Source organism: Ochotona princeps, chromosome 4, assembly GCF_030435755.1.
Source record: "Ochotona princeps isolate mOchPri1 chromosome 4, mOchPri1.hap1, whole genome shotgun sequence".
Taxonomy (NCBI): Eukaryota; Metazoa; Chordata; class Mammalia; order Lagomorpha; family Ochotonidae; genus Ochotona; species Ochotona princeps.
Genome location: NC_080835.1, coordinates 29,728,167 through 29,872,345, shown reverse-complemented (window position 1 = coordinate 29,872,345; position 144,179 = coordinate 29,728,167). Strand labels below are relative to the sequence as shown.

General features: G+C 38.6%; 1 protein-coding gene and 1 pseudogene across 5 annotated transcripts; one reads left to right on the top strand and one right to left on the bottom strand.

Moving 5' to 3' along the window:
• Positions 1-34,873: 34,873 nt before the first annotated feature.
• On the bottom strand, positions 34,874-96,590 carry KCNA4 (potassium voltage-gated channel subfamily A member 4). Of its 5 annotated transcripts, none has more exons than XR_009245303.1 (3): positions 96,471-96,590; positions 49,479-49,589; positions 34,874-35,283 (listed from the first exon to the last, which is right to left on the bottom strand). XR_009245303.1 is itself a non-coding variant. In XM_058663235.1 (2 exons), the coding sequence occupies exon 2, from the start codon at positions 55,988-55,990 to the stop codon at positions 54,020-54,022; it is 1,971 nt and encodes a 656-aa protein (XP_058519218.1). In that variant the 5' UTR covers positions 55,991-56,768; positions 96,471-96,590; the 3' UTR covers positions 52,293-54,019. The 5 variants fall into 5 exon arrangements, 2 of the variants coding, with proteins under 2 accessions (XP_058519218.1, XP_004585495.2); XR_009245302.1 differs by lacking the exon at positions 96,471-96,590 and adding an exon at positions 59,715-59,852; XR_009245301.1 differs by lacking the exons at positions 34,874-35,283; positions 96,471-96,590 and adding an exon at positions 59,715-59,852 and having other exon boundaries at positions 48,950-49,589.
• Positions 71,768-73,008, top strand: LOC101527464 (COX assembly mitochondrial protein homolog; annotated as a pseudogene).
• Positions 96,591-144,179: the final 47,589 nt, after the last annotated feature.

The window sequence follows — 144,179 nt, the reverse complement described above, 5'->3', positions numbered from 1 at the left end:
CATTCGGCTCCTGTGCACACACATAGGTGCTGCTGCTTGCTCAGCCAGACCTGCTCCCAGAGCCAATCTCCATGTATGCTGAAGGATGCTGTCAATTGACCAGCCTAGCCCTCCCTCACACCTGGCTCTCATTATCACTAGCAGGAGCTACAGCTTAGCATGGCAGTGTCCAAAAGTTTTCCTACCAGGCCCACTTCCAGCTCTAGATCATGCTCCCACTAGGGGGTACTATAATCCAGACTGAAATGACTTGCACCCAGGCCCACCACTTGTGCTGGTTGTGCTACAACTGGTGCTACAGCCTTTTCTAGTTGGCCTGCACCCAGTCTGGCTCTCTTTTGTGCCAGCAGGTGTAGCAATCAACCCAGTCTGCCTGCCCCCAAACCCAGCCCAAACACCAGCTGTTAGGTGTTGCATCCCTGCCCAGACCTGCCCAATCCCAGTCTTGGCATTTGCCAGCAGGTTCTACAGCCTGGCTTAGCCCGGCACACCCACAGTCCCTGTGTCTTACAACTACCAGTGTGAACTGCAGCCCAGCAGGGGAGTCTCCAGAATTCCCATGTCAGGTCCATTCACAGTCTCAGATCTTGCACTTGCTGGTGGGTGCCTCAACCCAGCCCAGCCTGTCTCCAGACCCAGCCCACACAAATGCTGAGTGTTGCAGCTTTGTCTGGCCTGGACCACCTTCAGCCTCCGATCTTGTGCTCCCTAATGGGAGCTATGGCCTAGTAGGAAAGTTCCCCTACGTTCTCCTACCATGTTTACTCCCAGTCTTTGCATATGCCAGCAGGTGTTGCAACATGACCCAGCCAGATCTCTTTCCAGCCCCAACCCCTGTAAATGTCAGTTGAGTTGAGTGATACAGCCTGGCTCTGCCTGTCACCACTCCCAGCTCTTGCACAAACTAGCAGGTACTGCAGTCCCCTACAGGAGGATGCACAAGTCCCCTACATAATCTGCCTCCAGATTCAGTTTTCTCACATTCTGGTTGGTGGATTACCCCTTGCTTCCACATTGGTAGGAGGTTACTGCAGCCTAGTCCAGCCAGACATTCATCCAGCCCCAACTTCTGTGCATACCAGAGGATGGCAGGGGATGTTACTTGGTACAGCTGGTCTCCTGTGTGGGTGGGTACCTTGATCTGACCCAAACATGCCCCGTGCTTTCCTCCGCGACAAGCCACGCCATCTCAGCTCCCTCATCTACCCGCAAGTGTAGTGTCTCAGTCTGCGGAAGCTCACAGAAGTCATTCCTCCTCTGTCAAACATGCCCTATGATACTCCCACTCCAACACACTCCCATACTTACTTCCCCAGGCAATCTGTGGCCCTCCCGCTTAAGGGCCAGGGTGGTGTGTCCAGGCCCAGTGTTTCCCACCTTCTGCACATACTTTAAAAGGAATAGCTAGCTGGCTAGATATAGATGTAGATGTAGATATAGATTTAGATATAGGTATAGATATATATATATACATACAGAGGCAACCATGCTAGCACATTCATATAGTTAACAAAAATTTGGCATTAACCAGGCCCAGAACTACAGGTTACTACCTGCTTTTCTCCCAGCAATATAACACCTGTCTAGGTGCAATGCAATCTAAGCAGTTACCTTAGCTATCAATCTTCTCGGGCATAGTTTAACATTAGCTAAGTTTGATTCATCTATACAAGATCGAAACACATTGTTACTGCTATACAGAAGTAGTTTTAAAATATCCCGAAGATTATTTCAATGTTTCTTTAGATTTGATCGCGCATCTATACAGATATAACACAGGCCTATATTCAAAGGAAGTCATGCTTACATTAGTACACAATTTTCAATGATTCTGCAGTCTACTTTTTGAGCAGAAATTCCAATTTGTGTTGCACAGTTTCTGCCCCCAAATCTCTAAGTGTCAGCAAGAGCGGTCGTGTGTCCGAAACACAATTGCTTGCTTGCTAGTTCCAACCTTTAAGACTGAACTCTACATAATCTTGCTGAAATCAACATTTACTCCATTAGCCCTTAGTAGTCCTGCTTGCTAACTTTGGTTAGCGTCATTGTCACTGAATAACCTCTAATGAGGTTGGGCTTCTAACCTCTACTCTGACACTACAAATATTCTCATATTGCCTTTGGTAGAGTTCCATAGATTATCAAGGCAAGGGTAAATACATGATACGTAGTGATGGTTCTAAAACGTGTCATAGCAAGATGTCATAGCAAGAATGTTAGTCACTCAGTCATACCAGAGCAAAACTGGCAGGTAGTTTAAAAATTCCATGTTTAGGCAGTGCAGTTTCTTCCATTCAAACATACATTATTTCTCAAGCCATATCTAAGGTGTAAGATTACGTGTACCAAAACAGCTGTAGTGTCAGTAATCCAGGAAATGGAGGCAGAGACAAAAGCTCTTGCTTCAGATTTTCAATGCCTCCAAACATTTTGTTGCCTTTCTAACATGTCATAATATTTACTAAAGCTTAACCTTTATCAGTGGCTTAGAGCCCATCAGATATACTCCAACATCTTTTGACTTTGAAGAAAGAGGTGAAAGGCCCTAAATCATTTTTCTCTAAAAGCTCTTGTTTCTTAAATAAAATCATGGATGACAAAAAAAAAAAACTCAAGCAAAACCAATATTGCCCAACCTCATTGTGAATTATCCACATCACAGGAGTGAACAGATATTTGAGGCAAATTGCTAAGATAATTCTAGGTAGCAACATAGTTTAAACCCCAGTGCTAACAAACATTTAGTAGCACATATAAAAAGCTATCATTAATGGAGATGTTCACAAAACTACAATGCTGAAGAAAATGTACCAAATGGAAATCTAGAATGAAAAAGTCAATGGAAATATACTGAGGCATCCAACAAAGCAAGTTGTTTGATGGAGTCTGGTAATCTAATGAGCAACTTCATAAATATTTTAGTAAGGGATCAAGAAGGAACCAAAAGATCATTTAATCCAAGCCTTTCATTTTGCAGCCAAGAAAATGGAGATCCAGATTAATAAAGTGACTTCCATAAATTCACATCATTCCTCTGAGATAAATTTTGGCTTGGAGTTTTTCTATTATACCCTACCGCCCCATGAGTCCCTCAAATGTAATACTCACTTAAAAGTTTCTCCTTCCTCAAACCAAAATCATTGTCATCAAAATATTAGAGTCAGCACCCTTTTAGAATACATAGGAAAAATGAAGTAGATGACACATTCTAACCTACAGCCTAAAACTGCCATGTGCAGGCTTCACAAACAATAACAGTAATAGTACCTATATTTATTATTATCACATTTTGAATATATTCCATTCATTGGGCACTGTGCAAGACACTTTACAATACCAATGCTTTTCTCATCAATTCTCATAGTAAATAAAATTAGGAAAATTAAGAAATTTCAATAACTTGCCAATGTGATCTAGTTGCTAAGAGCAGATCAGAATTCAATTCAGCATACCAGCAATATTTTGGAAGGGGAAACATTTTAAACCAAATTTTAAAGTCCTTAACTAGCAAGTAGCATACATTCTGCTACCCCTTTTATTGTATTAGCACAGACACGGATCTTTGGACTTCTTCAGACTCTTCCCCCCACCAGTTCATGCTGCATACTAGTGCTGCTTCTGCCTTCCTGAAGGCTGACTGCTTTCTGTCTCCTCTCACTTCAAAACCTCTGGGAACTCTCCACTCTCTATTTAATGATTGGGTATATAAGGAGTTTCAAAAAAAAATTCTGGAAAAAAGAACTAAAAGAAAAATATAAGTCCAAAAACTCTGAAAATTTTAGTTTTTTTGGTAGTATAATTTCCAGGAATTTTTTGAAGATCCCTCATACACATATATTTTTAAATTTTTCTCCCAAACTTATCTTTGAATTGAATTCATGGACATTTTGAAGTTTCCTCAGATAAAACCTTCATAAACTCATCGGACAGATCTCAGGCTTTTCATCACATGCTTGAGGTTGTCAAAGTAGACTATTTCTTGTCTTTATTATATATACCTTGTGACTTATTCTTCATTCTTCAATATTTGTTAAATTACCTACTTTGTCAGGCCTTGAGTTAAGCACTGAAAATACAGGCATAAAAGATATTGCTTCCAAAATAGTTTTATCTTTTACAATAAAGTCAACATTTAATTTTTCTTAAGCTTTTTGAAGATTTATTTATTTTTATTGGAAAGGCAGACATAAAGAGAGGAGGAGAGACAGAGAGAAAGATCTTGCATCTGATGCTTCGCTCCCCAGTCAGCCTCAACAACTGGAGCTTAGCCAATCCGAGGCCAGGAGCCAGGAGCATTTTCCGGGTCTCCCACGAGGGTGCAGGGTCCCAAGAATCCAGGCCAACCTTGATTGCTTTCCCAGCCCACAAGCAGGGAGCTGGATGAGAAGTGGAGCTGCCGGGATTAGAACCGGCACCCACATGGGATCCCAGTGCATTCAAGGTGAGGATTTTAACCTCTATGCTATTGCACCGGGCCCTCTTACGTATTTTAATGAGAGAGAAAAAGCTCCCATCTTAGCTTTACTCCCCAAGTACTCTCAATGAGATGAGGACTCCATCCATGTATCCCATGTGGATGAGTATCAGATGCAGACACTTCAACATGGAACATACATCTTAACTTCTGGATCAAGAATCTGTGCCCACGCCTGCATTTTCTTAAAAAACATAGTCTTACCAACAAAAATACCATGGAAACAAGTGATTATGGTCAACCAAAATGATTGTGATAATTCAAGCTAGTCAAAATGCAAAGGGAACCAGGGTGAACTCCATGTTTTTAGCATGTAAGATCCTTTTGTTTTGCATAATATGCCTTTTATAACATATCTTCTTCTAACTATATCTCAACACATCAGGTTCTAACAGCAGTTCCTTCAGGAAATTTTGTCATGACATAACCATACATGCGTATCTCTTCACTAGAAATGTGGTGCAAATCTGTGCTGGTAAATTAACAAAAATGTATTTACTTATAGTTCTAAAATTCTGAGAGAAACTCTAAATTCTAATAGTGACTGAAAGTACTTCAATGGTTGAAAGCAATAGTTCTTTCCATCTACTCCTACCAAAATTCCTGACTGCTTCCCCATGACCTGGCCTGCAGGATATTTCACAGGTTCACAATGGAAATGACAACAGAATACACTAGAAAAGTTTTCTGGATTTTGATTTTGAAACAAGAGAAAAGAATGCTAAAAAAAGTATGCATCTGTATTATGACAGCAAATCTGGCAGAAGTGAAATAAACTAGATCATAGCAATGAAAATTGCAAGAAAATGAAGGCACAATGAAACTGTAGTGGAGGAAGCGAGGCAGACTGCTTCGTTCATAGAGCCAGGAATGTAAGTGAAGAAAATGCAAAATAAAGTATCTTCCCACACCCTGCACTAGACACCCAAGCCCACTGAAACCAGGATGACTGGTATGAGACAGATTAGGAAGTTGCTTCCAACCAGCTGATTACAATGTAATTATCTGAATGCATCCCTGATTTCAGTTGTGTGAGTATAAGGGCCTGATCAAATTCACGTTCAAGTTCCATAATCTAACGCTGTTCGGTACACAGTAGGTATTCCCAACTACTTGCTGAATACGTATTAAGCAAAAGAACAGACACTTAAGATGTTTGTAAAATACAATCTTAACCCAGTGTAACTGGCAATTTTTCAAACTCTCCCTTTGGCATACCTCATTGGTAGTGCTTTTAAGTATTTCCTTAAACCAATTAGCACTACAATAAATCTTTGGGTAGTTCTAGCTTCCAGGTACACCCAAAATACCTGCACATAACTTTTCTCTATTTCTTTGGATAGAAAAGTAAGTGAAGAATAATGATTTACTACTAGAGTTGAAACAACCAAAAGGTGGAGTATTACAAAAGTAGAACTGGTCCTGGAAAAATCAGTCTTATGGCCTACTCTGGATCAGGTTTTCAGGGCTCAGCGCACTGAAAAGCAATTACTGTCCAAGGACTCTGAAAATTGAAGCCACACTGAAACCACTGCAAGCAGCTTTCTGATCACCTACTCATGCTGTATTTACTGGCCTCCATGGCCTTCGAGCTCACACCAAGAAAACATTTCATAAAAGAGAACATGATCTCAGAGAATTAACTAGAATCTTCCCTGTGCCCTGTTAGTAAATAATGAGACTGGATAGACTAAGGTTAATTAAGCCTAACAAATTTCCAGACCCAGTCAGAGGCTATGACACAAACAGTACTTAATTCTATACATAAAAAAGAAGTAGACAAAATAACAGATTTTACAAGGCAAGAAGGAGCCCTATAATCACCCCAGTCCAGTGTTTTTCCAACTGTTTTGTCATGGAATCCTTGCTCCAAATAAAAGTTGTTCAGATGTTTTGTGTGATTGGCTAAACAAAAATTCACTCTTTGAGAAATACTATGGAAGGCAAATAAAACTTAAACAGACCTTCAGAAAACAAAGTTTGAAGATGATCATTCCAAATGTCTCCCTTATTTTACATATACAAATGTCTATGAGAACAGATTTAATTTAACTCTACTTCATCAACAAGGACACTGAAACACAATTTTTTAAAATTCCAAGATTGTAAGGCTAGCATATTCTGCATGGACCCTTTAGAAAACAGTATATTCAAATATAAAAAATTAAAAAGTAGTTAATAAAAAACTTATGTATAAAAGTATGTGCAGGTTACCTAAACAACTTAAGGATTGCACAAGTCCATGGATTTGTTTCTCTGGGCTTGAAAAGAGAGAGGACAGGGAATAGTTTAATGAACTTGTAAGGTGAAAATATGCAGAGTTACCTTGAGTGAAGAGGCAATCTATAGATGAATGACACAACCAACTCTGGGCAACTCTACCAGGAGGGAGCCAGAGGGAGTGATGCACTTAGCCCACCCTCTCTCTAATCACCTGCCATGGTTTTCAATGACTGAAACAACTATAAATCAGATTAGTAGACCTGCCAATATAATCCATATGAATCACCCCTCTGGAATGCAGAATAGGACACATTAATCTGTGTATTTGGATCTGCCAAAGCAGCGACTTGCAAGTTAGCTAGTATGAGAACCGAGACTATCCAGATAACAGGTTGCCAAATGAATGTCCTTAACCACTGTGGTGTTTGTATATCAAGAACTTTTATAATCATATAAATTTTTGGTGAAAAAAACAATACTGAACACCATTTCTTCTCCATTACTACATCTACATTATCTCTCCCTTTTTTTAAGATTTATTTATTTATATTACAAAGATATACAGAGAGGAGGAGAGAGAGAGAGAGGAAGATCTTCCATCCTATGATTCACTCCCCAAGTGACCGCAACGGCCGGTGCTGTGCCAATCCGGAGCCAGAGCCTGGAACTTCCTCCAGGTCTCCCACAGGGGTGCAGTCCTTGACTGCTTTCCCAGGCCACAAGCAGGGAGCTGGATGGGAAGTGGCGCTGCCGGGATTAGAACCGGCGCCCATATGGGATCCCGGGGAGCATTCAAAGCGAGGACTTTAGCCGCTAGGCCACACCACCGGGCCCTACATTATCTCTTATAAATATACAAAGAATGGTGCCTCCATGCACTTATCGATATTTCCATTACAACTCAATTTTAGTCATATTTTCCTTAATATAATTATAGGTTACAACCATAATTCTGTCAAGCACAGAGAGCACCACTAACTTATGTTTGCATTGTATTTATGATTACTTCATTATATTTCTTTCTGGCTGAAAACAGATATCAATTTTGAATCCTGCTTGGTGTAGTCAACAATTTCCAATCAGTTAAGACACAAGAAGCAACCCATATTTATCCAATTAGTAAAGGAAGAATAGGAAAATAGAAAACTCTTGTGAAAATATTAATACATTCTGAATGCTCCCAGTATATTAATTGCCTTCGGAAGTGAGCCCTTTTTAGAATAGGAAGCGGAAATAAATCCATGTTGAAATGAATCATCTAATTTCTCTCTAGAAAATAAATACACCCTTATTTAATGACATGTATCATGTGTAAGTTTAAATAGTTACAAAATTAATGTAACTCCACCCTGGGAAAATTTATAGAAATGTGTTAAATAGGTAATTTAATATTCTTTTATGGTCATATGGAACTTTTTTCCCCATTAAATCGGGCGAAGTTTTTTGAGCCATAAAGCTATTCTCATTCCAGCATGGAGAAGATGTAACAGGAGATGACAGAAGAAAGAGTATGGGAGTGAAAGAGAATAAAAATGATTGTGAAGATTCTATTGAGTAATAGTAATACATTTCTTCCTTTTGTCTCACTTTATTGAATCATGTTCTTTGTTTAGAAAGCATCCAAAGCCTTCCCAAGAAGCTTACAGAAGAAAGAAAAGGAAAAGGAAAAACTCCTTTGTTGTGTTGTAGCACATAAAGCTGCCACCTGCATGCAAGCATCCCTTAAGAGCACCAGTTAGACTGCTCTGATTCCAATCTATCTCCTGCTAAATGGCCTGAGAAAGTAGGAGAAGATGCCCAGTTGCTTGGACTCCTACCTTTCACATGGGAGACCAGGAAGAACTCTTGTCACCTGCCATTGGCCTGGTTTAGCTCCAACCATTGCATCCACACTGGGGGATGCACCAATTGATGCAAGACCTCTCTTTGGGCATCCCTCCCTCTCTTGTCTAACTCTCAAATAAATAAATAAACCTATAAGGTCTCACATGATCCTCCCATTAGCCATTCAACCCTTTCCATTTTCTCTCTTGTTCACCACAATCTAACTCCCTAGCATTTGTTTTTTTCCCCGAAAGTTATTTATTTATTTATTTAGAAAGATCAAATTGCAGAAAGTAGGGAAAACAGAGAGAGATCTTCCATTCACTTCAGGATCAGAAGTAGAACAGCTGGGAATCACATCGGTGCCCATATGGGATGCTGATGTCATAGATGGAAGATTAACTGCTACCCCACGGTACTGACTGGCCCTGCATTTGCTTTACCATTCTAGGCTTATTGCTACATTCTGACTCTTGACTTACCCCTGTAATTACAGGATTAAGTCCATAGTAAATGTTTAATAAGGATTTACTAAATACAGAAATCAGAGTCATAAAACCCTAATGAAGTCTACAAGATCGCTTATTTTGATCTCTTTATTTTGTGGGTGACAAACCTTTGCCTAATACCCATTCCTTGCTGTTCAATATGAAAACAGGACAGGTTTATCTATTTTTAGCATTTGAACTATTGTTAATAATGTATTGTTGCATTTTTTGCTTCTATCTAGGTGCTGTGAGACAGAAAACAAATACATCTGTCTTGTGCATTTCAGTTATTTTCACACAATTCTGTTCTCCGTGAGAGGCAGAAAATAGAGAAATACAACATGAATCTTCTATTTTACTTTTTCAGTACACAAAAGAAGAATGTCTGGGCCTAGCCAAGCTAGGAGCTGGAACTCAATCAGGGTCTCCCAGCTGAGTGGCAAGAATCGCCCTACTTGAGCTGTTGCTGCTTCCTGCCAGGGTAAGCTTCAACAAGGTGCTGGGGTCAACAGCCAGATCCTGATACCTAAGCCAGGTACTCTGATGTAAACCTGGGCACCTTAACTGCTAGGCTCAGCACCCAAACTTTATCTTAATTCCATTTGTCCTTGTGGTTTATGAAGTAACCTCACAGATAAGACTAATGAAAACAAAATATGTTTAAGTCCAGTTCAAATTTATCAGTTTTAACATTTAAATCAGAATATTACAAGTCTCATTTTTTAAACAATGGGAATTTCTACAATATTCAGAACATTTTAAGTACGATGGCATTGTAAAAACGTTTATTATGTTGACCAGTATATAAAGATACTGCATTTTTTAGTGGTGAATTTAGGGTATAATTGGAAGATTAAATTCACAAAAAATCAAAATGCTTTCTGATGGGCAAAATGAAAAAAGATGAAAAACACTGAACAAACGGTTCTGGTATGACAAACGAGTAAAAAGGAGTATTCATTAATGGGCATAAAATTTCAAATATTTCCAAAGCCACAATAATCATTATAGTGAGGATTAAATATAAGGAAAATCTAAAAGATGTCCCTAGTAAAATGGACAGCAATTTCTAGGAGATATGTTATCCTAAATATTTTCTTTTTTTAAAACTGATATCCATAAAATATAAAAGCCCGCATAAACTTTTAACTTCAAAAATAATTTCACTCGTGGGCTGCCAGCATAATTGAGATATTGAAAAATGCTTAAATTAATGAAGACAAAGGCAAATATTGAGATTTAAAATGCTACATTTTCTTCATGTAAATATCATGTGTATTTTAAATTAAACTAAGCTCCTAAAATATCAAATAGATGTAGTAGGTTAATTAGGATCTAACTTTCAAATGACAAGGAAAAACACCTAATCTATCATCATCATATGATATGAATTTTTACATTAAAAATAATAAAAAAGTAAAAGTAAAAAAGTAATAATGATTCTTCTCAGTAAAATTTTCACGTACCAATTTTTATAGAACATAGTTTTCCCACACAAAATAAGACTTTAACAATGTAGCGGCAATGCAAAAATAAGATGGTAAAAAAGGAAAGAAAATAAAAGCATAGAAACTCATGCATTCATTAACTCAACAAATACTTCTTCAGCATTCTCAGGTTTCAGATGTCAAAAATAATCTAAGCACTTTCCAATAAGAGGCAGAAGTCAAACAAATGTAAAGTCTAAAGAAAGGAATTAAAACTGAACCTTATAGCAATCATATAACAAGGTAGAACTTATAAGAGGTATAAGTGAGGGGCTATTTCAGGTCATTGGAGATGCCTATCAAAGTAGAATGGATGACTTCTCAAGGGTTTTGCAGAGATATAAATAATAAACTAACAGAAGATATTTAAAAAGTATGCATGATCCAGGATCTAGAAAGCTTTGACTACTACAATAAATAGTTTGGCCTTAATTTTGTGGACAATGATGAGTCACCATATCTTTTATTTAACTAAACACATGACATAAAATAATAAAATGGTAAATGAAAAATTGGGGGCAAAAGATAGGGAAGGACAATTGACAGGAATTGCAAATGATGCTATCCCTTTGTCAGTGGTAATACCCTAAGGAACCAGTACATTCTTTTCCATTAGTTCTGCACACAACTCCAGAAGCCATCTTAAAAATTGAGAAGCCACAACAAGTCTTAACCAATTGAATCAATGGAGAAGTTAAGTTTTCACCCAGTAAATTTTTTTTATTTTTATTTCTGCTTACTTTCCCACATTTCATAGTGAACTGATGACCAGGACAAGTTGTCAACTTGGAATATATGCTAACTAAAAAGAAACATAATTAATACCAGGCTTCAAAAATGTTAAAAGCAAAGACAGTATTTCATAATCTCTGACAGATGTTCACTTTTGGGAAATAACCCCTGTTTGCTTTTATGTGCTTATGTCTTTGGGAGTAAATAGTGTCCAAACTGAGATGGGGCCAATGTGCCCAGAAAGCAGAACAGAGAGGCAATATAAGGCAGGGCTTCATCCAACTCGCCTACTACATTTCTGGTATTCATTGTCATCAGCCTTACGATTCACACATCTGAAAATTTCCCATGAACATGTGAAGTTTCTTTACACTTCCAAATCACTGATCCTTTTCATTGATGTCTCCTTTGGCCTCTTTATGGAAAACCGCCTACCTTCCAGCTTAAGTCATCTGTCACCTCCAAGAAGCTATGGACAATTGTTATTCCTTCCTGCTACTATGATACTGTATGCTTTCATCTTAGCACTTATCATTTATGTTTGCTCTCTTCTTGCTCCTTCAAACTGAACTGGTTTTCCTCATCTGAATACTATCATTGCAGTATTCTTAAAAGCACCAATTGAATAAATACACTTAAATTAAATTTCAAAGTTATAACATAGCTTTTATCAGGTTTATTTTATTGTGTTTTACAGTGACTACATTATGAGCGAATGTATCAGAGACATTGTATGGACTCTTTTTTTTTTTAAAGATTTATTTTTATTACAAAGTCAGACATACAGAGAGGAGAGACAGAGAGGAAGATCTTCCGTCCGATGATTCACTCCCCAAGAGAGCCGCAACGGCCGGTGCTGCGCCGATCCGAAGCCGGGAACCAGGAACCTCTTCCAGGTCTCCCACGTGGGTGCAGGGTCCAAATGCATTGGGCCGTCCTCGACTGCTTTCCCAGGCCACAAGCAGGGAGCTGGATGGGAAGTGGAGCTGCCGGGATTAGAACCGGCGCCCATATGGGATCCCGGGGTGCGTTCAAGGTGAGGACTTTAGCCGCTAGGCCACGCCTCCGGGCCCCATTTTATGGACTCTTCTGAAACATCATATATGCTATGACGAAGTCAGGTCAAAAAGACATACCTCCTGGGCCCAGCGCAATGGCCTAGTCATTAAATCTTCACCTAGTCACCAGCAGGATCTCGTATGGGTGCCAGTTCTTATCCCAGCTGCTTCACTTTCCATCCAGCTCCCTCATTGTGCCCTAGAAAAGCAAAGGAAGGATAGCCCAAGGCCTTGGGACCTTGCATCGGGGCAAGAGACCCAAAAGAAGCACTTGGATCTGGCTTTGGATCAGCTCAGCTCCAGCCATTGCAGCCACTTGGGGAGTAAACCAGCAGACAGAAGATCTTTCTCTCTATATATGTCTCCTTCTCTGGGTATTTCTGGCTTTCCAATTAAAAAATAAATCTTTAAAAAAAAGATACTTACTGCAACTATCACACAAAACAATATCCAAAGAAAAAAATATTTAGTCTGGCAGGTCAATTACCCCTTAAAAAACAAAAGTTTAAAGCCATATATATTTTTAAAAAATTTTCTTCTAGGTTATTTATTATTTTAGGGAATATTTCTTTTCCTGGTTCTTTCTGATCTTACTTTTTCACCTGCAGAATGGTCAGAATAATATTTCTCTCCCCAAAGAAACAGAAATTAACAGTTAAGTTATGTGAAATACAAGGCACACCCTAAGCACAGGCACAAGCAAAATCTGGGAGTAAGGAGAGTGAGGCAGAGGCAGCAAAGCACTTTCATTTTATTTTTCTAGGCAACATGAAAGGTGTGTCTTCCTTCCAACATTCACTACCTGTGTCCCACTGCCCATCCAGCAGCAGGCCCCTTCCCACCACCAGAGAGTTTGCAGGGCCAGTCAGCAGTCACCACCAATCATACCCCTCTCTTTGGCAGATACACTGATTGCTGATACACAGGCTGCCAAGTAGCTTACTATGAAGCAGAAGACAAAAGCACAAACACACAACCACTACTTTGGTTTAAACCTAAATCCATGTGTCACCTGGGAGGCTTCTTTAAGCATTCTACTTCTGCGTCATCCCCCTAGAGGGTGAGAGTAAGATGAGGATTCATCGACCAGAACTTTTGGATAATCCAAATGAAAGTAACAGCAAGAGTCACAATGAATGAAATTTGCCCACTCTCTAAATGCTCTTTTCATCACACAAACAGGGCACAATAACAGGGCACAAAAGGAAGTCTTGAAAACAAACAAATGAATAAATAAAAAAGAAGAATATCACCCCATAGTCATCTTTATCCTGGCTCTAGACATGGTTCTAGAATATGACCCCTGTATGCATCAGACATTATGACACTCAGCCTATCTTCATGGAAGCTGGGAAAGTCTGAATAAAAACCACAACTGAAACTCCTCTTAAGGCTTCAAGTTCTTCAGGCAATTTCAGCAAAAGCTGGCTTTGGCTGAGTGAGAACCTATTTGGCTCTGATATATTGCAGAATTTTATTCCTCAAGAAACCCAAGAAGAAAGTTTTTAGCATCGAGTTGATATTCAGTGTGCTTAGCCTTCTTGCTTTAATTTAACATGAGAAACTGCCAAACAAGGTTGGGGGTTTGCTCATTTATTAAGACACCACTTGATATACCTATATTCCAAATCTAAGTGCCTGGGATTGAAGCATTCAGATCTATGGGTTTGTTTGTGATTCTAACTTTCTGTTAATGAATACCCTAAGAGTTAGCACCTCGATGACTCCAACACTTGGATTTCTGCCATGCTTGGGGGAGTCCTGGATTGAATTCTGGGATCCTAATTTTGGCCTGTTCCAATCCTGGCTGTTGGCATTTGGGGACTGAAAAGGCAAATGGGAAGTCTCTGAGATCCCTCACTTTCTCTCTCTTTCTCTCTTTCTTTCTCTCAGCCTTCCAAATAAAATTAAAATGGATTTTAAATGAATTTAAAGCCAGTTTTAAAAAAGAAATTACAAGCCAGTGGCATGACTATTATCTAAGAAATTATTTATGATTGGATCACTAACGCTGCTGTAATTATTCCCCAGTGTCAGGTTTCTTTGTAGACTGCAATATACCAATTCAACAAACAATTATTATCACTATGAATCACTCTAATTGAAAATGAGGATAAAGTCTTTTTCTTGGTGGCTAATAGAAAAAATAGAATATTATAAAATAAATATGGAGTCAAGCTAAGAAAACAATAAGAAAATGAGGTTGTCTTGGTGTCCAAATAAGCCAAATCACTTATGAAGAGATATACTCTTACACATATTTGTGTGAATAAGAATTTTTTTCAACATGTTTGAAGGATGATTTGACTGTATTCCTCAAACTTTAAATGCATACTACTTGATTAATCCATTGCAGCTTCAGCAACCTTCCTCACAGGAATATTTACATGCATATACAAGGGCTTATCATTAAGGATGTTTGCTCAAGCACTACTTACAATAACAACAAAAAGGAAGACAAGCAAAACATGCATCAGTAGAAGACTTATAAACTATGTCATAGTGCATTCACATTATAAAATATTTTGGAACTGTTAAAGCTCAATATGTAATTCTTGCAAAGAAGAGTAAAAAGAAAATTAGTGAGTTTTAAAAAAATCAAGTTGTGGAACATAAGCTAACATACATGCTCATAGTTATGCGTGTAATAACAAACTAAAAGTAGATACATCAGGGAAACTGAATTGGAATTAAATTTTAATAGATGAGGAAAATTTAACTTTTTGATTTGTGTTTTTAGATTTGAATTTTTAACCATTAACAAATATGAGATGTACAAAAACCATAATTCCAATTAAAAGTTTTAGAAAGCACTTGAGCAATCTCTCTTAACTTTTGCTTACATTTTATATGACATTCTCATTCATCATCTGTCTGCAACACTCTAATTACACTGTAGGGGATATAGAGCAGATGTTAGTATTCCTCCAGTACTGGTAGATATAAACACAAAGACAGTGATGATTTGCCCAACATCACACATGTCAAGAAGCAATCTCCAATATCCTGGTTGAAATTGTGGTTCTAAGCTACTTCTATAAACCTAAAGGCAACCCAACACTTTACAGGTGGCCTATAAGACAAAATGTCAGGTTCTTAATTGGCAACAGCTCCTGCAGGTTTCTGATTAGCAAGAGACCCTGAAGAAACCAGTCCACAAAAGCCAACTGAGTGAGAAATATGTATTTCAAATGCATTTCTTGTCAACATCAAGTGCACTATCAGTTATACCAATGCTCAGTTCTGGGACAATAAGACATCCCATCATTCCACAAGAGTGCTCCATATCCAAAAGAAATAACAACCTTCTAAAAAGGAATAACTTCCCCCCAAATATTAAATTTAAATAAAACTGTCATGAGACTTACATTCTGCACCCAATTTCTATCTCTCATTTTGTTTATCATACATTGTACCTACTCAGCTGGTCACATATTTCATAGGTACTAAATGAAGCACTGGTGACTAATTCATTTTTAAAATGTGGTAAGATTTTTTTAATGAAGTAAATCAGCAAAGCTGATTCATGAATAAATAAAATATTTTTTCTTTTTAATAAGTAGCTTTAAAACGCCACCACAGCTCTGCTGATAATTGGTTTTAGGGGTGGATATGAACCTACCCCTCTTTCCTATGCTCACTGTGCAACTCTCTGAATAAATTCATGCCTGGAAAAAATCAAATTCTAGTTCATACCTTCTTAGCTATTGTAGCTTGGGTGAGGGTCTAATCCCCTGTCCTTCCAGTTTTCTTGTCAGTTAAGTGAGGAAAACAATACTCCTCATTATGGGTGTTGTGTGGATTAGATAAGCCATGACACTCACTGTGCAGTATCATCTCACATCATAAATCTACTAATATTGTCAGTAGCTCACAAAATAATTAATTACAGGATCAGTAGTTCCAGTCATATTAATAAAGATTAGATACAATGGTTGTCAATATCTTCTAATGATCCAAAATTCTTTGGAATTTTGTAAAATTTAGCGATAACTTCACTTGTTTATTAAAATTTTCTTTCCTCATACTCACTGTAAGATGGATCTCTAATTCAACAGATGTTTCCCTGATATTTAAAAACTTCAGGTCTTAGGTTACAGCAAAGAATTTCTTAGCTAAGGAAATAAAGCATTCTACTTTTCTATTTGTGTAGTATTTATAAAACCTTATCCACATATATTACCGAACTCCAAACATTGCCCTTGGAACTGCTAACTACATACATATTGCACTTCAAGCTTGGCATGTCCAAAACAAAAAAAAAAGATTTATCATTTTCCTTCTTTTTCTTCTAACTAGTGGCACACATGCTCTTAATAATCCAGATGTGAAGGTATAATTGTAGATCACTCTCCATCCATTTTTTCCACTAAATCACATGCAAGATTTTATCAATTCTAGTACCAAAATACTCTGATCTATCCTGTATCAAGTCTTTATTCCAGAACTTTAATGCTTCTTTGCCCAAAATATTGTAATAGCTTTCTCCCAGGCATCCAACTTGAAGTCCCCCTCCCACCTTTGATTGTTATTTCCTTGCCCAGTTCTCCTATTGAAGCACAAAAGTTACAATGACTTTCTCTTAAACAGGAACATACTCCATTTGCTGACAACCAAATGTTTTCCAAAAGAAAATTACTAAGCAGCCATCTAAGACCCGCCAAGTTCAGACACTAAACCAGCATTCCAGTCTAAACCTTTCCTTTTAAATAATCTCTAGCCAGAAACAGAGAAGATGATGTACTCCAACTTAGGCATGCTTCTATACCTCTGGGCCTTGGCTTACAATTCTTTGAACCAGAAATTGTTCTCTTTTTATCTAATATCTCTTTATCCATGGTATGGTCTAGATGTCACCTTGATCTTCATAATGAGAGGTAAATTACTCTGATTCTAACCTCCCAGAAAATGTGTTTGAACTTCTTTGAGCAAATATTTGACATCTGACTTCAATTATCTGAATGTGCTAATCCACTAGGAGACAGGATCCTTGAAGGCAGGTCCACAGAAGTTTTTTTCTGCATCATCAATACTATTTAATCTGATGTCTTAGACACAAAAGCTATGAAACAAATAGGAAACTTCAGCTTTTCAATGATTTAAGTTAGATACACTAGTTATTCCAAGGACAGTGAATAGTATTGTCTTTTACTTATAGACCCAAGGATATTATCATTTTGGAACAGTAACTCCCATGTTTCTCATGGGAGGAAAAAAAGACTCACTCCCCAAATGGCCACAGTGGTCAAGCTGGGTCAAGCCAAAGCCTCGAGCCAGAAGCTTCTTCTGGGTCTTGCACAAGGTTACAGGGGCCCATCTACTTGGGCCAACCTTTGTTGCTTTTCTAGGCATATTTGTCAAACAACCAGGACTTGAACTAGTACCCATATGGGATGCCAATGTTGCAGGCAGCAGCTTAAACCATTGTGCCATAGCATAGGCCCCTCTCAATCATTCTTAACTGAAGTCTTAACACGGTAAATCTGATACATAACTTCAACCTGATTCTATCCCTTCAAAGCTTACATGTTTTATTCAATGTTCAATCCTAGTACTTTAACACCTATTATTGCTGAAAGACAGAACTTATAGTCAAGGTTTAACTTCTGTGACTTGTTCTATGAGACAATAGGCTAACTTTTCTAGCTATCAAATAAATTGAATACTTTTAAAATATTTCTTTTGGTGAAAAAACACTATTGCACCCAAAATCTACATATAAACATTGAACATTAATGATGACTTTTGCCTTTATTTAAGATAGTGCATAGGCTTACATTGTCTCCTTTGAATATTTATCGAAATATGCTCTCACTCTATTCAGATTGGTGGATACTGTTGACTTATTTATCTCCTACAACAGTGCAACAACAGAATTTAACAATTTAAAAATCTACTATTTGGATTTTATGAATTAGTGATAAAGTGAAAAAAATCTATAAAATAAAAGAAAATAACTCATCAAATTTACCCATTTGTATTAGGAAGAGCAATTTCATTTTAATTATTTATGATAGCATCCCAGTTGGACTTTCACATATTTACTCAATTTAAGCCCCTATGTTGACAACAACATTGTACTTACTGAAAAAAAGATAAGAGAGGAAAAGACATGTATTTCATTGAGCCAATCATGGGTTTCTGGATTCTTTGAGGAGATTATACAAACATTTTGCAAAAAGCATTATCCACTTTCCGTTGAATATGTATGCAATTAGTTTGAAGAAAAAATTAAGTATTTGTTTTAAAGGCTAAATTATTATATGGATTTACAGCTACATTTTTTTTCTATTTGAAATATGTCCTAAGAGAAAAAGTGTTTCCAATAGGTTGTTTAATTAATTCATATACTTTCAAAATTTAGAGAAAATATAATCAAGTCTTTCATAGATGAAATATTTGTACATTGCATGCAAAAAATTTCATTAAAAAATTCAGTCTTGGAGCCAGCATGGTTGCATATCACATTAATCCTTTCATGCAGTGCGGGCATCCCATTTGGGCACCAGTTGGAGTCTGGGCTGCTTCACTTTCAATTCAATTTCCTGTGCATGCACTAGGAAAGCAGTGGAGAATGGCTCAAGTCTTTGAGTCCCTGAATCCACATGGGAGACCTGGAAGAAGCTACTGGCTCCCAGCTTCGGATCGATCTAGTCAGCTCTGACATTGCAGTGCCATTTGGGGAGTGAGCCAGTAGATGAAATACCTCTCTCTCTCTTTACTTTTCTCTGATTCTGCCTTTCAAACAAAAAAAAAAAATCAGTCTCACAACAGATGAAATGAGCACCTTAACTTTTTGAAAACATTTATGCTTTCATCAGAGCAAATGTACTATATTGGCTAGGGCAAAGCCCATAGAGAATATACAATTGGTATCATCTCCAAATTCCATCCTTTCTCTTCCATCTGACTTTGAAAAGGTTGTTCATATTCTTGGCATCTCAGTTTATCATCTTTAAAAAATCAAACATACATTGATAACTGTTTTGTGCTAAATTAAAAGGATATAATAGTGAAAAACAGACCCTGGCATATAACAAGCACTATTAAATATTACATATTTTTAGTATCTTGATAACCACACTGTTGTCTTGATCCAAGTATATGACTCAGAATCATATTTCTAGCACTTGATGGCTTGGAGAAAACCGATGAAGTTACCCAATACACTGATTTTCTACCAAACAAAGAAGTTTGGGTTTCTAATGAAGAGGAATAGTTGATACTAAGTGGATTTACATCAGATCCAAGAATTTGTCTTACCTCACATAATTACTATATCTATTACCTTTATTTTTTACAGAGTTAGACCCATAATCCTCACTTATTAAAAGAACAGTGTCATATCTTTAAAAATACTAAAATAGAATATTTTAACTTTTTAAAACATTTCCCTAACTTCAAAAAAATATTAAATGCCTGAGTTTCATGTTTCACTTAATGAGATGGTCTTGGTTCAATTCAATTGCAAAAAAACAATTTTTAAGTAGCACTGTAGCAAATTCAATTAGGATTCATGGCTAAAGTTCCACATTCTAATCTTTTTCCCGCAACATATTCTTGTAGCAAACAGAAGACAACCATGTTAAGGGTTGGCAATGGATAACGATCATTATCTGCATCAAGCTGCATTGTGAATAGCGTTTTTTGTTTATATGAAGTCTTGCGAAATGATACTTATACTCCAAAACTCTTTTCAAGTCTAAAAACTCTCATAACCTCTGGATAATAGAAAGCCAACCCTACTTAGACAACAGCAAGATAATCCAGTTGCCTTAACACTTAAAACTCAGTTCTACCAAAGAAACAACACATTTGAGCACAAGGATGTGACTCACAATATATGTAACATAACTAAAGGAAGTTAGATATTACCACCTGAAAACTTAAAAAAAAAACAAATTGTGTATTTTTTTAACAAAGATTTATTTATTTTTATTGGAAAGGCGGATATACAGAGAGGAAGAGAGACAGAGAGGAAGTTTTTCCGTCTGATGGTTCACTCCCCAAGTGGCCTCAACGACTGGAGCTGAGACAGGAGCCAGGCGCTCTTCTGGGTCTCCGACACAGGTGCAGGTTCCCAAGGCTTTGGGCCTTCCTCAACTGCTTTCCCAGGCCACAAGCAGGGAGCTGGATGGGAAGCGGGGCCACCGGGATTAGAATTGGAGCGCATATGGGATCTGAGCGCATGCAAGGCAAGGACTTTAAGCACTACACTATTGTGCCGGGCCTTAAATTGTGTATGTTTTTAAAAATCTTAACAAAGTCAGGTAACTAACAACTAATATTTCATTATAATAATTGATTTGGCACCTGTGTTGCTTGAATTAGTGCTTTTTACTTGTCTCCTTCCTCTACCATAAATGACTTTTGGTTGATGTGCAGAACAGTTTCACGTTAGAAACTCTACTTATCTATTCATGATGTTACACCTAATTATAATATAAAATGTTATAAAACTGATTGTGGATTTCCACAGTCAAAATACTTGCTATGCACACAGTATAGTACAGGCTGTACACAGAGAGAAATATGAAAGAAATAGTCCCTACTCTCAAAGATGATTACCTATCATAGTATAATCTTCTCTCCCCATGCATTAGACAATATGATTTATATAAAGCTATTTGAAAGCAAATACACAAACTTTAACAATGTAAGCATTTGCTTACAAGTAACTCTGCAGCAAATTTTTGTGTTTTCATCATTCCTAATCCAATAATGAGAAAATAATATTCTGCACACATATTTCAATTAGTTTTTTATTATATTCAAATGCAGGAGTATCTTAAATATACAGCAACAGGCTCTGAATTTACAGTAGTACAACTATAATAAATTTTGCATTCTTACATTGTACAGCTATGATACACACCTTGTTATAACAGTCTGAGCCAGCCATCTAAATTTAAGAAGAGGCGAACATATCAGAAGCTCAACAAAAGGTTCATAACTCTTATATAGGATCTATCACATCCCAGATCTTTATCCTGAATTTCTACTATCAAGTCACAAAAGCTCTAATTTGAATTTATTTAAACACCAAGAAAATGAAACAAAACAAAATAATATATACTACAAACAGGACAAGATCATGTGCACAGGGATATGCCTAAATTCCCAATGGAATTTAGGTCTACATCACTCTACAAAAATTATAATTTGCTGGTGATTTGATTTTGCTATTTTTTTTTACACTGGGCAGCTATGTTGTGTTGAATCTCTTCTACTCCAATGAACATGTAAGAGATGCATCTCCACTCTTACCATTGTTGTTGTGTGGTTCTTAGAATCTAACGGTCATAATTCAGACTCAATTGATTTGGAATTTTTTATATGAGCACGTATTTGGCTAACACTTAACTTCTTAACAATGATGAAGACTAATCAAAACTACAGAAAATATATTTAATCTACTGAAGAAAAAAACTTAATGACTCCATTAATTGTGTGCAAATATAAGTCTCTGATAACAAATAAATCTTAACTAATTCTCTATAGCTGAATCTCTCTGTTAGGAACAATTTGCTAGCAAGAAATTTGATGAGTAATCTATTTAAGCACTCAGAAGGAGCTTGAAAGGAATAACATTGCATTTATTTTTACCATAGTTCAGATAATTCACTAAAATCTTGGTTCAGCTACTCTCAGTACACAGCCTAAAAAGCAATTTTCACATTAAAGAAAATAAAACATTTAATAATAGTTTGATTGTGTTTGGCAATGGATGCTTACCAAATCAGTGAGTAAAAGATCATCTGCTGACCCCCATAACATCATTATCACCTGATTCATCTCTTGAAAAGATATTTCCCTCCCATGCTGAGACTACACACATTGCTAACTGAATGTGTTACTCTTTCACAAAAAGTTTAACAGATATCCTTGGAATCTATCTGCAGACATCCTTTTGGATGTTAAAGAATAAGTGGATGGAGCTCACAGAAAGACAAACCTTATTTGTTATCCTAGCCTTAGATTAGGCAAAATCTCTTCTCAATTAGTGATAAATTTTCACACAGAAAATCATCTAAATCGTTACCCTAGACTAAGCATATGAAGTTTAAGACAGGTAATGGTTAAATGATTATCTATATGTATTTTTCCTTCAAAGTAACTGCTTATAGAAAGAGACCACAACCCTCTAAGCAGAGACTATTTCAAATGCATGGCATCTTCAGACACATACAGCAACTGTAAAAGCACATTTTACTTTATTCTGAATCTGTGATTCAGTCTCTCTCTCTCTTCTCTCTCCTTGTCCTCCTCCTCTCCCTCCCCTCTATGTGTGATTGTGTGTGCAAGCACACTCATATCTCATAACCAAAGAAAAATGAGGGGATATAGACAGACAATATAATTAATATATAAGTGAACTATTGTGTTTGCATAACAGCTACATACTCAGTGCCAAATTCCAGTACCTTATAGAAATGCTCTCTGACCAGGCTGCTTCCTTGCTCCAGCTGGCAGAGATCATCATCAACATTTTTCACCTGGAGGTGCCCTTAAACACATCTACTCCTCTATCAGTCAAACTATGGCCCAAACTCCAGTAATGTCAATATCACCTGAGAACTTATTATAAATGCAAAATTGCTGTCCCACTGAAACTGAAGGGAAGCAAAGTAGGCATATGAACAAGATATCCAGCAAATTAACAGGTACATTAAGAAATTTTAAAAGCATTTATCCTGACTCCTAGAACACAGATCCATTAGATATAACATAAAAGTCTATCATTTTTCAAAAATCTCCACTCATGGGTACTGTGAACAGCAATGAACAAATGTTCCATGGAAGAAAAACCCAATAAGATGTTTTTGTGGAAAAGGGGAATGAATAACGAGTGAATTATTAAAAAGGTGAGAAAATTCACACATCACTTTATCCCCTTGGAAATTCATTATACTCATTAGCATAACGTAGACTCTGAGATGTACCATCGCAAAGAATCCAGATTTGCTCTATTAACTAAGTCTTTCAACAACACTCACTTTTTGTCGACAACCAGAATGAACTACTTATGGAAATTCTATGGAAAAATGTCTATAATTTTCACTGACAAAAACATGCATCACACATACACAGAAGCCCCCTATTTTCTTACCTTGGGGTCTGTCTTATGCGGAGACTGAGGTACATTTATGTCCTTTTGGTATGTCATTTTTAAGACCACAAAAGCAAAATAAAGTGCAGACTTACAGCTTGGCTGTGAAGATGCCACTTGCGTCACCTGCATGCCGTATGGAGCACTAGGGCCTGAGGTCCATCTGCACTGCTGCATCCTGCTAATTTACACCTTGCAAGGCTAAAGATACAGACTGCTTTCTGGGCACCTGGTTTCTGCCTGGCCCAGCCCTGGTTTTGCGGGTTTTTTAGGAAGTGAACCAGCATATGGGAGATTTTCATCACCCCTTATTACCACCACCACATACACACACACACACACACACACACACACACACACCATTTTTCAAATACACACTACTTCAAAATTTAACGAAGAAAAGTAGATATCTTAGCTAAGGCCTCAGAGTAACTTCTATCAAATTGAGTTTCCTGGGTTAAGCTAAACTCACAATACTTCTATATATTTGCCTGTGGTCAATGAAAAAATGGAGTTCTATAACTGAAAATTGAACCTTTTCCAGACAGCAGCACATTCTTAAGATATGACAAGATTTTAATGCCCTCAGCTCATACTTTAGAGTGAGAAATTCTTAGATTATGTAGATGACTCACAAAGACTAAGAACCCAGTTCTGTCCTCACTTATGAACAACTGTATTGATTCACCATAAGACCATTATTTTTCCCTGAAAACAGTAATCAATAAATTAGTCAAATATAGGATATAATCCAACACTCAGATGGGTTAACCATTCAATTTTGTTCAAATATATCTGCTTAAAGGCTATTTGTAGAGCATCATACATGACGAAGGCAGATATGAATGAGAAACCAGGTTGCAATTATGATGAAATAAACCAATTCAAATGTTCACATGCTTAAACCCAATCTTCCTATCCACACACATCAAAACTTGGTGATACAGATTTGCATTTTTTGTAAAATTCCCCATCTCTCCGTCTTTCAAAAGACAAATTGACTGGGTTCTAAATTTTCACAAAGCCTCAATATTTCATTGACTTGTTAACTTTTATCTTCTGGACAGCCAGCCTAAAGCAAAACTTCAACCCACTGTTGAGAGCAACCAGGGCTCCTAGGGAATCCTGTATCTCTAATTCACGCACCGCACATGCACATTTGATAACAGGATCATGGGTAATTATTTCTCTTCACAAGTTTCCACTTACTGTTGGAACCCAAATGCAGAAACAGGAAAAAATAAATAAATAAATAAATAATAAATAATAATGCAATTCTACCAGGAGAGGTAGACTGTTGCCTCTCAAAATCTTCATCACCATAAATGCCATCACAGGGATTTGATGCAAGGATGTCTTTAACAATAAGTGGCCGACAACTCATGCCAGCAAATAACTATTTGATCCCAAGCCAATTAGAACCCTGGGTATGTTTTACTGTGAAACAAAAAATGCACAACCATGAAACCACTTAACTGAATAGTCCTCCAATTTAAACACAAGTTTCTGCATTGTTAAAAGCTATGAATAACGACAAAGAGTTCCAAACACCTTATATCCTAATCAAATTTGCTCATTTGGGGATATAAATTTTACCACAGGAGCCAACACTGTGGTGTCTAAGGAACAGCTACTACCTATGATTCCAGCATCCTATACAGGAACGAGTTCCTGTCCTGGCTGTACCACTTGTGATCCATTTCCATGCTAGTGGCCTAGGAAAAGCAGTAGAAGATAGCATAAGTGTTTGGGTAGCTGTTACTCATGTCATATCCATACGAAGCTCTTGACTCCTGACTCTTTGGCTCAGTCCTGACAGAGCCATGTTAAGAGTGTGAACAAGTGGATAGAATTTTCTCTAATTCTAACTTTCAAGTTAATTAATAAATCTTTTAAAAAGTTTTCACTGTCATGGTTTTAAAGGATACCAGGGTTTTTTATTTCAATTTTAAGTATGAGAAAATAATTCCTTTTATACTGATACGAGGAAAGTAACCAGATTAACCAGATTTGTACACGCATGAGCAGTCTTCAAAATGTTCATGGAAAATGTGTTTTATAAAAGACTGATTTCAAAAAAATCTGAACCAGAATAAGTTTCTCTTTTAGAAGGCATTTTTTCCTACAAACACTTCAAGTATTGTGTCATACATATAAACACATTTGCACACACACACACTCGCTAGATGCGCTGGGCCCCCAAATTGCATCCAAACTCAAGAAACCTATTCCAAACCTTGACACAAAAAAGATAATAATTCTTACAACAGCAAGGATTGTAATATGAGCAGTATTTTAAATAGAATTTTAAAATCCTATGACTTCAGAGGTAAATAAGGAAGTAATGCCACATTTGGGCGATTCTCAATCTAGTTCAAGCTGTAAGTCACTATAACCAGTGCCTCCGAATGCCTGTTCAACATTCTGTGCACACTATAGTGGCTCGAAATAAGGCTTCCAGAGGCCAATGAGATGGACCAATGTGCTTAATCACACAGGTGGAGGCACCTGTGTGGGTAACTGTTGGAAACAAAACATTTACAGCACCATATGGTCCAAAAGAAAAACATCTGACAATTCATCTTCTTCTTTGAGGGAAAATCATAATGCCTTGGCTCATGAATAATTCCCATTAGGAGCTTGCCCCTAAACTATCCTAGAAAGATGCAAACTACATGAAATTAATCAGACCCATCTCATCAATAGAACATGTATTTCAGAAGAAAAATTACTTGCTGTTACAGTATAAATACAACTCTTCCATTTACATCGCACACATCTTTGAGAAGTGTAAAAGCAATAACCCAGAATGTCCTTGCAAGAAAGGAGACTGCTCTTTAACAATACATAAGTGTAGCTAGAAGTCAACTTGTAATCGGAAAACAACAAAACAAAGACAGAAAACCCAAGGAGAGGACAATGCATCACAAAATGATATAGAAAACAACCTGGTTGGAAGTTCAACCAGGAAACAGGTGTGTAAATCACTGTATCCCTACCTCCATAAGTTCTCGTCTTTCAGTGTCCAACTAAAAAGGCATAAAAATATTCCAGGCATCCCTCTCTGACCCCTACTACAGCTCACTTTTGAACTCCAACAGTTTCTTATCTGGACCTCTCTAATTCCATTTAGCACTTTTGTCTTGTACTACAGTTATTTATAGACATCCTTCCTACTAGAGTGAGAGCACTTAGAAGAAGAAACTAACATTCATGAAGCACCTGCTCTGCACCAGGCACTGTATTCACTGTTTTCACATACACCACCTAATTAAATCCTGGTAATACCCCCTTGGGGGTCTCATCCTCCACTATGGGAGGTAAGGGAATAGGCTCAAAGGTGGGGGGCGGGGGTCGTGAGAAGGAAGAGGGAGAGGCTAAGCATATTTCATAGTCTTGCTTTCACTAAGGGCTTAAAAAATAAAAAATCTGAATCCAAAGTTGATGACTTCCCCACTATAAAAGTTTGAATGCATGGAGGATTTGTAAACCTTTCCTTACTCATTTAAGGGATTCAGAAATGTCTTTTGACTATGAATGATGAGCTCAGTTGTCTGTGTTTCAGGTCACCTTTTAAAAAGCAGCTCATAAAATAAAGCAGTGTCAAAATGACCAAAAGTATCCTCTAGGGACTAAAACTTAAACTGCAAGAAAGAACAGAAAAAAAAAAAAAAACAGAAATGGAGCCAAGGGAGATGGTTTCTAATTCATCTTTGGGTGAATGTCACAAAAGTCACTTATATTGCACATAAGAACACACTGTTATAATTGATATTAGCATCTTGTGACATTATTTAGATGAAAAGTAGGAAATCAAATATTCCCATGAATTTTCTCAACAGCATAATAAATAAATAGCTTATTAACAAGCCCTACTTATGTCATCTGTTCATAAAAATCAATGATTTACTTTTTTATAGATGTTTCCTGTTTTTTATATATGTAGCCTGAATTAAAAGGATTCACTGCAATGTATTTTCTTCTCCAGGTGGAAAAAAAAAGAAAACCACACAATTTCAATTCGAGCAACACTTTTTACATGCTTTTTGGGAGCACCCTGAGGTGCTTCTTTCTTTTCAAAAATGTCACTGAACTAATTTAGAAGTATTAAGCTCTTTTGTTAAGTGTGTCAAAAATGAAGTCCAAGAGGGGAGACTTACTACAGATTTCAAAGTGGCCTCAAATTCAGTTTAAACGTAAAATATATAATATACTCTTAATAAAAATTAACTAACTTAGCAGCCATATTTCAGAAAGTGCTGCATATAATGAAAAAGTCATCTGATTTGGGTTCCAGGACGTGGGTTTTAGTCCCAGGTAGTGTAATGTTTTTCCATTTTCAGTTTCCTCATCTAGAAAAAAGAACTTTAAGATCTAAGTTCTACGATTCCTTCTAACAAGTATCTGTTGTGATTTTCAATAGATCTGTGTCAAGCACAAAAATGGACCCCAGAGATAGCTATGCTCCTATCCTTGTAGTATGTGAGAGACTTTGCAGGTGTGCTACAAAAGGGTATTGAGATAAGAGATTACCCTGGACCATCTGGATAGTCACAGTGTATTCATAAGAATCCTTATAAGAGAAATCACAAGGATCAGAGTCAGAAAATGAGATGCAAAGGGGCAGTTACAGCATTGTGAATGCATTGTGATTTAAGGACAAAAGCCAAGAGCCTAAGGTGTGGCCAGCCCCTAAGACTGCAAAAGGCAAGGAGTCAGATTTTTCCCTAGAACCTGCAGAAAAAACTTAGAACTCTCAATACCTTAGTGATCGGACTTGGACCTTCAATACTATAAGACAACAAATATGCTTTTTCAAGCTAATGAATGCATAGTTTTTTAAAGTAACAATAGGAAACCAATACAGGATTGAATGTGCTTCAATATCATCTATATAAAAAAAATTTACTATCTTTCTTATATTTGTCAGTTTGTAGTATTCAACGATAAAAATTTTTAATGCTAATGACTATGGTGAAAGGTGATAAATACTCAAGTTACTCAATCTGACATAATCATGAGACATTAATGTACAAAGTGTAATAATGAAAACAATCATGATAATGAACACTAGATAACATAGCCAGAACTTTCATGAATTCTCTCATTAGTGACAGGCTCTGACTTCACTGATAGTCTATCTGCCCCTATATTTTAATCTACCATAGAAAAGTAATATTCTGTACCAGCACATGGGAAACTACAGAACGGGGAGGCGAAGTAAGATTTATTAGGAAAAAATAATGCTATTCTTAAGACTGAAGTACTTTTTTTTTCCATTTTTAATTTTAAGAGAATACTTAAGTCATAACCATGAAATATGAGATCAGTCTCTCACTGGAAACACATTAGGTGAGACACTAAAGTGCAATGTTCCAAACAACTGCTCTTCCATTTGAGATTCAAAAACACGCACAACTTCTTCAAAAGCCATTCCTTATTATCCCAGATGAGAAATGAATAAAATAAGTGCCTTATCAATGTGCTTACCTAGAAATTCCTGTGAGAAGAATCTTACTTAGCCAGGATGTATTATATATTGTACAAAATAGGTTAGGCACTCTCATTTAATTAAATGACCTACAAGAGCAAAACACTGTAAGTAGAATCCTACTGCTGTTAAAATCATCAACTGTAAACTTTTTACAAAGCGATTTTGTGTAAGATGTAGAAAATAATCAAAAATATCTCTACAACCGACTTAATTGTCATCTCATGAAACACCACACTGGTGAAAAGAAGAAACCATGAAGCCCAGCACAGATTTCCCACTCCATGATATAAACACCAGTCTCTGACTTTGTAATTACCTGCAAAGAAAGGTTCTTATCATTTGTCAGAATGTCCTTGCTTCTACTATATTCTAACCAACTGTTCTTAGTGTCTTTCTAAAAATGTGCTATAAAATGCATCTTATCAATCAGAAACTTTTTTCAAAGACAAATTATAAATCGCAAATTTACTCTAAACAATATCGAGACAATAGTTTTTAAAATATTTGTAACAATTTAAAACAAAACAATCCTAAGACCAAAAGTTGTGTGTTTTCCCCCAATGAAAGGCTCTCTAAAGCAATGAAATGGGTTTAGCCAACTAAACTGATTTTCTCCTAACCATGAAGCTTGTAAAGGGTCCGGTATAAAGGAAGTGCCCATGTCTGGGAAGAGTGGTGGAAGATGGTCGGAGTGCTTGGCCTCCTGCCACCAAAGCAAGACACCCAGCTGAAACTCCTGGCTCCTGGCTTCTACCTGGCTCAGCCCTGACGTTTGGGATCACTTGGGGAATGAATTAGGGGATGGAAGGTCTCTGGTTCTTCTTCTTATGTAACTCTTTCAAATAAATAAATCACTCTTTTAAAAAGAAAGAAAGAAAGAAATGCCAAGTCATCATAAATTTAAGTTGCCCATGAAACCATTTATATGCTGTCATTAACCAGCTTCTCAATTAGGCTGTCATTATGTTTGTCCCCATATATGTCTCCCTCACATGACAGTAAGCATAAGCATGCAAATGAATATCTTATTCATTTGTGTGCATCTTCACATTTAATATTTGCTGCCTTATAAACAAGTGGCTACACATAGTAAGAATTTTCTCAAATAGTATGCCAACATTTCTCAAATTAATGCCAAAAATTCCACCCTGAAAGCACTAGGATTAATAATATGCTTACTTTGATACAAGTGAGCAGTGTCTGTCTATAGTACAGGCTATCTAAATATTGGATAGAGAATGAATTAATGAACAATTGCACTTCATACTATTAGTGTTATTTTTTAATTTTATGATTTAAGGGCACACTTAACAAATTAGAACCATTTTATAATTTCCCTTTTATCCATCCGATATTATATTCTCCCCAATGAAAACATTATTGCTAGTATAATTGTAAGCCAAATAATAAATGATAATCTTCTGTTACTAATGCTCAAAGACAACCCACCACACATAAACAATACCTGCTCTCTGTAACTCAGTCTCCCACTGCTCATTCACCCACCCACTTAGCCAACTGGTTCACTGGGGACCAAGTTGTATTTGGAAGCACAAGTAGAACTGCCTAATTGTTATATCATCATGACTAAGCGAAAGCATACTGTGATTAGTTTAGTGTGAGATGGAATGAGATAGAATCCCAGGAGACTCACACAGTGCAGCCAAAGCAGCTATGAGTAGGACAGAAACAGCTATGGAGACAGAAGAGAAAGGTGTTTGCAGGGACTTCATTAGTTGTTCAGAGAGGTACGTGTGTGTATTACGCATATATAAATACACAAGTGTAGGAATGCAACATATGCTTCTATTTTATATACATGATTTTTACATTGATGATGTAGTCATTTACTTTGTCAAAACATTTAAAGAAGATGCTGGAGTTCCTTCAGGAAAGCAAACTAAATGATGCTACAATGATCTTAAGGCAGCTTCTAAAACAGAAGTCCCACTGGGACCAGTTCTAGGATCTTGGCCAAGTACAGGATATAGAACTTGCTCCAGCAATATCACTAAGATTTCTGTGTTAAGAAGCAGCCAAAAAAAAAAAAAAAGATTTATGCTTTTGGTGCGCCAACCTTCCATGGACGATATCTGACATGAAACATAAAAATAAAATTTTCTTTAAAAAATGTACTTGTAGACGGGAATTAAAATGAGAACACTAGAGAAAAAGAAGGGAAGATAGAAAGATGACCCGAAAGAAATTAAAAATGCCAATAGACCTAGACATAAAATAGATTTAAGAGACCAAATCTGGGGGTGAGCCTGATGACTCAAAAGGCTAATCCTCCTCCTAAAAGTGCTGCCACCCCTTAGGGGCACCCGATCATGTCCTGGCTACTCCACTTCTGCTTGTGGCCTGGGAAAGCAGTAGAGGATGGCCTAAAGCCTTGGGATTCTGAACCCGCAAGGGAGATCCAGAGGAGGCTCATGGTACTTGGCTTTGGATCGGTTCAGCTCTGGCCATTGCAGCCACTTGAGACATGAACCAGTGGATGAAAGATCTTTTTCTCTGTGTCTCCTTCTCTGTAAATCTGACTTTCCAATAACAATAAGTAATTTTTTAAACAGAGATTAAATCTAAAATATGTAGATTAAAATTTAAAACAGCTCCAACACAGATGTTGTAGTGCAATAGGTTAAACCCCTAATTTGGACACTCTCAACTCGTATCGGAGTATTGATTCCTGGCTGCTCTGCTCCCGATGCACATCCTTCCTAAAATGCTTAAAGCACATGATGGCCCAAGTGCCTCCCCCATGTAAAACCTGAATGGAATTCCTGCCTCCTTGCTCCTGAATGGCACATATTTGGAATATTTCTGATGCATGTACACCTTGTGTAATGTTCAATCATACAAAACATACTCATTTCCACAATCATTTAACATTTCTTTGCTATGAAAAAACTCCAAATCTTTAATTGTAATTTTAGAGATATAAATAGTATATTATTATTCTCTGTAGTAATTTGTGCAAGAAAACTAGAACTTCTTAATTCTATTTAATTGTAACTTGGCATACATGAATCAACCTTTATAGCAATACGAAGAGACCTGTCTAAAGGTCTCATCAACACAGTGAAAAATTCACAAGTCTAAGTGCAGCAATTGATTTTGATTAAAATCACATAGAGCAAAACATTCCCGATCCCCGTGCTCATTCTCATCACCTCTCTTTCCTGGGCATTTCTGTCTGTGACTTTAATATTAGCTGTCCCAACACTGGCAAAAACTACACAGAAATGCTTCTATATATATACCATGTGTTTCTTTAAGAAAAGGTTTTTCAAGAAGAAAACAGAAAGTGAATTTGTGAAGTAATTCATATCTACTACCACCTTGTTTCATTAAGGTCAAACATACTTGCCATGCTCATCCCCTAAGAAACCCTGAATATTAAAAAATACTCAGTCATGCCAAACAGTGGATAGGCCTATTTCCTAGCAAGGAAGTGTCTAGAAAAACCTTGAATATTCCAATTAAGTCTTCCTCTGGTATATACAGGAGATTGGCTTCTATATTCCCCATCTGACACCAAATTCACAGATGTTAAAATCCTCTGTATAAAATCGATTTCCATTTGCATATAACTGAGATGCATCCTCTATATTTTTTAAATAATCTCTGATCACTTATAATACTACTGCAATATAAATATTCTATAAAAAGTTTTCACTGGATTGTTTACAAATAACGACAGGGACTGGCTTTGTGGCAGAGTGGGTAAGGCCTATTATGCAGCATCCCATATGGGTGTGCCAGCTCAAGTGCTTGCTGTTCTACGTGCTGACACCCTTGGGAAACCAGAGATGGCTCAAGTGCCTGGGCCCCAGTTCCATCATCTGGTCTTCAGCCTGGTCCATTCCTGACCATTGTGGTAATTTAGGGAATGAACTCAAGGAAACAAAATCACTCTCTTCCCTCCTCTCTCTGTAACACTGCGTTTCAAATAAATAAATCTCTAAAAAAGAATGAATAACAAAAGAAGTCTCTACATGTTCTATGGAAACACTTCTATTATAGACCTAACTACATTTCCCGTCTGCATTCTTTGAGTCCTCAAAGGCAGAACTCATGTGTATCGAGGGCCAACTGCATTATTCGAACTTCATGTTTATGCAGAGACTGCCCGGAGAACTCTTATCTTGTATACACAGAGAAGTGTTTATATAAGAAATCTAATCAACAAAGGGAATACATAGAACGTGTTGGTCTTTAGTTACTAAAGAAACTGATGTTACCCCCCAAGCACTAAATTTGCCATATAGTGCCTCTATGGAAATAAAAAACATAAGTCTTAGGTATGACATTTAAACATAACAAAGGAAACATTAAAGTTTTTTTTGCAGGTAGAAAGAATTCAGAATTTTGAGCCACAGGGGGAAAAAAAATGTAACTACATGTCATGTAACCACAGTTAAGGGAAACAACTATCATTTAATGACAGTAGGTGATGTTGAAAACTTCATTAAATAAATTCAGTTATTTTGTCCACTATTTATACTTTCTGAAATTTCTGAAAATCGGTTTGAAATTTGCTAATAGCTAAGACCATCAAGTGTATTTGGGGATCCAGTATCTTGGCACAGTAAGCTAAGCTGCCACCTAATGGCACCAGTACCCCACATGGGCTTCTGTTTGTGTCCTGGCTGTCCACTTCAACCCAGCTTCCTGCTTATGGCCTGAGGAAGTAGAAGAGGTTGGTCCAAGCACCCAGGTCCCTAAACCCAAGTGGGAAGAGCTCCTGACTCCTGGCTTCAGATTAACGTAGTTATTATCTGCTGTGGCCATTTAGGTAGTGAACTATTAGAGAAACTCTCTGTCCCTTATCTCTGCAATTTTGCCTTTCATGCAGAATAAAATAAATCACCAAAAACTGTATTGGGAGAGACCAGCATAATAGCTCAACTGGATAATCCTCTATCTTGCAAAGCAAGCATCCTCAATGGGCATGTCCCAGCTGCTCCACCTCCAACCCAACTCCCTGCACATGGCCTGTGAAAGCATCAGAGGATGGCTCAAGTCCTTGGGCACCTACACCCACATGGGAGACCTAGAAGAAACTTCCAGCTTCAGATCACCTCAGTACTGGCCATTGCAGCCATTTGGCAAGTGAACCAGCGGATGGAAAATATTTCTCTTTCTGTCTCTCCTGTCTCTAAGTCTATCTTTCAAATAAAAATAAATTTTTTTAAGTATTCGTAAAAAAACCATTATGTAATGGAGAGAAGCCAAAGTATAGTAATTATTATGTCATTTCTCCACAGGTTAATGCAGAAAACAAAGCTTTCTTATTTTAGGAGAACAACACGTTTGAAATGAACATGGCAAGACAAGTACCAGATTTAACACAACTCTTATTGATATCAGAAGTTGGCTGATATGAATGCTCCAAAATCACTTAAAAATTGTTACGAAACTGATTCTGCACTTAAACACCAAATTTAGTACACTTTAATTATATTATGGGATAACAGCACTGTTTTCACATGCTCCATTGGCAATATACTAGCATGGATCTGCTGGCAGGTGAAATCCACAAGCCTCACATATAAGAAGGGAGACCCCCAAGTTGGATATGTGTGCTCTAAGTAACCCCCCGGAGAGAAGCCTTGAGGCTCTCAAGAGAGAGGGGCTTTCTGGGCTCAAAGTTAAAGGCACAAAGTGGCAGATTTTTGTCAATAATTTTTGTGAAATTTTAGTTTTTCAAATAACTATTTGAAAGCATAAAGTCACAGACAAACATAAAATGATGCTATCGTGCATATTGCGAGGTTCTTGTTAATGTCTAGTTAGTGGAGCCCATTTTTTATCTAATAACACTATGTGCAGACCCCTATGCTGGCTTAGAATACTAAAGGACACTGGGAATACTGTATCTAATGCAGTTTATAATCTTCTTCAGAAAGAAACTTTAAAAAAACCACTAAGGAAGATTAAACATTTTAGAACATCCTATGCAGTATAGCCTTTAAAAAGATTTATAATCCAGAGTCCATACATACTATAACACTCATCCAGGCAGAAACAATTTGGGGAAGTAGAACAAATTGAAAATTTTCTCTTCTTCCACCCATTCTTTCCATTTACAGGAGTGGATATTTCTATAACATTCATTTTGGGGTAGATTCTTCATGACGACAAATCCAATCACAAGTTATCATAAACTGAAAAAGAAATGACCATGGGCAAGTGCTGCGGCAGCAGACAAAGGCATTTCCTGGAGAATTGGCACCCCCTATGGAGACTGGTTCAAGTCCCAACTGCTCCATTTCCAAACCAGTTCCCTGCCAGTGTTCCTGTGAGTGAAGTGGAAGATGCCTCAAGCATTTGGGCCTGTGTCCCACGTGGCAGAGCCTGATCTCTGGCACCATTCTAGCACAGCTCCAGCTGTTGAGGCTATTTGAGAAGTTAACAAGCAGCTGCACACAGCTATCTACCTCTGCCTCTCTGTAACTCTGCCTTTCATATAAACAAAGAAATGTATAAAGAAAAAGCATGGCCACAAATATTTCACAGCTCCTGTCATCAGAAAGTGAACTCTGTTTCTTTACTTTCCCAACCTGGAATAGACTATTTTACTGTGTTAATGAATCATTACCAAAACACGATACAGGGTGAGAAGAACTTGCACCTGAGTTTATCCTGTCTTAGTGCTTCTGAAACTCAGATTTTATGTAAAACTGCCTATTCTATCTTGTTACATGTTAGAACAGTGACGCTGTCGGTCCAACAGTTTTAGCCATTCAGATCATATTGAAATGATCTGAAATTAGCCAAAAATAGACATTCTAGATGACTACGGTCACAAACAAAAAGTTCTGGTGATATCAGAAGAAAAACTACCCAGCTGAAACAGCCTAAATTTCAAATCCATAAAATCATGCCTGATAACTACGTTTCAAGCCATGAAGTTTTGAGAAAACTTAATACATAAACAATGCTAACTGATACAGCGGTAAACCACTTTGTAGTTTACACATTGTAGTGGGGATCTGATTATTACTACTGTATGTTGGTTTCATAAGTTTCAGGATATAGATGAACAGACTGAGGCATAGTAACAGTAAATATTTCCATAACATCCAAAGCCAAAGATGGTGTTTTTCAGAAAGAGGGTAAAAAGGGAAGGTGAGAGGGGGAAAGGAAGAGAGAAAGGGAGGAAGGGAGGCAGGAAGGAAAGAAAAACAAAACCAACCTCAGAAGGGCTGAAAGTTAGAATTGTACAACAACTGAATCACTTGAATTATTTCATGTCAGAAATAATTTCTAAGCAATTAGGATAGAACAGGGCTTGCACTCGAGGTGAGTTTTGGAAGCACTCCGGGGGTACAAATAGTTGACCCTTTAATTCCTGTATTTGGAAGAGGTGCAATGGGAAAGGCCAAGACCTTGGGGCATTTGGTGGGCTCTGTAGTGTTAACTGGCAACCAATCATTACAAACTCATTTCAACATTTAGCAGCTAGAACATCTATGCCAATCCATGCACAAAAAGCAGCCCTAAATACAACCAATGAGGTTTCAAAAACAGAAGTGGTTTTATTAAAATTTTATTTTCTCATTTAGTAAAACATTTTAATTTTTTTATTTGCTTTAGAAACCTATAGTGAGTTTCCTAGCTTTACCACTTCTTCATAGAATTGACTGAACTCTAAAATACTTTATTTATGGTTAAAATATTAAAACCATCCGACAAGAAAGAACAGAACTGGTGAGCTGTCTGTAAGATACTATAAACTGTGGTCAGCACAGTGGCATAAAAACCTAAGCCTCCACCCACAGTACCAGCATCCCACATGGGTGCCAATTAGTTTCCCCAACTCTCCACTTCTGATCCAGCTCCCTGTTTCTGGCCAGGGAAGCATGGAGGATGGTTCTGATCCCTGGGCTCCAGCACCCACATGAGAGTCCCAAAAGATCCTCTTGGCTCCTGGTTTCAGATGAGCTCAGCTCCAGCCATTTGGGGAATGAACCAGCATTTGGAACATTTCTCTCCATCTTTTCTTCTGTATGTAAATCTGTCTTTCAAACCAAATTAAATAAATTAATTATTAGTATAATTTCATGAGGCCCAGGGGTGGGGGTACCAGCATGGCCCAAATTGCCTGGCTCAGGTCCATGAGCCCACCCATGAGAACTAGTCCTTCTCAGTGTAGAGGATGGAGTGCTGGACAGCAGACCATGGTGCACATGGAGAACATGGTAGCTCATCGGGGCCTGCAGAGGACATCTGGTACCATAGCAAAGAATGGAGAATAGAACACATGGAAAACTATCCCAGCTAAATAATGACAGCAAATATCTGGACGAATGAAGTCTCTAAGTTCAATGGTGTCAGCCAATGGACATTGGAAGGGATTCCTTATCCACAGATTGGCGAAATGGACAGCATTTTGAAACTGTCGCATCCACCTGGACAGAACCTTTGGAACATGTGTCATTGTGAACCTGGGTTGATATTGGTGGCCTTTCTCCATCTTCAGGTACTGGGATAGTTGGGAGGCTAGGTATGGCCTATCCCCCTAACTCACCCCCCCAGAAATGGGAAGAAGAAATAGAAAGCATGGGAACAGTGATCACACCTACTTCTCTCTAATCTTAGATCCTTCCCACACTGATTGACTATGTAAACATCATCTAAAATAAAATAATATACATATGATAATTTGATTCAAATCTTCAAAGAGAAAACCTAAAACACATATTTCTACAATGTTCTCCAACGTAAGAGGTGGCTCTAGGAATAAGTGGAAAAAGTTCTAGTTGATTGGACTGATTACCCAACATAAGTGATCAAAAAGATAAGCAGATAATGTAAGAAATATTACATAGATATGGGATCAAAGCTTAAAATAAGAAGTGCTTAAATATATTCCAAAATTTCTTTCTCAGGAAACAGAACTAAAAATATGTTTTTAACTACCATCAGAAAGGCAGGGGCCAAGGAATGATTACCTGTACCTTCCCTAGGAGGCTGTCTTCATTAAAATATTGAACCGACAACTTAGACAGAGATGATTCAAGATCGGGGATTAGTATTCCCAGGAAGAACCTGTATTACTTTTAGAGAATACTGCAAGAAGAACATCACATTTATTCTCTGTAGCTCAGTAGTCTATGCAGCTAGGTTCTTTCACCAGAACGGTTAGCTTGGGTCTGAACAGTTTTAAGATCTTCTAAGAAATTTCCCAGTTTCCCACAATGAAAAGGAAGAGGTGAGCAGAGCTGTTCTCATTTGTTACTTGATCCCTCAGCATTGAAATGTGAAGTCAATGAAGCATTAGATTGCTTTTTTAAAATGTGAAGAAAAGGAATTGAACAAAGAGAAAGAAGGAGGAGAACTAAACCGGAAAAGAAATAGAGATAAAGCCTGTGTCCAGTTATCCAATCTCTCATCATGAAATCACAAACGATACAAGAAATGATAATTCAAGATATAACATGCTCTTAAGAATAAAGCAAAGCCTTGAGTGATTAGAGAACTGTAGGTAGAACTGCAATGAGAATGGGAAGTGCGGGAGGACCGGAATTAACCTGACAACCAAGCACCAAATTAAAACATACAGCAGTCTGCTTGTAACAGGAGAGAAAAACACTCAACGCAAAACACTTCAACATCAGCTGCTGAAGCAATATTTATCATCTAAAGCAACTAGCCATTAGAGTAGGAAAAGCTGAGGTCAATATACAGGAATTACATGACTAATAATATTTAAATGATTGACGTATCATAAACAGCAGAGAACAGCAAATACAAAATTTTCAAAAGTTATTTCTCATTCTACTGCATACAAAATTAACAAATGACATTATATTGTAAAACCATGCACTATCTTTTAAAATTGAAATTCCTTTACTTAAAAACAAACATCTTCCTCTGGGAAGCTAGCCTAAAAATTAGTGAGAAGATATTTTGAAACACCATATTCATAAAGATATTCTGTTTTATTTTTAATAAAATGAGATAATCCAGAAAATCTACATCATATTAGAATGGCCAGGAAAACTATGCACATTCATTATAGGAAATGGTGTCAACGAAATTAATGCTAAATTGATAAAATAAAAAATATATAAACTACATATCTGTGTTCAGCAAAAATAGTGATATTATGTCTAAGGATAAAGGCAGTTCAAATTATACTTATGTTGCAATTAGAATGAGCTAGGCTGTGTGTGGGGGGGGAAGGAACAGGAGAGAGTTTAGATAACAGCATGCCTGTTTTTCTCTTTGATCTACTTCAGCAGTTACAGACATGATGCAATACTATCCCCATGACCTGGTTGACAATAATTGTCACTGTTTTTCACTCATGCCATCATGGTTACATGTGATCATTATTCATTTTAAATTATACTTCTGGATCATTATCATAAGATAAATATTCTCCAATAGCACTTTCTTAAAATATATGAAAACAAAAGATACAGCATCCACAAAAGCAATAAGAAAATAATTTGGTCAGCTGTGTCAGTATAGAAACAACTCAAATGCTCTGAGAGCATCTTACAAACTGCTGGGAAGCATCATACATATGCACATGGCAACAAGAAGCATAAGCCATGCTAAGGAACCTCCACTAGCATGAACATAAAGGAAGACACTCCTGCAGTTGGAGATGAGCATCTATTAGCCACTTACACCCAATCAAGAAAAAAATACGTATATTTCAATATGCACAAAGAAATCAGATGGCCAAAAGAAGAGGAATAATAATTAAACACACACACATGATTACTTCTTCCTAACACTTTATTACTCTGTTATCATCTATCTCCTTCAAAAACAAAATAGAGAAAAACTCTTCTCCCCTGAGAATCTAGCAATAAAAATACTAAATAGGATAAGCACAAATGTGTCCACAGTACTAGCAATACTGGAAGTGGCAAATTCCATGACAACATTTGTGCATGAACCAACTTGTTGCTGTATCTACTTCAGAGGCTTCCCTGAAAGTGCACCAATTATTAAAGCATGATGATATTAGCAGATTAGTGATAGAAATGAAAGGATATTAGGTTTGTGTTATACCACTAGCCCAAAACACAAAGGTAAATTTTACTTATTTGTAATTAATCTAGCTTTCAGCTTCTTGTTCTTGCTATGTGTTATGTAATCATGAATACTCTATAATTAGGACTTGCCTAGAGGGATAACATCAAAATAAAAATAAAAACATTGTTTACCAATAAAACCCTCTCATATCTCATTTCCAATTTTTCATTAAACTATTCACTGATAATTAACAACCACCAGCTAGTGTGATTTAAAATACTGGAGCTAGAGCAACATTCAAATTGCCAAGAACCCAAACATATTTATGAAATTGAACCTCTTAAATTGTACTTTTATTAACTACCCTGGAGCTGCCTCCAATACTATCCTTAAATTCCTGCCATGTAACTATTTGTTTTTAGTGAGAGTTTTATTATAAAATGCTTTTAATTCTTTTCTATTGAGATTAAATGGTTTATTTATTTATTTTTTTGAGAGAAAAGGTCACAATGATCAGGCTGTAATAAGTACTAACCAAAATGATGTGTTTAAAACATTTAAAAAGCAGGGGCCAGCATGGTGAGTCAAGAGGGTAACCCTAACTTGCAAGTGCTGGCCTCCTACATGGGTACCTGTTGCTGTCCTGGCTGCTCCACTTCCCATCCAGCTCTCTGTTGTGGCCTGGGAAGGCAGTGGAGGATGGGCCAAATTCTTGGGCTCATGTATCTACATGGGGGACCCTGAAGAAGCTCCTTGCTTCTGGCAACCAGCTTTGCATCAGCTCAACTCAGGCAGGCAGGTGAAAAATCTTTCTCTCTGTTCCTAATTCTGTAGGTAAATCTGCCTTTCCAATAAAAATAAATAAATCTTTTTTTAATTAAAAACAAAATAAGATGCCTAATAGTCAATACAACATGATAACTGAGAAAATACTTATATCACCAATGAGAAAATAAGTATCTGCCTTATGTTATTTTCCTTAGGAATTCAACCAGCATAAATTGTATGCTCCTCTTATTTTTAATGTAAGGTTTAACACTATAAGAGAAATTAATCATCACTTAGTGCCATACAAATCATCCATTTTATTTCAAAGAAAAGGAAATCATGAGCAAAACTTTAACACCAAGGTCTAAAGTCCACACTTAAGGCAGTTAGGAGCAGCAGCACTGCTGTGCAGGGGCATGTGCCATCCCCTGTGACTCAGCTTCTCACAATTCAAGTCCCGGTTGCTTCATTTCTGATCCAGCTGCCTGTTAACACGCCTGGCTGTGCAGCAGAAATAGGTCCACTGTGCGTGACCTGGAGCTAGCTTGTGGCTCATCATTAGTTCAACCTGGTCTAACCCCAGCAGTTACAACTTTTGGGGGAGTGAACCAGTAAATGAAGTCTCTATTTCTTTATCTTTCTCTCTCTGTCTGTAAAACTGCTAATTTAATAAATGAATGAAATTTAGTAGGAAATTATATTCATATCCAAATGTACACATAAGCCAATTTTTTGTGTGTGAAACTATAACCTCCCTTCCAGGGAAACCAATTTCTACATTGTCACATCATCCTGAGGGCACTTACATACAACCTATTTATTACACTGACAGAGAAAATGCAGGTCCTAAATAGTGACAATACTATATGACAGTAAGTCTATTTAATATCTTAGAAACGCAATCTAGTTAATGTAGTGTACCATTTTTAAAGCACACTTTCTGGTAATATTCTAATACAGTTCAAATGCATCTGTCTTTCATTAAAGAACTTGTGAATGAACCACAGAGTACATTTCGGGATTCATTACTTTCAGTCTGCAATCTCCACTGCATAAAAGAATTGCAAATCTTTGCACTCTTCATACAAAGGAGCTATTTGTCTAAAAATCTTGTAGTATTAACTATGTGTGAGCTAATTTAGGCTAACAGACATTTTCAAATTTGGAAATACTTGCATTGACAATTGTAAAGGAAAAGTATCTTAAAGATGTCAGATAATTCATGGTTTCATTATATTTTCAGTGCAGAATTCACATTTATAAGGCACAAAGAATATTTACAGTTCATTAAAGTCAAAATAAAAATCTTACAAGATAATGGTTTTACCATTAAAGATACTTCCCTTATGAAATAGATTGCGATTTAAAATTTCCCAAATTAAAAGAAAATTCAGGATACACTTGATTCTGATGATTTTAATGAAGGAGAATTGAATCAATAGGTTCACTATGCCAGACAATCAACTTGTCTGTTTTGGGTTTTTTTGTTTTTTTTTTTTTTTCACTTTTCAGCTTCAAGTAGAAGCAGCTTCAATTAAAGATAATGGCTGTTTGGCTTGAATGAGGACTAAAAGCCAGAGAACAGAATGTAAGTTCTGAAAGTCAGAAAATAAGCAATGTAAGTTCTTAAGATATACTTGTACTTCATAGAAGTCCAAGTTTTCCTTAAGAAAAAGAAACTAGTTGGAAAGAACTAAAGATTCCATTACCATTGCATTTCAAATGTGAAAGCCTTAACTATTTAACTACAAGAGAGAGCAATCAGACATTATCTTGAAACAAATGAAACCTGAACAAATGTCTGTCAAATATGATGAAGGTAGACTGAATGTATCTCAGAAAAATCCCTAATATTTGCTTCATTTACCCTGTCATGCAATTGCATTTGGTTTCTCTTACATAGAAATACCCACAAAAGAATTTTTTAACGTTTAACCAAGAAATATATCCAGGTCTTTATTAAAGCCAGAATTTTTTACATGCATCATCATCAACGGCACTTACATCTTTCCCAAAGAGGAAGATACAGACAGCTATTAATATTCATGTGTGTACACGTGTCTATGTGTACATGTGTGTACAGGGACAGAAAAAATGGTCTTACAAAACCTACTTGAGTTTAAAAACACAATTATTGTTTACTGTTTTGCAGATATCTACTATTTTAGTTAAATCTGCTTTCCTCTCCTTCTCTGAGTTATAACTGAATCACTTGCTATAATTAGAAGAAATACAAATTCTGTGGATTACAAAAGGCAAATACTGTTCATACAATCACCTGTGCTTTTTGAAAACACTGAGTACTGTTCTTGCTCAGGCAAGAATCATAAAAAAATAGTAAGTTGGATTAGGGATCACTTACTACAATTTATACTGAAGCCATTACAAAAAAGGAAGCACATCATGGGAAACAGGATAGGATTTGTAAAAGGTAAGTATAATGAAAGCATCCCTTCTCCAAAGTGAAACTAGACCTAGTCACAGCACAGACTATGAAGAAGAAAAAAAATGAATCTAACAAAAATGAATCTTTCTATTTAGAAATATATTTTTCTATTTAGAAAAAAAATCTTTCCACAACTGTGAAATCTGCCTATACAGACTGATTCTCTGAAGTTTTAGTATGTTTGGAGACTGGGTACACAGTATAGCCCACCCACCTAGCAGAAGCTTAGCAAACATCTGTTGAAAGAATATATAATGAAAAAAAAGAAGCCCATGTATCAGTTTATAATCTAATTTTAGCCCTGTGTAAAGAATCACCAAACAACACCTGACTTGAATTTGCCCCTTTGACAATACCATGCAGTCTAACAGACTTACAAATGATCATAAAAAAATCAGTGCACGGTCTTCGAATTTCAACCCTTCCATCAGGGCTGATGTCAGTCTCAAAGGGACGAACACAAAAATAGACTCCGGTGAGTGAGAGGCCTGTCGCTCGCCGGCTGTCAGCTCCTCTTGCCAGCAGTGAGTGGAAAACTCAGGTGATGTCTCAGCATGCGCAGACATTTCCCCTGAAGCAAATCAATGTAGCAGCCAAAGCACAGCTTCAGCAGCTTAAAGAATAAGGCAACATGCATTTGAAAAGTCATGACGCCAACTGCTTTGCCAAGGAACGGAAATGAAGGTACTGGATGGGGCAACATGTTTGTAAAGAAAACTAGTCAAAATTGACCTTCATCCTCTTCATTCAATTCCAAATGACAAGAGTTGCATTGGAGCAGATTTTATTCCCTGGCCATTCCACACTGGGGTTATTTGTGCACAATAATAAAGCATCTGGGTAGAAAAATGGGAAAGGAGAAACACAACTAATCATCCAGCTGTTTCTGAAACACCGGCTGTGCAGTAACAGGCAAAAAATAGCTAGGATAGTTGCAGAACATACCAAACCCACATGGCAGGTGATCACAGAGGTTTTCTAGCTGTGCACTGACGAACTGATTGACAAAATGGGAAGATCTCTGCCAAAGTCACACTAAAAAGCTTTCCCTGAGAAATCGGTGACCTGGGAACAGGAACATTCCTATTCTGGGTTTTAGTCAAAGCGAAGGCAAATGGAAAGACGCAGGTTGGGGGGTGGGGATATGGAGGAGTAAAACAGTTTACATGTGTCAATCCATGACATTTGGTTTTAAAGCTAAATTATAAGGGTAAAAGAATACAACAGAAACTACAGGAGATCCCTGGCGGCCAGTTCTGTGGCATAGCAGCTAAAGCCATTGTCTACGTTGGCACCCTGAATGGGTACTAGTTTGTGTCCTGGATGCCTCACTTCCAGTCCAGCTCCCTGATAAAGCTTTGTGCAAAAGCAGCAGGAGATGGCTCTAGAATCTGAGCCTTACCACCTGCTTTGGAGAGTGGGAAGAAACTCCTAGCTCCTGGCTTTAGCAGGACCATCTGAGAAATAAACCAACAGATGGAATATTCTCCTGTCTGTCTGTTTTCTCCTCCGCTCTCGGGAATTGGTTCAAATAAATATTACAAGAAAAAAATAGATATCTCTGAATATCTCACTTTGAACAAGCCTGAATGAAGACACTTCTAAATTTCTGAAGTTTATGGAAAAATGGAATCAATAGCTAAGTTTACTTTGGTGCAAAAAAAATTATGAAATCCATGCATAGTTTTGCATGACATTTATCTCCATAAACTTCTTAAAAACCTCTTGCATGTGGTCTGAATTTGTATTCGAATCTTCTACTTCAAATTTCCTTCTCAAATCCTTTTAAGAGTTGCAAAAAGATTTATTGAAAACTTTCAAAACGACTTTTCTAATCCCATTTGCAAAGCTTGTAGCTAAATTTTTCATATCTGAAACGGGGGGGGTGATATTTCTTGTATGTAAAATAACTTGTTTCAGCCACAAGAGCAAGATTTACTCCCTGATTCACTAGATTGACACCACCAGCATTCAAGAAGGGGATGCCCAGCACAGTAGCCTAGTGGCTAACGTCCTCACCTTGCATGTGCTGGCATCCCATATAGACACTGGTTTGTTTTCTGGCTGCTCCACTTTCCTGCCAGTTTCCTGCTTGTGGCATGCAAAAGCAGTAGAGGATGGCCCAAAAGCTTGGGACCATGCACCCACATGGAACACCCGAAAGTGGCTCCTGGCTCTTGGCTTCAAATAAGCTCAGCTCTGGCCACTGCAGTCACCTGGGGAGTAAACCAGTGGATGTAAGATCTCCCTCTCTGCCTCTCTTCTCTGGAAAGCTGCCTTTCCAATAAAAACAAATAAATGCTAATGAAAGAAAGAAAGAAAGAAAGAAAGAAAGAAAGAAAGAAAGAAAGAAAGAAAGAAAGAAAGAAAGAAAGAAAAAGAGAGGGAGGGAGGGAAGGAGGAATGAAGGAAGGAAGGAAGGAAGGAAGGAAGGAAGGAAGGAAGGAAGGAAGGAAGGAAGGAAGGAAGGAAAAAAGGAAAAGAAAGAGATGGTAATTCCTGAACAGAGCTTCTCCCCGACAGAGATTCTACTCAGGCCCTGAGAGAGTAAAAATAGTCTGGTGTCATAAGATGATTCACACCTTAAAATACTGTATGTTGCTTCATCTTTGTCCAATCTAACCCTTCCTTTCTCCACTGCTTCTCTCACTGCCTTGAAGCCTGTGAAGTATGTGGATTCTACCAGTGAAATGACACCTCTGGATGAGAGGCAGCCATCTCAGCAGTTAAATTAGCATGGAGCATATGATGGCAGAGTTCTAATTAGCTTGTGCAAATTCCATGACTTCCCATTCCTCTAAGAATTGCACACCAGCAACCACTAACATAAACACAACATGACTGTTAGTGACGTTCACTCTCGGGGCTTCCACTGCTGCTTACCTCCATCCTAGAATGCACTGCCATGCTGACATTCTACATTATAAAAAGTGGGAGAAAATTCCTGTATTCGAAAATATATGCACAGGTGGTGATATCTAAAAGATGTGAAAAGATTGGTTAATTCTGAAAGAAAAAGGTGAGTGTCACACTCCTGAAACACTGAGCTTCAATTCTGAGCAACAGTGCTATGGTTTTGTATGTGAGAGCCCCTAGAAACTAAGAACAAAATGAACTGGGACGTTGGGACCTGTAAATATGTCCTACTACTCTAAACAATCAATTCACTTCTCCAGAATTCTTAAGTTAACAAAAATTACTATGCAGTATTACCCAATAAAGTTATTTTCATACTGATCAAACCTTTTTCGCCATTAAATTAATGGCTTCATTTAGGCATAACTGCTTGTCTCTTGTCTACCTCCCATCTCCTGCTCTCCCTATTTTCCAATTGGATTTGAACATGCTTATATCCTGGAAAAATATCTGTTTGCTAATATCTCACTGGTTGCATGAGATCTGGGAGAAACAGGTCAAAAACTTTAAGAATAGTTGTAGGAATTCAGAACAAAAGCCTATTTCTGATAGTCTTGCTTTTTGTGCAGATTCTAATGTTGTACATAGACATTTCCATGTTTTATATTTCACATTTACTAAAAATCTGCTTCTAAACTTGTCAGCAGCAATTTTGGAAGATTAATGAACACTCTTAACATCTTCTAATCAATTCATAGACAAGTCTTTCAGTCAGTTTGTAAGAAGATAAATATTTGTGTAAAATTCACCAGTTTAAATATAATGTGAACATATCAGGGGAAGAGAGAAGAAAAACAGATCCCATTATTCTCTCAAGAAACCTGAATAAGTGAGTCATTATGGTTTAAATCTTCATCCAAATAGCTCTGAATATAGATTAATATCTCTGAATTGCATATTAATTTCTTAAAATGTTTAACTACAGATAATCCTAAAGCTCGTAGGGTATTGTGAGCCTTTAATTCTCAACTGTTTTCTCAAACTCATTTTAACTTTACCTAAAACTTAGAATTAAAATGTCCCTTCCCTAGCAATGCAAGTAATAACACAAACTAGGAGAAACAGAAAAAGCAAACAATAAATCCTAATGCATTCTCTAGAGAATCTTATAGATTTCAGTCCAGTGGAAGCTTCATTAATTATTTCCTACTCTGGCACCAAATAAAGCCTCATTTGGTTCATGATCTCTACCAATTCAGTGGAGAAAAAAAGACTTATTCAGGTGCTATCAATACAGTTAGAGTTCTTCAGGGAAATCAGCAATCCATTCAGGTACAAGTATATTAAGTTTGCGAATAGAATAATAAATATCTCCCATGTTAACTAATACAGCCCATATCACAGAAGGAGCTTAAGTATCATCAGCCCGGTCTCCAGGAAATGTGGTATTTTACAACCTTTTTATATGAGAACAAGTCAGAGGCTACAGAGGAGAATGGAGCATGCATCAAAACAATAGCCTGAAATTCTTTAATGCTGTAACTGAAGCTGAGAGAATTAAAGAAATCACATCAAGCTACAGCAACAACAAAACTGGGAAAGATGAAGCCTTTTGGGCTTCATCTATTTCTAGAGAGAGCACTAAGCAGACCTGCAGATCACAACAGTCTCCTTCCATGCCACATACAACCTTTACTGAATAGGAACAATGTGGATGAAACATAAAATAAAGTCAACATTCTGCAATAGCCTATGAAACAAAAAATTAACCCTTCATCTTGGGCATGAAAACCCTAAATACCTTTATCCAATAAACAGCTCAGGCCTAACGCCTCTGTGACCATACAGCAAAAAAAGCCAACTTAAAGTCTGAGGAAATATTTTTCAGGACAGAAGTCTCATGGTTTCCCAAAAACACAAATATTTACCTACTAATTATGCAGTTGCATTTCACTTCAAGGAGCCTCTTCCAGTATTTCAAACCTGTTTCTCATTTAGCTTTTCTTATGTATCTTTTCTTGCCAGACTTGAGCATATATGAAACACATAATAAACCACTGTGTGAACATATGATTTTATCAGATTGAATATGATTACTTTCAAACTAACATCATTCTTCAGTTCAGTATTGTCACAGCTTTATATCCACAGGGACAATTTACTCGACTGCTTTGAACAAGAGGTGACTGGTTCCTCCGCCAGTAACTTAAGTTATATACATGAAAACACCTTCATGCTCCTTGACTTTGAAAATTACACCCTTGTAATTTTCCAGCATGTCATAAAAATAAACTTAAAGTTTATTTCCATAATAACTGAAGGTAAGAAGCCAATATATTACCATATTTGTTACCCTTAATAATTACCACTAATAGCATTGCTAGGAAGGGTTGACATTTCTATCACTGTCACAGAAAATGTTAATGTATAAATGTTATCTGTAATTTATTTCTACCTTAGGCAATACATCACAACGGTCACCTCTTAGTTTTCCTTGCTAATGTTAAGAGGTCATGAAAAAAGGTTACCCTTAAATCTCCATATTTTGCACTGACATTTATGATATGCTAATTTGAACAACAATCTTCTCAAGCAGGTTTTTGCTTAGCTTTCTAGTTCTGTTATTTTTGCTTTTTCCTTATACTTGTATCATTTTATCTTCTCGAGAATTTACATTTTCTGGACTGGCTGTTTAACAGGAGACAATAGAGTTCTGAGCCTCAATAAGCAGACTCCTAAAAGAAACCAGCTATGGATAATCTACCAAATCATTCATGTGCACATCAAGAAGCAAGAGTTGGCAGTGGGTTAGCTGCCAAATCATTTAATTAGCACTCTGTACTCCAAAAACAAATACCCCTTGCATGAAACTAAAAAAAAAAAAAAAGAGAGAGAGAGAGAGAGAGAGAAAGAAAAACAGCCTAAGGTGAGCAACGCTATGACTACTGAATTGGGGAATAGCTTTCTAAGAGGACAGCAAGACTAAATTTAGCACATTGTTTGCTCTGTATGTCCATTCCAGTCCCACGAGCCTGAAAAAGAGATGCTCACATAGAGATTCTCACATAAGATACAACTCAGTAAATACATATCATGCCTCCCAAAGCAACCAACTCATACCCTGAGATTAATTTATTTACCCATAAATAAAGTGACCATATTTTTGAGCCTCAAAATGGGCCATATGGCCTGATATGTATTAGCATACTTTTGTGAAGAAGAAACTGTGAAAAAATGTGAACTGCTATGGAAACAGAAAACCAAGCCAGGAACAAAATCCCTATCACAGTCCTAATCTTCATTTGCTTTTCAGATGTGCATATGCCCATTTACTGCAATAATATCTGTACTTTCTTCACCCTTGAGGAAAAATCACTCCATCAGCCTTCTTTCAGACAGAAATATTAATTTCCACACTGGAAAATAGAATTGTCTTCTAACTGCAGTGGCTACACTGGTCTGGAAGACCCTATTCTTAGAAACAAGTTTCTCTTCAGGCAGGAAAACCAAGAGGTACCTTTTGTCCACATCAAGTGTCCCTTGCAGAATTCAGAATGACTTTTGGGTCAAGAAGATTTCCGGGAACAGGCCCTTTGGTCACTGAATGACACCCCGTAATCATTCTAAACTGTATCAATAAAAAAAAAAAAAACACAAAAGGGTTGTTACACTCTGGATTAAGCACATGAGCACAGCATCACAGCCTCTCTTAAAAACATTAGGCAAGAATAGATGAATTTCCTGCTTTACCTGTTAATAACTACAATGTTAACATTAATCACATACCAAAGCCCTGAAAAATAACAATGGACAACATCTCTGACCCTATTTGAAAGTGGGAGTGCCACTGTTTTACAACAACAAGGTGACTTAAAAAGAAGTTGTGATGGGTTAATATTGATTTTCTTTCAAAATTAGGAAAATTAGTATCCAATTCAGATTTATTTCCTTAGGTATTTCTTATATTTATATTGAATTATGTAAAAGACCAAATGCTTCTAAGCATAAAATGAGTTCCCCAGAACAGGTCTAAACTCTGCTGATTGACAGGACTGCATCATCACAAAGCAGTAAGTCAAAATCTTTACTTACCAACTCTCACCATGTGTATTCAACTGGAGACAGAAGAGCTATTTTTCCTTAAAGGAATCCCTTCCCTTTAGAAGTCATTAGAATGAACAGTTTCAGAATGTTTTCCATTAATTCTGTTTACACTGTTTGAAAAAATAAAAACTCAAATTCCTGGTTCTGCAGGGAGCTTAACCACAAGACTCTTAAGAGTTATTTTGTTCTGATTATTTAACTACAGAATCAAGGCTGGTGTAACTTAAGAAACACCAGGCTATTCTAACACTCCCACTCCACAGCAGAATTTTGGAACTGAAAGAGACCAACTGACAATCTGACCCAATCTTGATTTTACATTTAGAAAGAAAGAAAACCTGAGAATCAAGAAAATTAAATGATTTGTCCACAGTTACCAAGCCAGCTAGTTCTCCATTCCCTAGGCAAGCTGTCATTCCTGACACCCAAACGCTCCCATTTCACAAAAATGAAAAGGAATATTTTACTCCTCCCTTATTCCCCATAACTGTTATGCACAGCTATTTCCTTTTCAGGCATTTGCAAGAGAGAACAATATATTCACCCTTGAAAAAACTCTGATTAGAATGACCCTCAAACAGTGTGCTCTAGGTAACATTAATTATCATCTGAAAAGCAACAAAAGAATCCTAGATCCCAGAATCCAGCTCTCTAAATGGGGTCATTTCTCTTTTATCACACCACCAAACCAGTGTGGAGGCCTCTAGGAAGATACAATTTCTTGAATCAGTTATAAATAGCATATTTCTCAGGATTAAAAAAAATTCATAAATAGATCTAAACCACTTTGCCTTGCTTCAACTTGAAAAGATGCTGCAAATTTCACAGCTGCACGGGATGCCCTGCCTTTCACACATTCTCTGTAAGAGAAGTGTTCCACACCGAAGTGCCCCAATATCATTCTGGAGGGCTTGTATGCTTGCTTCTCAGTACAGAACCCAATCCAGATTCTGCAAATGACTCTAAAGGGAGGGCAGAGTTGTTGGTGAGAACATGCATTTAGTGATAATCAAGTAATGAACTGACCCAAAAGTCATGACTGGCAATTTTTGACCTTCTTACCCTTAACAAATACATATAGAAAGAAATTCCCAGGATTTCCCAAGTACCATATTTGCTGAAGTCTCAGAATCATCAATACATTTTACAATATTAAATAATGTTAAAATCACTCTCAGATTTTAACAGCAGCAAGTGGTCTCCTGTTAAGACATGAGCTAAGATGCCTTGATCCCATGTTTCAGAATGCCTTTTTTGCTCTGGGTTTCAGCACCCCAGTAATGGGTACCTTGGGAAGCAGTAGATGATGGCAAGAGTATTTCAGTCCCTGACAGCCACGTGGAGGACCTGGATTGAGTTTCGGGTTCCCAGCTTCAGCCCTTATTCATTTCTAGTTTTAGACATTTAGGGAGTGATCTCTGTGGATGGAAGATCTCTTCCTTTCTCTATCCTTGTCTTTCTTTCTCCCCAATTAAAGGGAAAAAAAGTTATAGCAACAATGAGACATGGTATATTGTCCCACACAAATATAGTCAAATAATTGATACTGATTTTATAGAATGTTCAATTAATGATCTATGCAAGAGACCCCTCAAATAATTTTAAGACACACTCTAACCTAATTGGATATAGGTTAGGTTAAGATATATGGTCCTTGTCTCCATAGTTAATATTTTATTCCTTGACATCCCTGATACTGTCCCTTTAGTAATTATTCAACAATAGAATACAATGTATCTGCAAATCAGTTTATACAAATCAGAAAATTATTCATGCTTTTATAATATCCTAATAAAGTAGTTGTACCTCAAGGTTCTAAATCCATATTTCTTTCTGAGTAAAACTAAGCAATTTTACCAGGCGTTGGTAAGAAACTCAGCATTTCAGAGTTTTCATTTGTTTCCCACAAGGCTTGATGAAATGTGTTTTATTTACTTTCTCCTTTTTCCCCCACAAACCATGACATTTGGCTTACAGGCAATAAGTGACTTTTCCAAACGAAGAGTGACCAACCCTAACAAGCCTTGCCCTTGGTTTAAAGTCCATCATTTTTGCTCCCTATACAAACTGTGTAAAAATGTCATCTCTAAAGTGTTATTACAAGATGGCATTTGTTTTGTCACTCTATATTAATCTATGATTCAATCAACTATACTGCTGCCTGCTTTTTGTTGTCCAAATGTTGTTTTAGAAAGTGTTTGGCAAAGGGTGAAGAGATGGGGTAGTTTTACTCTTAGCCCTTATACTGGACTTATTTTTAATTCAAACACCATCGAATGAGACAGGGTTTATGTAATTATCAAATGATGGCCTGGGTCTAAAAAAAAAACAAGAATAGCTATTACGGGGCTACATACTTTTTTTTTGAAGTTCACAGCTGTCAAAATTCATTATGTATCAAGTTAGTCAATGTAGTATTTTCTTTCCTAAACCTTGAGACCATTTCACAAAGAGTGCAAGTTAAGAAACATTGAAGGGCAAGGTCTCATGTATTCTGTTTCTCAATGAATACCTCATTATGACTTAGCACAAGGTCAAGCACTAATTACTGAATGCCCTTTTTTTGAGTTAAATACAGTGACATATGTCATAAAATTCTTAAATAAAGGTAATAGTGATAGAATGTTGAGACCAAATATTTTGACATAATTCTTCCTTTTACTCATTTTAGCCAATGGAATGCTAAGATGTGAGCTGAATCCCCAAATCTACTATTATGTGACTGCACAAAAGAAGAAATCAACTTAATAAATCTAGCATTTATGTTGCACATTTAATAGGAAGATCTTAAGCCATAATCACTGCTAAGCATCTTCTTGAAGAATTCTTTTAATGCATGCATTAGCTTTGGTTAAATTATTCTGGATTTCAAAGGCAGAAGAATATTTAAAATAGTATGGTTTCAGAAGTGTCATTGTCACAGACCAACTCCAAAAAGAATCCATTGCTAAATTTTACTTCATAGTTCCTTTGTAGACCACTTAGTTAGATTTTAAAAGAGGAAGAAACCATGTGTTGTAATCTGAATGGTCATTAGTTTCACACAAAGAAAAGAACAATAAAATAGAACTAAGAAATCATTCTTCTGATGATTGTCATTGACCTGTTACATCAGTAAACATTCACAGTATGAAGTCTCCCTCCATCTCCAGCATATAAAGTAGTGCAAAGGAAAAGAAAAAAAAAAGGTTTTTGACTGTGAGCAAAACTTGGTATATCTTCTCCAATTTCATTTCCCCTTCATGTTCAGCATTTCTGTCATAAATTTTCAAAATTAATAACAAAATATAGTCAATTTCTAAAGGCCCCTGTAGCCTTTTTAAAAGTTAATTTCCAGTTAAAAATAAACTTTAATTAAATCCATGATAAAAGTGTGACCTATATTCTATTAAATAATTTACTTTCTTTTCTTCTACACAGTAATAATTACAATTTTTTTTAAAAAAAACACAACTACAGAATCCAAAGACATATGAGATGTTATTAAAGCACTGATAAAGCACTGCTCAAATTCATTAGTTCTTAAATAGTAAATACTTCAAATGCCAACTTTTCCCATCATTGCACAATTACTAATAACACTGTCAATTTACTTACACACACAGCTTCCCAGGCACACATAGGCATACATCAACACACTCATAAACGCACATTCTCCATAAAACTCTTTAAACATTTTCCAGTTTATGTGCAAAATTCTTGCATTCTAATAAAAAATATAAAGATAGGTTTGCTCCTATGTAAGCCTTCCTCTTCTCCAAGATGTATCATTTATTTGATATGTAATACAAGTTTAGCAACAAATATGCCATATATAACCGTTAAATGGCGTACTACTGTATGCACTGGACTCAATTGCATATTTCATTTTTGTAACTGTACTCTCTACACACAAATATATTTGGAGATGCTGCAGGGTGGGGTTGGGGGACAATGGCAGGTGGAGAAAGCCATTCACACATCAGTCTCCACAGCTTTTACATTGGAACAGTTGTTTTTCTCTGTCTCACTGTCATCCCCCTTCCCCTGACACTTCTCCTTTGCACACAGAGATTCCTTAACTCCTTCTTCCATTTCTAGATACTCTGACTTGTCCCCCAGGGAAGAAGAAGTAGAGCTCCGAAATTTCTTGAGCAAATTGGAAGGGAGGTATGGGCAACTGACTGCATTCTGGGTCAACTGTGTCTGTTCCTCATTTTCAGTTTCTCTGTGGTAGAAATAGTTAAAGTTAGAGACAATCACTGGCACTGGCAAAGCAATGGTTAAGACACCTGCAATGGCACACAGGGACCCCACAATTTTCCCCCCCACAGTGATGGGCTTCATGTCCCCATAGCCCACAGTTGTCATGGTGACCACAGCCCACCAAAATGCATCTGGAATGCTTTGGAAGTGGGTAGTAGGTTCATCCGCTTCTGCAAAATACACAGCACTGGAAAAGAGGATGACCCCAATGAAGAGGAAGAAGATCAGCAGGCCCAGCTCCCGCATGCTGGCTCTGAGGGTGTGGCCCAGGATCTGCAGGCCCTTGGAGTGCCGGGAGAGCTTGAAGATCCGGAACACTCGGACCAGACGAATGATCCTGAGGATGGCAAAGGACATGGCCTGTTGCTGCTGCCCATTGCCACCTCCCTGTTGCTGGGCCAGGTCCGTGCCCAGAGTGATGAAGTAAGGCAAGATGGACACAATATCAATGATGTTCATGATGTTTTTGAAGAATAGAGCTTGGCTAGGACAGGCAAAGCAGCGGACCACAAATTCAAAGGAAAACCACACGATGCAGACTGTCTCCACTATGAAGAACGGGTCATTGAAAATTGTGTGCCCCGAGTTCTCCAGATGGGGTACCAAGGTATCATTGGATAGTCTACCGTGCCCAACCCCACCAGCACTCAGTGCCATGACGAGGTCTCTGTCGTCCCTGAACTCAGGCAAGGTCTCCAGGCAGAAGATGACGATGGAGATTAAGATGACCAGGACAGACACGATGGCTATGCCCCTCGCAGGACTGGAGCTCTCAGGATACTCAAAGAGAAGCCAGATCTGCTTTTTAAATTCATTCTCTGGCAGCGCCCTGTCCTCCTCCTCTCTCACAAAGCCCTCATCCTCTCGAAACTTGAGCAAGGCCTCCTCTCCCAGCTGGTAGAACTTGACCTCCTCCGTGAAGATATCAAAGGGGACATTGACTGGCCTCTTCAGGCGACCTCCGGACTGGTAATAATACAGGATGGCATCAAAACTGGGCCGGTTCCTGTCAAAAAAATACTCGTTGCGCAAAGGGTCAAAATACTGAGTTCTCTTCTCAGGGTCCCCTAACAAAGTTTCTGGAAACTGGGCCAGAGTTTTCATCTGGGTCTCGAAGCGCAGGCCTGACACATTGATTACCACACGTTCACAGCAGTCACTGTAGCGGACTGAACTGTAGCCACCACCTCCCCCATCGTCCTGAGGCAGCAAGTCCGTGTAGGAGCATCCATCTCCGTGGTCATCTTCACTGTAGTAAAACCTTCCCTCCTCTTCTTCCTCTTCCTCCTCCTCCTCATCTTCCTCTTCTTCACTCAGCTCCTTCAGGATCTTCTCTTCTGATCCACTGGGCATCAGGTCAGCACAATGAGAAAAGGTGCTTGGCCGATGGTGGACTTTCTTTTTCTCAGGCCGTTGGCGCCTCCTTCTCCGACTACCACGGCCGCTCTGAGGATCGTGGGAGCTGCAGGCCCCACGTGACTGGTGGTGGTGGTGGTGGGAGCTCCCACCAGAACCCGCACTGCCTTCCACAGCAGCTGTGGCCGCTGCCACAGCAGCAGCTGCAGCCGCCCGTGAGTGAGCAAGCCTCTCTCGCTCCCGGGCCCTGGCCTGGGCTGCATAACCATAAGGCATGTGACTGTTGCACCCTGAGCTCTCGGCACTCACCATTGCGACCTCCATGGCTGCGGCTTTTGGAAATGGCTGGTTTCAGTTGTAGAAGAAGAAAGAAAAATAGGGCAGCTTCTTTCTTCACCAAATGAAGGTAAGTTTGGAACCCTTAAGCAGATTGCTTGGAAGACTAAGGATATTTTCAGTCCAACTTTGCATTTTCTGTTTTTAAATCAGCACAATCCATGCTCTGTCTTCTCAGGGATTCAACATTGCTCTCCAGAGCTTTGCTGGTCCAGATAAACAGCCTAGCACACTCAAGCCCAAGTCATAAATGACATGGTCTCCAAAACACCTATGTTTTAGGGTGGATGTTCAAATTCAGAAATGTGTCTGGGATGTAGTGGTGACTCGCTGTTGCAAGAATCTTAGGCAGTAAGCATCTAACAGCCAGCAACGGTGCCTATGAAATGAAATACATTTTTCTTCCATGGATACTGTCCAAATCTCAGTCCGTCAAATTTAAATAAAATGCAAATAAGACTTTGGTTTTAGCACTTGTTTTCTAGAGTCAGCTTGACCCATGTTACGATGTGGTTTAAAGTATGTCCAGCCATCACTGCTCCAAAAAATCTGTTAGAATGATTCTCTAGGCTCTTCCCTTTGGGTCTTTAAGGGTTCTCTGGACCCAGGGACAATGCCGAGCTATAGAGAGAGGAAAAGACCTTGGGAGGTAGAGAAGGTGCAAAATGAGGTGTCAGCAGAGGCAAAACCAGCTCTGAGGTCTCCATAGAAATCAAGAAAATGCAGAGCATCTTTCAGTTAACATCATGCAGAAGAAACACATCACCTGCAAAAGGACAGGAAACAGCAGAGGACAAAAATAAAAGAGGAATCAAATCAACTGCACAATCTGAGTGCTTTATTTCATATATAGTTTCCTCTCTTGTTTTCACATGAATCCCATATGCACACCAAGAGTCGTAGAATTTCAAAAGTATGGGACGTGCTGTTCTTGCATTTCTTACTTTACAGCCTTCCTTTACTCTTTGGTTATGATTTCAGTTCAGGCTAGTTTTCAAGGTAACTTAGTTTCACCTCTCTTCATTCTCAACCCTTGTGGCTTTTATTTCCATCTTCACCCTGGTCAATGCCTGGTCTTAATTCTCACTGCCATGATATGTTCTCCATTCCATAATAATAAAGCTGCCAATTACAGCTCTTTGCATCACACACTTCAAGGCATTTTTAAAATGTCCACTCATAAAATATTTCTGAAATACATGCCATCCCACCCATTTCATTCAAGATTCAGAAAATCTGAAGAAAACAGTTTTCTTTAGTGCCAACTCCACCACTTAAAAGAGCCTTAATCATTGTCTCTACAGAGTGTAGATAACAATGTAACCTCCTCCATCCCACATCTGCCGGGATTAAGTTAGATAATGATGTTGATAGAATAGCACTGTTCCTTACAAAGAGTGAATATCAATAAACACTGGAAGTGAGAAATAGCATGGCAGTAACCCATGCTTTCACTGTCTGTCTCCTCAGTCCCAAATGTTCATACTTTTAGTCTACTGTCTGATGTATGGGAAAGATGTGATATAAAGAAATCAAGACACTGAGTCTCTCCAAGGGCCTCTATTGATATTCCTTGATCCTGTGAAGCAAGTCCTAATATTATTTTTTTTTTCTGTCCTCCAGATTCCATTATACTCCCTGCCACTCCTAACCAAGAAGTCTGGTTTCTACATCTCCCTCACATTTCCTCTTGGTCACCACCATGGTACCTTTTCAAGGGAATCCTTGCATTAGTTTTTAAGTCTCAGTGAGGACTTAATTCTCACTCCATAACATTCGGTAGAACCTTATTATTTACCCCTCGCCTTTCTCTGCCCATGCTTATTTCCAATTTAATCGCTGATCACATGCTGCTGGCAGTTGCAGTCTGTTCACATTGCCACTTTGCTACCCCTGGCCCTTCTCTCTGGGTTTGATTTCCCAAGTTCAACTAATTCATTACCCCAGCCAGGACCTGCAAGAACACCTGTCCCTATCTTTGTGTTCCTCTTGCTCCCTCTGTCTTGCAGAACTTGTAAGAATGCAAAGGGTGACCCAGAGAATTGGAAAAAAAAATCCTTAAGCCAGCATTTGGAGCACACTTCTATTGCTGGAAACATTTGGTAGAAAGGGCTCTGCAGCCATTAAAAGGATTCAGCTCTTGACCACCTGCTGCTCACTGCTGATCATATCAACCTAACCACACAGGAGTTTGTAAAATGACAAGCAATGAAGTGGCAAACAGAGGGCCTCCCAGTCACACACATTTCCCTCAGGCAAACAGAATGCGTGGCAATCTGCAAAACCCAGAAAATATTATTTCTGAATTTACCTCCCATGGTATCCCCTTCCTGATGTCTTACTCCTAACTTCATCTTTGGAATATTTATCTTCAGGAAGTCTCCAAGTCGGCGCTTAAAAACCACACCATTACCAAGTATCAGACCAACATTGCTGGAAGACTGGAAGAGGCCAAACAACCTGAGAGTTTGCTCAGTTCCTTCCCCAACTCCCCCAAATTGCTATCACACACTATTTCTCAAAAAAGCCCAAGTGTAATCAAAATGCCTAAATTTGCCTACTGCGCACACTGGCCTTTCCCACCCAACTGACTGCCAGGGAGTCCTGGCCTGGAGGGTCTTCTCAGGTACTACAGGCTCGGCAGGGGGCCTAGTCCCCATGCTCTGTACAAAGCATTTTGCATTTTTTCTTTAATTGTTTAGGTTTCTAAGTTTTTTTTTTTAAATCAAACTCCCTACTCTACCAGCCAAAAACCAAATTATCTTTCTTTTAATTAGCTCCCAGTTACCTCACTATCAAAAGAAAGACAGAAAAGAAAGCAGATGAAAAAGAAACAAAAAAAAAAAAAAAAGAGGAAAAAGAACCTTCCACCTCACACTCCAACCAACAAACCAGACTGGTTTAAAATTTCTACTGCTTCTCAAGGTATTCCTGTTAGGAGAATCTATCAACCTGACTCCCAGGAGCTGTTCTGGAAAAGACTTTGGCAGGGAAATTCTCTTTCTTCTTTGCTGCCATTAAACTAACGGGATTTTGCAAGCTGCCCATTCCTCAATCCCTGTGCCCCCAAAACAACAGCCAACCATTCTGCCCCTCCTCCACTCACCTCCACCCCAAAATCACAGGGATGTCTTCCTCTCCTTCCTGCCACTGTGTTAGTTTGGCAACTGAATCTAAGTGAGACAGAGGAAGAATGGGAAAAATTGGGATAGAGGGAATTGGAAAGGCCAGTACCAGAGAAATACACACTTCAGTGCACGCCATTTACACAGTCCCTATGTGTTGCTCCAATGCTCAGAAAATGCACGCAAATCCAAATGTTGGGAGAGGCAGCAATTCAGCCGGTTCACCAGCTGTTCGTCAAGGAACAGAACCGGTGAAGGTGGAATGAGACCAAAAAAACCTGCTAAATCTAAACCTCACCTAGTCGGGAAACGACATTTTTTAACCGTGCCCTCCCCTCGGGACCTGGGTTCCCGCTCGCTTGGGCTCAGTAAGCAGGGTGCACTCCCCCCAGCCCTGGGGGCTGGCCCCCCGGAGCGCCGCGCCACATCTGCACCTCCCCTCTCCCACCTCCTAGTTTATTTTTAACCACCTTCCATTCATGCCCTTCTGTCACAATTCCGATATTATTTATCCCTCAAATGCCCACTGCTTCTTGACAGGGACAAGAGGAGGGTGGCGGAGATACAGGAAAGGTATCAATACTTACCGTTCCCAGGCGGGGCGAAATATCAAAATAAAAATAAAGAAAATCTCCCCCCTCCGCAGGTTTGTTATTGCTCCCCTCGAGCTCCAACAGCTGGGGGTGGGGACAGAAAGGTCTCCCAGGCGGTAAATGGAAATCACTCCGGTGCGGCAGGTGCAGGTTGCAAAATATCCAGGGAACAAGTTCTGTGTCCTGCCCAAGGTGGGGGTGGAGGGCGGGGGCGGAGAGGGAAGGGGCACAGAGTCTGCGCTGCTGGAGCCCAGGGGAAGTGAAGGGTTAGGATCACCCCCAAGGAAAACCCCAGGACTCTTGGTTCCTCTGCAGGTCACCCAGAAGGGCTTGTCAGGGAAATGAAGTCCAGATTTCCTCACACCCCCACCCGAGAAAAGCAACAAAATCCTAGACAGCAGCGCTCACTTGTTCAGCCCCGAATTGCTGCTCCAGCAAGCATCCCTGGCTGGCTGGCAGGCAGGCAGGCTGGCTGGCAGGCTGGCGCGCTCGCTCGCGGCTGCGGGAGCAGCACACGCCTCCCGGGCCGCGGGCGCGCGGTGGGCGGGCCCAGGCGCGCCGGGGGCGGGGCGTTCGCCGCCTGGGGTTTGCTGGGGGCGCCTCACGGCGCAGCTGGGCGCGCGCAGTCACGAAGCCGTGGCTCCCCGCCCTGGGCCCGGCTCCCCGACGACGCCCAGGCTCTGGGAGATGTTCCAGGAGCCCTTGGCTGTCAACCCCAAAGGCAAGGCGCAAACCCCAGAGGGAAAGGTGGCCACCGCTGGAGCTGGGCTGGGGGTCCTGAAGGCAGCGCGCGAGTCCCCAAAGGGGTTGAAAGGGAGGGCCTTAAGGGGAGAAGCAGTTCCCCCAACGGGGTGTCCTGGGTCTTGCTCTCCTCTCCCTACACCGCTCTCTGGACATCACGCATTGCCTGGCCGCTCCTCCGCAGCCCCTGGGAGCGGGTTTGGAGCCCCTATGCCTCTCTGGAGAGGCCAGCGACTAAGAACCGTGCCTCCGCCTGGGATTGCTTCCAGGTCAAGGCTCCAGAGCTTGCTTGCACGCGCAAATGTGTCGTCCGAGGTCCGGGGTAAAGTCACTGGGGCGCGGAGGAGACAGACTTTAAACAGGTATTGGACTAGGTGGATTAACAATTGGAGAAATGCAAAGGAGGCCCGGGCAAGGAGGGGCGCACTGAAGGCAAAAGTCCCCGGGACTAGAGGAGAGTTGGAGCGCTAGCAACAGGTTGCAAGGTGGACCCGGGGCCAGGGTCTTGGAAAGGCAGGTGAGGAGCTCTGGGAGAAGTTGTTGCTGCCTGAATGAGTAGGACTAGCACCGTGGTTTAGCCGGCTTGCAAGAGGTCTCTATCTTAGTGGTGATATTTCTACCACCTCCCACCTCCATTACAGGTAATAGGGGTGGGGAAGTCGTTGGTACCCCGAAATAGACTCAGAAGTTGTTTATTAAGAGGCAAGCTTCTGAAACGCCTCTGGACCTGGATCTAAAATATATAATTCCCACACATACACCAAGACAAAGATTTGCGAATTCGCCCTCTCACACAACACACAGCGAGAGAGCAAGAGCTAGAGACAGAGGCCCTATCCCCCAACTCCCTCTCTGCCTCTCCCCACCATACACATGCCAAAGCCCAGGTGGCGACCGTGTCTTTGGGCATCTCTCCCAGTTTCCCCTAAGTGGACAAGCAAGCAGCGTCTGAGTTCGCTGCCCAGCTACTGGAGCAGATCCGACCTTTGCCGGTCGGTTGGCTCCGGGGTGGCCACTGTTGTCCTTGGCAGGCAGCTTTGTTCGAGGGCCCAGTTGGGCCTCCTCCTCCTTTTGTGACGTTCAATTAATTATTCAGGGAATTATTCCCGAACTGAATTATAGATATGTCCTACGCTCACTCACCTAGCTGCTGCTCATTGGGCAAAGGACACCCAGAGGAGTGATCCATTCTTTTTGTTCTGCCTTTTAAAATAACTACGTAAGGACAAACAGGACACCTATGGGGGCCTTATTTTCTTGACTTCTTCCAACTAATGCAGCGGGGATTTGCGGTGTAAATGAATTCACCTGTGACTCCCAGCATTCAAAGCTGCAGGCAGTGAAAGGCGCCTGCAGACCCGCTCTAAAGAGAAGCTGTGTCTCAGTGCCTTGCCTGCTGCAGTCCATTCAGGGAGTAGAGGGCAGGTTTGTCCCAAAGTGAAAGCTCCCGGGGATGCTAGCCAAAACCCATCTCTGTTCCAGCACTGTGTGGCAGTCACCACGCAGGCTTTCACATACCGAAAGCAGGTTACTAACTGGTCACTGCTGACTGATTGGGAGGCTGTGTCTTGGAATGGTAAAAGGCAGTGCTGAGGGCATCAGGATCTTAGAACTGGTTTCCCAAAAGCAGTCTGTGTCATCAGTCTGGAGCTGCTATGGTATGCTCTCAGAGAATGAAAGAAAGAACAAATAACGTACTGAAGATGAGAGTTACACTCAAGCATGGGCATTTTAATTGAATCACATTAGAACTTTAAAAGCTATGATTCTTTATGACATTTGCTGCTTGTTCTGATCTTGTCCCTTAGAACTCTTCTTGCATTTCTTAGATATCAAGAATGTAAATTACTGAATTTCAGCAGTTGAATTACTAAAGCACAGCAATACTACACTCATAGGAAAGTTGTCACTTAGGCTGTGCAACAACTATTCACTAAGTAATGCTCATGGAGTATCCACCTGGTATTTAGGTCTGTTCTAAGTTCTTCACATGAGTATTGACTATGATTTGCTAAGCACTTTCTGTGGTTGGTACTATTATCTCGATTTTACAGAAAAGGAGACTGAAGCTTACAGTGGGTAAGTAACTTGCACAGCTTTATGTAGAAATAGGCCTTGCATACCCGAGTCTGCAATGTGGATCATGCCAGTGATTGTAACGCAGGGTCTGAGTTCATTTGACCAACCTGTTGACCACAGACGAATAGACAGATTACAAAGCAAAGGAGTCTCTAGAGTGCAAAGAATGAAACAGCCTCTAATCTGGGGGAGGCAAGCCAGGATTCTCTAGGAAAGGAGAGATATGCCTGGATAATGGTGAAACTTAGAACTAAGGAATACGTAGTACGCATTGTGCCAGAGTGGACCAGAAACAAGTGGAGAGGCTAGGTCAATCAGAAAAATACCTCTCTCTTCCAGCCCCTCCCATTCATTTTCTCTCTCTCTCTCTCTCTCTCTCTCTCTCTCTCTCTCTCTCTCTCTCTCAGATTCCTAGAGACTTAAATGAACACCACACCAACAGATGCTTTACTTGTAGTCAACACTGTTCTACCTTGTGTTAGTCCTAAAAGTTGCTGTTTTGGAGAGGAAGAATTATTCTCTTGACTTTGTTATCAACCCTTCAAAATTCTTTAAGCCTCCCTTCCCTGAATGCAACTTTTACCATAAATAATTCGTCGCTGACTTTGAATTCTGTCAGTGGCAGCACAAGTGCTCCAGACCACACTGTGCAGACTTTGTTTAAAAAGAGGTGAAGGATGGCAGGTTTTTCTTTGTGCAAAGCAGTCTGAGAGGCCCGGTGGGCTAAAGCTAAGTCCATTATAAATGTTTTTGTTCTCTTTGATGACTGTGGTGTATAGTGAATTGCAATATTCTCTTTCCTTCTCTTCTGTCACCCTAACCATCCTGTGTACCTCACTGCAGACAGGTGTACTATCCCAAGCAACTGACACTGTACTGGACCCAGGGTAGAATGCAGATAAATAATGGAAGAGTCTTTCATTTGCCAAGAAACTTCAGTGAATCTGTTGAAGAGATATAAAAGAATGCTTACCCCTGCTTCCAAATGATGGATGTTGGAACTGCCTCAGTTCTATACCTCCACTCCCAAATTCGTGAATGGAAATGTCCTGAACAGCCCATAGCTTCTTATAAAATGTGAATCACTTGGTTTATTTCTTGTAAATGAGGTTTTCAGTGATTTCTTTACTACTACTCCATATTTTATCTTAGGCATGCTCGCAACTGTTCAGGTCTGAAGACATCAGAAGAGCATATTTACTTTTTACTATAGTGACTGACGTGGCCCTTCCAGGCTATTACAACAAAAATGCCATAAACTGTGTAGGTTGTAAACAATCAAAATTTATTCCTCATCATTCTAGAGGCTGGGAAATCCAAGATGATTATGCTGGAAGATTTATTGTGTGATAAAGACCCATTTCCTCATTCGCAGATTGCTTCTTATGACAGGGTACTCACATGATAAAAACTACAATTCATCTCTCTTTAGTATGTGTTACATGGGCATTAACTCCTCCAAATCCCACATCCTAATACAGTTTGCTGGGGGCTTGGAAATCTAGGTTAAAATTTTGGATTAGACACAGCATGTAGATAACAGTGAAAAGCACTGCCCTGGAGACACTGACCATAGCTCTGTGTCAGGCTCAGCAAGCAGGGAGATGGGCTGTCTACCCTCAGTAGATACTTGCAATCCAAAAAGAGAAAATATTCACACGGTAGAATCTAAAGGGCTTCCCACAAGGGGTAGGGGCTAGAAGCACTTAATTGCAATTGTGATGAAAAGTTCTTGGGGCCAAAGGAATTCCGTTTGAAAGAGCCACTGAGGGTGAGCATGAGTAAGGAAAAGCAAAGGGCCAGGTGCTGTGGCACAGCAAGTTAATCCACAGGTTACAAAACTTCCATCCCATATCAAAGTGCCTTATCCAGTCTGGCAGGAGCCAATATGGAATGAAAAGAGAAGCAGCAATTATGAACTCAAACATGTCATTCTTTACCCAGAGTTTGTGAATAAATACTGAAAAGAATTCGCAACCATTTGCCACCTCTCCACACAGAGCAGATGTAGCTCCTGTGTAGAACACCCTCCACTGGATGAGTCCAGATCAGCAGCTGCAGAGAACGCTAAATGGACTTAGGTCCAAGTCTCCTCTCTGTGAAAGTATCTCAGAAGCCAAGGGCTTGAAATTAAATTGGCATAACCCTTGTGTGCGTCAATCAAAGAAAAAAAAAAGGCCTCTCTTTAATTGCATTATATTAGTGTCTCTAACAGGCTTTAACAGTGTTATACCAGTGAGGTGCATGGCACTGCTATTGAGATTTATTCTTTCTTTTGATAAAAGTTATAAAAAAGTAAAGTAGAATTATCCTTTTATGCCTTTGTTCTGTGGTCCTTATGTGTGGTTAGGAAATAGGGCAGTTGTAGAGGCTCACTGTAAATGAAGCATCTGCTTTGTGAAGATAAAAATCATTCACAGCCTTGTGTGCTGGCATTAATCAGGACCAATCTCAGGACAGGTGAATCAAGGCATGGTTTCAATATGGGAAGGTATTTCTGTTCTACAGACACCACCACCCCCATGCCTTTTGCAGTAACTCCTAATAATGTGTGTCAAAGTGTTTTTTCTCAGATACCTAAGGGTAAACCTTTTAATAAAACCTAGAGGTCATGCTATGCTTCTTGTCCAAAATGGATTCCAAAATCCCCATAGGTCCACTTAACGATGGTCAGTGACCCAAAAACGGGCTGGATTTTCTCTTTTATGAGCTGGCTCCTTCCTTCTATTCCCCATTTTGATTTTGATCGGCAGCTTTCATCCCCTAAGGATAGACATCCACCAAAGTTATACGGGGTCCTCTACCCTTGCAGCATAAGATCGTTTATGTGTCACCACCAGGCTGCTAGTCCTTCGGTAGGCAAACATTTCTCCTGATTTGCTCAAATGAGAAGAACCTGTGGAGCACATGCTTTTCAAAGCAAGGATCAAAGCTGTTGCAAAGATGTCTTCACAGAAAGACACTTCTGCTGGGTACAGTGAGCTAGAAAATTTACTCAGAAGTATTTCTGTTTTTGCTTACTTTTTTCCACTTGTGGATGAAAATGGAAACAGAATTTTGGGGATTATCCAGATGATATATTTTAAAACAAAAAGCCAAAACAAACAAAGCTGAGAGCATGAGTGTCATAAAGATGGTAACATGATTTTTCCTCACTGCCTGGAGAACAGCACCACACACGTCAGTTTTATGTACACTTGAAGCTCTTCCAATTTATTTTAGCACTACAAATCATCTGGTTCTGAACAGGCACAGAAATCCTTTGCTGTTATCTTTAAGGTTCCTAGGAGGGTGCAAGCATTACCCATTTCCTTTCAATGGTTTTCAGCCAGCCTTTTTCTGAATTTGTATATAAATGCAGGTTTGAAGTATAAAGTGAACTTACATATGTGTAATGAATTCGTACTATTGCACATCAACCTTTAGAAAAAAATAAATATGTAACAAGAGCAATGACTCTTTAGTAGCTTGAAGGACTAGAGACCAGACCCTGAGGTTGCAGGATTTTCTCTTTAACTTTTTGGTTTAAGAACCTCCAGTAACACAATCTTTTTGTGCTTCAATTTCCTTATCTGTAAAACTGGGAACTACAGCATTAATCTCCTGATACATAGAATTAATGTGGGCTGCAAAGGAAAAAAGTCAGGCTTTCTACAGCCAAAAAAGCCCAGTATAGATTTAGTTTAGTTACATTTTCAAGAATTCATCATCTGTATAATCTTCATACTTGTGACTCTTCTCCCAATGTGGATTTTGAAGCTTTTAAGTTCAGTGTGATGATGTGTAGTGATAGGACATTTGGAAGTTGATCAGATTAGGTCAGGAAGGGGTGACCTCATGATGGGAATACTTGCAGTCGGAACACAGAAAGAAGGGGCCATGATGGCTGCTGCCCATAACCTAAGATAAGAGGCCTGAGAATAAAACCACTTGGGACCGGCGGCGTGGCCTAGTAGCTAAAGTCCTCGCCTTGAACATGCTGGGATCCCATATGGGCACCGGTTCTAATTTTGGCAGCCCCACTTCCCATCTAGCTCCCTGCTTGTGGCCTGGGAAAGCAGTCGAGGATGGTCCAAAGTCTTGGGATCCTGCACCCATGTGGGAGGCCTGGAGGAGGTTCCTGGCTCCTGGCTTCAGACTGACACAGCACCAGCCATTGCAGTCACTTGGGGAGTGAATCATCGGATGGAAGATCTTCCTCTCTGTCTCTCCTTCTCTCTGTATATCTGACTTTGCGATAAAAATAAATAAATCATTGAAAAAAAGAATGAAACCATTTTGGCAAGCACCAGCATCTTGATATAGGGATTTTTGATCCTCCAGAACCATGAGGAAACCCATTTTTATTGTTTAAGCCAGAAAGTCTAGATTATTTTATCAGGACAACTTAAAACACTGTGAAAATTAGATCATATCTATGTGGATATTTTTTCCCTAGAAAATTTTGATATTGCACCTGAAATTTATCAAAATGCTGGCTAGGAATGGTTGTTCTGCATTTTTGCTTGTTTTTTATGCTTTTTAAAAAGGATTTATTTATTTGAAAGAGTGACAAATGATAAAGAAATCCTCCATCCTCTGCTTCAGTTAAATGTTTACCAAAGCTGAGAATGAGCCAGTCAGAAGCCAGGAGTGTGGGACTCCTCTGCTCTCCCATGTAAGTGTCCAGGATTGAGCACGTGGGCCATCATTCACTGCCTTCCGAGGCACACTAGCAGTGACATGTATTTGAATCAGAGCAACCAGGTCTTGAACAGGAGCTCCAACATGGGCTGTTAGCATTATAAGCAGTGAACTAACTAACTCTGCCACAACTCCAGCCCCTTGAAGGATTTTTTGAGAACTAAAAGGTATTTAATCCTCCTGCCAAGTAATAATATGGTACTTAAACCACTCATTCACCTACGAGGCAGTGGGAATTGCTAGCCCCAATTATCCTGATTTGTAAATGTAGACACAGTTTTCTTTTTCAGGCCTGGTAATACCTATTTTCTGAAGGTCACAATGTACCATGTTCTGTTACAACTTGTGTTTTTATTGCGAGTTCTATGGGCAGCAAGCAATAGAAAGCAGTTCAAATTAGTTCATATACAGCAGTGGTAAAGATAGCCAGATTATGCAGGAGTCCAGTTAAGAGCCGAGGGATGCATTCAAAGACAAACCAGTTAATAAGTTAATAGCCAGCACCACTGTATCTCCATGTTTCTACTCCCACTTTCCCCATCTCTCCCTTTCACTGATTTCTCATTCAGCTCTGAGTCTTTGGATTCTCATATCTTCTTAGAGTGTTCACATAATAGGTAACTAAATCCATTGTTACATATCTTTTACTTCAACTCTCCTTCATATCCTTACCTAAAAGTTTCCAAAGGAATACTCTTAATTGATTAAGCTCCTGTTTTTAAACCAGACTCCTTAAGTCAAGTTTAATGGCTGAAATAATTGATATCCCAAAAGAAAGTCACTCCCCTGGACTGATGGATGAATGCAAAAGGGATGAGATTTTCTAAATAGAGGCTAACTTGAGTCTAGTACATCAATTCTGACAGTAACATGTCTGATTGTTTAAAATCTTGGGAGACTTTCTATACTCATATTTATGGCAGATCCTTCCAGTGTTGTATCTATCTAGCTTAAAAATTTATACATTGAACATTAGAGTTTACGTAAGCTATTTTACAATTGATTTTCTGGGAATCAGTACATGGTGCTAAACGAAAATTTGTAGTTACGTTGGCTCTCTTTCTGTGTTTCAGAGCTAATAACTTCATTTCTCCAGTATAAACATTTTACAACCTCATTAAAAGTTACAGGCACAAGGCACAATCCACAAAGAAACCATTATCCATGAACACAGAAGTAACTCCTTGATTATAGTCAGATACTTAAGATTTTTAATTGTTTTTTTATCTGATCAAGAATGAACACAAATAACTTGTATCTGCTGGTTCACCCCTCAAATGCCCATAATGCTACAATGGCTGGGGCCAGAAAAGGCTAAATCTGGGAACTGGGAGCTGAATTCAGGTCTATCATATTAATGGTAGGAACCAAAGTTACATTTTCACTTTCAGGGTGCATGTTAACAGATGCTGGAATCAGGATAAAAAAAAAAAACAAAACAGAAATTGAACTCAGGCACTACCACATAGGGTGTAGGAAGAGCAAATGCCCAGCCCTGATTCTTGTCTTTTCAGGAATTATTGGAGCATCTCTCTGTCTGATAAATTGGATAAAAGATAATATTACTCACCTGTTTGTGTATTGACTATGTGCTGACGTATGTGAATGCATCCTGTGTTTATGTTGTCTTCTATGTTGTTTGTAAGCTATACTGGGAATGCTAATTATTAAACTCAGAAAATACACCCAGAGGCTACTGAGAGAGCTGCATCCAAAAGAAAAAATCTAAAAATAACTAGGTAATAAATAACCACTTGCAGATGGGAATTGTTCAGGCAGTTTTCTAAACAACAGCAGGTCTCTTTAAGACATTCTGGCATTTCCTGATGTTTTACTCAGCATACTAAATCTTTTCCCCCCACTTAAAGGCAGATCATTGGAATAAGAGTGTGATAAAAATGACTTGGGTCCCAATTAAAGTTATTTTTAAGACAATATCAAACCACTTCTTTCATCTTAAAATAGTTTCACATGCACATTCTTCTATGTTAGTTAAAAGCACTGAGAGTCATTTCTGAGTGGCAGAGCACTCCAGCAATTATTTTAGACTATCACATTGCCAAAAAATGTAAGGGTAACTCTTCAAAGTAATATCTTGATTTTTTAGTATTTTGTTGTTGTTGCCGTTCAGGTTCACATTGAGAGAAAAAAAAAAAAGAACAAAGGAGCTAAACACTTATTGTGACTTAGAAATGTGTTGCAGAAATAAGTCGGTGATAAAATTTGAAGATATTGCAGCTGAAGACTAGCTGAAAAAATGAAAAAAGGATTAAAAATCCTTAGCAGGGATATCATACCATCTTTTACAAAACAAAATAACAGTATATGATTGAGATTTAGGATCAACATGCATAGCAGTAGGCTTGTTATGTAATAACCTGAGGTCATTTTATCATCTCAAAGCCAAGTAAAATTTGGTGCATCTTTAAGAGAGCTCCAGTTTACAAGGTCTTCTGTGGCCAGTAATGTAGGATATTATGTCAGAGAAGTCACTGAAATTGGAAATAATGAATCAGTTTATTATGATTAAAAAAAAACACTGAAATTCGTACATATCAGGGATCTTCAAAAATTTCTTAGAAAACGTATATTGTGAAAGACTATAAATTTTAACCTTCTTGCACCAAAACAGACACTCCATTTGCCACACACATTTTCAGGTACCCTCACATATAGAGTTAATGGCCTAATCCTGTGCTCCAAAGCTCAGGATCTCCTCTGTATTAATAATATATTTAATAATACACTTAACTTTTTCACTTAAAATTGTGCATGCCCATCAAGTGATGGATTTTGGCTCTGGCTCTAAGCTAGAAGATAAAAATACTATGTTCATCAACAAAGAAAAAGTTACTGAATATTTCCTTCATAAGTTGAAGGTGATATGTATGAAAAAAAATATGACTGGAATATGCTGATATATGGATATAGATTAAGAGCACAGACTCCGCTATCAGAAAATACCCATAAATTACTAGCCTTATAGCTTGGAGACAGTCACTTAAGTTTTCAATATAATGTTCTCATCTGCAAAATGAGCATGATCAGCTGTATAAGGATGAAAGAACTCACATGAGGAATAAAAAGCACCAGTGAATTGATAAGATGACTTCTCTGATCCAAAACATTGATTGATAAGGAAATCCCCCTCCATAGAAAAGAAGGGAATTGGGATTTTTTAAAATACAGATTAAGAAGGTTTAAATTAAGAAGGTGTTAATTGTGGTTGGCAAGAGAAAGCATAGAGATGAGTCTTAACATGCAATGTTCAATGCCAGGATGGTGTTTTGTTGTTTTTCCTTGCTTGGCCCTTTTCTTGAATACAGGACTCAAAGAAATGGCACATTACTAGTCTCCCCCAAAGTGACAAGGACAGTCATTGCACACGATCAGTCATCACTGAGCAATCCAGAGGCAACTGTAAATCTCCTGAGCACATCACACACACAAAAAACATCTTAAGGTTTCTTGTTATCATTATTCTATTAAACTAGTTATTATGCCTGTTAAAAGATCAAGGTAAAAGCCAGTTAAGTTGTGAAATCAGGAAACTTAGAAGAGGACTGCCTCAATAGCAAAGAGAAATACTAAAATAAAAGCTTGCATTAAAATTCAGTTGTCTCGTCCACTGTTGATCAGTGGATTCTAAAATGTTGGTGGAGGAGATATCTTGGACACTAGTGAAGTGTCTCATAGCTCTGCATCTAGAATGAGGGTATTTTGGTGATGTCCACAGTCTTGCTTACCTTCCATATACCAAAGAAGAAACAGTAGCTTTCTTAAATAATCAAGGACACAATAAAGTAAAAATAAAGCTCAGAAACTGATACTATCAAATACCAAATTTGTTGCTATTCACATAGATACACATAAGGTAGAGAAAAATAGTTTTTAATCTCTTATAAAGAACAGTCTAATAAAAAAATCAGTATTTTCACTATTTTATCACAAAGCAGAACTTCAATTTTATAAGAATACACTATTTGGTAACAAATATCTTTTCAAAGTCATTATAAATAAGTTATAAAACATGCTAGCTCTGACCATGACAATCAAATTCTCTTTGCAAAAGCTTTTCACAGCTGTTCAACACCATGACATGGTTGACTTATCCTTTTTGTGTGGTACTGGCATCCTGTATGAGTACCACTTCATGTCCCAGCTACTCCACTTCGACCCAGCTGCCTGCTGATAGCCTGGGAAAGCAGTGGAGGATGGCTCAATTCCTTGGGCTCCTACTCCCATGTGGGAGACCTAGAAAAAGCTTCTGTCTCCTAGCTTTGGACCAGTTTAGATCCTGCTATTGTAGCCATTTGGGGCGTAAACCAGTGAGTTTAAGATCTTTAAGATCTCTTTCTCTCCTTCTCTCTGTAACTATGACTTTCAAATAAAAATAAATTTAAAAACATTGTTTTACTACTTCAGATAGATAGATAATGAAAGGTCTTGCTTGATAATCTTTGTGCATGCAGTCGGTATTTTCAAGATAGAAGCCATCAGATCAAATAGTGGCTAAAGTTGGTCCTTAGGAAGTAGAAGGATTTTTAAACATGGATACTTTCCAGGAACAATATTACATTGTCAGTTCCAAAACACATTTGCTATATAAGACAGACCATTGAAAATGATTGTTGGAGAGGCCATCCATGTGACAGTACACTTTTCATATTCTGTGCTGAGGATTAAAATCCTGACTCTGTTGTTTTACTAACTGTATGACTTTGGGACAATTTTATCAATTCCCTGATCCTTAACTTCCTTATCATTTCAGCAGAAATTAAACCAGTGATTTTGTCATAAAGCTGTTGTGAAGATAAAATATGATAGATTAAAAATCAGATACTACATTCTGGATAAACTGCCATAAATAATGATCAGACATTGTCACCCTTGACATTTGGAACTAAAGGAAACCTATAAAAAATGGATAATTGTTTTTATTTTTAAAATCTATTGACAAAGTAAGCATTCTATAAGAATCAAGATTATGTTTTTATTTTCCAGGTGGCTTGATAACTATTAGAAACATTTGATCATCCTTATCATAGTAATTAAATATTTTATAAAGATTTATTTTATTTTTATTTGAAAGAGTTATAGAGATGAGGAGACACAGGGAGAGAGAATGTCCATTGCTGGTTCACTCCCCAAATGGCCACAACAAGCTGGATCTCTGTGCATCCAAAGCCAGGAGACAGGATCTTACTCTGAGTCTCCCATGTGGGTGCATGGGCCCAAGGACTTGAGTTATTTTCTACTGCTTTCCCAAACCATTACTAGGGCACTGAATAGGAAGTGGAGCAGTCAGGGCTCCAACCAACACCCATATGGGATGGTGTCACCATAGGCAGAGGCTTAGCCTGCTAATGCCAGGATACTGGCCCCAGTAATTAAAATTTTTAGCTTTTGTTAACATAAGGGGGATTTAAAATTATTTCTTAAAAGAATCCTCTTCTCCCTGCCGAGATGGCGCTCGACCCTGCAGAGCAGCATCTCAGACTGTTAAAAAAGATGTTTTGATCCCTAAAATAATGAGAGAAACAGCCAAAGAGAGGTGTTCTGAACAAGTTCAGGATTTTACCAAATATTGCAAGGAATCTGGACTCCTTATGATAGTAAAACATCAGAAAGAAAATTCTGCATTTGGAAAGAATGTTTAACTGCCTACTATAAAGATCCAGCCTTTTATGAAGAATGCAAAGTGGAGTACCCGAAGGAAAGGGAATTCAGAAAAACTGGAATTCCTATTAAGAAAAGATTAAAGAAACTTCCCAACAGCATGTAGAAAATATTCCAGTGACATTCAGAAACTAACGTCCATGGAAGTCATTTATAAATCACCTGGATAGTGGACTCAAGATATAAACCTTTTTCACCCTATTTATGAAAATATCATCTAGAATGAAGATTTTATTTCAAAAAAAATCCTCTTACTGCAGAGGAAATGAAGGATTACTTACACATACAAATTGGAATATTAGCAAATTACAACAAAATCAGTCAGAGAAAACTAAATAACATTTTTCTGTGTTGTGTGAAAAATCTATAATGTCATCATTTTCTGTCACATTGGTGTAAACTGCATAGACAAATCTGTGCATTGTTTTAAGCAATAATTTTTCTGCACCTGCCATCTTTTCTTTTCAATGAATGAAGTGAATGCTTAAAAAATCTCAGCAGGTCATTGTTATACAGACATGACCCTGGGAGGACAAAGGCTTAAAAGTAACCCCAGAAATTCTTCAATAACTATAATTCTCTCTCTCTCTCTTTCTCTCTCCCTCTCTCTCCTTTCCACTTGAACCTATGTCTTTTGTAATCTCAGCCTCCTACTGATGCTATTAGTGCAATCTAATTTACTGGCCTTCACAATGCCAAGGAGGAAGAAAATATGCTGAATTCCTTGACTCTCTATCTTGATGAGGATTAGAATCAAAAGCTGCAAGAGGTAGGGGCTAAGTTAGGGGACTTCAATTGAGTTTCTGGCATTTACATCTATATTATAAAGAACTATAGAGATACCGCATGCTTTCTTAGGTCAAACTAAATTGTCTAAATCATCCAACACTTTAAAAAGTAAGATAAAACAAAACATGCATTGATTTTAAGGGCTCAGTATAAAAAGTAGTCAATTGTGAAAAGCAGAAGTATAACCTTAAGAAGTTTCAAATCCATCAAAATGCTTTGGAAGGAAAGGCCAGCAAGGCTGTAAAGTAGTGTTATCAAATATGTAAGGTAATATATGAGTTTCTGTGGTCTCTGAAGTAGGTATCCTTGGGCACCAATTTGGACTCTACCACTTACAGACCACAGAAAATAACTGAACAACTATTAGCCTCAGTTTCTTTATATGAAAAAAATGAGAATATTTGAAGCATACACATACTACATAATTGCTTTGGATTGAAAAAGAAAGCTTAAGTACTCTGTTCCTGGCCCATGGTAAGGACTCTAATGAAAGTTAACAATAGGGTCTGGTGTGATGGTTCAATAGCTAAATCTTTACCTTGCAAGCACCAGGATCCCATATGGGCACCAGTTCATGTACTAGCAGTTCCACTTCCCATCCAGCTCCCTGTTTGTGGCCTGGGAAACCAGAAGAGCATGGCTCAAGCCCTTGGGACCCTGTACCCACGTAGGGGACACAGAGGAGGCTCCTGGCTTCAGATCAGCTCAGCTCTGGCCTTTGCAGCCACTTGGGGAGTGAACCAGTGGATAGAGAATCTGTTTCTCTTTGTAAATCTGCCTTTCCAATAAAGGTAAATCAATCTTTAAAAAAAAGGAAGAAAAAGAAAGCAAAAGTGGTAATTTACAGAGTAGTAAAATAATATGTAAGAATGTATAAAAAGAATTTATGTATGAGTCACACACACAAGCTGTAATTAACATATCAGACAGTATACAATTAAATAGTTTCTGTGGTGGTACAGGTAAATGTTAGAACAAGACAAAGTAAGGAAGAACACTGGGATATGAATTAGGAGAAAAATGTTCTCTGTACCACAACAAATAGTAAGCTCTGGATATGTTAGATGTTTTTTATCATCACTACTATTGATCATGATAGAGCTGATGGATGAGTTTAACCTGGAGCCAGCTTTACAGAATAGGTAATTTAGGGATCATCATAGTGGCTCAGTAGGCTAATCCACCACCTTCAAGTGCCAACATCTTATATGGATGCTGGTTCCTGTCTCAGTGTTCCACTTCTGAACCAACTCCCTGCCGAAGGCCTGGGAAAATAGCAAAGGAGTGAACCAGTGAGTGGAAGATCTTCCCTTCTATGTCTTTTCTTTTCTGTGAATCTGCCTTTCCAAAAAAAATAAAATAAGTCTTTTTTTAAAAAAATAAAAAATGGTAAGCTAGATTTGCATGCAAAAGGGTCTTTCGCCGATAGTGGTAACAGGAGGGAAGTCACTGATGCCAGAACTAGCATGGCATAGTTCACAAAGACAGAGACACTATTCTAAAGAAAACCACTGAGTACTCTGTCAAGAGTCATCAACATTAGTATCTGCATTATTAGTAGCTGCTCTTCTAAGGAATACTGTTCATATTCATGGGCTGAATATTGATTTCCAAGGAGAGAGATAGATGTCCAAATCCCCTGAAGCCATTACTCTTAGCCTTTTCAAAGATCTAAGGCATCTTTACCAATCTAATTGAATATCTCAGGAGGAGGAGATCATTGTCAATTATCAAGGAAGGCCCTAAATCCTTTAGCAATCATCCTTATAAGAGAAGCATGCAAGATGACCAAATGACCAAAGAGGGAGGGATTATAACGACAAAGCCACATCCCCGCGATTGCTGACAGTCACCATAAACTAGAATCTCCCCAGGAGTCTCTGAAGGAAATCAAGCAAGACCACCATCACTCAATTCTGAAGTTCTGGCATCCTCAGCTGTGAAAAAAAATGGTTCATCGGTGTAACCACCATAGTGGTATTATGCTTTTATAACTATCACAGAAAACAAATACATTCTGCAAAAGTTTTTTTCCTTATATTATTTCAGACTTACACAGTCTTGCTATAGTATCATGATATACAGGCGCTATAGGAATATGTAATATTAATAACCTAAAGGAAGAGCCAGTGTAGTGTTCTTATAGGAAGGTATGGGTAAAGCACAATCAGTTAGATGGGTGGAGATTAGCTGAAATGACATCTGACATGTCAGCTGTCTCACATGAGAGTTGAGCATGGGGAAAGGCCAGAGGAAAGAACAGGACCTGAGCAAAATTCAGAGGTTGGACTACGCTGGGAAACGGGAGGAAGAGCTGCTGAGGTTCAACACAAGAGTGAGACAGGTCACAGGTAAGGCCAGAGAGACTAAGTACAGGCACAAGTCAAACTGTTTCATCTGTCTGCTGCAGACTGAATATTAATGAACACTTTGTCTAATTTATAGGTTGAAACCTAACATCAATGTGACTGACATTTGGACATGGTGCCTAGGGATGTAATTAGGGCATGAAGAAGCAAAAATGTTATAAATAAAAGTAATGCCTATTTAAAGAGACACGGAGATTCTGTCTCTCTTTCTCACTCTCTCTCTACTTCTACCATGTGAAGACACAGCACGAATATGGTGGGCTCTTATGAGAGCTTGGACCACGAAGCTGACTTTGCCTTGCAATCAATCCTGCTGGTGCCTTTAGAACTGTGAAAAGGTCATGTTTGCTTTCTGATAATTTGTTGCAGCAGCCCAAGCTGATTAAGATGCAATTTATATATCTCCTTTTGACATAACAGATAAGCCTGGATTATTTTAAACACCTGTGTATATGAGAGGGCATGACAGAGAAAAGAGAAGGGTAAAACACACATGGAAATTGGCATGTTCTCTCTGGAGTGCTGTAGAAGCCAGGTGGTAGCCCTGAAAGAAAATCAATAACCATAGTTTCCTTTGTGGCTCTGTTTCCACAGAAACATGTTTGTGGGTGATTTGGGAAGGCAAGTTTACAATGCCAAAACAACTAATCCAATGAAGAAATTTCAGCCAAACTTTTCACCGAAGCAATGAATGTTATGATTTTTATGAACATTGTTTCATTTAAATAACTCAGTTTGAAGGAGGGCATGTGAAATAAACTCAGTCATCTTCTCTAAACACAATAATACTGAAACCTGGGAGCAAGTTTAACCTCAGTATAAGAGAATTAATAGCAGGTGGTGGGAAAGTGCCTGGCTGGCCTGTCAAGTTGAACCTATTTGTAAAAGTATACTTAACTTAAGGAAACGGTGCTAACAAGGTTAACTACAATAGATTAAAAGGGAAAAATACCTTACTTCCTGAATATTAGATGTCACTGCATACATATTTAAGGACTCTGTAAAACTATTCTTGAAGTATGGCCCTCTGTTCTAATGGTTAGGATGCCTGCATTCCACATGTCTGGCTTCAGCTGCTATTGCCAACTTCATCAACGTCATGCAGATGCAGACTTTGTGGAGCAGGGGTGATGGACCAAGCAGTTGGGGTCTTGCCACAATATGGAAAGCTTGACATCCTAGTCCCTTGCTCTGGGTTAACACAGTCCTGGACACTGCAAGCCTTTGGAGAGTGAACACTATATCAGTCTTTCAATCTTTCAGATAAAATTTTTAAAGTACTTCTCCCGGCATGGAGAACAACATGTTGCCTGCTTATAACAAGCCCCAAGGTTCTAAGGGATCAGGCAAAACTTCTCTCTCTAACTTCAACAGTTTTCATTCACTCTTATCAATCATTGACCTTTTGATTACTTTAATACACTAAACTCTGTTCACCCTCAGGACTTCTGTCCTTACTGTTTCTTCTACCTTCAGGCCTAATTTCCTGCCCACTTCATCTGCAGTTCCACCGTTGGTCATTATCACAATCCTTGTTTCACAAACTTCATGCTATTGCTTATTATCTGAAATAGTCTTTTTTTAAACAAAAGATTATTTCTTTATTTTTATTTTAACAGCAAAGTTACAGAGAGAGAGAGAGAGAGAATTGATCTTGCATCCACTGGTTTACTACCCAGATAACTGTAATGGGTGGAGCTGGGCTGGTCCAAAGCCAGGAGCGAGGACCTTCCTCTTGGTTCAGGGGCCCAAGGACTTGGGACATCTGCTGCTGCTTTACCAAGGCTTTATCAGGAGCTGGATCAGAAGTAGAGCAGTCACAACTCAAACTAGTGCCCATATGGGATGCTGACACCACTAGCACAGACTTAGCTTGCTATGCCATGGAGCCAGCCCCTAAAATAATCTTGTTACTTGTTTATTTTCTGTAATAATGGCTTTTTTTTTTCAGAGTGAGCTTTTCATTGCTCCGAGGGTTTAGTACGTATTTAATAAGAAAAAAAAAGGGAGAGATTCCAGGAGGGAGGGGGGAAAGAAATGAGGGAGGGGGAAAGTATTCTAGTAGAAAATCCAATTGCATTTGATTGATACGTAGTCAATAGACATTATTAAACTTACCAGACCCACTAGCTAAGGTATACAGAATGGGGTGGGGGAGGAGAGCTGAAATACTAAAAGCAAAGCAACAAACGGTGATTTCAAAAGCTCAGTGATGGGAATGATGGGGTATAGCGCCCTAAGCTGCTACCAGGAAAATTGGCTTCCTCTGTAGGAGCACTAATTCAAGTCCCAGCTATTCTGCCTCCAATCTAGCTCCTTGTTAATGAGTCTGAGCGAGCAACAGAAGATAGCCCAAATATTTGGGCTCCTACCATTGATATGGGAAACTGCAGTAGAGTTCTGGGCATTTGGCTTCAGCCTGGACCAGCTCCAACCATTGTGGCCACATGGAGAATGAAGCAACAGATGGAAAATTATTCTCATTCTCTGTTTCTGTCTCTGTCTCTCTCTCCCCCCCCCCGCCCTTTCTCTTTCTGTGTGTATATATGTGTGCCCCTCTGTCATCCTACCTTTAAAATAAATAAATAAATAAATATATCTTTAAAGGAAAAAACCTCTCATTGAAGAAGTAACCTAGTTAAAGGCTGCACTGGATTCTTTCAACTTTGTGCTCTAGGGGGATGGAGTTACTCATTACTAAAGAAATTGGATAGTTTAAAAGTATGATTAAGGAAAGATGCTGGATTACTTAATTCTTGCACAAGTTAAAAATCTGACAAATATCAACTATTAAAGTGTTTTGTATTATATCTTCATTACCAACAAGTTTTTTCTAAATAGGCACATAGCTCTTTGATTTATGGTAAGACCAAATGAATGAATCACCCAGCATTGGTTCCATATGCAATAGTTGATATTATGGTCTCAGAACCTTGGCAGTATGAGTATATTCACTTCCCTTTTATAAAGGCAAAAGCACTTTATTCAGCTGCCAGCCAGCCGTTCCTGCTAGGCTTTTGTTGCCTTTGACAAAGTTTCCTTTTATCGCAGTTTCACACATGCATCTGATTTCGTCTCTGCTCCATACAGCTGCTGATGTGTGCAGTCTGTTTGATCTTAATGAAACTATAAGGGTAGAGACAGAAACTTTTACAGGCTCTCACAGTAATTCTTTTTCAATTGTCTTGGATATTTTTGGAGATACAAAATACATTGTTTACAGGTTGATTCCAGAGGAAATTTTGATGTGAATTCAACATCCAATAAAAAGCACATTATGGGCTACCAAAATTTTTTAATTGTAAATGTGTGCTTGTTAAAATTAATAAATAAAACATAACACCAAAAGTTTTTCAGAGAAACAAATTAATAATCACTCCTAAACTCATAGAATAAGTGATCTATCTGCTCCATGCAATGTGAAATTTCATGGGGAAAAGATATAAGGTTTTATAATAAATCAAAGTTATGAGTTTGATTAAACCCCATTTTCACAATACCATATTTTTCAGATATTTCTGTAATCTGTGTTTATCAGCTCATGACAACCTATCAAAACTGAGGTATAAACAAGGAAAAATGTCTCCCATGATGCATACATTAAGGTTCAGAGAAGAAATAAAAGAAAAAAGGAAATGAGGTTTAGAGGAAAGTTAATTCATTTGGAACACAAAAAGTATAATTTTTCATTGTGATAAATAGCTCTGCCCAAATAAATGTGGTATAACTCGAAATCTTTCAGCTGTAGGCAGAAGTTACAGATGAATCATGCCATGATAGGGTAGCCTATTTGGCAATTCATGCTCAGATTCAAAGAACATTTACTATATGCCAAGTACTGTGCTAGACGCTGCCTCATGTCATCTCACATATTTCTCACAATTACTGTATGGAAAAAGTATAACTGTCAAGCTTTTGTTATATAAAATTGATGCTCAGAGAATCTGATTCACTTGTGCTTAGTTGCACAGCCTAAAATGGCAACTCCAGGAGTCACACCCGGGTCCTAGGATGTCATGTGTTGTGACTGACAGGCTCAGGACTATTATGGGAGAGAAATTAATCCCGGAAAACTGGAGATTGGGACAAATGGATGAAGAAAATAAGTTAAAGATAACAATAAGGCTATCACATTTACAAAACTTCTTGCTAAGGAAACCTAGGAAACACCTTTCCCTTTAGGCTCCATCTTGCTCTGCTGCTTCAGTTTATTCTGCCTGAACATGTGGGTTATGACTAAGGGTCTGCCCTCAGCTTCCCCAAGGGTTGTCATGCATTCTATGGGACACCTCTGTGCAGGCAACTCTGACCGATACCTCTACCTTTGCCCTCCCACAGAAGCTCCACTCATACCTTTCCAAGAGGCTCCTGGACACAAAATAGTGAATAAACATGATGAACAAATCAAAAGGCCTAATTAACATGAGAACCTCAGTCACTAATGGTGTATTCTTAGAATTTGTGCTGAACTGCTAGATTAGAAATGCTGGGATGTGGGGGTCTTAGGGTTTTGATTATGTGAGCTAGTGAATACATTGATTTGTTCCATTACAATCAACATTTTATTGGAATGTATGTTTGTGTCTTATAACATTGTATCATACATGTATACAGTAGAGTTTAAACAAAGAGCTCCAAGACATCCTCATCAGGATTTCATAAATGATTTATTTACTTAAAAGGCAGAGTAACAAAGAGGGGAAGAGAAAGAAAGAGAGAAAAAGAGACTCTTGGAATTTACTGGCTCACTCCCCAGATGGTGATAACAGCCATATCTGGCTGTAAAGCCAGGAGCTAGGAGCCAGGAACTCGGTCCTAAGATCCCACATGGCAGCAGGGACCCAAACACTTGAACCATCTCCCACTGCCTTCCCAGGCACATCAGTAGGTAGCTAGATCAGAAGCAGAGAATCCAGGACTTGTCCAGAATTTCAACTGGTGGTTTAACCTACTGGGCCACAACACTGCCCACTGGTACTGTGTAACCTTCACCCAAATTAAAGAAGGTCTCTCCTCCATTTAGAACAGTAAAAATTTGCCTTCATAATATCCTACTCATGATAAATCAGCAATCCAAAAACCTCATTACAAAATTCAGCAGCATCATTATCGCTTTCTTTTCTCTTAACCTTCACTTTGTCACTGGGCGACACCTATTCTGTCTTGCTAACCTGATGCATCTACATCTTCTATTATAACTATTAAAGGGTTATTTGCAAAATGTTGAAATAAAGGTTCTCATGTAAACATAAAATAAGCATGCAAAACATTAGAACTTATTAATTACTTAGCAACTGGTAATTAGTTCTACTTCATTCAAAGAACTATACATATGTAAGTGAGAACCACTGAAAGTGAATTTATGATAAGTCATTTGTAAGACAGGCTTATTACAAGAGTTGGGAGGAAAATGAAAATAAATTATCCCTAAAGCAAACAGATTTCATTTGCATGTCCATGAAAAAGATTAATTTTAATTGCAACCAGTTAATTTAAACTTATATTATAAAACCTTAGAAAATAGCTCACAGACAATAAAAGGCACAAAGATAATTTTGGTCCATTTCAAGATCTTGTGTATATTTTATACTACAAGGAATGTGTCCTTAACCTCTGCGTTCATCATCTGAATGAGAAAACCTTGACATTCCAATGAATGTGACCACATTTTTGATACATTTCTTCTTAGCCACAAGTCCCTGACTTCCTTATTTTAGAACATGTAACAAACAAAAAACAAAACAAACAAGCAAAAAGTTCTCTGACTCTTTTCCATGTAAATCTCCTACAATACAGGAATAGTTCAGGGTCATAGGTGTCATGTATTTGAAATACATTCATCAATGAAGATAGTACTTCTATTGTCTAGTCTTTAGGAGAAGTTCTGAGCCAACTGTTATAAGATCCAGTTAACAATTACAGATGACGTCGTTAACACTGGACAGCCTATCCCTAACTTTTGGTATTTCTCTATTGATGCCTCCTACCACTGAGGCTATCCTGTTTTTGCTTCAAATAGAATTTGAATTCAATCTATCTCCTTTATTGTATAAATTTTGACAGCAGGGTTTCCTTGCCTGTTTCATTAGTTTGGTGTGATTTTGTTTTACATTTCTACCCCATCTAGTCTACAACAAGCATCAACAAGCATCAAGTCTTCCTGAGATACTGTCAATTCACAGCTTTTTCTTCTATCAAAATTATTGCCTACTACCCAACACCAATAGCTCTTAGCTATGTATTTTTTAAACAGTGTTTTGTTTAATCTCATAAAATTTAAAAATTAATAAAATATTTTAAAACCTTAGATTCTACATAAAACTTTTTTGTGTGTGTCCTGGCATAATCACAAAAATTGGCAGCTCCATTCAAGTTTAATTTCAAGTGTGGCTATAATCACCTGGAGCTAAATTATGGAATGCTATTAGCAAAATTTGGTTTTCTACATACTCATTCCCAACTGACCTGCCCACTTCCACCTCAGGGAGACATTGCTCTTACAGTTGGACCACTTAGTCCTATCAACTTGAGGGTCAACTGGGGATGGATTCATTTGCCCAAATGGTTGGAGGATTGGATTTTTTTTTCATATAAATTTTGAACAGAAGGATTCAGTTCTTCAGAACCTACTGGCTACAGTCCTTCTTAAGTAGCTTGTCATTTGGGGTTCCCATTGATAAGGCTCAGTACTTGAGAAAGATGGCTCTCAGTACTTTATCACAGCCAGCAACAGAAAGAGACTGCAAATGAATAGGGTGGAAATTACAGTTACAGAGTTTGTTCTTTACAAGGATGTATTTAGTTTCAGCCCATGTTCAAAGGCAGTAGGAAATACCTGGGGTGATGACCATTGCAAGCTGTCTGAAGTTGCCTACTGTGCTTCTTCAGCACTCTCATAGTCTGAACAGGACATTTGAGACCACAGCTCTCTTTTGAGCTTTTGCAAAGTACTTCATTAAGTAAGAGGTAGAGGGACATAAATGACAACTTGGAAGATTAACTAGAGCAAAACTTTCTGGAGGCTGGCATAATGGGAAAGAGATGAGAGAGCAAACAGACAACAGATGTGGGCCTATTACCATTAATGGGAGTTAATCCAACCAATTAATTAATTCATTTATGTAGTTATGTCACCCAAATATGATACAAGTAAACTTGACGGCCATATGTGATCTTTAATTATTTTAATTCCAGGGATTTTAAATAATTAATTAAGATACTATGCTAGCCACATTCAAAGAAAAACATTAAAACCTCTTATTAAACTTTCATGCTTTAATTTTTCATATCTTTGTCTACATTTTACACATACACATTTTCTTATGTTATTGCATGGATTGTGCAATTCTAGGTTCTTTTTTATTCACTTTATAGGACTTTTGTGAATGATTATTGTTCAAATTTTAAAGAAACTATATTTTCCAAACTTAACTAAAACAAGCAAAAAGAGTTGAACATAACAAAGATATGCTAGCCATCATGATGTATCAATAGCTAAATTCTCACCTTGCAAGCACCAGGATCCCATATGGGTGCCAGTTGGTGTCCTAGCTGCTCCACTTCCCATCCAGCTTCCTGCTTGTAACCTGGGAAACTGGTAGAGGATGGCTCAAAGCCTGGGGACCCTGAACCCATGTGAGAGATCTGAAAGAAGCTTTGGGCTCCTGGTTTCAGATTGGCTCAGCTCAGGCTGTTGTGGCACTTAGGAAGTGAACCAGTTGATGGAAAATCTTTCTGTCTCTCCTCCTCTCTATAAATCTGCCTTTCTTTTTTTTTCTATTTTATTTTTTTTTATTCATTGATTACATTGTATTATGTGATACAGTTTCGTTGGAACTGGGAATCACCCCACCCTTCCCCTCGCCCTCCCCCCATGTGGGATAGTACACCTTGTTGCATATCCACTGATCAAGTACAGTTGAGATTCCCTCTTTGCAAGCATAAACTAAACATAGAGTCCAACATCTTATAGTCCAATCTAGTTCCTCAGCTTTCTGGGGAGACCCTGTCCGGTCCGAGGGCAGAACCATCAGATTATCAACCCGATCAATTAAAGGCTCCAACATACCCTCAGCAACAATTAACTTTGTTGTGTAACTAATAGTTATAGTATTGAGTAACCAGTATGTTAAAAACAATTGCAATCTGCCTTTCTAATAAAAATAAGTCTTAAAAAATTGAAAATATGCTGAACAATGACAAGTGAATACAGAAAAAGACTCATGTCATAACTTCTACGATTTGGGTCACATAGCATTTATAATGATGAAAGGTACAGTTCATAAGATGTAAGTACCATGAAACAGAAGCATTATTTATATGAGATCAATAAACTTTAAAATGCTAATCTCTTCAAAATATAACTGTCATTTCTTTTATTTTCCCACATTCTCTTGATATAATTACTCAGCTTAAAAATAAGCAAATATATAAATAAATAAGCACTATAAAAAGAATATAGCCACCTTTATTCTCTACCATAAAAAATGACAGTATGTTTTTCTAAACTAGTGATAAGGTAAACTAGATTCCCAAACCACCAGCAATAAAACATTTGAAAGAAAGTGCTAGGTTTTCATTGTCAACTAAATCCTATCAAAATGAACCAAAAGTAGAAACAAAATGATTATAAACTATGGCAATAAGCATCATCTATTTCAAGTGTGAAATCAGAGAATACTTCATATTAATAACAGATACTAATCAAATAGATTCAGATATTCTAAACTGGACTACAATAGGGAAAATATATCTTTATTCAAACATGAATCTTTAGAAAAAATAAACACTTAGGAAAGATATTTCACAAGTAAAGTTTTGTAAAATTTAAACATACAATGTTTACACTTTTCAGAGCTTCTCAATATCTCTTATGAAAAGCCAAAAAATAAAATTTTAGAATGAAAAAAGCAAAATTCAGATTTTTTACTCACCTATAAACAGTAAAACTAATTTACATACATAGGACTTAAGAGAATGTTATATGATTGCCAGGTGTGGTTTCATCCCAGCGAGTCAACATTATGGCAAAGAGCCATTAAGAATTTTTGTTTTGCACAAACAAGAACCACATGTCCTAGCTATACTTGTTTTGTTTTGTTTAAAGATTTATTTATTTTTATTGGAAAGGCTGATCAGATTTACAAAGAGGAGAGACACAGAGAAAGATCTTCCATTCACTGGTTCACTTCCTAAGTGACCACAATGTCCAGAGCTGAGCCAATCTGAACTAAGGAATCAGGAACTTCTTCCAGCTCTCCCACGAGTGCAGGATACTAAGGCTTTGGGTCACCCTCTACTACTTTCCCAGGCCACAAACAGGGAGTTGATGGGAAGTGGAGCCATTGGGACATGAACTGGCACCTTTTTGGGATCCTGGTCCTTGCAAGGTGAGGACTTTTGAGCCATCCTGCCAGGCCCAGGTGGACTTGTCATTAGATGTTGCTATATGATTGCTTCTCATTCAATGGAATGTGAGCAAATGTAGCACATGCTACATTACTTATGCATTACTTTTATTAATTAATGCTCCATGGTGTTTTACTCCATTGTAGAGTTGGAATGGATATGTTAATCAGAACTTGGAAGCTATATTTTGAAGATGGTAGGGACTGTGTGAGTCTGGATGTCAGAAAACAGCTACTTATGCTAAATTATTCATTTCTAGTTACGTTCTAATAAATAAAGTTTTTAAAATTTGAACGAGTATGCTTTGACTCTGTATTCATCCTACTATACCCCATTTATACCTTATTAGTATAAATCACACATATGACAAAAGACAGTTATTACTAGTATGTTCTTCAAAGATGCTTGATAAAATTCAGATTCTCATCTTTTGTTTCAAATTTATCTTTCATTTTTCTTTTTTGCCTTCAATGATTTTTGAGGTACAATAACATCTCTGATTTTCTTGCTTTTTGATGTCCATTGTCATGTTCCTAAACCTTCTATTGAGTCACCTCTTTTTGATTAACCTAGCCTGACCATCCTTCTGTCATTTGATATGTTCAGCTAATAAAAGAGCCAAAAGATTGAAATGTACTACATTTTCCAAGAATAATTCATTTTCAGGGTCTGACGCAGTAGCCAGGATCCCATATGGGTGCCAGTTCTAATCCTGGTGGCCCTGATTCCCACCCAGCTCCCTGCTTGTGGCCTTGGAAAGCAGTCAAGAACGGCCTAAAGCCTTGGGACCCTGCTCCCATATGGCAGACCCAGATGAAACTCTGGGCTCTTGGCTTCGGACTGGCTCAGTTCCAGCCATTGTGGCCGCTTGGGGAGTTAATCATCGGATGCCAGATCTTCCACTCTGTTTCTCCCTCCTCTCTGTATATCTGACTTTGCAATAAAAATAAATAAATCTAAAAAAACAAACAAAAACAGAGTAATTCATTTTCTTCTAAGGACGAAGAATATGCCTTCTTTTTTTAAACCAAAAGGATCACAGGGAAATTTTTTCAACTAACTAGCATTTCTAACTTGCCAGTCCCTACCAGGAGCACATGTTCAAACATGAAATAGTCACCTGTTCTATGATGCACTAGTGAGAAATGGCCTTTGATGATAAACTGGTCAGTGTGGATTTGCAGCAGTCACTCACACAACAAAATCAAATGCTTCCTCTTAAGTATAAGATTCTAGAGGACTGGCAACATCTTAGTCAAATAAGACAGCCTTCATTATCTAAGCTTACTGTACTGTTACATAATGTTCTGTGACCTAACAGTGTTATCAATCTTGACAAAAACTTCTGCTTCACTTTGTAAAGTGATACATAGTTGTTATAAGCTATGAAAGCTATTATAGTTTCACAGCAGTCTTCTACATGGGAATAATCCCTGTTTCAAAGCTTAGAAAATTTGCAGAAGAGTAAAGAAATCTACACTCTATCCTTACAGAGTGATCCCTGCTGCAAAGTCTTTAAAGAAGAAAAGGTTAGGCATGCTTCTGAGAGGCAGTTATGTAATACAATGTTTACATCAGTAAAAACTCACTATCCCCACAAGTAGCTCTTTTGCTGTTTCAAATTGCCTCCAACTCATCTCGTATTTCCCTTATAGACTAAAGTTATTCCATGATTTGATATGATTTCTGTATCAATTGGGTAATTTGAAAGTAAGAGAACCCAAGTATCTATGTAACTGTGTCACATAATACAATGTAATTAATGAAGTTAAATAATAAATAATTAAAAAAAAAAAACCAAGGAGTTAGATAGGAAGTAGAGCAGCTGGGACTTGAACTGGTGCCCAGATGGCATGCTGATGCTGCAGGTGACAGCTTTACCTGCTGCACCACAGTGTGCCAGCTTCACCATAGAAGTTTTACTCTAACTCAGTACCTAGGAAACCTTTAACATCAGCCAAACACCAGCCCCTTTGTCACTGCTCAGGCCGGATGTGTCTTGTCATCACTCAGTGTCATTGCACTAGAAGTGGAATCTGTATTTCCTTAAAAACAATAAACCTGGTCTTTCTAGGCTGATTTCACCACAAAAAAAAAAAAAAAAGAAAGAAAGTAAGTGTCACAAGCCCAAATCCAAATCATTTAAGGAAAAAGGTGAAAAGGATAATTTATATATTGCTTTATTTTTTAAAGATTTATTTATTTTTATTGAAAAGACAGATAAACAGAGAAGGAGATGCAGAGCTAAAGACCTTCCGTCTGCTGGTACACTCGAAGAGGGTAATTTAAATTGAATAAAATATCTAAAATATTCAGGAGATTTTAAGCCCTAAATTGAATTTGATGTAGAGACTCAGTCAAAATTTCCATTTTTTATAAATTATCTTCTTGTGGTAGTAAAAAAAAAAAAGACTACTGTGAAATGTAGACGATGGTGCTAAAAGATTCTCTCTTGAACTTTCCTGTTAGTTTCCTATGATTTGTGGCATATTTGTCCCGAGTGGATACATCACTCTGATTGATCAGGTCCTGTGATCACCTGTGTGATGGACCTTCTGTACTCACTCCTTAGGAAAGGATTCTCCAGCAGAAATAATACTCTCAGCAGGTAGAAATAGAGGCAAAGCCCAAACCTGCTAGACATACAGAACTTCAGCTGCCAAAATACACAACTGCTCATTTCATTTCAGCTGATGTGAGTATTGGATGTTAAGCCTTGTTTTTCATAGTTACATTAACTTGTTATTTCTGAAACTTATGACCTGTGTTTTGCCTTAAATATAATATCTACATCTGTTGTATGCAGGACTAATTATGCTCATGGAGAGAGTCTGAAGCATTCTTAACCTTTCACCCAGAATTCTGGCACAAGTAGCAGAATCAAAACAATACTATGACTATGAGGAGGTCAATTTGTTGTTTACCCACACAACACTGGTGCACACTGAAATATCTGAAACTTTCCCTGTCAACATAATCACTTAACATGCTGTGCTGCTTTTCTGTGAGGCTTTACGCGTGTGATGCAGCCAAAACTGGCAGGCCTGAAAGGGGTAGCCGTTCCACGCTGCGTTCTTGCCATCACCCCCAAACTGCCAGATCCCTGCGCGCAGGTACCCTCGGGAAACATGCATCATCCTATTCGCTCAGCATCTCAGGAGTGTTCCTTCCCATTCAGCTCATTTCTGACTCATGCACCTGCTCCCAAATTTCCCTTCAGAGACACTGGTATAATTCTTCATGATGTTTAAAATTCTGGGGGAAAAATGAAGCTTAACAAAACTGACAGACTAAATCAAAGTTCCTGTTTTCTAAGAATATGTCATAAATGTCCAAGAGGCAAGCAAGTGCAAATCATGGCTACAACTTTACTCATTCTTGATACATCAAAAACTTGAAGATAATTCAGATGGCAGGCAATATGTGATTCCTCAGCTTGTGTACTGTATGTTCAGAGGCCCGGGAAAGTTCCCCAAAATTATGCAGATTAGCTAAAGTCCATATTCTATTGCAGAGAAAACTGCTCTGAATAATTTTTTAGCAACAAAACTTAATAGAATAGTTTCTTAGTTCTTTCTAATAAGACTGCTTGATTATTACAAACATTGACTCTTACTATCTTTAGGATTTCCTCAAAATGTAGAACAAAGGAAATTCTGTTTGGGAGGAGAAGAACTCTAGAAAGAAAAGAAATTAACCAAAAAAAGAAGAGTCTGTATAGATAATTAGATTTTGTTAAAATAAATAATAATGGCTTTGGCTTCGAATGCTGTTACAAAAGCTCCATCAAAACATACCATATCCGGGTCCAGCTCAGTAGCCTAGTGGCTTCAGTCCTCGCTTTGCATACACTGGTATCCCAAAGGGGTACCACTTTGTGTGGCCATTGCGGCCACTTGAGGAGTCGATCAGTGGAACGAATACCTTTCTCTCTATCTCTGCTCGTCTCTGTGTATCTGCCTTTCCAATAAAAAATAGATATATCTTACAAAACAAACACCATGTACTATTTAATCTTGACACAATTAGATACATGCAAATAAGTTTTAAAGTCTTAGTTGTTGATGTCAGCAATGTGGCCCAGATTAATCCAACACTTGTATATCTACAGTCCAAATCAATATGCTGGTTCAAGTCCTGGCTACTCTGCTTCTGGTACAGCGACCCACTAATGCACCCGAGAAAGCAACAGCAGATTGTGCAAGTGGAACTCCTGGCCCTGAACTGGCTGTGGAAAACATTTAGGGAGTGAACCAGTCTGTCTCTTCTAGCTGGTGATCTACCTTTCAAATAAATAGATCATTTAAAAAGGAGTTGTGTATACAAGTAAATTCCACTCTCCTTTTCATGAACGACTTGCAATAAGACATGGAATGGTACTTTGTTGCTCACAAAAGAGCTACCAGTATAGGAACATCTTACAAACAGATTATAAGGATCCCTCTAAAGTTGTAGAAAACGGAAACATACAAAATTATCTTTCTGTGGTTTATTAAAAATCAGTTAAATTAGATCTGTCAGGTTAGTTATCTATCTGTGGCTACCCTATCCTGATGCCACCTGGTGACTTCTTGTTTTTATAAGATGAATATACAGAGGATTAATTACAGAGTTATAAGATTATAAGACATCTATATAACAGAAAGTATTTAAGGCTTTCTCCTTAAATTTTCATTAAAGAAAGGCAGTATGTGTTGACTCCCATCCTCAAAATAAATGTCTCTGTGCACAGATATGTACACAATGGGGCAGTTGTTACTGGGGATGGGATTCACAGGAAACGGTTCCTAAGAAAACCACAGAGAGATATGTGACATCTACCAGAAAGGAGAGCAGCATTGTGTCTCTTTCTGGATGCTTGCTTACGTAGAGTAATTGCAGCTGTGACTCTGACCCCAAATGCATAGTGGATGGCAGAGCCCAGAGTAGGAGGAATAGCAAATCATTGTCTTCCAGTTTTGCAATAGGAAGTACATATAACTTTTCACACTGGATGCATGGAAGTTGTAGAAACTGACTAATCTTAATCTTCACGATGAGGTTCACATTGCCAAAGACATGCTCAGTCTCCTTGTCATATCCCTTGGAACAGAATAAACTCCATCCCTCTTTTTGGTGCCAACACTCCCCACTCAGATGAATTTTGTTCTCCAGATTCTTCCTGGAATCCTTTGCTGGGTTTTCCTCATATCCTTGTCCTTTCATGTTGGAATGCCAATGGACATAGTCCTTTAACTCTATTCTCTTCTCCATCTTCTATTACTATTGTGCTCCAGCTCAAAAACATCTATTTACTAATGATTTTAAAATTAATATCCCCTGCATGGATGTTTAATTAGAACTCCACACTCAAATAGCCAGTTACCCCACTCAACATGTCTTTTTAGATATATACTAAGAATTTTAAAAGTAATATGTATAGAAGAAGACCAAAATCATGATTCAAAGATAATAAAATTAATAAATTGAATATTATTATGGTGAAACATTACATTTCCAAAAAAGCAAAAATTAAAAACTTCCTCCATAAGCTGAATAAAACACAAAATTTGACAAAAGCAACACATTTGGCATTCATGAGATTATTATTATGTAGAGTAATATCATTGTTATTATATAATATAATATATATGAGTAATGTTGTATTATTATTTATAATAATCCAAGGAGTATTTACTTAAAAAGAAACCTGAATCACAGTAAAAACAATGAGTGCCATGAATACAATGGGTGGGTGATAGGATTCTAAGAAAATCATTAAGATATGGGTGACATCTTCCAGAAAGGAGGGAGACATTCATTTCCCTTTTTTTTTGAAATATACAGAATAATTGCTGCTTTGACCTTTGTCCCATTTAACTAATCTTCTTTTCCCTTCTCCCCAGTTCTGTAGTAATCCTGAAACACAAATAAACTATGACAGGTGCAAAAGCCAACAGACTAACAACCAAATTAAAGATTGGAGGAAGCAGAATGGGTATGAAATTTTCAAAAGGGTTCACTCCAGGAGAACTGATAATAGTTGACTTGTCTAGAAATTTTCTGAATAGTTTCATTCTCAGAGTTTATGTTTACTTAACCTATTTCAAAGATCACACTGTGTGAACAATCCTATCTCTACAACAACTGATGGTAACAATCCAGGGGTATTGTTTCAAATCACAAGTGTTTGAGGCACTAATATAAGTTGGGATCAACAAAAGACTAGAGAATGAATATTTACAAGGAAAAACTGGGAAGTGAAAAGCCAGAGCAGGTTTCAAAAGTTTTGATAATCCATTGGAAGGCAGAAGTCACACATACGTTCATGGTTATGCTAATTTCTAAGAAAATCTAAGAACACTAAACTCTCAGTAATGGAGCCTTAAAACTACTCAAACACTAAGTAAGAACTGCAGCTGAGTCCTTACCTGCCTCTTTCAGCATTGAAGGAAAGCATGCCCCAACTAACACACATAGAGACTCTAGGCAAAAACTAGGAGAATAATCTATTCAAGGTACTACAAGAAATGCATGAACGCTCAATGGCTTTCCATTAGTACAGTGGTCATACTACATTACAGTAGCAAAATCTACATGTGACAAATTATAAAAACCTTATGGTATGATTCGAGTATATCCTCCTTCAAGTTCAAATATCAAAAATTCAATCATCAGATTTATATTAATGGTGTTTAGAGGCAATTAAGGTTGGATAAGGTCATTAGGGTAAGATCTCCTGAACAGGTCATATGTCTTTACAAGATCAGGACGAGGGTCCTGACCTAGGTTGCTGGCTCTGCCTCATCATGTAAAGCCCTCCGTCATGTGCTAACACGGCAGGAAGACTCTCACATGTGGGGCAGATGCTCATGTCATATCATTAACTTCCCAAGCCTCCAGAACCAAGAGCCCAATAAACATCTTTTCTTTATAAATTACTCCATCTCAGGTATTTTGATATGACAATGTAAAACTGATTAAGCCATCTTATAAAACAAGTCCAGGAATATCACTTCACAGCAACTGTAACAAGTAGCTGCAGCAGCGTATCCTGAGGAAGAGATCACATGTTATCAAAAATGCCCCAGTCTTAAAAGGATGAACTTTTGCAAATAAAATTTCCCTGTCTGCCATTGATTTTCCACTTTTTTATTTCTATACTAGACTGAGGAAAGAACCCATGAAGCTTTTCTGGTAACACAGAAGTGGGGAGATGACAGAGCTATTTGAGGGCAAAGTAGATTATTTTTGTTGTTGTTGTTGTTGTTGTTGTTGTTAAATTTTTATTTTGAATTTTTGAATTTTATGGTACAATTTCATAGAGACCGGTATTCCTCCTGACTGATTTCCCTATGTCGCTATAATAGTATAGTCCTTCATAAGGAACCATAATTCCATTAGTGTGTTTTATGTTAAGACGTTAATTGTGGGTTGGGGGAATCCCACAGCCTATGAAACTGTGTCACATAATACAATGTAACTAATAATAAAAAAATAAACACACACACACACACACACACACAAAAGATGTTAATTGTGAATCACAGATCAACCACTATGAAAATAGATCCCCAAAACATGGTGAAACAATCAAGAGAATTAAAATGGTATACTACAAATAGCTACTTATTTGGCCCAATATGGTGGTTCAATGATTAAATTCTCACCAGGATCCCATATGGGTTCCAGTACATGCCACAGCTATTCTACTTTCCATATAGCTCCCTGCTTATGGCCTGGAAAAGTAGTAGAGGATGGCCTTAGAACCCTGCACCCACATGGGAGGCCCAGAAGAAGCTCCTGGCTTTGGATAACCTTAGGTCTGGCCATTTTGGCTATTTGGAGAGCAAACCAACAGACAGAGGATTTTTCTGTGTCTCTCCCTATTTCTGTAAATCTGATCTACCTTTCCGATACAAATAAATAAATGCTTTAAAGAATATCTACTTATTTAAAAACAATTATTTAATTCAAAGAAAGAGAGAGCGAGTGAGACCTTCCATTCACCGATTCAATCCCCAAATGCCACTAAGCCCAAATTTGTACCGGGAAAAAAATCAAGAGCTAGGAGCTTCTTTCAAGTCTTCCACATGGGTGGGAGGGTCCAAGGACTTTAGCCATGCTTCGCTGGCTACAAGTAGGGAGCTGGACCAAAAGTAGAGCAGCCGGGACTCAAGGTAGAGCCCATATGGGATGAAACTGCTGTGGCCATTGTCTTTACCTGTTATGCTACAGCACAAGCCCCAAATAGGTACTTTTAACACAAAAGAAGCCAAGAAAGAAGGGATAGAAAAGAAACAAAAGGTGCAAAACAGTCTTGTTAACCTTATCCTGTCAGAAACTATGTATGTATAAAACTGGATTACACACTGATTTTTTGAAAGAGCAGAAAATGATACTGGATTTTTAGAGACACAATTAGTTCTGTCATGAGTGTATGACACACACTTTAGATTCAAAGAGAAAATAGATTTCAGTAAAAGGCAAACAAGAATAAATAAAGAACTGAAATGCAATAGTAAAAAACAAAATAGGTTTTAGGACAAAAATTGTTAATATGGTCAAGGAAGGACATTTTATAATGATTGAAAGCTCAATATGTCATGAAAATATAACCATTATAAACACAAATATACCTAAATAGTATCCCAAACTATGTTAATCAAAACCTCAAACATCAGGGGCCATCGTCATGGTCACATTAGCTAAATCTTCACATATAGTGCCAGCACCCCATATGGGCACTGGTTTGAGTTCCAGCTGCTCCATTTCTGATCCAGCTCTGTACTTATGTGCTTTGAAAAGCAGTGGAAGATGGCCAAATGCTTGGTCTCTGCATCCACATGTGGGAGACTTGGAAGAAGCTCTAGGCTACTGGTTTCAGATCTTCCCAACTCTGGGTGCTGGGACCATCTTGGGAGTGAATAAGCCATTGGAAGATCTTTATCTTTGTCAATTAACAAATCCTCTAACATAAAAAAGTAGGAAAAGGAGAGCTAGCAAAGGAATGGCAATGACAAAAATCCAAGCAGATATAATTGAAATAACAGAAAATATGCATAAAATAAAAATAGGTGCATCAAATTTGGTTAACTAAAACATTTATAACATTAGAAAGCTTTTATTTGAATGACATATCAAATATTGCATGTTTCTATTTTTATGAACATCCAGTGTAGTCAAATCTGCAGAGACAAAATGAAGACCAGAGGCTGCCAGAGACTAAGAGGAAGGACTAGGAAACAACTGCTAATTGATGTAAGGGGTCCAGTGCATTGGCCCAGCATCTAACGTCCTTGCCTTGAGTGAGCCAGGATCCCACATGAGTGCCAGTTCTAATCCCGGCAACCCTGCTTCCCTTCCAGCTCCCTGCCTGTGGCCTGAGAAAGTAGTGGAGGACAGCCCAAGCCTTGGGATCCTGAACCCCAGTGGGAGACACAGAAGCAGCTCTGGGCTGCTGGCTTCAGATCTGCTCAGTTCCAGCCGTTATGGCCGCTTGGGGAGTGAATCAGTGGACAGAAGATCTTCATCTCTGTCTCTCCTCTCTGTATCTGACTTTGTAATAGAAAAAATAATAAATCTTTAAAAAAATAGTGACATATGAATTATATCTCAACAAAGATTAAGGAGGAAAAAATGCATAATTAAGATGAAAACAGAAGTCAAACACTGGTAGGAAATGCTTGCATATTATGTATCTGATAAATATTTGTCTCTGAGTATGTAGATAACTTAAACAACTAAGTAAGACAGCCACACTTTTTTTTTTCAAATAAGTAAACATTTTTAGTCCTTGTTTACACTCCTGCGGAACTGTTTTTCACTTGCTGAATATCATGGTTAATGGTTATGTTATACCTGTTACAGAGTAGATTGAAATTATGCTTTTGTAAAAGTTAAAGAATAAAAAAGAATGGGTAGAAGGAGGAGAAAGGAAGGAAGGCGAGGGGAAGAGACATCTGTAGTTATCTTCTTAGAATTGTACCCATGAAATACAGGAAATTTATTCTCTTTATTTTAATGAAGATTAAAACTAAAAAAGAAATCACAGCACACAAAAAGTTTCTGCCTTGCAGCTAAAAAAACTCTTAAAGAAAAATTTCTAGCTTTAAATTAGTCATTTATAAAATACAAATAATGTCACAGTGGTGTTCCATTCCCTAGCTCCTGTGTTTTGCCCACCTGAATCTCTAGCTGAAGTTACCCAGATGGGGGTGTGGGAGCTGGCACAACAGACTGCCCCAAATACTTCCAAGATGAAACCAACAGGTATTCCAAAGAAACAAGCATGAACATCAATGTGATTAGTCAGAAATATTTATTAGAGGAAATTACACCTGGTGTGCTGCAGTCACCATTACGAAAGAAACCAAGAAAAGACATGCTGCATTTAGTTATGTCCACAAGGATGGCATTGAATTAAATGGGGTTTAAATGATGGTTTACAAATTTGGCTTCTGGGGGATGGAGTAGTTATTACGTGCTTAACATCAATCTTCAAATGTTTTGAATATTCACCTAAACAACTTATCAGGCACTGGAGATATTTCAAAGCCCTGGATTTAGTCCCAGCATGTAGGAGAAAACACACAGCTGGCTGAGTTACAGAATGTTCTAGATATTCTGTGCTTCTCAGGCAAAAGAAGAAAGAAATCGGGGATGCTCTAGAAAGGCTATTTGCCAGAAATGGACACTGCTAAATGTGGTTATGCGTGTGAAGCCACCTTGGAAACTAGTTCAAAGTTTACCATGTGTATCATTTCTGCTACAAATACACTGTTTCATCAGATTTTGTTATAAATACCAACAGATTGATAGGAATTATGTACTACTACAGTATCAATGATTTTGTGATTAGTTTTAAATTTACTTTACATGTCCGCTGCCCTGTGACTGCCCTGCTAAGCTTCTTACCTGCAAAACCGAGCATCCTATATGGGTTCCAGTTCAGTCCAGCTCCCAGATCATGTGCCTGGAAAGCAATGGAAGGTGACTCAAGTGATCGGGCTCCTCCACCTACCTGGGAGACTAGAATGAAGCTCCTGGCTCCTTGTTTCTGGCTTCCCACTGGCTCAGCTCTGGCCATTGCTTCCATTTAGGGAGGATATCAGCAGATGGAAGATCACAATCTGTCTTCTCGCTCTCTCCTTCTCTCTGTAACCCTGTTTTTCAAATAAAAATAAATCAATATTTTTAAAAATGTACATGACTGAAGTTGAGCATGTTTTTATTTGATCATTGTTTATAACTCTTGCCTGTTTTTCCTGTCGACACAATGATCCTTTTTGCTTTTTGTTTGTTGAACTCCTTATTTAGTAAAGCCATTGTGCTTTTGATTATCATGAAAATTAAAAATATTTTGTCTTAAAAAGAAAACTATCAAGCTAAAAATATTAAATATAAGCTTAATCAAAAATCTAGAAAATTCCATTCCCAGGAATTTACCCAAGAGAACTTAGGACATTTGTCCATGAGAAAAACTTACACAAAAATATCCATAAGAATATTGCTCATTACATGCTAAAATTGAAAAAAAAATCTAAATGCCCATCATCTTGTAAATGGATAAATAACAAGTAATATATCCTTACACTATAATACTGTTCTCCAATAAAAAGAGAATGAAATACTGATACATTCTACAACATAGCTAAGCCTGAAAACCATCAGGCTTAATAAAAGCAAGCCAGAAGCAAAAGACTACATATTATATTATTCCAGTTATATAAAATGTCTAAGACTGTCAGGTTCATAGAGCTAGAAATCAAATTAGTGGTTGACAGGAGCTAGAGAAGGGAGCAGAGATTGATTGTGAATGGACGAAAGGGAATTTTGGCAATGGCAGTGTTCTAAAACTATAATGTGAGGATTATCGCACTACACTCTAACCGCTAAATGTCACTGAATAGGATACTGACAAAATGTGATTTGGGGGCATGTGTATTTTGTATAGTCAATTGTCATATGTAATAAACTTTAATATGCAAATTTTGTAAAAACTATAAACACCAACTGAAGCTGCAGGTAGACCTGCAACATCTTCTAACCTGTTTTTAAGACTACTGTATTGTAAACTACAGGCACCACTTCTTCCTCAAATATCAACAAATGAGATCCCCTGAAGCTCACAAAGTTCATCTTCTCCCTCTCTTTGCTTAGTTCTCAACGGTTCCTTTTATTTCTTATCAATGTCATGTTTTCAGGCCGACATCCTGCACCATCAACCTCTTAATTAAGCCCCTGTCATTGTGTTCCAAAATGCCACGCTGTTCTGTTATTTAACTTATCATAATGATAATTCTACTTCTGGCAATGACTTGGAATCTCTTAAGAATATCTCTTAAGAATATAAATCAAATCAAATAAATCTTTTATTATTTCCTACTGCATTTAGAATAAGAGTTGAACACCTTACCATGAACTAAAAGCTATTTCTGAGTGTTCTGATCTGAGCTCAGTTTGCACCACTGTGCTCTAGGATCCTTAAATCACAGGAACATTAATTTCCATGAAAATCTTCAAACTTATCATTTCTTTTAGAACTTTTAACAACTTGATACTCGTTGTGCCACTCCCTGATATTGTTCAAGTGGAGAACCTTTTCAGAGATACTTTCCCCTTTCACCTGATTAAACAGAAACTTCACTCAAACACCACCAGTAAGGTTTATATTATCCTTAATATGTATATTGATTTATGCTGTTTGTTTTCACATTAGAGAAGTAATTTTTATATTCTATGCAAACAGTGTCTGGTACCAGGTGTATGTTCAACCAACATAGGTTCAGTTTATGAACATATCTAGGTTCTGTGTATAATAAGCTTTTGATCTCTCAATATTTTTACCTGACAGGATTTGTTTGTCGTTAGCTTATCTACATTTCCTTTATTTAAAAAGTGGCATTTTAAAAATGTTCACATTTTAAATTCATATAAAATATGGATCCTAATATATTATTGCTGTGATTCTTATTCCCTTTTTTTCCCTTAAACTTGGTATTTAGCCTCAGGTACAAAAAACTTGGGTTTTATCAATTGACCCTTATTGCCATGCATAAAAAGAGTAATTGTTTCAGTCAGTCGATTTTAAGATGCATTTTAACATTTGTTCTCACATGCTTTTACTCTCACTTGCCAGGGAAATCAGCAGATCTCATTTCTGGGAATTGTACTGGTTCCATTTCAGTTGCTATCTTGGCAGCTGGCCAGAGGGGTAACAAAAAAAAAAAATTTGAGCAAACATCAAAGGGGCTTAATGCTTTGAAAAGTCAGAAGCACCATTTTTGAGTCATTGCCAACCTTCACTCAACCACTGGTGCCTGTGCAGGTTTTAAAATTAAGCCATGCTGTTTACCACAAATCTTATTTTAAACCTGAAGGTGCAATCAATATATGAAACTAACTGCAACTATGAAAACAGGCAGTCAGTTCCAGGCCCTGCAAGCTTCAAGCCGGGCTTCCAAAGGCAGTCTGGCTTTAGGAAGTGTTTTGCCAGTCCTCTCCTGAAGGACAGAACACAGAAATGAAAATAATAGGACTTTTGCCCATGATAATCTAAAATGTGTTAATTATGAGATTCTTTGTATTTTATTTGCCTCTGATTGTTAGGAGATCAAAGTTTGATCTTTCCTGTTCAAAATTCCACTATAAATATTTTATGGAAGGTATAAAATTTAGGGTTCTTTCTCTTCCTTTCAGATAAGGTATCATCTAAATTCTTAGGAAAATTTGTTATCATCCTAGTATGGGGATACCAATGACTCTCTTGGTATCCGTAACTGATATAGTTTATTCATTTTAATGGATAAAGACAATGACTTCATTCTGGGAAATTTCCAACCCCCCCCACCTCTTTGCTGATTTGAATCATGGCACTGTATTCACTGGAATGACGGAGCTGTGAGATGTAATTGTATCTTTTACCCCAGCCCAGCTATATTCAAGACAAGCAGATGAATGGTACAGAATAGAGAACCCAGAGATTCATCCACAAACACACAGACAAGAAATGTTTGACAAAGGTACTGAAAACATGTTGGAGAAGGAACAGACACTTCAATTAATGGTGCTGGTGAATTCAGATATTCACATGAAGAAGAATAAAATTAGATTTCCTACCTCTGACCAAATACAAACTCCAACTCATGCTGGATCAAAAGCTTAAACGTAAGGCCTTTAGTTACAAAAGTATTAGATAAAAGATAACAGGGAAAGCACTTAAAAATATTGGCAATGAGAGGCTTTTTAGGCAAACAAAATCAATCTAGACAAATAGGGCTATAACAAGTTTCTAACACAGTAAGTCAGATAAGCAACAGGATAAAGTGACAGCCAGCAGAACAGGGTATAAAGACTTTTTGTAAGCTATTGGTCAAGCAAAGGATTAATATCAAAAGTATATAATGAAGTCAGAAAACAACATAAAAACAACCAAGCTAGTTAAGAAATGGGCAAAGAAGCTGAATAGAAATTTCTCAAAAGAGGAAATACAAATAGTCAATTAATGAACACTCCTCTCAACAGCATTTCCCATCAGGGAAATAGACATCTAAACCACAACAAGGTATCACTTCACCCCAATCAGAATCGAAGAATGGCTAGGGTAAAAATCAAGTGATAAAGCTGGCAAGTATGTGGAAAAGGGGAACCCTTATACATAGTTGGTAAGAATAGAAATTATTATAGTCACTAATATTTGAAAAGAATATGGAAATTTCTTTAAAAGTAGAGATCAAATTATCATATGATCCACTGATCGCTCTATAGGGTATTTTTCTTTTTTTTTTTAAAGATTTATTCATTTTATTACAGCCAGATATACACAGAGAGGAGAGACAGAGAGGAAGATCTTCCGTCCGATGATTCACTCCCCCAGTGAGCCGCAACAGGCCGATGCACGCCGATCCGATGCCGGGAACCTGGAACCTCTTCCGGATCTCCCACGCGGGTGCAGGGTCCCAATGCATTGGGCCGTCCTCAACTGCTTTCCCAGACCACAAGCAGGGAGCTGGATGGGAAGTGGAGCTACTGGGATTAGAACCGCCGCCCATATGGGATCCCAGGGCTTTCAAGGCGAGGACTTTAGCCGCTAGGCCACGCTGCCGGGCCCTATAGGGTATATTTTCAAAGGGCATAAAATCACTGTCTAAAAAAGTCTTTGTTCCACTATGTTTATTGCAACACTGATCACAATAAGTTAGATATGGACACATATCTCACAATAAGTGGAAATATATTGTTGTTCGCAATTGAATATTATCTCATAAAAAGAAGGTAACAGCCTTCTATTTGGAGCAAGATGGATGGAAATAGAGAACATTATACTAAATGATACAAGCCCTAAATACAAATACCATACAAATACCACACATTTTGCTTCAACACAGGAGCTAAAAAATGTCAATCTGAACATAAAGAGGTAATCATGAAAAGGCTGGCTTATTTGGGGGTCAGGGTCAGGTGAAATAATGGTCACCAGATCACAGATTGAAGAATAACTTCAAAGCATTACAGAGCACCATAGGGGTGTCTGTAGTGCTCAACAAGCTATGTTTTTGAGCAACTAGAAAGGAGGAGCTCCAAGTTTAATTTCTTTCTCTCTCACACACTCACACACACACACACACACACACACATATTAACTGCTGCTACGGATGCAGGCAGGTTTGTGTTGGGTGTCCTGTATGTACATGCTGCATTGGATTGTGTCATCAGTCTAACTTCCAATTCCAGCATTCAAATTGAATGGGTTGCAGCAGGTACCACTGCTGCTGGGACAGTTGTACTTGGTTATTTTGCTTACAAACAAGTTGGTGGAGAGATCATTACAACATGACCATGGTAAGCCTTCACATCCAAGCAGCTCCAAGACATGCTTTTGAAGCCGAAGATTTGGGAGATAGCCCTGTGTATTGTCTTTGCTAGAAGGCCAAAAAGTTCCTGTTTGTGATACAATAATTCCCATTTGTGAGGGGTCTCTTGCAAAATGAAGAGAATAGAAATACTACATGGCCATGGACTACTTTGGTCTTGTAAGGAGCCATTTCTTTAAAATGAAAATGATGATGTTAGAATACAGTTGCATTTTGATGGTGATGTGTTCTCAAAAACAAAGTAATGACAAACAGAGGACGTGCTAATTATAGTGATTTGATCAGTAATAATGTATTAAACTATTATAATAAAATTATTAATAAAATTGCAATGTTTTTACAAGGTATGATAAAGCAGGTTGGACAATTCTACAAAACAAAGCATATTTTCCTTCTTGGCTTTAAATTTTCAATGTTAGAATTTGCCTTATATGAAAGATGTTTAGAATGAGTCCTAAGAGCTGGCCCAGTGGCATGGTGAGTAAAGTTACTGCCTGCCGGCATTCCATATGGGCACCAGTTCGAGTTCAGATGCCTCCAGTTCCAATCCAATTCCTTGCTAGTGGGCCCCTATGCCCACATGGAAGACCCAGAAGAAGCTCTTTGTTCCTGGCCCCTGGTTTCTGCCTGGCACAAGCCCAGTGCAGGCAGCAATTTGGTGAGTGAATTGGCAGATGGAGGATCTCACTCCCCCTCCCTTTTTGTAATGCTGCCTTTCAAACAAATAAGTAAATGGCCTTAAAAATAAATCAAGAAGGAATCAGGCCATGACACTCAAATCATCTAATTAAACCTGAGTCAATACTGACAAGGTTCTATTATTCTATTACTCACAATCCTTTACTAACAGGTATTTGTTTTATAAACTAATTAATTTTCTTTTGAGTCAGTCTCTGTCAGTGTCGTGAGGCAGGGGATTTGGTGGCAAGATAGCTCAGAGAGTCTCCAGTGGTGATTGGTGAAAAACCCCAATCTGTAACAAGCCTGTAAGCTCTGCTGTTTGCTATGAGGGAACAAAAATAGCAATGTGCTTAGTGGGAAGCTGACCTGAGAGGTGCTGGGCTACTTCTGAGCTTCATAGGAAGCACAGGGCAGTCATGGACACGGTACAAAAGGAAAATGTGTAGTTTTATTTTCCTTAAGGGAAAGGCAGCTTAAAACAGATTCTTTATGTAATCTATGTAAAATATTATGTGATCCTTATGATTTCTTTTCCACATGAAAACAGACTTTCTCCTGTTCTGCCACTACAGTCATAAAAATTCTGATAGAGAAAAATACATTCTAGTTCAGTCCAGAACTGAAATTTCTACATCGTTTGAATCATTCCACAGTCTCTTGTACCTCCGTGGGCGCTTGGGGTGGGGATGCTGGGGGAGGGGGAAGAACTCTTGTTGACTAATGCTTCTCCTGGGGGAAAAAAAAGGCCACATAGTAATTATCTTCTCCTTTTTAAAAACGGAACAACAGTTACCCTTTGTGGATTCATAGCACCTACAGGGTTCAAAACATTCTCTAAGCAAACTAAAACCATATTAGTATTTTAGAAATAAAATGTAATAAATGTTTTCACTTTATAGGTATTAAAATGAGATATGAAAGACATTTCGAGTCATACACATAATAATAACTTATATTTATCCAAGATTTAATATATGCTAAGAACTGTTGTAAATTTTCATGCGTAAAGTGCCTTAATTCACACCACAATCCCATGGGGCTACTATTTTTATTACCCACCCATCCTCATTTTACAGATGTATAACTAAGTACAATTAAGCAACTTCCTTAAGATTATACAAACTACACTTGTGTGTGGTTGAGTTAGGATTTGAATGTAGGCATCTTGAGTCTATGGTCAACACTCAAAACTAATTCATGCCTTTGTTATCCATGAATAATGAAGATTTTTCTTTTATCAAACTAGAGTCCAGTTCTCATATTAATTAGCCATGTAGTATCTAATTTTTCTTTAGTTTCAGAGAGAGTGTTTGTCTACCAGTTCACTCCCCAAGTGTCTGCAAGCACCACAGATGGGCTGGACAGAAAGCAAGTGTTGGGAGTACAGTTCAGATCTCCCACAGGTATTGCAGAAACACAACCTACTACAGCCATGTCTCTCTTTTTTTTCTTTTTCTTTTTTATTATATTTTTGACAATCTTTACATAGTTAATTAGGGTAAAAAGGTTCAAGGGCTATAGGAAAGTGGATAAGACTATTATTTCCATATTGTTTCCTTCATGTATCTGAGGTAAAGGCGGATATTGAGGGAGAAGCCCCATCCAGTTTCCCACCCACCCCAGGTCCCGGATGTGGGGCATGCTCTGAGATACTTGCTCAAGCGGTTTTGATAGTTCAACAGTTATGAATCGCTGCCAATCTCGCCACTCCAAGCATGATGAGGTCGTTGGAGAATCCATTGATTGACATAGTCCATCATAGAGTCTCCATTTGCCCAGTATTTCACTGCCAACATATAGCTGAGGTGGTTGATTGACTTGTTCTTTCTTCTGTCTTTTCTTGGTTAGGGTTCTGAGTCCGGCATTTCGGTTGGGGAGATCCCCAAAGAAACTGTCTGAGGTGTTCCCAGACCAGATTCTTGTATGTTCTAGCAAGCACAGGGCCCGGCATAGTTCATCACCCCAATCAGCTGGTGGTTGCATTTGCTGGGTTGGTTCTGTTTTCAGCCCTGTCTTCCATGCGAACCAATGGGTGTTGCAGTCCAGCCTGGTTCTGCACAGCACATACCGGTCCTCACATAAACCAATGGAAGCTGCAGCCTAGTCAGAGCGACCCACAATAACCCCCACCAGGCCCGGCCCTTACCCTGGTTTGGCAGAATGTGTGGCAGACTAGTCCAGTCTGTCCCACATCCCATTTGGCTCTCGTACATGTCGATAGGTATTGAAACCTAGTTTCATCTAACCAGCTCAACTATCCAGCCCTTACAGATGTTGTTGCATGCCTCTCTGTCTAGCCACCCCAGCCCCTGTTCTGGTTTTGGTGCCCTCCCATTTGAATAGTAACCCAAGAGGGAGGAGCCCACTGTTTCCCTCCCAGGTCTCTCTCACTCCCAGATTATGCACTCTCCAGGTGGTTCTGTGGTTTAACTTGACAGAACTAGCCCCCAGTGCCAGCTTCTGCCAGCTGATGCTGTGGCTAAGCCCCAACAACCCTCACCCACTCTAATTTTGTTAGCACCAGTAGGAATAATCAGCCCAGCCTGGCTTTTCCCTGATCAAGTCCATATGAGGTGCACAGGTATTGTAGCCCTGCTTAGTCTGGTCTGCCCCCAACGCAGCTCACTCTCTCCAGTGGGAGTAGCTGTTCAGCAGGGGAACCCCCTCCCCTTACTTCCCCTGCTGAAGAGCTATATCTCTTGCTTCCAACAATGTGTATTGGCAGGAGGCTGGAGTCAGGAGCCAGAAAAAGGAACTGAATCTCACCATTGTGAATAGATCCCAAATATTTTAACCCATATACCAAAAGCTTACCACATTAAGTGTTTCTAAAAGTGGAACATTTGAATTGAAGTCTTTTTTATGTTATGGATAATGCAGAAAAATTAAAATAGGAAGACCAAACTAATCCTCAACGGTTTAAATTGAACTATTGCTTGTTGTAAATAATCAGAAGACAAGTGAAATACATGGTGGCATCTGCTTGAAAATTTTGTATTGAATTTCAAAAATTGTAGTCATGATCAAGGAAACTAGGTTTATTACTTTCCAGAGATTATTCTTTCTAGAAAAAACTCAGTGTTTTATCAAAATATTCTGTGTACATTTTAGGGATCTCTGTCACTTGAATTGGATGAAATGTAAATGCATGCAAGAATCTCTAACAGTTTAATGTTTTACCCAACTTACTGGATACCTTTCTTTAGGTGCCTCATTTAAAGGAAGAAGGGGATATTATGATTTTTCCTTTCTAACAGCCAAGGAAGTGGACAGTCAAGAATAAATGTCTTTTCAAGGTCATACAGCTGTGTTGCATGTTTGTGATTAAAATCAGTGGTTTTTCTTTCAACTAAATATCTGGAATATTTCAGTACTTTATCATTTGTAGAGTGTTGTGATAAATACACATTTAACACATTTTATAGTAGCCCTAAATGATTTGGGGTTTAGTAGTTAAGACTTCAGGGCTAGTCTTATGGTACAGGGTGTTAGACCCCACTTGCAAATAAGAGATCACTTGTTAGAGTGGTGAATCAGCTCCCTTGCTAATGCACTTGGCAAAGCAGTTGAAGATAACCCAAACTTTGGTCCCCTACCAGCCCCATGGGAGGCCAGGATGTGGTTCCTGCTCTTTGGCTTTAGGCTGATCCTAAGTGGGCTGCTGTGGCCATTTGAGAAATTAACCAGCAGACTTATTTTCATCTGTTTGTGTGTGTGTGTCTCTGCCATCTATCAATTCCTTTTCATATAAATAAATAAATACATCTTTTAAAGAAAGAATGTGGGATTCAAAATTAGACTTTTTCAATTTTTTTGGAAATTTTTCAAATTTTATTATTTTTTAGCATGTAATCTGGGACAAATTATTTAATCTTGTTTTTAAGTTTACTCATCATCACAACAATGTTAGAATAATATATGTCTTTTCAGAAAGAAGGAAGAATGCATAAGTATCTCGTTATGAGATACCATAAAGAAAATATTTGGAACAGTGTTGGTATCAAGTAGCATATCTGGATTTTAAGCTTAATGCATGCTACTGATTACACAGAGAAAGTCTTCATGTATCCATTTTACACATAAAAGAACTTGGTGTAAGTGAAAACCTTGTTATTAAGCTATGATCTAAAGTCAGTTACAGTACCACAATCTGCTTCTCTCTCACTGTACCAGCTTATATTAGGTATATATCTAGCTTTTACTACTCTATTCAAGTTGGAGGATTACAGAAAGAGGTTGTAGGTCAAGTGCCCATCTGTGGGCTTTAGGATTTCTGAAAATCCTCTAAATTGGTAAGAAAAATGACATAATATTTTTTCATTTATTTATTTTACTTTTTTTACTATTACCACTACTAAATTTGGAACTGGACATATAAATTGTATTATATTTTGGGCAGTGCCTTGTTAGATATTCCCCATTACATTTTACTAAAATTAACTTAACAATTAATTTTTTAAAATTTTATTATTTTATGACACAGTTCCATAGACTCTGGGATTTCCCCTAATTCTTCTTCAAACCCGTCCTTCACAAATGATTTCCCATATAATACCCTAGTATAGTTCTTCATAAACAGTCATTTAAGTCCATCATTCTGCTATTTAAGTGCATCCTGACACTGTAGGTATGGACAATAGCAGAGGGTCCAGCGTGCTATTGTCAAGATATATTTAAAAGTTTCAGACCCAGCGCAATAGTGTAACGGTTAAGGTCCTCGACTTGCACGCAAGGGATCCCATATGAGCGCCGGTTCTAATCCAGGTGGCCCTGCTTCCCACCCAGCTCCCTGCTTGTGGCCTGGGAAAGCAGTTGAGAATGGCCCAAGGCATTGGAACCCTGCACCTGAACTCCCACCTGTGGGAGACCAGGGTTAGGCTCCTGGCTCCTGGCTTCAGATTGGCTCAACACCAGCCATTGCGGTAGCTTGGGGAGTAAGCCATTGGACGGAAGATCTTCCTCTCTGTCTCTCCTCCTCTCTGTATATCTGACTTTCCAATAAAAATAAATAAATCTTTTTTTAAAAAGTTTCACTGGCAATCCATCTTGGATCTGGAAGCAGAGAGGCATACTGCATTGTATCCTCACGATCTGGTATGACAGTCTCCCTTACACAGCTATTGTACAGCCTCTTAAATGAAAAGTCTTTATAAAACAAAATCAGCAGGTAGAAAAATAGAAAATTTACAACAACATGAGGTTAGATAAAATGCTACTGAATGACCAATGTGTCGCTGCAGAAGAAGAAAACCAAATCAAAAACCTTCCTGAAAAAAATGCTGCTACTGTATGGCAATGAATCAGTGAAGACATTAATAAGAAAAACAACTTTCTTGAAGAAATAAAAACAAAAACATAAAGACCTTTGAGACTTAGCAAAAACAGTATTGAAAGGGACTTTTATAACATTATATGCTTACAAAAAACCCAGAAATATCTCAAATAAATGATCTAATGATCTAATTTATTAAAAAAAGAAAAAATAAGCAGGCAGCAAAAAATAATAAACACCACAAAAATAAACAGAACTGAAAATAAAAAAAAACTATGAATTGCAACAAGAGAGAACCATTTTTTATATTATGAGCAAAACAAACTTTACCAGACTTACAGAAAAAAGCAAGAGAGAAAAGCCAAGTAAAATTAAAAATGAGAAAGAAAACATAAGAAACTGGTCAGATGATCTTTCTTGTTGAATGGATCTTTGATCATTATGTGATGTCCTTCTTCATTTCTTCTAACATTTTTATTTTTTCAGATTTGTTTATTATTAAGGCAGATTTACAGAGATAAGGAGAGACAGACAGAAAGTTCTTCAATCCAGTGATTCATTCTCCAGTTGCTGAAACGGCTGGAGCTCAGCCAGTCTGAAGCCAGGAGCCAGGAGCTTCTTCCAGGTTTCCCATACGGTTGAAGGGTCCCAAGGCTTTGGGTCGTCCTCCACTGACTTTCCAGGCCACAAGCATGGAGCTGAATGGGAAGTGGAGTAACCAGTATACAAACCAGCACCCCTACAGGATCCTGGCACATGTAAGTTGAGGACTTTAGCCACTAGGCTATCATGCTGGGCCAACTTTTGACATTTCTCATGTCAAGTCTGTATTATCTGATATAAGAATGGCTACACCAGTAAATTTTTCATTTCCATTAGCCTGGAATACCTTTTTATATCCTTTCACTCTCAGTTTCCACATACCTTTGTTGGAGATATGTCTTCTGTAGGCAAAAGATAAATGGGTTCTGTTTTTGATCCAGTCTGCTAACCTGATGCTTGATTGATGAGTTTAAGCCATTTACATTCAGGTTAGTACTGAAAGGTAGTGATTAGGATCCTGTTATTTTAGCAATGGGTTACTCATTGTTTGATTTAGTCTTCTTTTGTTGTTTTATTGAGACATTCTCCACATTTGCCTTTGGTTTTGGTAAAGTACTATTCCTTTTCTCTCTGTCAATAGGACATCTTTAAGCATCATGTGTAGGGCAGGTTTGCACGAGGGGAATTCTTTGAATTTTTCTTCACTGTGGAAGAATTTTATTTCATTTTCAAAAACAAAGGAAAGCTTTGCTGGGTAAGTTATTCTGGGATGACAATTTTTCCCTTGTAGTATCTGGAATAGGGTCCAGCACGGTAGCCTAGTGGCTAAAGTCCTTGCCTTGCATGTGCTGGTATCCCATATGGGTGCCAGTTTTAACCCAAAGCGACCTGCTTGCCATCCAGCTCTCTGCTTGTGGCCTGAGAAAGCACAGCCCAAAGTCTTGAGACCCTGCACCTGCATGGGAGACCCAGAGGAAGTTCTTGGCTCTTGGTTTCAGGTTGGCTCAGTTCGGACCATTGTGGCCTCTTGGGGAATGAACTAGCAGATGGAAGATCTTTATCTCTCCTTATCTTTGCAAACCTGACTTTCAATAAAAATAAATAAATCTTTAAAAAGGGATCTGGAATATGTCACTCCTTTTTCTTCTGTACTGTGGTTTCCTCTGAGAGCTCAGCAGTGAATCTGATTACTATTCTTCTATATGTAAATTGATTTTGTTCATTTGCATAGTTAAGGATCTTTCCAAGTGTTCAACTGAAGAGAGCTTGATTATCTTGTGTTGTGGTGAGGATTGCTTTTGGTCAACCCTACTGGGAGTTCTGTTCCCTCCTGTAGTTTGTTTCACAATTCTTTCTCTAGATTAGGGAAGTTTTCCTTTATTATTTTATTGAATACATTTTTAAACCCAGCTTCTCTTTCTGTGGCTTCTGAAACTCCCAAATTCAACCCTTTAGTAGTGTCCCTTAATTCTTGAATGTTTCTTCGCTTGACTCATCTCCTTTTCCAGCTTTTTTATTTTTCACCCATTGTTGAAATAATTGTTCTCAAATTCTGAGATTCTTTCTTCTGCTTCACTCATTCTATTATTGAGTCTACCCACTGAATTTTTAATTTGTTCTTTTGTGTCCTTCATTTCTACTAATTCCGCTTGATTTTGTTTCAGTGTTGCTATTTCCTGTGTGATATATTCCTTAAATTTCTTAAACTCCTGTGTGTACTTCTTACAGTTGTTTAGCAGTTTTATAACAATTTTTTAAAATATTTTAAAAATTCTTTATCCCCAGTTCCTCAATGTCTTTCTCAGTTAACTTTAAAGTTAACAAAGGCTGTTGCTCCTTTGTAGGGGAGATATCAGTAATATTCATTGTGCCTCTACCTCTTCTTTTGCTCTTGGTCATTGTACTTCTGTTTAGCAGATTCTTTTCCTTAGGGCCAGTTTCTAAGCAGTGTTGCCCACTGGTCTGCAGGTTGATTTTCCTGATTATATTTGGTACACAGTTGTTTGTGCCACTCCTTCCAGCAATATTTGGTCTGGCTCACCATTTTTTACCTGCTGTGATCCTGTGTGCTCTGGCCACACCTTTGCCTGTACAGCCTTTTTCCCATCCCAGTTTGAGCAGTTTCTGGGATTAAGTTGATACCACTGTCCTTATTCACTGGGTTGTCAGCATTGCTGGTCTTGCTGGAACCTGCTGGTTGTTAGTTCTGAAGACCACATGGATCTATTTCTGGTGGAACCCATGGAATTCCAAGTTGATATCATTTTTCCTGTGAGACCAGTGCAATGCATTGAGCCAGAAGTGAGTTTTCTCCCAGCTCAGCACCATCCTTCCTCCATTCCAATGGTCGGGTAAGAATTCATGGCCAGCTAACAGCTTGGTGACAAATTCTTCAGAGAGACTTAAGTCCAAGATGCTTAGTTGAGTCATGTCCTGGTTTCTGACCCACAGAAAATTGAAGATAATAAGTATTTATTGTTTTAAGTCTCTAAGTTTAGGGGTAATTTGTTAATACAACAGTAGAACTAAGACATGTGCTGAGTACTCACTCTAAATTGTCTCATTTGGAAATTCAGTCATCTTAGGATGCAGGCATGATTGTTCTGTTCTACAGAGGAATCTGGGAGAATCAAAAGACCAAGACTATGATACATTTTGCTTGACTTTAGAGCCCATACTCTTTGTTAAGCAAGAAGAGAATTTCTTTTGTGGATTCATTTTTTTTATATTACTCTTGAATCTAAGGCTGTATTTAGTAATTAAAATAAGATTTAACAAAATTGTTGTATAAATAATTTTAATCTGCTTTTGAATCATGTTGGTCTTTATCTTAACTAGTTTGGAAGGCTAAGTAACTCTACTTAGCAAGACATGAGGTTTAGGCAATATTTATGCTATAGGGAATAGTATCTAAGATTTTTATAAATATGAAATATTAGTTCCTAAGTCACAGTTTTTTACTCTACCGCCAGAATTATTATTGTTATTTATTTTGGTGGAAAAGAGCTTTTTGAAAAAATACTCATTGTACATGTGTTAATTCATGAGTCTGAGTTAGACAGAAAATTATCTATCATCCATTCATTCCCAGAACCAACAAGAATTTCCTCAACATATCAGTAATCTCTTGACTCTAAGCCATTTGACACTTGCTCCAGTAATCTATTGGTTATATGTTTGGTTTCTTAGTGTAAAAATGATTTTAAGTGTTGAGATAATTAATGACCCATGCCAAATCACCAGAGAAAGTAATAGAACCCATTCACATCTGTAGTCAAATTTGAAGGAAAATATTAAGAAAGAAATTTTATGACTCTACCAGACACAGCTAAGGCATCATAAACCAATTCCTTGACAGAATCCCTTCCCTCTGTCCTTTCAAAATAATTAGTGAGTTTTACTTAATGAAATATTAAAATTTGATCTCTGGTTACCACAGCAAATTGAGAATAAAATGAAGACCATTAATCCTAGAGACAGAATTGTCATTTGCTCTGGGCACGGAGATATTCCAGTGGAATATCTTATTAAGTGATTAAATATGCTTTAATGTTTCTATTTAAACTATGAGTCGTATGAGTTATCATAAGCCTGTCAATTTTATTACTAATTTAAAGTGCACATACTTGGAAATAAATATTTCTTGGGTTGCTAGAACTCTAAAGATAGACTATACTGCAAGTTTAGTTTTGAATGTAGAGTTTTTAAGGCAATTTAGACAGGATTATTACTAATATATAAGTATAAAGTTTAAATTAGAAAATGAAAATTTAGGTTTTGATATTATCTATACTATAAAGATGTTTAAAATTTATTTGAAAGGCAGAGTTATAGAGAGAGTGATTGGTACACACACATACACACACACGTATGTGGATAGATAGAGATCTTCCAACTACTGGTTCACTACCTCAAATCGCTGCAACAACATGGGCTGGACAAGGCCAAAGGCAAGAGTCAGAGGTGTTTTTCCAGGTTTCCATTTGGATGTAGTGGCCCAAGCATTTGAGTCATTGTCCACTGCTTTCCCAGATGTATTAACAGGGTGGTGGATTGGAAATGAAGCCTTCAGTGCCCCTGTAGGATGCTGGTGCCATTTAACAAATTATTTCACATTGTAACTCCTAGTTTTATCATTTTAACAAATTGTCTTAGTTGAATTTACTTGTAGAATGTGCTGAAGACTAAAATTGGTTTGTATGTGATTAGAAAGCATGTATCTTTGTTAATATGGCCAATAAATGATCATGATTAGATTACACAAACATTGACTCAAAGATCTACCACTGATCATGGTAAAGTCATCAATACTGATTATCTATGCTCATGATTTTTCCTATGTTGAACTCCTCAAACCAAAAATTGGGACAATCACTTGTATAATTTTGATGTTAACATAAATTTTTTTAAAGATTTACTTATTTTTATTTGACAGGTAGAGTTATAGAGAGTCTTCCATCCTGCAGTTCATACCCCATATGAGAGGACCAGAAGCCAGGTTCTAGGGTTTTCTTCCAGGTTTCCCATATGAGTTCAGTGGTCCAAAGATCTGGGCCTTCTTCCATTGCCATCATAGAACATGAACAGGAAGCGGGACTAGGAAAGAGCTTTTGGGACTAGCACTGTAGCACATATGAGATTCTGGCACCATAAGAAGAAATTTAGCTTGATATGCAATGATGCCAGAGTATAACATCAAATTTCTTATACTGTAGTCCACATTGTATGGGGTAGAGTAGAAAGAGAAATAGGTTTATGATCCTAAGATTTTGGTCCTATTTTCCCGTTATGTGACTTCTAATGCAATTTTGAAAAGATTGACTAGCCTCTCTGGAGTTATTATTGTTCACTTTATATTAATATTCCAGAATAAAATTTATGAGCATATAAAATAATCTAAAATAATTTTTCTAAAAGCCTAAAACACTATGGCTCAATTGTTTCTATAGGGACAAGAGTGACCCAATAAGCATTGTTTTCCAAGCACAGTGGAACACAATTGCTCATGAATTGCATATTTCTGAATTTATCTACTCATTGAAATTTACTTCTCCTCTCTTTGTTGATATACCCATATTGCTTTTATAGTCACCCATAAACATATACACATGGCCAGCAATTCAGATAACCCAATGTGTATATAAATACATTTGATGATTTTTTTTACTGGTAAAAATGCATACTGTTACTCCCTTACCAAATATTGCTGAATGTGTCTCTAATGTTTCAATGGGCAACAAGGCAGTGATGTGTGTTATGGAGGTATGTGCCTTATAAGAGGTATGTTTAGAAAACTTTCTTCAGGCATGAATTATGGTGTTGTTGACCATAAGTTCAATGTTAAATAAGTGATAGCATGTATTAAATGAAGCATCATGAAACAGAAGCATATACAAAACAATTGTATATGAAGTAGATTAACGAGAATGTTGCAACCAGAAACTCATGTGAATCTAATATCATATTTGCCCTATAAACTTACAAACTATTCTTTCTACATATCATCCCTCTAACATTTTCAGTAATTGTATAAGTTTGTTTTTATGTAGCATTGCAAGTGCTCAGCAGAATATTTACTGTGAAAGTCATAATGTAATTTTCAGTATCCTAAGCATTTAGGATTACATTATTATTATGGACACTATTCAGGGAAGAATATCTGCTGTTGAAGTCAAAACACTGCTAGAGAAATCCCAGGTTTGAGTCCTGACTGCATGCCTAGTTCCAGCTTCCTTTCAATACAGACCCTGGGCAGCAAAGGGTAATGTTGGTATTTGGCTCCTTGTTCCCCTTGCGAGAAACCTGGATTGGGTTCCTCTGTCTCAGCTTGATCTCGCTCAGGCTACTGTCAGCAATTTTAGGTGGTGAATCAGTGGATGGGAGAGCTCTCCCTTTCTCCCTTCTCTCAAATAAGTTAATCTGTACCTATTTCAAATTTCATCTTCAATTTACAACTTTTTTCACTTGAATTGTACCTGGGCTATTCCAGAATTTATTTGATGTAGAAACTGTCTTTAATAGGGTTCCTCCCTTCCTGTTGCCAATTGAAAATCTTACTTCAAGTACACATTCAACTTGCTCAATATTCTGTCTCTGAGAATGAGAAAAGCACAATTATGACACAAAATATCTGAACATCTTCATAGTTTGGAGAACATGTCTAGGAAATGGGATACAGGTGTGAGAACAACATAATTTCAAAGAATATATTGGCTTTTACAATGAAAGACTGAAACCTTGTGATTTGAACCATCTGTGGACAATCTGATAAACAGATATAACAGGAAAGTTGGAAGAAAAACAAAGGTTACTCTTGTAATTTCACTCCTTGTGTTAATAACAGATTGCTGGAATCACTGCTTTCAAATTCTATAAATACTGAAACTGTTTCAAACCATTCAGACAATAGGTTACAACAAGTTAAATGTGATATGTTTCACGGAGAAAACACAGAACTACTAGTATGGGACAATAATGCACACTTTACTCTCAGCAAGATACTGGGATATCGATGCACACTTTATTCTCACTGCTGTAAACAATTTATACTTCTTCATCCAAAGAAGACAGAGATATTCTATATTCCCTTTTTCCAGAAATGGAAGAAACAACTAAGTTACCTTAAAGATCAGCTTCAATTTGGATGTTTTTTTCTCAAAAATCTAAGCACACAAAAAATGTAGATCTTGATTATTCATTTGTTTAAGAAACAGTTCTTCTCTCCCCAACCATGCTGTGGTACTGACTGCTGCAGACAAGGCCCGGTCAGATAGTAGGTGGGCAGGCTGGGATTGTCTGGGCTCTGATGAGAACCAGGGCTCTTAGGAGTCAGCCTCATGGCTGCATTTCACCCAATTCCCTACCTGAGGGAACAGCACGTGATGTCTTGTCTGACCTCAGAGCACGTGTTGTGGGACTGGGCCACCCTCCCCCATTGCTGACTCCGTGTAAGGAAAGACAACACCTTGGGGGCTGTACGTGAAGGATAGCACCGCTGGTCTTTCTGACTCAATAGAGGACCTTGCACGTTTCACTAAACATATAAAAAGAGCCTATTGAACAACACAATACAATGAAATCCTGCCCAAACATTTAAGGCTATGAACAAAACCAAAAGACACAGACAGCCGGCAAGTATGGAAAATAGTATCTCACACGTAGTTCAACAGGGTCAACACCATCTCAGAACAACTGAGACTACCAAAGTAACACCCTCAGGACACTATTGTCCCCATCAGGGTCCCTAGGACAAAATCAGGCAATCATCTCTGTCCCTGGCTCTAAAGTGATCTGGCAGCAAGGAGAGGTGCCACATTTTCCCATACCATGTTTCCTGTGGTCACAGGAAGGAGAATGGAGTCTTTTCTTTCATTCACATTCCCTCCAATCCTTCCCATTCTATGCTGAGAATAGCATGAGTCTGCAATCCCCTTACGCACGTAACAGACACTTTAAATGTAAGAGTCAATTTAAATGCTTTTTAAAAAGAAAAGAAATGGGTACCGGTACGATAGCCTAGCGGCTGGGGTCCTGGCCTTGAATGTGCCGGGATCCCATATGGGCACCGCTTCTAATCCCGGCAGCCCCGCTTCCCATCCAGCTCCCTGCCTGTGGCCTGGAAAAGCAGTCGAGGATGGCCCTAGACTTTGGGACCCTGTACCCAAGTGGGAGACCCAGAAAGAAATTTCTAGCTCCTGGCTTTGGATTGGGTCAGCTCCACCTGTTGTGGCCACTTGGGGAGTGAATCATCAGATGGAAGATCTTCCTCTCTGTCTCTACTCCCTGTATATCCATCTTTCCAATAAAAAAAAAATAAATCTTTATTTTAAAAAAAAGAAAAGAAATGGAGCCTTTGAGATAGGAAACGTAGAAAATTAGCCTTTGGGTAACAAAGGTTTTAGGAATTTTTTTTTCCCCAGAGACTGGAAGACTAGGATTCTGGAGAGTTCACAAACAATAAGGAATGCCCTCTGGCCCGCGACCCTCCGGTCGCAGCCATGAGGGCGAACCTGGAGCTGGACTGAACTAGCTCCGTTCTGCCGCCATGGCGGCGGCAGGACCATCAGGGCGGATTCCTTTCTTAGGGCTGGGACGGGCTGACCCACTCTTCAGGTTGGCAACTGCGCGGTGCCGTCTTGGCTAAGTGGGATCCGGTTAAGGGCTCTAGCCAAAAACACCCCGCAAGAAGGTATATGAGCCCTCGGTTTTGGGTGGCAGTGCACCATTTGGTGCCAGGCTCTGCCTGCTGGCCGCCCAGCAGCGAGCTCTGTTTTTTTTTTTTTAATTTGTAAAAGCTGCTCAGGGATACTCATGAATTAGACCAACTTTTGTATAGGTGAAACATGAATTCAAGGCGATTGCTAGTGACAGGGGCATGTAACTTTGTGCTTACACCGGCAGTTCTACTTTAGTCAGGGATGCTGGGCCATAGTGTCTTGGGCAGAGGCCAGGACAAGTGTGGGAATGAGATAAGCTGAGTCAGAGCCACCACTGTCAGACACAGGATCTGCAGTTAAGAACAGACCAATTTAGGGAACTAGTGGGATTCCCTAAATGGGATGAGGTTCCCACTAAGGAGCAAGTGTGCTGGAATGGGGGCTGCGTTCTGGCTAGGCAACAGTTGTACTCTCCTGTGGCACTAGGGTGGCTGGGATTGGTTGCGCCAGGCCGGGCCAAACACCAACACCAACTGGTGTCCTGGGGAACCAGGGTAGACATGGGACTGAATAGGCAAGGTCTCAATCCCCTACTAAGCCATCTGTGAGCTATACAAGGGTATGGACGAGCCATGGCTGGGCCGATACATCCAACAAGAACCAGAACGGGGTGAAAGCCAGCCAGAAAAACCACTGTCCCTGCTAGAACAGAAGGTGAACTGAGTAGGGCTGGCTCATGGACCCTCTGGTTTGTGCAAGAAAAGCACAAGAAGCAGGATAGGAAACTGCCCAGAATAGGCCATGGAAAGTTTCCCACTGGCATACATTTGGCATGGGTCAGGGTTGGACCAAGCTGAAACAGTTCATGTCATCCACTGGCAAACCCAGGCACCGGAACGGTGCGTGGGTTGGGCCGGGTTTGGTCACAACAAAAACTAGTACACAAGACAGAAAGCCAAGGTGAGGTTATCTGTACTAGATTTGAATGCAGCACCCAACCAGCACACGTGAGAACCAGGAAGGGAGAGGGCAGAGCCAGCGGGGGGGATTGAGGGACTGGTCCCCTCGCCGGACAGCTACTCCCACTAGATAGCATGGGCAGGGATGGGACAGACCAGACTAAGGAAGTGGTGGGTTCCCCCCTCTTGGGTCACTACCCCTGCGGGAGGACATCAGAACTAGGACGAAGGTTGGGGTGGCTAGATGGAGAGACACTCAGCAACATCTGTGAGGGCTAGATGATTGAGTTCGTTAGAAAGAACTAAGCTTTAATACCCATTCCATTGATAGGTATAGGAGCCAAATGGGAGGCGGGACAGACTGGACTATACCTATCAATGGAATGGGTATTAAAGCTTAGTCCAGCCAGTCTCGCCAGGATGGGAGGCGTGGCTGGAGGGGGTTATAGTGGGTCGCCCCCACTGGGCCACAGCTCCCACTGCTTGAATAAAGGGCCGAGTGTGTGCTGGGCAGAACCAGGTTTGACTGCAACACCCATTGGTTCCAGTGCAAGTCGGGACTGAGAGCAGAACCAACCCAGCAACTGCAACCACCAGCTGATCGTGGAGATGGACTGTGCTGTCCTGTGCTTACTAGAACATACGGGAATCTGATCTGGGAATACCTCAAAGTTTCTTTGGGGATCTCCCCAATCAAAATGCCGGACTCAGAACCCTAACCAAGAAAAGACAGAGGACAGAATAAGTCAATCAACCACTTCAACTGTATGTTGGCAGCAAAATACTGGGCGGATAAAGACTTTATGATGGTCTATGACAATCAATGGATTCTTCAATGACCTCATCGAGCTGGAAGTGGCGAGACTGGCAGCGATTCACAACTGGAGAACTAGTACAACCACTTGAGCAGATGAATAAATGAAGATACAGAAAGGCAACTACAACCTTGTTAATAAGTGGTTGACTCTTAACAATCAGGCATTCAACAGATAAACTTATCTGGACAATGTGATGCTGGACTTTATGCCTGGTAGGTGCTTCCAATGAGAGAACCTCAGCTGAATTTGAACTGTGGTAACGCAGCGGGGTGGAGGAGTCCACCATGGGGGGGGGGGTTGGGGGTTGGGGGGGGAATCCCACTGCCTATTAAACTATGTCACATAATGCAATGTAACCAATAAAAAAAAAAATAAGGAATGCTATGTTGTTCTATTTTCTACAACCATCATGATAGCAAGGCTCAGATGAAAATAACTGAAAGTGTTGGCCTCAGCAAAAATCAATAGCCCTCTGATGGAGGCAGACAAAACACAGAAAACACTGATGGTCACTATGTACAACAGATCACAAGACTGTTTTTTTTTTTCAAATATTCTTCAAATAGTATGATGTTTTGCATAGCCCTATGAGCCCTACAAAATCGTGAATTTCATTTTTTAAAGAGTCATTTTTAATTTTTATTGGAATGGTTGATTTACAGAAAGAAGGACAGAAAGATCTATCCACTGGTTTACTCCCCAAATGGCTGCAATGGCCAGAGCTGGGCCAATCCAAAGCCAGCAACCAGGAGCTTCTTGTAGATCTCCAACGTGGGTGTAGGGTCCCAAGGCTTTCGGCCATTCTTTGCTGTTTTTGCAGGCCACAAGCAGAGAATTGGATAGGAAGTAGAACAGCTGGTAAACTGGTGACCATATGGGACTAAAAGCTCTCAAGGCAAGAATTTAGCCACTGAGCCATCATGTTGGGGCCTCATTGTTATAAAGCCATACAAGGAGGAGTAAAAAAAGTTACAAGTCACTGATATCTTTTTAAAACTTTTATTTATTTGAGAGGGAAGAAGCTGGAATCCAGGTCTATTGGGTGAGAGGGACCCAATTATTTCAACAATTACTTGCTACCTATCAGGGTTTGTACTGGCAGAAAACTTGAGTCAGGAGTCAGAATTGGAAATAGAAACCCAAACTATCCAATTTGGAATATAGTCACCTCAGCAAGTGAGCTAAGCATCCACTGCTAATTTAATCATGAAAAGAAAAATATAAAATTTCTTGAACTGGATCCTTGACATCAACCAGGGCTATACATTAATTCATATAACCTATCATAATCTTACGGAATAGATATATTTAATTTCATTTTATCGATGACAAAAAGTGAGGCATGTAACATCCAAATATGTTGCCTAGTGCAGCTAGAATGCATCCAGTACGGAATTTGAACCTATGTGGCCAGGCTATATATGTGGTGTTTCTAAAAACTCCACTTCTCTGCCTACCATGTCATGTTGATGTCAGGGCACATAATTCTTTTAAAAAGTAATTTTTTTACCAAAAAAATAATTTTACCTATGTCACTTCCTAAATACTTGCACCTTTTGTAATAAGCTGTTGTGATGTAATTAATTAATCAAGAATCCATAGGAGACATTGTTTATAATCAGTTGAGATTATTAATGTCTCTTTCATCACTGTTATTGCTACTGCCCATAAATAATTAGCATCTAGTCTTCTTTGTACCTTCATTAGTGCCTTAGGACACACACTGACATTTATTCCTACTTGAAGATGCTGGACAATCTTTTTCACCACCCTACTGCCACATCGGTACTTTGTTCAATGTTTGTTAACCTCTTGTGGTTGAAGGTTCAATATCCTTTTTCTCTCTCTCTTTCTTTCTTTCTTTCTTTCTTTCTTTCTTTCTTTCTTTCTCTCTCTCTCTCTCTCTCTCTCTCTCTCTCTCTCTTTCTTTCTTTCTTTTCTTCTTCTCCCCATGGTGGACTGTACTCAAAGGGATACATCATGGAAGTGTAATAGAAATTAATATGTCCATAGGAGAAAAAGAGAAAAACAAGTCCTCATGCATACACTACAGGGATGACTCACAACAAAAATGAGTTACAATGTATCTCCTACATTGTTGGGAGACACTCCAGTGGCAGCATGATGGACTTGTGAAAATTCACAGAAGATACCTATTGTAAGATTGGAGGGGAGAGGGCCTGGCAGAGTGGCCTAGCGGCTAAAGTCCTCGCCTTGAATGACTCGGGATCCTATATGGGCGCCGGTTCTAGTCCCGGCAGCCCCACTTCCCATCCAGCTCCCTGCTTGTGGCCTGGGAGGGCAGTGGAGGATGGCCCAATGCATTGGGACCCTGCACCCGCGTGGGAGACCCGGAAGAGGTTCCAGGTTCCCAGCTTCGGATCGGCGCGCACCGGCCGTTGCGGCTCACTTGGGGAGTGAATCGTTGGACGGAAGCTCTTCCTCTGTCTCTCCTCCTCTCTGTATATCTGACTTTGTAATAAACTGAATAAATCTTTAAAAAAAAAAAAGATTGGAGGGGAGAGCAGGAGGGAGGGGAGAGAACTTGGGAAGGGGGAAAGGAAACCCCAGTACCAACTAAACTGTACCAACTATATCAACCAAACTGTCAACTAATAAAAGAAAAGTGTGGTGTCAACATTGTGGTACAGTAATTAAGGTACTGCCTACAATGCTTTCATTCTACATCACAGCACTGATTTGAGTCCCAGCTACTGCACTTCAATCCAGCTCTCTGCTAACATGCCTAGGAAGGCAACAGAAGATGGCTCAAGTGCTTGGGCTCCTGCCACCCGTGTGGGAGAGTTACAACATGGCCTTGCTGATCTCCTACCAGCTCTAACCTGAGCCCCAGCCTCTGGGCGTCAGGTGAAATTTGTGGCCCAACTTGGTTCAGCTTGCTACCACTTCCAACTCTCCACAAAAGTGGTAGATGCTGAAACCCCACAGAGGTGAGCCCATGCAAGATGATGAGATAGCAGGAGCAATACAATGTTCCAGGGACACAGTTTTCTAAGAGTATTTTAAATGCAGTGAATTCATTGAAGGCTAAGTATATTCTACCAACAAAATGGAATATGCTGCCAACTAAGTGACATAAATTTTATATAAAAGATAGTTGACACCTTAGGTGAGAGAAATGCTAAGTATTTTGGATTTTTTTTGTAAAAGTAAACTCCAATGTAAAGAGTAAATAAGTTGTTCCCCTTCTCTGCCTATGCCCCAGTCTAAAATAAAAATAAAAAATAAAAATAATGTGAGAGGAGCAAGGGAGTCAGGAAATGAAGGAAAGAAGGAAGGGATGGAGGGAAGGAGAAGAAAAAGCTAGAAGTATGGAGGAAGAGAAAAAGAGAGGAAAATAAGTCACTTGGATAATTCCAGCTATTTAGGTGTGTAGAAGGTATGAAGGCTGGAAGAATAGCTGCTGCAAATGGAAGAAAGTTGTAGGTAGTATACTGTATTAATTAGAGCTCTGATTAATAATTAGAGCAATTATGCAAATTTGGCACAGCTACCCAAATGAATATAAACTCCACTAATATAAATCTATTGAAAAAATAATTAAGGACCCAGTATTGAAGAAAGCCCAGTCTGCCTCCTAGAGCCGAATTCGGTGTCATTTTGTTTGGGGAGGCAAGGGTTATGGGGCAGAACTGCGTTTGCATGAAGCAGGCAGTGAACACATTCCTGGCTCAGTGAACTGCAACAACATGGCATCCTACAGGTTCTACCCAAGACAGATCTGGATAGCCCAAAAACCTGATGGCCAGCAGCTGAAGAACTCTAGTAGTGGCACATCAGGTGCCATTTCTTACAGTGCAGCAAAGAATTTCAGATTGCAAGAGACAACAGTGAACTGCGCATGCGTTGAGCTCAGTGTATCAAACTGGTCCCACAAGAAAATAATAACAACTATGTCATATGGGTCGAAATAGGTCCATGTCGCCCACAGACATAACGGCCAATAGGTTCCGGCAAGATCAGCACCACCAACAACCTAGCTGTACAAGACACCTGGTGTCTCCCTAATCCTGTGACGTACTCCCACCAGAAGTGGGAGAAAGTCTGTAGAGAAAATGGTGCAGCCTCAGCACGGTATCACAGGAGCTGGAGACTGGTGAGCCAGGAGTTGGGGCTACATAGGCCATGGTGGAAGTCTAACATAAGAGCCCAGACCTGAAACTCAGTAGAGCGAGTGCCACAACTGGCTGCAAACAAAGAGCTGTGTGCCAACTGCAATAAGTAAAATCGCATTGTAGACCTGTGGGTGACACAGCTTAGAAACCTACCCCAAGGAGAAGAATCTGATAACCAGAAGTACAATGACCAAGACCAAAAGACAGAGGAACAATCAATATTACTAAAGACTCCCCTGCAAAGCAGCAAAACCCTTTGCCAACCTCAGAGTTAACTAAGGAAGCAACTGTGAACACGAGGGATTCAGAATTCAAAACACTTGTTATAAAGCTTCTTATCAACAATGAGAAGCACAAAAAGCAGGCATTCAAGGAATTCAAGGAATATATTTCAATGGAAATGAATCAAATCAAGGCTGATATATCAGAAATGAAGAATGCAGTGCAGCAAATTAAAAGTATTTTGGAGAGTCTCCAAAATAGAATCAAGGAGGCAGAAGAAAGAATCTCAGAATTGGAAGATATTTCCTGTCACCAGGGGGAAACAAGCAAAAAGCTGGAAGCAGAGCTGGATCAGGCCAAAAAAGTATTCAAGAATTGAAAGACACTATTAAAAGGCCAAATCTAAGAGTTATGGGAGTCCCAGAAGGTGCAGAAAGAGAAAGCTGGGTTTACAACAAGGATGAATGTAAAATTTCTAATGAAAATATAAGTGAAGCACAGGCAGTAGAATAATGCATATGAAGTCCAAAGGAAAATAAAATATGACCCTTAAATTTCCCATCAAGGACCTGGCGCAGTGGTCTGGCACCTAAAGTCCTCATCCTGAATGCACTGGGATCCCAAACGGGCATTGGTTCATGTCCCAGTGGCCAAAATTCCCATCCAGCTCCCTGGTTGTGGCCTGGGAAAACAATCAAGGATGGCCCAAGCATTGGGACCCTGCACCCACGTGGGAGACCGGATGGAGCTCCTGGCTCCTTGCTTCAGATCAGCTCAGGACCAACCATTGCGGTCATTTGGGGAGTGAATTATTGAACGGAAGATATTTCTCTATCTCTCTCCTCCTCCTCTCTGTATAACTGACTTTGAAATAAAAACAAATACATCTTTTAAAAAATTTTTCCCATCAAGCTGAGTTTAAAAAAGAAAGATTCAAGAGACTCAGGAAATTCAATATTTATCAACATTTCATGAAAGATCTTTGAACAATGAAATGTAGCAAATAAAGAACTGAATCAGAATAAATACTTCAGACATAGAAAATTATAACAAAGTATTGGAGGTGAATAACATAGAAAGTAATTTAAATGCATTACTGAATTCCTTATACCTCCTTTTGATCGTGCGTTTAGGCAAACTCATGTTGCAGTTTTAAGAAGACAAAAAACCATGTTACCATGTAACCTTCAGAAAGTCATGTGGTTACTATTGTGAGCTTCACTGTGAAATGAAATGATAATCGTACCTACTTCATACGGTAGTTATGAGGCTTAAATGAAATAATACTTACAAACCACTTTGCATAGTACCTGACACCTTATCTGAACTCAGTGTTCGCTTCTACAATTGCAATCAGTGACCATCATTAAGAGAGGATCTAATGATTATTTAAATAAGGATCCTCTTACTTTAATGTTGGAATTTACAGTAGGCAAGACAAGCTTTCTGAATCTTAGGGCATGGCTTATCTGCTTCCACTAAGGTAAACTGCTCAAGCCCTACAACATGAAGACAATGTTTTTGAAGCATGCCTACACAACAGTAAGGATGGTGTCACTTATCGTATAGCATGATTCAGAACATTAGGTTATCCAGCTTGATTTCCAGAAGAAGCAGGTACTGCCATGAAGTTTGGCATGAAGAAATTTGTTGGGAGGTCTCTCTAGATTAATGCTTGTTCAAAACAAAACAGAACCACACAGGATTGGGCAGAAGGAGAAGTGAAGTTCTGCCACAGGTTCCATGAAGCCACAGCTGACCCCCACAGGGAGTTCTTCTGCAGAGGTCCTACTGACCGACAGGGAGAGTCAAAACATCCTGTTTCCAAACTTACCCATCATGTGCACCTTTCTACAAATGATTTCCCCAAATGACAAGATTTGTTGAGAGCTGTATGCTGAGGTATGGCAGCTGTCAGCATTCACAAAGCTGGGGGCTGTCATTGTTCAGGTCTACAGAGGGACATGGGAATACACAACAATTCACAACATTTGTTATGGCATAGTCCTTAAAAGTCACAATGTTCCTTGCTCAAAATAGTTAGCAATTCTATGCAAAATAAGTTCCAAGGCCAGTTTAATATTAAAATATTTAAAAATCCATGTAATTGCAATTTTTGTTACATAATGGTGGGAGGAAGTCTTCAAAAAGTTCAGGGAGAATATACGTTGTGAAAAAAACAGATGGGGGGCCCGGTGGCATGGCCTAGCGGCTAAAGTCCTCGCCTTGAATGTGCTGGGATCCCATATGGGCGTGGGCTGTAATCCTAGTTCCACTTCCCATCCAGCTCCCTGCTTGTGGCCTGGGAAAACAGCCGAGGATGGCCCAATGCATTGGGACCCTGCACCCATGTGGGAGACCCGGAAGAGATTCCTGGTTCCCGGCTTCGGATCAGCACGCATCGGCCCGTTGTGGCTCAATTGGGGAGTGAATCATCAGACGGAAGATCTTCCTCTCTGTCTCTCCTCCTCTCTGTATATCTGACTTTATAATAAAAATAAGTAAATAAATCTTAAAAAAAAAAAGAAAAAGAAAAAAGCAGATGGGAAGGGGAGTTCACCGGGAACTCAAGAGGTAAGCCCAGACAGACAACTTGTCCCATCCTGATGGTTTATTTGATTTGACCAAGAGCATAGACAGAGCAGTAGATCCCAAACTAGTGGTGCAGGAAGAGGGTGGATTTCACAGTTAAGACCCCCAGTAGCGCTGAATTGGGAGCCATCTTATGTTGAGAGGCAAAGGTTAAGGGACAGGACTGTGCATGCACTAAGCTTGGAGCAAACTAATTTCTGTCTCAGTGAATTGCAATGACATGGAATCCTACAAGTTTCTCCTAAGGCAGGACTAGATAACCCGCTGAACTAATGGCCAGCAGATCCATAACTCTTCAAGTGACACATCAGGTGGCATTTTGTACAGAATGGCAAAGGCTTTAAGACTGTAGGGACAACAATGGTCTGTACATGCACTAAACTGGGAGTGAACTCATTGAGCTCAGTTTATTGCACTGGTCCCACATGGAAAATAATACCTCTTTTGGCCACTTAAGACTGAAAATAAGTCCATGTGGCCTTCAGACATAATGGCCAACAGGTTCTGGTAAGATCAACACCACCAACAACCTAGCTATATAGGATACCTAGTGTCTCGCTAATCCTGGGAAATGCTTGAACCAGAAGTAGGAGAAATATTAAGACAACAGTGCCGTCCGAGGAGTTGAAGAGAGGTGAGCTAGGAGCTAGGGCTTCAGACACCATGGTGGAAGTCTAACATAAGAGCCCAGATCTGAAACTCACTGGAGGGAGTGGCACAAATGACTGCAAACAAATAACTGGGTACCAACTGCAATAAGTAAATTTAAATTGTAGACCTGTGGGTGACACAGTGTAAAAACCTGCACTAAGGAGAAGAATCGGCTAACCAGAAGTACAATGATGAAGCGCAGAAGAATACACAAAGGCACAATGAATATTACTAAAGATTCCCCGGCAAAGGAGCAACAGCCTCTGCCAACCTCAGAATTAAATTAGGAAAACATTGGGGAAATGGGGATACAGAATTTAAAACACTTGTTACAAAGCTTTTTATCAGCAATGAGAAGCACATGTGGGAATTTAAGAAATGAATTACACAGGAAATAATAACACTGAAACAAAATCAAGCTGAATTATTGGAATGCAGTAAACAGTGGAAAGTCTCAATAACACAATGAATGAGGTAGAAGAAAGAATCACAGAATTGGAAGATATTCTTTGTCACAAGGGGGAAACAACCAAAAAGCTGGAAGCAGACCTGGGTCAAGCTGGAAAAAGTACCAAAGATTAAGACACTATTAAAAGGCCAAATACAACAGTCATGGGAGTTCTAGAAGGCTTAGAAATAGAAGTTGAGTTTTAAAATATATTTAATGAAACAAAAAAAAAATTCCCTAATATGTAGACAGAATTTGGAAACAACATTCAGGAGGGGCACAGAACTTCTAACAGGGTTGACCAAAAGTTATCTTCACCATGACACATGATAATCAAGCTCTCTTCAAGCAAACATAAGAAAAAGATCCTTAAATATGCTCATGAAAAAAAAACCAACTGACCAATAGAGGAATGCTAATTAAACTCACAGGAGACCTCAAACAGGAAACTTCACAGGCCAAAAGAGAATGGAACAACACATTCCGGATTCTAAAAGCAAAATATTGTTGGCTCAGGATAATATAATCAAGCAAAGCTTTCCTTTGCCTTTGAAAATGAAATAAAATTCTTTATTCCACAGCAAAGAAAAATTAAAAGAATATGCTTCTTCATATGCACAGAGCAGGGGGGGAGACCCCAGAGTGCAGCAGGTAGACAAGAGGAGGCTTATATCCCAACCCTGGAGACTCTCAGATCTTCACCAAGGACTATCAATATGGGCACCAAGAACTATATCCCAACTGCCAAGGAGACCACGGGGAATTGGAGTGCCTTCGAAGGCTGAAAACTCTGAGGTCATCCACTCCCATTTAGATCTCCCACATGGGATGGAGAAGTCAAAATCCTTCCTTACAGGATCCAATGTAATTGGAACAATAGCCAGGAGCCCTGAGCAGTCCTCAGAAACAGAAGAACAGTAAACTCCCTTTGGACTAAGGAGAGGAACTTTCTCTGGTCCTTACTTAGTTCCAACTTTGGATCCCCACCCTCTCCTGCAATGACCATCATGGTCACTCTGCTCCCCCCCCAAAAAACATAACAAAACAAAAAATTAGAATAGACAGACAGAAAACAACAAGGAAAGCTCAGAACCAGACAGGAAACGGTCAGTGGGGATTCACACATACCTTACTAGGTAGGACATGAAAACAAGTTACCCTCACTGGGATACTGAAGATTTCTCTGCACACCGCTCCTAAAACTGTTTTGTGCCTCAATTGTTGACATATGCCTTGTTAGAGTTGTAACCCAGTTTAGACTATCCTAAAATCTGCCAGCCAGGTTCAGCAAAATTATGTTTCAACACTATAAACTGCTAAATACAAAAATGAAGACAGACACGAGACAACTGAATAGTACCCTATAGCCATTTTAAGGTGTATAACAGCCACTTGTGTGTAAAACAAAATAGAAACGTCAATGAGGTAGTCACAGGACATGGCTAAGAACTTGCATTTTATAACATATTGGTCACTAAATACCATGTCAATTAACTAGATAATGTTGTAAATAGTTGTTGATGTTATGTTATGGCTTTTACTTGGTCAGGACGATATTCTGCCAGCTCTGCTTTTAGACCACAGATGGTCTCCCCAAGAAACTGTTGAATTTATCTGGACAATAAGATGCTGGACTCTATGCATGGTACATGCTTGCAATGAAAGAAGCATGACTGGATTTGAACTGTAATACTGCAATAAGGTGGAGTAATCTGCCATGGGGAGAGGGTACGTAGAGGGGTTGGGGTAACCTCAGAGCCTATGAAACGGTGTCATAAAATGAAATGTAATAAAAAAATAATGAGGAGAAAAAAAAAAAGAATATGCCTCTTCCAATCCTGCCCTATAAGTGATGCTTAAAGATGTTCTCTTGACAGAGAAAAGGAATAGGGCCAACCAAAACCAAAGACAAATGCGAAGAACATCCAAGTAAAATAACAGAAGACTAAATCAATGATCAACCTTTTGCTAAAATGACAGAACCAAATTACCACCTATTTGTATTAACCCTGAATGTAAACGGCTTAAACCCATCAATCAAACATCATAGATTGGTAGACTAGATTAAAAAAACAAAACCCATCTATTTGTTTCCTACAGGAGATACATTTCACCAACAAAGATCAGCAGAGACTATATTTTATGGATTTGGGTTTTTTTTCTGGTTAGTTTCATCTCTTCAAAGCACTTTCTTCTGATTAAATTCTTTAAGATTTATTTATTTGATTACAAAGTCAGATATACAGAGAGGAGGAGAGACAGAGAGGAAGATCTTCCGTCTGATGGTTCACTCCCCAAGTGAGCTGCAACAGGCCGATGCGCGCCGATCCGATGCCAGGAACCAGGAACCTCCTCCAGGTCTCCCACACAGGTGCAGGGTCCCAAACCTTTGGGCCGTCCTAGACTGCTTTCCCAGGCCACAAGCAGGGAGCTGGATGGGAAGTGGAGCTGCCGGGATTAGAACCGGCTCCCATATGGGATCCCGGCGCGTTCAAGGCGAGGACTTTACCCGCTAGGCCACTCTGCCGGGCCCCTGATTAAATTCTTTAATGACTCATAGATCATACAGATGCATCATTTTCTTCAAGAAGGTTCTTGATTTTCATTTCTTCAGCGACACATTAGTCATTGAGTAGTATGTTATTTAACTTCATGATGTTGTTAATCTTTTTTTTTTCTTCCTGTTGTTGATTTTGTTATGTGGCTTTTCATTTCAGGGGATGCATAGTAACTGTGTAATGGAGGCTATCATATCTAGATGTGAGAATAAAATGCAGTATGCATCTCTACTTCCAGACAAAGATGGACTCCCAATGAAACTGTTTACTATATCTTGACAATAGGATGCTGGACTCTGCCATTGTCCATGCCTCCAATGATGGACATATGACCGTGTATGAAGAACTATACTATAGTAATGACTAAGGGAACTCAGTGAGGGGGGAGGGAATTGGGGAAGGGATAAGGGAAATCCCAGGGCCTAAGGAAGTGTATCATAAAATGACAATAATAAAAAAAGTAAAAACAACAACAACAAAAAAAACCCTTTCAAATTAAGAAAAAAAAAGGAGGAGGAAATTGAAAGGAAGGAAGTAAAGAAAGCAGGCAGGAAGGCTTAACACAGGCATTTACAGATTTCAATAATGCCCATCATTGATATTTTGATACAAAAAAAGCAAATAGTGTCGCCACCTAGCAGCTACACTAAGGACAAGGCACACTCTTGAGGGTCTGGGAAAAGCCAGAACTGCAACGGGACCCCTTATTGCCAAAATTGGCTGCGTTTATACCCTTCTCTCAGCTGCCTTTATCCCTGCTTCTCTAGCCCTCTCTCTGCCACTGTTCCCCATTCTTGTCCCTGTAGTTTTCTCTCCATCGGTCTTACAGCTTCTGTACCGCTTTTGAACCCCTTTCTGCCGCTTTTCCCCATTCTTTTCTTTTTTTTTTTTTAAGATTTACTTTTTTTATTACAAAGTCAGATATACAGAGAGAAGAGGAGAGACAGAGAGGAAGATCTTCCGTCCGATGATTCACTCCCCAAGTGAGTCACAACGGGCCGGTGCTATGCCGATCCGATGCCAGGAACCCGGAACCTCTTCCGGATCTCCCACGCAGGTGCAGGGTCCCAATGCCTTGGGCCATCCTTGACTGCTTTCCCAGGCCACAAGCAGGGAGCTGGATGGGAAGTGGAGCTTCCTGGACTAGAACCGGCGCCCATATGGGATCCCAGGGCTTTCAAGGCGAGGACTTTAGCCACTAGGCCACGCCGCTGGGCACTTTTCCCCATTCTTGTCCCCGTACTTTTCTCTCTGTCGGTCTTACTGCTTCTGTACCGCTTTTGTACTCCTCTCTGCCTCTTTTCCTCCCCGTATGCCTTAGCTTTTCCACCCGAAGATCTTAGCCCCTCTTCCTCTCTCTGCTGTCCCGTTCTTTCCATTCCGTCCATCGTTCTTCTCCCCATCTTTCTCCTTGTCGTCCCCCTCCTTAGCTTTTACCGGCTGCTTTTTTAACATTCTCCACCAATCACTTCTCCCCATGGGTCCTACTTGGCGCTACCTGATAGGTCAGTAGCAATGACATAATCGCAGTGAGGACAATAACCTATCCCTGTGACTTCCTGTTTACCTGATGGCGAGACCAACTCTGCCTCCTGGCCCTGGGCCAGCCGCCATCTTGCAATGGCCCCTCCCAATCCCAGGAGCGGCTTCGGTACCCGCTCCCCACAAAATAGTACCAGTTTTGTTAAACTATATGTACTAATACAAATAACCACCATAAGGATATGAGTGAAATGGTAATGGGAAGAAATGTAAACATGAACTTTTCTTATTCTTCCTGGCAGACACACCTTCTACTTAAACTTAAAACCTAAAATTCAAACCGAAACAAAACAACAACCGAAAAAACGTGTCACAACTTATTTTTTCCACAATATTGGCTTGCCATTAGAATAATCTTTTGAAATTTGAAATATTTAGCGAATAAATTATAAATGCATGCTCAACCAGTCCTTCACTATCATTTCATTTGTCATAATAAAATCAGTGCTTTTAAAATAGAATGCATTCCAATGCCACTTTATAAAAATCATATCCATTCATCTACCCACCCATCTGTTCTTCTGTCTGTAGATACAAATATATATATGTATATATATATAAATATATATATATATATATATATATACACACACACACACACACATATATCCGCTGTTATGGGCCCTTCAGGATGATGATGGTGGTGACCTGTGTGCTTGAGGGCTTTATTTCTTTTTTTTTTAAATGACATTTTGTCTTCTTATGCAAATACTAAAGGCTTTTTGATTTTTTTCTTCTTTTTTATATGGCCAAATGACAACAAGAAAAGGCTGTTTATTCAGTTTGCTCTAGAATGGAACTTAGCAACGAGTATGACGATTTGGGTAGAAATTTAAAGGCAGGCCGAGTGATGGAAACATTTTACCATTGAATAATGGGAAGGCTTGGGGTTTGTCCTTTTTTGTTTTTCATAAATACATACATTCATAGATTGCATATCTATGTAATACACATACATACAAATATATATATACACTCTTAGGATCCTTTCAAAGATTTTGAGTACTTGATAAAACTTAGATTAAGAAAACATTATTTGATTACGAATTTAAAGACGCTTAATATGTCTTCTTGTTTGGAGCTATTCCTGGAAAATATTGCACTTTGGCAATTGCATTTTGGCATAGGTGTAATGGGACACACAACACAGCTTAGTGAAGTTGCTACTTACTTGATGTGTGACTTCTGGATACTGACTCTCATTTTCATCATCTGTAAAGTGGAAAAATAATAAAAAATCAATAATTTTAAAAACCGTACCTTAAGCATAACAAGGGAATACATTTAAATGTTTTTAACCTGAAGAACATTCTGTTAAAAAGCTATTTTATTTTTAATTTAATGTACTTGATGCTTTTCCACTAGTCAAAACAGAAATAACAATAAAAATTAAACAATGTATCTTAATAATCTGGACATGTTTATGATCACCCTACTGTAGACACTTGATGATTTAATCATGATAATACAACTCAACAGGTTTATTCCCTTATTTATTGCAACAATAAAATTACACTCCGGGACTAATTTATATGCAACCATAGAAGTACATACAAATTGAAGTCAGCTACAAATATCTTATTCCTGTATACACTATAACCCAATTTACCAAAATGTTAAGGGGTCACAGTAGTTAATACACTGAGTTCAATGTTAGAGGTCTGAATTCTGATCTTTCTTTACATTCTTTTTATGACCTTGAGGTTTTTACATACTTAACTGATTTAGTTTCAGCCTCTTAAATCTCTAAAATGGGGAATAATGATAGCTTTTGCTTGGTTAATGTCATTAGAAGTGTCTAGCCCAACTAACAAAAGCTACACGGCTTCCTATGTAATTACATGGTGTAGTTGCTCTGGGGAAAAGGTTACTCTGTCTCCCCCATCAATTAAGACCATCAGTCACACTTGATTAATTCAGGCGGTTCAATGCTCTCAGTGGTGGGTAAACTTACAAAGGCAGCAGAGACCTCCCAAGGGACTTGCCACTGAGGGCAACTGTGAAATAACGCAGTCAGTGACTGTCAACACCTGAAGGCATCCTTATCCCTTCAAATATGTTTATACCAAACAGACATTGGACTTCAAAAGTTTAATAACATTGTTTCTGTGTCTGTTTAATACTTTTTAAAACTAGAATTGCATTCAAACCACTCTTTGTCTTAGAAACGACTACCTGATCACGAATGTTTTTGTTCCTTTTGTCACATTATGTTCCATTCCAAATGTTATCCAGTGGGCGCTGCATTAACTTTATGTATGAAAATAATAACAAAGAAATAAAGGGAAATGCCATTTTATGAATTTTATGAGACAAAAGGTTGTATCAGGATTGCTACACTCCAGAAAACAGAGCCTTGTTTATCCACAGTGACTGGTCCCCTTTATCCTGAGGTGGGAAAGAGGAAGAAAGCTTATCAGAAACATGAGTCACAGGAGTCTGCTGGAGCAGAGGTGCAAACATGGGCTTAGCTCAGCCTTGTTCAGCCACAAGGCAAAACACCAAATACAAGTCACTTCATTATTATTCATAATAACATTTACTATTCTTATAATTCAATATTTATTTCAGATATTCTCCTCATATCTCCTTGTGGACATTATTTAATTGTATCTATCAAATTAGTTTGATTGGTATATATCAATCAAGGAAAAGTCCATTCTCCAGCTATCTGCGATGCTTTTCAAGAGCCCCATTAACCACTCCGTTCAGTTGGAATTACAAAAAATTTGGCGGACACTGATGTTTCAGTGTGTTTTCTCAGCTCAAAACTATCTCTATTTTTAGAAATTTCACTCTCGTGTGTTCAATCTCTCCTTTACAGGTGATTTTAAAAGAGGTTAATAATTGTGATGTGCAAGGAAGCCAGGCAATTTACTGATGAGCATTGAACTGAGATGATTTAAATTATGTACCAGTGGCATGCCATAGTGGAACAGGAAGGAGGGAAATTAAGGGGACATGAGCATGCTCTCCTCTGGGTTAGAGCCTGCCCCTTCTGGTACCTTTTATTGATTTCTGTCTATCTCATGGTGTCTGTTAAGAATCTTCCTCTTTTCAATCACTGTAGTGCAAACTAAATTTTCTTACGAGATATATACTTTTGTGATTTGTTTCCCTTGTCCTAGGTACTTACATTCTTGAGACTGTAACAATTTGGCTTTTCATCTTTTCAGAAAAAAAAAAGGTGATGCAAAAAGGCACAAATGGATATCTTCCACAATGACCCCCTATTCTGTGATCAGGTTCCCAGTGGGTTCTCTGCCACTTGTGGAAGTTTTTCTCTGAACCCAGGAAGCCTGTGGAAAGCTAAGGGCTTTCCTTGTCCTTGATAGTGTTTGTTTTAACCTTCCTAACAGCAAGCCTGAGGAGTGAGATCGCTCATGGTCTGAACTCCAGAAGTCCTGCACCTGCACCTGAGAATCTTCAGAGTACTAACAAGAAGGCCACGATGGGGCTCCTTGAGCTCCTCGGAAGAAATATTCCATCTTCCCATTAGCCTGTCACCACTGCCCCCCCACTGAAGTCTCCCTGCATGCTTAACGCCTGCCTGCAAATTGAGGTCCTCAAGAGGAGCCACTTACCTGCCTAGTTTGGACCTGATTCTACGCCCAAGACTTCTCTTTAAAGTTTGGAGATTTGGGCAGCTACTCTCTGTGGACTCTACAATTCTGAAAAAATGTCTTTCCATGGAAGACAGTAGTCTAAAAAATTTCACATAGCCACTTTTAAAGAATATAGAAGACTCTGATTCATAATATGCTTAAAATATAATAATACACATTTTCTGATATCATCATTTTTGAAATCTTAAAAATTAATCTTATTTAATAGAAACAGTGTCACACTGCAGAAATGGAAGTAGGAAGATTTAGTATGTGGGTTTTTTTGTTTGTTTTCTTTTTTTTAAACATTTAATTTTATTGTAAAGTCAGATATATAGAGAGGAGGAAAGACAGACAGGAAGATCCTCCACCCCTGATTCATTCCCCAGATGGCCACAGTGGCCAGAGCTGTGTCAATCAGAAGCAAGGAGCCAGGAAAATATATGGAACGCTTCACCAATTTACATGTAATCTTTGCTAATCTTCTCTGTAGCAAGATTTAGTTTTTAGATCTAATATTCACATTTTTAAAAGATACATTTTTTAGTGGAAAGGCAGATTTATAGAGAGAAGGGCAGACAGAAAGGAAAGATATTCCAACCTCTGGTTCACTCCCTAAATGGTCCCAACAACTGGAGCTGGGCCACTCTGAAGCCAGAAGCTTCCACAGGGGCTTCCTCAGTGACTGCCACATGGGTTCAGGGTCCCAAGGCTTTGGGCCATCCTCTACTGCTGCTTTCCCAGGCCACAAGTAGAAAGCTGGATGGGAAGTGGAGCAGCTGGGACATGAACCAGCACCCACTTGGGCTCCTGGTGCTTACAGGGGGAGGATTAGCCAATCGAACTGTTGCATTGGGCCCTGACATTCAGTTCTTATCTTTAATTTCTTTTTAAAAAAATTATTTATTTTTTATTGCAAAGTCAGATATACAGAGAGGAGGAGAAATGGAGAAGATTTTCTGTCCAATGACTCACTCCGCTAGTGGCCACATCGGCCAGAGCTGCGCCGATCCAAATCCAGGATCCTGGAGCTTCTTCTGGGTCTCCCACATGGGTGCAGGGTCCCAAAGCCTTAAACTATCCTTAAGTACTTTCCCAGGCCACAAGCAGGGAGCTGGATGGGAAGCCAGGATTCGAACTGATACCCATATGGGATCCTGCATATGTGCCCATATGGCACATGGAGGTGAGGACTTTAGCTGCTGAGCTAATATGCCAGGCCCTCTGACATTTACTTTCTATGCAAAGTCAGAAATATTACTTTTCCTCCTTTGCTGTACATGTTTAATAAATAGAACAAGTAATCCTGCTATTTTTAAGATTCATGAGATAACATAAAAAATATCAAACAGAGTGAGGAATGGATAGTAGTAGATTATAATGAGTACAATAATAATGAATTGCTTAGACTTTATAAAACTCCAAGCAAATTATTGTTTTTGTCTAAGACCACACAATATAAATCAGCTGGGCAAATACTGGGAATGCCTTATTTGTAAGGACCATTCGATGATACATGGTGAGTGCAGAGAGAACTAATCTCCTTAAATCATTTCTCCATTTCCCTCTTTACAGAAAGAAAAAATGAAAGTGATGTAAAGTAAGAGAAAGTACTAATGTTTTTCCTTTCATCAGCTTATATGCATAGCATTCTGTCAAAATTAAAGATTTGACACTTCAACCTATTATTTGATTACTAATGACTTCATAATAGAAATGTGTTTTCTGCTCATGAAAAATGTTCATCCTAACCAAAGTATGCTTATCCCTTTAGATCAGTTTTATTTAACTTCTATGGGTCTAGATTTAAAAAATATATATATATTTTTTTTAAAGGAAAAGTTTCATTTATTTTTATGTATTTGAAAAGTAGAGAGTCAGATTTTTCATCTCCTGGTTCACTTCCAAATGCCCGCAACAGCCAGAGCTGGAAAGGCTGAAGTAAGGAACCTGGAACTCAGACCTGTCTCCTATGTGACTCATCATCTGCTGCCTTCGGGGCCGTGCACTATGAGGAACTTGGAAGCACGAGTGGATTCAGGACTTGAATCTCCAGGTATCCCAGATGGCATCCCCAAACTGCACCAAATGCCTAACCCAAATAAAATAAAATTCAAATAAAGTCTACAGTTAAAACAATCTCTCATGATTTCCATTAACTAATAAAAAGTAAAACAGTTGTTTGACTTTTACGAACTAGGAAATCATTAAGTGGTTTTTGTTGATTTCCTTAGAAGTAACTGTTACATCAATGTCCTCTTAGTAAATTGGAAACTACTTTACGTCTCATAAGAAAGAATGAATTAATTTCAGGATCTGGTTGCTAGGGGATAAAAGAATTTGAAACACAAGGATGGGACATGGGACAGTAAAGCAATCCATAGCCACTACCACTCTAGAAATGGAAGGCCATTGGGAATGAATGGAACACTGGAGACAGACCCAGTCACACAGCCAGTACCAGAGCAAGAGTTGCCGTGAGGAGCTAGAACACCAGAGAGGATTCAGTTGCTGCTGGAGATGTCACCGTAAATGTGGTGATGAAGGCAAGAGGTTCCCTTCTGCATCCCACTCTACAATCTTCTGGAAGTATCTTCATTGACCAAATTTACTATCCTAGGAAAATACGTTTCTCTGGAAAGCAGAGTAGGACTGGGAATAAACTTGACAAATGAAGAGTTGACTGACTAGTTCAAGTTACACTGACGTTATAAGTTCTGGAAACCATGAACTGCATAAAATACCCACCAATAACCAGCACCACATACAAGAAAATACTACTACTACTTATTAGACAGGTAAATCAAGTTATTTGTGTCAAATACCTTGTAGGCTGTAATCAGATCCTTTCAATCACTTTGTCTTTCAAGACTTTGGCCCCTTGTTCTGCCTGAGTTCCCACAGCCACTGATGTTATGGGAACACCCAGCAAAGAGTCTTATCTCCCATCTTCTACTTCAGAGGAACCTATTCAGAGCCTATATGTGTACAATCCATGCATTCATTTTGCATGGAAGATTGCAACTGCTAAATTACTATCTGTTCTCACTAATGGACTATTTTGAAATAGTAATGTTTATAATTCCTCCCAAAAATTTTTTTCTTGGTGTCAACCAGTTAGTTTAATGCCAGAAAATGATGTTCATGGTAACATACACTTCTAGCTGGCCTCCATTCTTTCTTCTTTTCTGTCCCAAGGGATGGTGCACCCTCATTAAGCAGCAACATATAAGCTTTTTTTTCTAAAGATCTCAATTTATTCTAATTGCATTTTCTCTTTTCAAATTTAATATATTGGTTGAACAGATCTTTTTTAAAAAAATTTATGGTACAATTTCATAAGGTCTGGGATTTCCCTACCCCTCCCCAAGCTCCCATCCCCTGACTTATTTTGCCCATATTGTTACTTTGCATTAGCCTTTTCTTCCTGGGGGGATTCTGAGCTGAAGCATTTGTAAAACTGAAAGGAGGCACAGGGTTATAAATCAGGAGCTATGGGCTCAAATATGAATAGATCTTGAACTAGCTGTATGACCTTTATCAAGTCCTTTAGCCACTCAAGACTTAAATCGTATCTACATATTCATGAATACCCAATCAAACAGCTGCTATGAGCTAAGCATGGTTCTAGGCTTAGGCTATAACTTTGCAAAGACTTTGGCTCCCAAGGACTTTACACATTAAGGAATGACAGAGATGTAAATGAATAATAATGCTCTCATCTGTAAGGTAAGAATGCCCTCTATAACTCAACAAGTTGCTGATTCAAAATTCAGAGAGACTTGGGATATTTTATGAGATTCAAAGTATAACCCTTGAAGATCTAATATTTCTTCACTGAGCTGATTGTCATTATACAGAATGGCTTAAATTATGAATAATACCTGCAAGATATATAATTCTTACAATATTTAAAAGTGAGGTGACTCCAAGTGACATCTAATAACTAAACTGAACAATTTGTCATAATGTAGTAATCAAAGATTTGTGCAAAGATACTTAGACATGGATGTCAGTAGCTACATTCTGTAAAGAAAGACATTGGGATTAGTAGATATGATCAATGTAGGCTAAATATACTGTTTCACATCCTTATGACTGTTAACTAATCTCTAGTATTAATATGTTATCTATGTTATAGAAAGCACATTCATGAGATTTTTAGGTAGGCTATCATCAATCTAGACCATCTGGCAGAATATTTCTTCTCGGTAAATACTACATATTTGTATATATAGATAAATCTGGAAAAAAATGAAAATATTAATACTAGCTGCCTCTGGGTGATAATCTGTCTCTAGACTTCAATTTTTCTTATATAAAGATGTATTTTTAGCATCAAGGCATAAAAAAACTTAAACAAAAAATTGGAATAATCTCACAATTAACCACTTGGGAAGTGAAAATTTATAATACTTTATGACATTTGCTTTTTTCTGTTAATGTACTTTAAGTAACCAATAAAATGAAATATTTTCTGCAAATAGAAAGGGCAAATTGATAAACGAAAGGAAATTTCCATTCTGTATCATTTCACATTAAACGTCTATTTTATAAGGGATATTTACAGCTTGCCAATGTTGATGTACCTTGGAGCTTATTAAATTGGATTCACCCTGAACAGTAAATTAATTTTGAATGAATCACAATGTGGGGTAGAAAAAGTAGGCAAATGAATGCAGTATGTAGAACACATTTAGAAATCTGAAAAGCCTAGTTCCAAAGCTGAACTCTTCACCTATCAGCTATGTGAACTTATACTCCAGTATCTTCACATGAAATAAAGAAATACTAAGACCTGTTCAATCACTGTGAAGCTGAAATGGGATAAAGTTTATGAATGACTGGCATGGGACCAGGTACAGAGAGATGCAGAATTAGTTCCTTTCTTGCTTCCACTCTTCCAAAACTGTACAAAACAATAGCTACAAATACCCTAGATAGAGAGCAGAAGTTGACCTAGGTACCTGAGCTTCTGCTTTCCACATCAAGACCAGGACACAATTCTGGGATCTGGGCTTCAGAATGGCCCAGTAGTGGCTGTTGCAGTAAATTTGGGAGTGAACCAGAAGGTGGAAAATTTCTCTCCATCTATCAATCTCTGTAACTTTAATGTTTGAGTTAAATAAATAAGTTTTTTTTAAGGAATATGAGGGAAATAAACAAAAAGGATTTTTAAAAAGGGCTAAAACACCAAAGGAAAGCTGACATGTCTATATATTCACAAATATTGCAATTACCCAAACTTGTTTAAAAGTTGTCCAAATTTAAAACAATTGTTTTACTTCGTGAAAATTGGAACAGATTATTCATATATTTTCATTTAGGATAAGGAACATGTTCCCCTTCAGAAAAACAATTTTAATGTGATGTACCTTTTTATGTCAGAAAATTCATTTTTAGAAGTTCTCATATTGCTGCTAAAGGATGAAGTTAAATGATTCTCAACCCACTATAATGCATCAAATTCTACCAGAATGAATCTCTGAAGTGTAAAAATTAAACCTCTTTCCTGTCATGTTTGTACCACTAATCTATGTGGAACATTTTTTAAAACAGAAAATGGGAAGCTAGGTTTTTCAATAAAATTTCAAAATGCCCCAGAGAAATAAATTTGTTCTTACCATAATTTCTTATGTAAATTAGTAATTTATCCAAAGAAAAACAAACAATTCGGTGAACATTGGGATAGGCATAAATATGCAGACAGGCAAGCCCTATCTTTGATATCTGAAGGAATTCTTTTTTTTATTAATTATTTTGCATTATATGACAGTTTCATAGGCTCTGGGAATCCCCCCACCCCTCCCCACGCCCCTCCCCCCTGGTGGATTCCTCCACCTTGATGCAGTATTACAGTTCAAATTCAATCAAGATTCTTTCCTTGCAAACGTATACCAAGCATAGAGTCCAGCTACTTATTGTCCAGATGGGTTGAACAGTTTCTTGGGGAGACCATTTCTGGTCGTAAGTTAGAGCTGGTAGAATATCATCCCAGTCAATTAAGAGTCCCAATATAACATCAACAGCAATTTGCAACATTATGGAATTGACATGGTTTTGCGTAACCAGTATGTTAAAAAAAAAAAAAGCAAGTTCTTAACCACAACCTATTATTAGCTCATTGACATTTCAATTTTAGTTTATATGCAGGACCGGCTGCTATAGACCTTAAAATGGCTATAAGGTACCATTCAGCTGTCTCGTGTCTATTTCATTTTAGTATTTAGCCATTTGTTGTGTTGAAGCATAATTTTGCTGATCTTGGCAGATTTTAGGATAATCTAGACTGGCTTGTAACTCTAACAAGACATTTGTCGACAATTAAGGTGCAGAACATTTTTTTGGGGGGGTGGGGGTGTGCAGGAAAATCCTCAACACCATGGTGAGGAGTGACTAATCTCTGTGTCCCACCCAGCGAGGCATGAGCCAATCCATGCCAGCTCTTTCCTGTCAGGATATCTGAAGGAATTCTAAAGAGTATTTGTTTCTTTGTCTTTGCTATTGTAGATTGTGCTGCTACAAATATATTATTACAGATCCCCTTCTCATACACAGATTTCACTTCCATTGGGTATATTCCTAGGAGCGGGATAGCTGGGTCATATGGCAGGTTTATTTGCAATTCTCCAAGCGCTCTTCATACTGATTTCCACAGTGGTTGTACTAGTCTACACTCCAACCAGCAATGAAGGAGGGTGCCTTTCTCCCCACATCCATGCCAGCAGGTATTGTTAGCTCAGTTCTGAATGTAGGCCAGTCTCACTGGAGTTACGTGGTACCTCAACATGGTTTTCATCTGTATGTCTCTGATGGCTAGGGAGCCTGAGCATCTTTCCATATGTCTGTTAGCCATTTGAATCTGTTCTTTTGAAAAAGGTCTGTTCATTTCCTTTGCCCATTTTGTTACAGGTTTTTGTTAGTTTGTTTTTTGCTGTCCCTTGGTTTCTGAAGCTCCTTGTAAATCCTGGAAATCAGTCCCCTATCATGTGTGCAGTGTGCAAAAATTTTCTCCCATTCTGTTGGTTACTTCCTCACTTTGTTAATTGTTTCTTTTGCTGTGCTTTTTAGTTTGATGTAGTCTCATTGATTCATTTTGGCTTTGATTGCCTTTGCTTTTGGTGACTTTTCTAAGAAGTTTTTCCCTGTTCTTATATCTTGGAGTGTGCTTCCTGTGTTTTCCTTTAATAGTTTGATGGTTTCTGGGTGTAAATTTAGGTCCTTGATCCATTTAGAGCTAATTTTTGTATAATGTGACAGGTATAGGTCTTGCTTCTTAATTCTGCAAGCTGCTATCCAGTTGTCCCAACAGCAGTTGTTGAATAGATCAGGATTTTTGCCTGGATTGTTTTTAGTTTTCTTGTCAAACATTAGTGTGGGCTCCCTTCTGATGTTTCTATTCTGTTCTATTGATCCTCTTCTCTGTTTCTGAACCAGTACCAAACTGTTTTGATAACCACTGCTCTGTAGTATGTCTTGAGGTCTGGAATTGTGATTCCTCTAGCTTGATTTTTATTTTTCAAGATGGCTTTAGTTATTCGTGGTCTTTTGTGGTTCCAGATGAACTTTTGTATCATCTTTTCTACTTCTGAGAAGAATGTTGTTGGGATTTTGACTGGGATTGCATTGAATCCGTATACTGCTTTTGGTAACATGGTCATTTTCATGATGTTGATCCTGCGAATCCAGGAACATGGTAAGGTTCATCCATTTTTCAAGGTCTTCTTTTATTTCCTTTTTAAATGTTTTATAGTTTTCGTCATAGAGGTCTTTCAAATATTTAGTTACCTTAGTTCCTAGGCATTTAAGATTTCTCTCCTCTATCTCAAAGGGGACTGTAGTTACAATTTCTCTTCATCTATGGAATTATTTGTGTACACTAGTGCCATTGATTTATGTTCATTAATGTTGTATCCTGCTATTCCGCCAAAGTCTTTTATGATCCAATCGTCTCTTGACTCAGTCTTTTGTTCTCCTACATAGAGAATCATGTCATCTGCAAATAGAGATAATTTCAATTCCTCATTTCCAACTTATATGCCTTTAATCCAGATGTGTGTCCAAAAAAGAGTGGTTAAAGAAACTGTGCTACATCTACTCCATGTAATATTATTTAGCTATTAAGAAGAAGGAAATTATACCATTTACAACCAGTTAATCCCAATTAGAAACCATTATGCTCAGTGAAATGAGTCAATCACAAAAGAACAATACCATATATTCTCTCTTTATATAAGGAAACCAGCATGGAAAATGTAACTTCAATAATCCGATCCATACTGTTTCTTGTTTGTTTGTTTGCTTTTTTGGCTGTACATCATGTGTTTTGATGTTTTTTATTTGTTTTGTTTATTTCAAATAATTCCCTTTCTCTTGTTAAATTCATCACTGGCTCATGGATTACACGGTGGCATTTTTTTCCCAAGAGACTTTTGTGTTTCTTTTTTGTCACTCATCTGTTGGTTACTCAGTGGCACGTTTTTTCATGGTGCTATAATTTGTTGTTGATGGTGTTGTTGTTGTTGATGTTGTGGCTGTTCTAACTCATACCAGCTGTTGTCCTTGCTTCATGGCTTCTCAATTTTGGAAATTTATAGTGATGGAGTACTAGGGTCTATCATATACAGATGTGGGGGGATAATGGAACATGTATCCCTGCTTTCAGATGAAAGATGGATTCCCAATGTAACTGTTGGACATGTGTAGACAATGGGATGCTGGACTGTCTGACATTGTCTGTACCAACACTGTCTGGGTACACTTAAATAAGAGACTGATTGAATTATGATTGTTTATGAAGGACTACACCTTTGTAGTAAAATGGGGAAAATCTGTCGGGGGCGGGAGTTTGGTGGGGAATTGCAGCCTATACGAAATTGTACCACATAATTCAAAACTCAAAATAAAAATATATTTAAAAAGAGCTTATGCTTCTTAATATGGTTGATATGACTTTAAGTGTGGATTTTCATTTTTCATCTCACTTTCATCATGGTGCCTTTCTTAAAGAAACTCTTCCTCCTGGATTAGAAGCACGTCTATAGGGAAAACTTGATCTCTGTTATACATTTATAGATAGCAAGGAGGAGAGCGAGAGGTAAGAAAGAACAATAGCAACCAAAGCAAAGCAAACACAATAGCAATCTTGATTTAATCCACCATATTTCTTTTTCCAGAAACACTGGAAGATTAACCCAGACTGTTGTCTCTTTGTAGTCAAAAGAAACCCCAGACTGTGCTAGCGGAACACCACCACATTAATCAGTGCCCAGTACCAGTCTTTTAATTGCTTCTCATTGTAGGATATTTACAGAGAGGCCTTAGAGGGGAATTGCTTCTTCAGGCTAAAATAAATGAAGCTGGATATAGTACTGGATTGTGGTTCCTTGGACACAGTCAATTGTTTTCCTGGCATTTAGAGAACCTGACATATTTTGACTTACATAAAGTGCTTTTCCTGTTTATCGGTCTACTTGTGTAAGGATAATCAACCCCCTAATCATCATTCTTATCTCCAGCTTCAGGTATACATTCCAAAGTATCTTAGGAAATAACTTCAAATGTTTAGGTTCTGTCAAGCCACAAGGCAATTGGGGGGAAAAAGCTATAAAAGAGTTAAATTGTTCTCACTTCTCCAGCAGGCCAGCCTTTTTTGTTTTCTGACCAGGAGGAAACCAAAGGCAAGCGGGAAAAGGTAGAAAAAGAAAGTGACAGGATTGGCTGCCAGGCACAATTACACATCACGCAGAGCAAGCTGGGAGTGAAGAAGGATTTGAGGGGTTGAGAAGAGTGAGCAGAAATATACGTCAGAATACTGATGAAACAACAACTCACAGTGCTTCTGGATGGTGGCATGGTGAAGCCAGTTTAGCTGTAGACAGGATGCCTTCACCTCAGGTGAGTGAGAGCAAAGCACTGATTGTGTCAACAGCGGATAAGCCAAATGCAGCTGGGTCACTCAGAAATCTATCTGAAAAAGCAGCAAGACAAAGCAGGCATAACGTCTTGGAGTTAACACTGGCAGCTTAAAAACAAGAAAACAGTCATTCAACATCTGTCAGAAGCAGAGGGCAAAGCATCTGCTTATCAGCTGAAATACAGGTGGAGTGCTCCACCAATTCTAAAGGAGCATGCAGACACCTCTTGTTGTCACTGGAGGAGATAGGCAGCCCAGAGCAGGCTTATCATTATAATTGTTCCCTTATGAACCCTTTATAGGATTGGCAGATAGAAAGTCTTTTTTTTAATAATTACATTTCATTATGTAACACAGTTTCATGAGCTCTTGGATTCCCCCAACCCCTCCCCATGCCCTCCCCCCATGGTGGATTCCTCCACACTGTTGCAGTATTACAGTTCAAATTCAGTCAAGATTCTTTCTTTGCAAACATATACCAAGCATAGAGTCCAGCATCTTATTGTCCAGATAAATTCAAGTTTCTTGGGGAGACTATCTGTGGTCTAAAGGTAGAGTTGGCAGAATATCATCCCGATCCATTAAAAGCCCCAACACAACATCAACAACAATTTGCAACATTATGGAATTAATTGACATGGTATTGAGTAATCAATATGGTAAAAAAATGCAAGTTCTTAACCACATTCTGTGACTACTTACTTGACATTTCAATTTTAGTTTATATACAGAACCGGCTGTTATACACCTTGAAATAG

Coding starts and splice junctions, on each gene's coding strand:
- KCNA4 (XM_058663235.1), bottom strand. CDS start 55,990: ATGGAGGTCGCAATGGTGAGTGCCGAGAGCTCAGGGTGCAACAGTCAC.